The 133,704-nt window shown below is 49.9% G+C and overlaps 1 protein-coding gene and 3 non-coding genes across 7 annotated transcripts; 2 read left to right on the top strand and 2 right to left on the bottom strand.

Annotated features, from left to right (window-relative positions):
• Positions 1-22,815: 22,815 nt before the first annotated feature.
• On the top strand, positions 22,816-22,953 carry LOC114812330. The gene has a single exon (XR_003759986.1). It is a non-coding gene; the product is annotated as a small nucleolar RNA SNORA7 (small nucleolar RNA).
• Positions 22,954-32,378: 9,425 nt separating this feature from the next.
• Positions 32,379-32,516, top strand: LOC114812667. The gene has a single exon (XR_003760318.1). It is a non-coding gene; the product is annotated as a small nucleolar RNA SNORA7 (small nucleolar RNA).
• Positions 32,517-36,908: 4,392 nt separating this feature from the next.
• PHC2 (polyhomeotic homolog 2) lies at positions 36,909-91,615 on the bottom strand. 4 transcript variants are annotated; one of them, XM_029065596.2, is made up of 14 exons: positions 91,397-91,615; positions 88,839-89,000; positions 87,704-87,781; positions 86,057-86,230; positions 84,095-84,181; positions 82,629-82,944; positions 70,617-71,044; positions 70,118-70,283; positions 42,291-42,493; positions 41,148-41,277; positions 40,377-40,518; positions 39,676-39,817; positions 38,843-39,119; positions 36,909-38,266 (listed from the first exon to the last, which is right to left on the bottom strand). In XM_029065596.2, exons 1-14 carry the CDS (start codon positions 91,559-91,561, stop codon positions 38,112-38,114), a joined length of 2,625 nt encoding a protein of 874 aa, XP_028921429.1. In that variant the 5' UTR covers positions 91,562-91,615; the 3' UTR covers positions 36,909-38,111. The 4 variants fall into 4 exon arrangements, with proteins under 4 accessions (XP_028921429.1, XP_028921431.1, XP_028921430.1 ...); XM_029065598.2 differs by having other exon boundaries at positions 40,377-40,491; XM_029065597.2 differs by lacking the exon at positions 84,095-84,181.
• An 8,161-nt stretch (positions 91,616-99,776) lies between these two features.
• Positions 99,777-99,914, bottom strand: LOC114812360. The gene has a single exon (XR_003760016.1). It is a non-coding gene; the product is annotated as a small nucleolar RNA SNORA7 (small nucleolar RNA).
• Positions 99,915-133,704: the final 33,790 nt, after the last annotated feature.

Genomic DNA, 133,704 nt, shown 5'->3' with positions numbered 1-133,704 from the left:
GGCAGCAGGCAGCCCACCCGGGCCCGGGGTAGCCCGGGCGGCGGCCGGTCCGGGCCTGGGGTACCCCGGGCGGCGGGCGGCCCGGGCCTGGGGTACCCTGGGCGGCGGCCGGCCCGGGCCTGGGGTACCCCGGGTGGCATTTAGCTCGGGACTGGGGTACCCTAGGCGGCATTTAGCCCGGGCCTGGGGTACCCTGGGCGGCGGCCAGTCCGGGTCTGGGATAGCCTGGACGGCCGACAGTCCGGGTCTGGAGTACCCTAGGCGGCAGCCCGCCCACCCGGGTCTGGGATACCCTGGGTGGCAGCCCGCACACCCAAGCCTGGGGTACCCTGGGCGGCAGGCAGCCCGCCCAGGCCTAGGGTACCCTTGGCAGCAGGCAGCCCGGGCCTGGGGTACCCCAGGCACTCACCCTGCAGACCGGAGCCTGCCCCAAGCAACACCAGTTTCAGATACAACACCTATTGGCTCTTCATTAAAAGTCTGTCTCCTCTTTACCAGGACCCCCCCCCCCCCAAAAATAAAAAATTGTGGGATTTGTTAAACATTTTCTGTGTGCCAGGTGCTGGGGTGGATACGAGCAAATTGGGTTGGTCACAGACTCTGTCCCACGTGGGACTCACAGACTCAATCCCCATTTTACAGAGGAGGTAACTGAGGCACAGAGAAGTTAAAGCACTTACCCAAGGTCCCATAGCAGACAAGTGGGGGAGCTGGGATTAGAAGCCATGACCTTCTGACGCCCAGGCCCGTGCTCTATCCACTAGGCCACTGCCGACACCATCACCCCAAGACCCACAGGGGCTTACCGCCTGCCCTATTCATGCTGAATTGCCCCCAGGAATCTGGCCATCAAGTTAAAAGCGGGGTGAGAGGCCTGTGGACACTGCAGGCAGATGGGCGTTCATGTCAGTAGAATACTTTGAATCTGAACTCCAGATAACTCACATTTACTCTTCACATGATAGCAACGTGGAAGTCCGAGGACCTTGATCCCATCCCCTTCCACACTCCTGATTTGCTGGTTAACCTCAGAAAGGGGTAGGAAAGACACTGTCCACTGAGGGGAATGTGGATCGACTTGGGTGTTTCAAACACATGCTTATCATTTCAGAGCTCGCTTGGCTTAGCAAATCGAACAACAGTACATGCAAGAAAAGTAGCCATTTGGATGAGATCTTTCTGGTGGAGAAACAAAGATTAAGCCTCGAGCACAATCTATTTTGTCCTTTTCTACCCTCTCACAAGAACTATATGCAGCCATTAGGTTTCAGCTTGAGGCTGGTTCCACCAGGAAACAGTGTTTAGAAGTGAATTTTCATTCATTCATTCATTCAATAACATTTATTGAGCACTTACTAGGTGCAGACCACCGTACTAAGCACTTGGAATGTACAGTTTGGCAACAGAGACAATCCCTGCCCAATAACAGGGTCACAGTCATTCATCCAATCGTATTTATTAAGCACTTACTGTGTGCAGAGCACTGTACTAACCGCTTGGGAAAGTACAAACAACAATAAACCGTGACAATCCCTGCCCACAATGAGCTCGCAGTCTAGAGGTGGGGGAGGCGGACATCAATACAAAAAATGAAATTACAGATATATACATAAGTGGTATGGGGCTGGGAGCAGGGGAAGAGCAAAGGGAGCAAGTCAGGGGTACACAGAAGGGAGTAGGAGATGAGGAAAAATGGGGCTTAGTCTGGGAAGGCTTCTTGGAGGAGGTGTGCCTTCAATATGGCTTTGAAGATGGTGGGGAGAGTAATTGGCAGATTTGAGGAGGGAGGGCATTCCAGGCCAGAGGTAGGACGTGGGCCAGGGGTCGGCGGCAAGACAGGTGAGATCGAGGCACAGTGAGAAGGTTAGCACCAGAGGAGCAAAGTATATGGGCTGGATTGTAGAAGGAGAGAAGAATTTGGTCGTGGTGGAAATAATAATAATAACAGTAATGGCATTTATTAAGTACTTACTAAGTGCCAGTGTAGATACATGATAGAGGTCACAGTCCAAGTAGGAGGGGGAATAGTTATTGAATCCCCACTCTGCAGCTGAGGGATCTGAGACAAAGAAGTTAGGTGACTTGCCCAAGGTCAAACAGCAGGTACATGACAGAGCAGTATTAGAACCCAGGTCCTCTGAACCCCAGTGCTATGCTCTTTCCTCTAGGCCATGCTGCTCCTAGAGAGAGTGGGTTTCTCTCTCTCCAGCACCCCCTTCTCCCTCAGTTTTTCCAAATCATCCCCCTGAACGTATCATCTTTTCAGATGGCCCCCATCTCACCTCTCCCTTCTGCCCCCCACCCCGGTCCCTGCCCCTGTCTCAGTTCCCCCCTTCCACCCTAAGAAAGGGACACAGACAGCTGAGGCAGTTCATCCCCCTAACTTGACTTCCCTTCCAACTCCAGCCAGGCGGAGGAAAATCACTCCTGTTTTTTCAAGACCTCCTGAGAAGAGGATTCCACAGCCTCCCTTGGTAACACATTCCAGTGCCTGATACTCCCCTGCTGTCAGGACATTCTTTCTCATATCTAACCCAAGTCCCTCGTGGTGTAGTTTCAGCCCTCATCCTCTTGGCCTGTCCTTAGCAGAGAGGAGAAAGAAGAGCTTGTCACTCTCCTGGGCTCAGCCGCCAGCTCTTCTCGAGGATGGGTGATCGGGCTGCCTCGAGGCCTTCTTTTGTCCAGGCAGAAAAACCCGGGTCCTCTAGCCTTTCCTAGATCGATCTGATGGCTTGACCTCCCTGGGCTGGTTCTCCAGGCAGCCAGATGTGCTGGGCACAGTTGTGTTTTATGAATGGCCTGAGGGCTGCTGTATTGGAGAGGGCAGAGGTGACATAATTAAAGTGAAGACAATTTCCTTTCATGGTAATTACCCCTTTTTGTAATTAAATAATAATAACCTTGGATATATACAGAATGCCTTCCTAAGGAACGCGACACACTATGGAGATACGATCTTGTTCATCTTCCTCACAGTGATATTGTGACCCATACCTGGTAAAAGTTATGCTCCTTTTGTAAAAGATAGGGAAATTGAGGCACATAGACAGGAGGGATTTACTCCAAACTCCAATTAAATCTGTGGCAGAGCCAGGAATTGCACCCAAAAGTTCAGGCTCAGAGCAAAGACTTATTCACTCTTCACAGCACTGGGCAGGGAATTGTTATCCCTTTGCTTTCTTGGTCTCCAGCCATTAGCTATTTCTAATACACAATAGGCAGGTTTTGCCTCTTCTTTTTCCAGCTGGCCCTTCCTTCGCCCTTTCATTCATTATTCCCAGATATTTCTCCACTGCATTTGAGGTCTTCCTGACTCAACTGATAGACAGGAGAAGGGAGAGGGAACTGGCTTGTTGTCAGGACTCAATCCTCTACTCAGTACCCTGACAGTAACAGCCAGACCAGAGACTGCAATCAATTCCTCTACCTCCTACCCAGTCAATCAATCAGTTGAGTTTACTCAATGCTTACCGTGTGCAGAACATTGTACTAAGCACATGGGAGAGTACAAAATAACAGAGTTGGTAGACACGGTCCCGGCTCACAAGGAGGTTTCAATCTAGTGTCACATCATCAGGAAGGAAGGTGGGAAGGGAGGCCCTCCACCTGCCAGTCATCGCAATAGCCCAGGCCCCGTTCCCTCTGGACTCCGGAGGTCAGCAACGGGGGAGCCTTTTGAAAACATTACAAGGTAAGGGAGGCTGCTGCAGTTTGAAACCAAGACCGTGTGTAGAGCAAGGAGGACGATCAAGACCAACCCCTCCACAGATTGTTTATCTTATTGCAAACCATTGTCTGGCAACTGCCCTTTCCCTATGGAAAAGAGTTTCCCAGGGAAGATTGTAGGCACTCTGTACTGGAGATCTTTAGAAATAAGGCAGAGAGATGTAGTGGTACCCTTACCTGCTTCTAGTGACAAGGAGGCTAGACCGGAGGACTTCTTGAAGTCTTCCAGCTCTAGGATTCTAGAGCTGGAAAATTGTTAACGACCAATCACCCAGAAGAAGATTGGGGTTAACGTCTAATCCGCACCAGGGAAAACTATTCTCAACCAAAGCATCAGCAGCCAAGGAGTTAATGTTATGACCTAGTTTTTCTTTTTGCCTCATCATCATCAGTAGTATTTTCTGAGTGGTTACTGTGTGCACAGCATGATACTAAGCACTCAGGAGAGTGCAATACCGCAGACTTGGTAGGTATGTTCCCTGCCCACAACAGGCTTGCAGTCTAGAGGGATTATGCTAACCAATGATGCACAGATGGACAAGAAAATAATCCATGAAAGCCCATCCAGATTTTGGGAGACTGACAGAGTGCGGGAACAATGCAGCCGCTATCTAGCTGTGACCAGCTGTTGTTTGGCAACTAAATTGGGGTATACAGCAGCAAGGACCTAGTTAAGCATCCTCTCAGAGAGTTTGGAAAAGGAGCTGATCTGGGGGGAGACAAATTGCAACGTATATATCCACCTGGCCTGTAGCAGTTAGGAGAGGAATTTGTCTTGAGTATAAATTTCTCAAAAGATTAGAAAACACCAAGAGGCACTACTAATGGAAAATGCATCAGTGCAACATCGACTCTCTGTATAGAGTGGAAATGGGACCTGCGTTCTAATCCCGGCTCTCCCACTTGTCTGCTGTGCAACCTTGGGCAAGTCACTTCACTTCCCTGTGCCTCTGTTCCCTCATCTGTAAAATAGGAATTTAGACAGGGAGTCCAATGTAAGCCAGGGACTGTATCCATCCTGATTAGCTTGTATCTACCCCAGCACTTAGTACAATGCCTGGCACATAGCAAGTGCTTAACAAATGCCATTAAAAATTTTTTTAATTAAAAATCACTTTGCAAATACCATAAAGTTCCAGTCACCCTAAAATCTTTTCAGATACCTCAGGACCCATGTATTACATTTGGATGTCAGGGTGTCATCTTCAGATACCCCACACACCTATGACTGTATAGATGTCTGGCATTTTCTGGATTTTTGGTATTTTTAAGTGACAAAAAAGGGCATTTTTTGTGTGTCCACTGTTACTGGATGTCTCTATAGTGTCAATGATTGAGTCCTGTTTACTGGGAAAAAAATCAACCAATGGTATTTATTGAGGATTTAACTATGCACAGAGCACTGTGTTAAGTGCATGGGAGAGTACAATTCAACAGAATTAGCAAAGATGTACCCTTCCCATACCAAGCTTACACTCTAGGTGGGGAGACAAGGGTAACAAGTCTTCTCCAAGACTACAGTGCTCAAATTTTTCTCTGCCACACAACCCCAGGTCACAGATAGATGCATCCCCAACTCTCCCCCTCATTCTCTTCTCCTTTCCCTCTAATCCTTTCCCCTTTCTCCTTCTCTTCATCCTTTGGTCTTTTCTCTTCTTTCCCTTCCATTTCCCCATGTGCCTTCTCTCTACCCCTCCTCCACTCCATTCCCTTTCCTTTTTCTCTTCCCCTTCCCCTTTCCTTTTTTTTTCCCCAGTCTCCTCTGAAAGCCTCATTTCCTTCTCCTCTTTCCTGAGTTCCTTGTCTCTTCTACTTTCCAATCCCATTGATTTGGCAGCTAAGAACCAAAACCCCTTTCCCACTCCAGTTCAGGGACTCAATCATGAACAGAGACTAAGAAGGGAGGAAGGGAGGGGGACGCTGAGACTCTTTCTGGTAACCAGTGACCTTACTGATGTTGACTGGGGAGCAAAAGGGGAGAGCTCTCAGTCAATCAACCAATCAATTGTATTTATTGAGCGCTTATTGTGTACAGAGCACTGTACTAAGCATTTGGGAGAATACAACACAACAATGTAACAGACACATTCCCTGCCCACATTCACTCTGCCTCTCTTTCATCTTTTTCTTTCTCTATCAACTCCTTGGTCACGTCCTCCTTCCTGCTTGGAATTTCCTCTCCCTTCACATCTTGCAGACCCATTACTCTCCCCATCTTCAAAATGCTACTAAAATCACATCTCCTCCAGGAAGCCTTACCTGACTAATCAAACCCTCATCTCCCACCCTATTCACCCTCCAATCAATCATTGGTAGTTATTGATTGCTTACAATATGCAAAGCACTGTACTAAGCACTTGGGAGAGTACAGTACAAAAGAGTTAGCAGTCACATCCCCTGCTCACAACCACCTTACAGTCTAGATGGCTAAATGAACATACATATATGTACATATCTGTTTCTCCTCTGAATAGACACCTTATCGTGGCAAGAGAGTTCCATATGCTGATGAATCTTGGAGCTATGCTATATAGGGCTCCTTGTAATGGTCAAGCTGAAGCGTCAAGTCGATTCCCCTGTGCTGGGCAGCAGCGGCATGGGAAAGAGTCAATGGTGGATGATCACGTGAGCAAATGTTGAGCAAAGACAATGGCAGAGACTCAAGTTTTTACTGCCCAGAAGAAGCCAATGGTAAACCACTTCTGTAACTTTACCAAGAAAATTATTTGGATACACATATCAAAACGACTTTATGATAGGACATTGGACGTTCCGAAAAGAGTCCGTCCATGCAGTTGCTATGGGTTGGAAATGAGTCACTGGCATTTGAAGAAGAATATATGTAAACGTTATCAATTATGGATGAGTTAAGTGACTTGCCCAAGTTAAGTGGCTTTCCCAAAGTCACACAGTAAGCAAGTTGGTAGCACTGGGAATAGAATCCAGGTCCCCTGACTTCCAAGCCTGGCCTCTAACATGGTTGCTGATTTCCAAGAAACCACGCAATGTCCAGAAGGAATGTGTATCGATAAACTCTACCCCTCCCCCTTCCCTCCTTGCCCACCAGACTGTGCAGACATGCTCATTTCCTGGGCAATTCCCCTCATTCACCCTTCTGCGTCACCTCTGACCTTGAGTTTATACCCCCAAAGCTCTTAAGAAACAACCTGGTGTATTGGATAGAGCAAAGGACTGCGAGTCAGAAGGTCATGGGTTCTAATCCCGGCTCCGCCACTTTTCTGTGTGAACTTGGGCAAGCCACTTCACTTCTTTGTGCCTCAGTCACCTCATCTGTAAAATTGGGCTCAAGACTGTGAGTCCCATGTGACACAAGGAACTGTGTCCAACCCGATTTGCTTGTATCTCCCCCAGCACTTAGCACAGTGCCTGGCACGTAGTAAGCACTAAACAAATACATAATTATTATTATTATTAGGTACACATTGCCCCCCTCACCACACTTATGTATATATCCTTAACCTACCTGTAATTGATTTTACAGTCTTTGTCCCAGCTAGGTTATAAAGTCCTTGATGGTAGGGATCATGTTGTCATCCTCTACTGTATTCACTCAAGGGTTTAGCCCAGCGCTTTGCCACCCTGCCTCCTAATTCCCCACTCTCGAACAACACCCCAGGAGTTGATGTGGAAATGGGCCCAGCCAAGGACCAAAGTCCACACCCTCAGCTCCTTCCCCAGGGAGCAAGGAATGCCTGGGATTGAGTTATCAGGCTTATCAAGCCCCAAACTGGGCCACTGTCCCTATCCATTTGGAGTGTTCACCATCTCAGCCAGTCAGAGCCCTTTTTTTAATGGTGTTTGGTAAGCGCTTTCAATGTGCCAGGCACTGTACGTACTGCTGGAGTAGATATAAGATAATCAATTTGGGTACAGTCCATGTCCCACAGATTAACAGTCTTAATCCCCATTTTACAGATGAGGTAACTGAGGCACAGAGAAGTGAAGTGACTTGTCCAAGGTCTTACAGCAGACAAGTGGAGGAACCGGGATTAGAATCTAAGTCCTTCCAGTTTGCCGGCTCGTGCTCTATCCAGTAGTCCACGCTGCTTCCCCATTTTAGGCAGTGCTCTCCATCTCTTGAGGCTCTGGGGTTGAACTGCTTGGAGGGGGCCGGTGACCCTGGGGCCCTGTCAGGAGGGGTCACAACTCTATCCAGGGATCAGCCCCTCCAGGGATTGACCACAGCCCCAGATGGAGCCCTGAGAAGATGTCGAACTTGATTATCTAAAGGCAGTAAAAGTCCTAAAAAGGTATTAATCCCCCCATTTTCAAAGGACATTTCCTCCAAGAGGCCTTCTCTGCCTAAACCCTCCTTTCCTCTTCTCCCACTCCTTTCTGCATTGCCCTGCCTTGCTCCCTTTATTCATCCCCCCTCCCATTCCCACAGCACTTATGTACTTATCTATACTTTATTTATTACCATTAATGTCTGTCTCCCCTTCTAGACTGTAAGCTCGTTGTGGGCAGGGAATGTGTCTGTTTATTTTCATATTGTACTATCCCAAGACCCATGTTCTGCACATAGTAAGTGCTCAATAAATACCACTGAATAACTGACTGACCAGGACTCGAGATGGCTTCTCCTTCAAAAGCCAGGATGATTCAGCTGACGGATTCCAGTGGCCAGGGCCCAGGGAAAGGGTGGCTTTCCCTACAAGCTCATCAACGTCATTCCCACAAAATCATGCGCCTCTATCCCCACTACTGCTTTCATTGCTCCTGATATAGTTCAACCCTTTTCCTTTAATTCTCCTCACCCCGCCTTAGTCCTCACTTTCGATTCACCGAGCGTTTGTCCTTTTAGTTGCTGGACCTCCATTGTTCGTTCTTTTCCTGCCTCCCTCATCCATTCTTGTTTGTCCTCCAAGACCAATTTTAGACTCTCCTAGGCCCAGGGCAGTTGAGGTCAAGGTGGTGGGGGGGGTGGGGCAGGGTGGTCTCCAAGCCAGAGTTCAGCCCCTTCCTGCCCAGCCCAGAACTCCACCTCCTCCCCCAAGCCCCACCACCTCTTATCTCAGGGGTAGAAAAGAGGTTTGGTTCTGACAAAGCCTGTTACTTTCAGCGTGGAACCAGTCAAGCCCAGAGCTTCCAGAGGGGCACCGTGAGGTTGCATCTACGCCCTCGCGTCCGGTTCCGGTCCTAGTGAGAGCTGAGCAGGCCCACGGCTCACCCTCAGAAAGGAGTTAGGGTCTTGGGCTTGGGTAGAGGCAACTCGGGTCCACTTGCCTGCTGTATCTTTGACCAACTCTGTCTCCTCCGTTAGATGGAGAACTCCAAGAGGGCAGACGATGCGCCATTTATTCCTATGCGGTGTTCGTAAGGGCTGAGGACTGAAATCTGCCTCTGGTGAGCACTTGATAAATGCTGACGCTCATGTGCCTGGCCCTTCCTTGCCTTGCTACTGGAGCTATTTTTAGATGAACCAGACAATGCAGAGGAGGTAAAAGCACAGGAAAAGGGGAGGGGGGCCTCCAGGGGGCGCCGGACCCTTGGGCAAATGCCAGTTTGCTTGATGGGTCCCGTGCATTTTTCTGTATTCCTCTGATATTCTGCATTCCTACTTATCCATGGAATTAATAATAATTATTATGGTATTTGTTTAGCGGTTGACTATGTGCCAGGCACTGAACTAAGCGCTGGAATAATAATCATGGTACTCACTGTTTGCCAGGCACTGTTCTAAGCACCAGGGTACATACAGGATAATAGGGTGGGACACAAGTCCCTGTCTGACATAGGGCTCACAGTCTCAATCCCCATTTTACAGATAAGGGAACTGAGGCACAGGGAAGTGAAGTGACTTGCCCAAGGTCATACAGCAGACAGGTGGTGGAGTCGGCATTAGAACCCATGACCTTCTGGCTCACAGGCCTGGGCTTTATCCACTAGGCCATGCTGCTTCTTTTATCCTCCCCTCCTTTCCCCGCTCACCGTCCCGTACCCACCCCCCTAACACCCCCGTTATCCTTATAGTTTATTTTCTTAGGACAAGCTTTCCTTATAGTGTGGTGTCTCTACATCTTTCGCTCCTACCTCCTGCTAATCGTGACCCACGGTCCTGGGAGGCAGAATCCTGACTCCACCGCTAGTTCGCTATGTGACCTTGGGCAAGTCACTTCACTTCTCTATGTCTCAGCTTCCTCATCTGTAAAATGGGGATTAAGACTGTGAGCACCATGTGGGGCAGGGACTGTGCCCAACCTATCTTGTATCTACCCCAGCACTTACATCAGTGCTTGACACTTAGTAAGCATTTAACAAACACCACTATTATTATTAGGAATCAGACGTGCTCTGGGGTTCCATTTCTTTGTGTGCGGCTCTGAAAGCCTGGAGCCTGGGAGAGTACATTTTGGCAGGATGGGCAGAGGCTGATGACAACTGCTTGCTGGGAGACTTCCGCAAGGCAGAGAAGCAGCATGGCCTAGTGGATAGAGCGCTGGCCTGGGAGTCGGAAGGAGCTGGGTTCTAAACCTAGCTCCATTCCTTGACTGCTGTTTGACCTTGAGCGAGTCACTTTACTTCTCTGTGCCTCAGTTGCCTCATTTGTAAAGTGGAGATTACTACTGTGAGGCCGTGTGGGACATGGACTGTGTGCAACCTGATTAGCTTGTATCTACCCCGACGCTTAGTACAGAGCCTACCATTAAAACTACCATTAAAAAAATGGCAGGAATGCCTCCGTGCCAATGCCCTAGGATGAATGAGTCATGAGCATCGGTGTGTCTGAATCTATGCAGACCCCTGGACTCCGTCTTCAAACCTGCTCACCTTCGGCTACAGATTGTGCACAAGTAGTCCCCATTTAACCTCCTACTGGCCCCCTTTCTCCAGACCAGCTAGCAGCTGGGTGTCAGAGGTGACACCCAACAGCAGGGTGGGGCCAACTAGTGAATTCTCCTTTCCCTGACTTCCTGTTAGATATGATCAACTAAGAGGCCAATTCCCCTTGGTATTAGGTTAACTGCTCCCAACCAACCTCTCCTAACACTGTGGTTAACCTTCTCACAAACCTTCTAGGCAACCTCTCCAAAAAGATTATTGGGACCTCAAGAGCAGGGCCTATGTCGGCAACAGCTGTCCTGTTTGCTCCTCGAGTTCTCCTCAGCATTCAGTAGAGTACTACACACAGTATATGAATAAATAAATGAGTGGGTGAGTGAATCCATCAGTCAGTGCTATTTACTGGACATGTATTGTGTGCAGAGCGCCGTATTATGTGTGTGAAAGAGTATAACATATCTGAGTTAGTAGATACTTTCCCTGCCCACAAGGAGAAGCAGCATGATTCTAGTGGATAAAGCACAGGCCTGGGGGTCATTCATTCATTCATTCATTCATTCATATTTATTGAGCGCTTACTGTGTGCACAGCACTGTACTGAGCACTTGGAGAGTACAATTCAGCAACAGAGACAATCCCTGCCCACAACGGGCTCACAGTCTAAAAAAGCATAGTCAGAAAGATTTGGGTTCTAATCCTAACTCAGCCACTTTTGTCTGCTGTATGACCTTGGGGAAGTCATTTAACTTCTCTGTGCCTCAGTTACCTCATCTGTAAAATGGGGATTCAGACAGTGAGCCCCATGTGGGACATTAACTGTGTCCGAGCTGATTAGTTTGTATCTACTCCAGAGCTTAGTAGAGTGCCTGGCACACAGTAAGCTCTAGACTGTAAGCTTTTTATGGGCAGAGACGGTGTCTGCTAATTCATTCAGTAGTATTTACAACATGCACAACAATTCTGATGTACGCTCTCAAGTGCTTAGTACAGTGCTCTGCATGTAGTAAGCACACAAGAAATATGATTGACTGATTAACAAATACCTTAAAAAAAGGAGCTTACAATCTAGTGAACTGAAAGGGATCAGATTCCCCTTCTGGCCTGACCTGCCTCCCCAACCAAGCCCTTCCCCTGCCTTCCCCAAATATAGTTCTGAAATGAAATCCTCCTCCCCTCGTTACCCACTCATCCCCGGCCCCCCCAATCCCAGTTTAGACCAGGACTTTTCCCCATTCAGGTAACATTTTTCTGCAAAAGAAATAGCCTTTCTAGTCATTTCCTTTCTCCTTTCCATTACAATGTGGGCTTTTTAATGGATAGGGACTGGGTCTTTTACTCCTTTTGGGTGTTCCCCAACCCTAGAGCAGTGTTCTGAACAGAATGCCAGAATTAGGACTGTTAATCACAGTCATATGGGGAGGCAAAAGTGGGGCAGTGCTATATGGAGAAGCAGCGTGACTTCGTGGATAGAGCATTGGCCTGGGAGTCAGAAGGACCTGAGTTCTAATTCTGGCTCCATCCCATGTCTGCTGTGTGACCTTGGACAAGTCACTTCACTTCTCTTTGCCTCAGTTACCTCATCTGTAAAATGGGGATTAAGCGTGGGAGCCCCACGTGGGACAGCAACCGTGGGCAACCTGATTACTTTGTATCTACCTCAGCGCTTAGAACAGTGCTTGGCACATAGTAAGTGCTTAACAGATATAATAATTATTAATTATTATTACTCCCATTTTACAGATGGAAAAACTAAGGTCCTGAGGTTTTACCACCACCCGAGCAGTCAGAAAGAGAAACCAGGAGTCCTTAACCCTGGTTCAGTATACTCGCCACAGCATTTCCCAGCTGGCCCAGCTAGTGACAAGTTAGGGGAACTCTGGAGATATGAGGGAGGTGCAATGGAGGCTGAGGTTATGGCAGTCTGGTGGGTTTAGGCTGCTGTTCTGCTGCTCCTGTTGCTGCCCCAGTCCTTCACTCCTGACTCCAGGGTTGGAGTGCTCTTCTGCCCATCCGACCTAACCTGACCCCAGGCCTCATTCATTCATTCAAGCCAATAGAGGATTTGAAGCCAACAGTGAGGAGTTTTTGTTTGATACGGAGATTGATAGGCATCCACTGGAGATTTTTGACGTGGGGGGGGGGGGTGACATGCCCACAGCATTTCTGTAGAAAGATCATCCAGGCAACAGAGTGAAGTATAGACTGAAGTGGGGGGAGACAGGAGGTTGGAAGGTCAGAAAGGAGGCTGATGGGGCAATCCAGTCGGGATAGGGTGAGTGACTGTACTAACATGGTAGCGAGTTGGATGGAGAGGAAAGGGTGGATTTTGGCGATGTTGTGAAGGTGAGAATGGCAGGCATTTGTCATGGATTGGATATGTGAGGTGAATGAGAGAGCAGAGTCAAAGATGACACCAAGGTTGTGGGCTTGTGAGACGGAAAGGATGGCTGTGCCATCCACATTGATGGAAAAGTCAGGGAGAGACAGGGTTTGGGAGGGAAGATAGGGAGCTCTGTCTTGGACATGTTGAGTTTGGGGTGGCAAGAGGACATCCAAGTAGAGATGTCCTGAAGGCAAGAGGAGATGCGAGCCTGGAGGGAGGGAGAGAGAACAGGGGAGGGCCGCAGCAGTGTGTTGTCTAGCCGGTAGAAACTGCAGTTACCATCAGGGTTTTTTTATGGTAATTTTTAAGCACTTAGTGTGCCAGGCACTGTACTAAGTGCTAGAGGTTAATCGGGTTGGATCCAACAGGCTGTGAGCCCGTCGATTAGACTGTAAGCCTGTCATTGGGCAGGGATTGTCTCTGTTGCCAAATTGTACATTCCAAGCCCTTAATACAGTGCTCTGCACATAGTAAGCGCTCAATAAATACTAATGAATGAATGAATGTCCCACATGGGGCTCACAGCCTTAATCCCCACTTTTACAGATGAGGGTACTGCGGCACAGGGAAATGAAGTGACTTGCCCAAGGTCACACAGCAGACAAGTGAAGGAGCTGGCATTAGAATCCAGGTCCTTCTGACTTCCACGTCCAGGTTCTATCCAAGGCCTGGTCCCCACCCTTACTGGCAGCAAGGCCTAGTGGAAAGAGCACAGGCCTTGGAGTCAGAGCACCTGGGTTCTAATCCTGACTCTGCCACTTGCCTGTCGCGTGGACTTGGACAAGTCGTGTCACTTCTCTGGGCCTTAGTGTCTTCAACCATTAAATGGGATTCAATACCTGTTCTCCCTCTGATTTAGACTGTGAATTCCACGTGGTATAGGGACTGTGTCTGACCGGATGATCTTGGATCTATCCCAGGCAATTAGTACAGCTCACAGTTAGCACTGAACAAATATGGCTTAGTGGAAAGAGGACAGGCTTGGGAATCAGAGGACGTGGGTTCTAATCCCAGCTCCTTCACTTGTCCACTGTGTGACCTTGGGCAAGCTATTTAATTTCTCTGTGCCTCAGTTATCTCACCTTTAAAATGAAGATTAAGACTGTGAGCCCCATGTGGGACAATCTGATTACCTTGTATCTACCCCAATGCTTAGAACAGTGCTTGGCCCATAGTAAGCACTTAACAAATGCTACCATAATTACAGTAATTATTATGAGCATGTCTGCTGTGTGACCTTGGGCAAGTCACTTCACTTCTCTGGGCCTCAGTTACCTCTGTAAAATGGGGATGGAGACTGTGAGCCCCACGTGGAACACCGGTTTACTTGTATCCACCCCAGCACTTAGTATAGTGCCAGGCATATAGTAAGCACTTAACAAATACCACAGTTTTTTTTAGTTATTATCATTATTATTATTAGTAGTAGAGAAGCAGTGTGCTTAGTGGAAAAAGCATGAGCTTGGGAACCAGAAGTCATGGATTCTAATCCCGGCTCCGCCACTTACCAGCTGTGTGACTTTGGTCAAGTCACTTAACGTCTCTGTGCCTCAGTTATCTCATCTGTAAAATGGGGATTAAGACTGTGAGCCCCACGTGGGACAACATGATTGCCTTATATCTACCCCGGCATTTAAAACAGTGCTTGGCACATAGTAAGCACTTAACAAATGCCATCATCATCATTATTATTATTATGATTATTAAGACCCCAGAGGGTCATGGCACTCCAGTCTTGGAGCTATGGTGAACGTGATCACCTCCACCTAAAATGACCCCTGCAAGGAAAAGTCCTTTGCATGTTCTGTGCAGTGTTCTATTCTCCTGCCTACCTCTGGGCCTTGTCTGGATCAGAATTTCCCATCTTTTCCTGAATCCCAGGGAGAGGAGTGTCTTTTAGTCCATTCTCCTGCCTCTGAATAAGGCCACATTTAAACTAACCCCAGCCAAGAATTTAATCTACTTTTTAATCTTCCAGGGAAAGATAATTCACAGCCTCCCTCAGTATCCAGTGCCAGGGTCTAATAATAATAATAATAATAATGGTATTTGTTAAGCTCCTATTACGTGCCAGACACTGTAGTAAGTGCTAGGATGAATACAAGCAAATTAGTTTGGACACTGTCCCTGTCCCATCTGGGGCTCACAATCTCAATCCTCATTTTACAGAGAAGTAAAGTGACTTGCCCAAGGACATGTGGCAAGCAAGTGGGAGTGGCAAGAGGTGGGATCAGAGCCCGTGACCTTCTGACTGCCTTTCATTGAAAAAGGAATTCTTTCAGTCTAACCTAACATCCCTCATGCTGGCATTCTGCGTACTTCTGGTCTGGCTCCGCCTTTATTGTCAGAGCAGAAATAATAATTGTGGTATTTGTTAGGTCCTTACTATGTGCCAAGCACTGTGGTAGAATCAAGACAATCAGCTCAGACCTATTCTTATTCCACAGAGGGCTAAGCAGGGAGGGAGTAGAGGCATTGAATCCCCATTTTACAGATGGGGATAGTAGGCTCATAGAAGTTAAGGGACTTGCCAAGTGGCAGACTTCTGACTTTCCAATTGGGGCTCTTTCCACTAGGCCATTCTGTGATGCTCTAGGCTTCTTTATTGCTTCCACTGGTAGAGTTCCTGGGTAGGCAGAGTCTGTAAAGACCCCAAATTCTTGGCTTGGGAAGTGGGGGAATGACCTTCTTCCTTTCAGGCCGGCTGTCAGCGGCTGGGAGCCAGGGCTAAGCCGTCAATGAGGGTAGTCTCCATCTATTTGTGAAAGGGCCTCAGTGTAGGATGTACATGATCCTATCGGCCCAGGTGAATGTCAATGCGGGGTGGTAAGTGGATATTTCAGGTTTCTTTTGCATTGCATTGCTCCTGTAGGGCCCCCTGAATGGGGTACCTGAGGGAAGAGATTGCCAAGTCCCCAAATTCCTGGCTAATGAGCTGGAAAAGTGCTTTCCGCATGCACTAACATGCACAAGGACCTCCAGTTTTTCTTGTTTTGACTTCCCACATTTCCCCGCCCTTCAACTTTTCTTTCCCTCCCAACATCTACTCACTCTCAGTGGCTGGGCTGGTCCATGAAGACCCTAATGGTCTGTGCAGTGGCTACAAGTTCCTCACTCAACAGCGGTGTTTGAAGTGGTCAGAGCCCAACAGTCATTTACCACCAAGGAAGGCACATAGAGACATTCTGTTCTCTGGGCACCGACTGCTCCACTACCCCTGGCATCTGCCACCCGATGGGTGCGGTTGGTCAGAGAGGAACCCAGAGAGAGAATGAAATTCTCCTCAGGGAGGTTTGTGACAGTGCGGCTTAATGGGAACAGCACGAGCCTGGGAGGCAGAGGATCTGGGTCCTAACTCCAGCTCTGCCACTGTGGGACCTTGGGCACATCACTTTCCTTCTCTGGGTCTCAGTTCCCTCAACTGTAAAATGGGGATTCGAGCAATCAATCAATCAATAGCATTTATGGAGTACTTACTGTGTGCAGAACACCGTATTGAATGCTTGGGAGAGTTCCATCCAATGGAGTTGGTAGACACGTTTCCCTGACCACAGTGAGCTTAGTCTAGAGGGGGAGATAGACATTAATATAAAAATATGAATAATTTATAGATATGTGAACAAGTCTTTCTGTGCCTCAGTTTCCTCACCTGTAAAATAGGGTTTAAGTCTGTTAGCTCCATGTGGACCAAGGACTGAGTCCAACTTGATTAGCTTGAATCTCCCACAGTGCTTAGTACAATGCTTGGCACATAGAAAGCACTTTAAAAATACCATAAAAAGGTGCTATGGGGCTGCGGATGAGGTGAATACCAGATGCCCAAAGGTACAGATCCAAGTGTAGGGATGATGTAGAAAGAGATAGAGCTGGGGAAAGCAGAGCTTAAACACAGAAGGCCTCTTGGAGGAGATGGGATTCAATACTTGTTCTGCCTTCCCCTTAGACTATGATTCCCTTTTGGGGCAGCGACAGTGTCTGACCTGATTATATCTGGACTGTCAGCTCATTGTGGGCAGGGAATGTGTCTGTTTATTGTTGCACTGTACTCTCCCAAGTGCTTAGTACAGTGCGCTGCACACAGTAAGTGCTCAATAAACACAATTGAATGAATACCTATCCTAGTACTTAGTACAGTGCTTAACAAATACTACTATTATTACTATTTTCATCATTAATAATAAGAAGAATCATCATCAGTATCTTCAGAGCAGCCCTACTAAAGCAAGCTCCTTCGGCACTGACAACAGACAGCCACTTCTCCATGCTACTGTTTCCCTGACAGCCATCGAGACCGTGGGTACAGTTAGCATATGCCGTGAAGACTGATTCAGTGAAAGGGACTCAGCAATTAAAAAAACTATTTGCTGCAAAATAAAGCAAAGCCATATCAGCGCCGTCAAATCCCTCAAGATCCTGACAAAAGGGGAGACCTAAAGAAGTCTACACTGGGCCATGCAAAGCAAGTTAAGGAAAATATGCACGGCCCAGTGATTGAATGCCAAGGGCCGGGAGTTCCAAGGTTCTGCAGACTGCCAGGAAACCCAGGCTGGAGAAGCCATATGATCTCACATACACACACACACATACACACACACACACACACCACACACAGCATCCCTGGAGAGAACACATGACTCCTCCCTCATCCCTGTGTGGCAGAGACTGTTGGCTGTGTTTCTGCCTTTCCAGACACACCCACAGGGATGGAGAAAATTCAGCAACTGTGGTTTCATTTCCAAATATGAAAGACAACCACACACACACACAGACACACACACGCACAAAATGGAGATGAGTAGAGCTGGTCTTTCTCTTGGCGATGCCTCCCCTTCCTCCTCATCCCCCACCCACACACAACTCTTCTTCCCAATTCCCGCTCGGCGTTGCTTGTCTAAAGCGTTTTTATATCTTCAGGTCTGCTATGGTGCAATAAGCCAAGGTGGCCTACAAGCTTGGGAGGTCTCTTCTGAATGAAGCACAGGATTGGGAGCCAGGAGACTATGGTTCTAATCCCAATTCTGCCCTTGACTGCTGTATGACCTTGGGCAAGTCACAGAGCATTTCTGTGCTTCTGTTTCCTCATATGCAAAATGAGGATTAAGCACCTGTTCACCTTCCCCTTTAGATTGTGCCCTCCATGTGGGACAGGGACTGTGTTTGCTCTATTTGCATTGTGTCTATCCCAGCTCTTAGCACAGTGCTTGGCACAGAGTAATCAGTTTTTATGTTATTTATTAAGCACTCTTTGTCCAGCACTGTGCTAGGTGCTGGGGTAGATACAAGTGAATTAGGTTGGACACAGTCCCTGTCACACATGGGGTTCGCAACCCAAGTAGGAGGAAGAACAGGAGAAGTGAGGCACAGACAAGTTAAGTGATTTGCCCAAGGTCACACAGCAAGCAATTGGCAGAGCTGGGATTAGAACCGTAATCCCAGGTGCTCTGACGCACATGGCCCAAGCTCCTTCCACTAGGCCTTGCTGCTTCTTTAAACATATATCACATATAAGATGGGTATTATTAATGAAGCTGGTTCTTCTCTGAGAATTTTTACGTCATTCAGTCAGTTAATCATATTTATTGAGTGCTTACTTTGGGCAGTGCTCAAAGTGCTTGGGAGAGTACAGTATAATAATAAACAGACATATCCTCTTCCCACAAGTTTCTGTGCATCCCCAAGGCTCCTCGGAACCTGTAGCAGAGTTGTTCTTTGGTTGGGAGAGGACTCTGAGTATTATCCTGCCGTTCCCCGTGAGCTTCTGGCCCAGTGTAAACACAGCACTGCCTGTGGTCTCTGCCTTCCCTTGAGCTGCTCAGCCCATCCTCCTGCCCTTGGGGATGGTTTCAGGCCACAGATGAAGAGCAGTGTTGCCTAATGGGTAGAGCACGGAAATCTGAAGGACCTAGGTTCTAATCCCAGCTCTGCCACTTTTCATTCATTCGTTCAGCTGTAATTATTGAGTGCTTACTATGTGCAGAGTACTATACTAACTGTTTGGGAAAGTACAATACAGCAATAGAATTCAGGTAAATAGACATCAATATAAATTTACATAAGTGCTGTGGAGTGGAGAGAGACAGGAAGAGCAAAGGGAGCAAGTCAGGGTGATGCAGAAGGGAGTGGGAGATGAAGAAAAGTGGGAGTTAGTTTGGGAAGTCCCCTTGGAGGAGGCGCACCTTCCGTAAGGCTTTGAAGGGGAGGAGAGACATTTTCTGGTGGATTTGAGGAGGGAGGGCCTTCCAGGCCAGAGGTAGGATGTGGGGCAGGGGTGGGCGGCGAGACAGGTGAGATAGAGGCACAGTGAGAAGTGAAATATGTGGGCTCAGTTATAGAAGAAGAGAAGCGAGGTATGTAGGAGCGGGCAAGGCGATGGAGTGCTTTAAAGCCTGCTGTGTGACCTTGGGCAAATCACTTCACTTCTCTGTCCTCTGTAAAATGGGATTAAGACTGTGAGCCCTATGTGGGACAGGGACTGTGTCTAACCCAATTACCTTGTATCTACCCCAGGACTTACTACAGTGCCCAGGTCATAGTAAGCTCTTAACAAATACCACTATTATTATCATTATTATTATTAGTGCTGCAGGGGGGGCTTTGCCTTGGGGTGTGCCCTCAAGAGGCACTAGGGAGAAGCAGAGAGCCATTGTAAAGCTCTCCAGGTCCCATTTGGGAGGCTCTCCCTGTATGAACAGGGGCCTTAGAAGGGGACCAATGGCCCTGGAGCCAGGGAAAGGGGTTGGGGAAGGAGAGGATTCCCCTAGGGAAAACTCCAGATTCAGAAGTGTGGATGAACTTCCACATGGGATCATAGCTTGATGTCACATTCCCGCAGGGTGACCGAGGGAACAGGAATGGGTGATGACTTATTCCTCTACCTCTGGGAGCCGATCTATGCTGCCCTATGGTCACATCAGAATGTGACTCCATTTCCTCACCCGCTGTATTTACTTTCCCAAACACTGTTTTCCTGAGCCCAGTTTCCCTGGTTTGGTCTTTCCAAGTGGCTCTGCTTCTGCTCCTTGCTAATACCTTGTTCATTTTAGGAGGGGGCTGTCTTGGGCACCAGCCTCAGGTATGAAAGAACCAAGGCGGGGAACTGGGCTTCCAGAGGGCCCTGGAGGTTCTTGGGTGGAAGGACGGTCTCGTCCAGGGCCTCTGCCTTAGCCCCAGCCCTGAGGAGCAATCATGGGACCAGGCCCCCAGTAGGAGGGGGAACAAGAGCAAGAGGTTTACTCTGTCACTCTGGCCTGGGCCCTACCAGGCTGGGTTGGGAGGAGGGCAGAAATTACAGAAGAGCAAAGAGAAGTTAGGAGAGAAGAAGAGGAGAAAAGAGACACAAAAAAGGAGCAGCAGGAGAGGACTTCAGCAGGAGGGGAAGAGAAGGAACAATGGGGGAAAGGGGAAAACTATGAGCCTGCTACTGGGCCTTTCTGCACACAATAAGCGCTCAATAATACATTGACTGACTGAATTTTGAACCAGCCTCCCCAGGGTAGAGGTGACCAGCCACTACCTTGCCTGGCCACCCCATAGCCCTCTGCCAGGGCCGGGAAGTGCAGTGGACGGGATGGGAAGGGGGGCTCATAGATGTAGTGAGAGAGGGGTGACAAGTCTCAGTGGGGCCCTGTTGAGAGAGGTGCAGAGGACCAAGGAAGGGCTAAGGGCTGGTCCTTCCCCAAGCTCAGAAATCTACAGTCACCTGGATCTTGGCTCACTTTGTCCCCCTCCCCCCGATCCCTGTCCCCATGGGCTGCTGGATCTCTGGGGCGACCCCTCCACGTGGCTCAGTGGGCATCCACACACAGGAGCCTGGGGAAAGGAGAGCCTTTCCCTCCCTGAACTCCCTGCACTGGCCTTGGGGGAGACGGTGGAATGGAGTGAGGCTGGGGTTACTGGCCCCCACTGGCTGATTGGGGAAGCCGGGCCGCGGAGGGGAGAGAGGTTAGGGGTGAGCCTGTGAAGTGGATCCTGCAGAGGAGGAACCAGAGTGAGCCTGTAAGGGGTGGCCTCTGGGAGCCTGCTGGCGAAGGCAGCAGGGAGTCCATGAGCGTCTATGATAGGACCCTGAGAAGGGGGAGCCTCTGGTGGGGGAATCCCAAAGGGGAGAACCTGTCGGGGGAGTTGGAGGGGGAGCCTGTGGGAGCAGGAATAGCAGTAGGTGTTGTAGCAATAATGATCGTAGTAACAGTAAAAGCTAGAGGTGGTAGCAGTAGATAGTAGTAGTAAAAACCCTAGCAAGGGTATTTTGCTCACCAAGACCTGGTGGGCATGAGCACCTGGGGAGGGTTGTGGGTGCAAGTTGTGCGGCCCCTTCCTCCTTCTTCCTCCCCACCCAGACTGGGATCTTGGACCTCCGAGGCTGGGTTTCCTGTGGGCTCAAACGACGCAAGGTCACGCTGCTGGATGTGGCCCTGGGTTGACCTCTGGGACTCGGGTCTGGGCTGTGCTGTCTCCTGCAGGCTAGAGGGCATTCTGGGATTAATTAGAAGAAGGATGATGATGATGATGATGATGATGATGATGGCATTTACCACCTGCCAAGACATAAAATAATCAAATTGGACGCACACGGGGCTCGCCGTCTAAACTGGAAAAGCAGATATCAGATCTCCACTTTACAGATGAGAAAGCTGAGGCACGGCAAAGTTATGGAACTTGCCCGAGGTCACGTGGAAGATAAGGGGTGGAGCCAGGATTAGAATACAGGTCTCCTGACGTCCGGGCTCATGCTCTTTCCTCTAGGCTACACTGTCTCATGGCCCAGTAGATAGAGCAGAGGCCTGGGAGTCCGAAGGACCTGGATTCTAATCCTGCCTCTATCACTTCTCTGCTCTGGGACTCTGGGCAAGTTACTTAACTTTTCTGGGCTTCAGTTACCTCATCTGTAAAATGAGGATTAAAACTTGTGAGCCCCCTGTGGGACAATCTGATAACCTGTATCTATCCCAGCGCTTAGAACAGTGCTCAGCACATAGTAAGCACTTAACAAATACCATAATTATTATTATTATTCACTTTCCTGTGCCTCCACTGTCCCATCTGTAAGATGGGGATTAAGACTGTGAGCCCAAGGTGGGACAGGGACTGTGTCGAACCTGATTGCCTTGTATCTACCCTAGCGCTTAGAACAGTTCCTGGCTCTTAGTAATTGCTTAACAAATGCCATTAAAAAATGTCATTTTTTAAAGTTCAACCAGTGGTATTTATTGAGTCCTTACTGTGTTCAGGGCACTGTACTAAGCACTTGGAAGAGTACCATATAACAGAGTTGATAGACATGTTCCCTGCCCATGAGGAGCTTACAGTCTTTGCTTTATCTTCCCCCTTGAGTTTCACCCAGCTATGCCTCCCGACCCCAGCCCCTTCAAAGTTCTCTCCACTTCCCCATTGCCCCCAACGCCCTGTGCCCCATCCTTCCCTCCACTTGAGTTGTATCTGTCTCTGCAAATCTCATGAGCGCTTCTGTTCTTGAACTCTGAGTCCCCAGCACATGTTCCAAAGTAATAATAATAATAATGACGACGGTATTTGCTAAGTGCTCCTAATGTGCCAGGCACTATACTAAGAGCTGGGGTGGATACAAGCAAAACTAGTTGGACACAGTCCCTGTCCCATGTGGAGCTCACAGTTTCAATCCCTATTTTACAGATGAGGGAACTGAGGCCCAGAGAAGTGAAGTTACTTGACCAAGGTCACAAAGGAGACAAGTGGCGGAGCCAAGATTAGAACCCAAGACCTTCTGACTCCCAGACCCATGCTCTATCCACTATGCCATGCTGCTTCTTTAGGAAGTCTGGGAATCTGTGGGTCTGGTCTCCCCACCAGACAATACATTCCTAGATCAAACTGTAGTATTTAATGAGTGCCCACTCTATAAAGAACACTGTACTAAGTGCTTAGGACCCCTCTCAGGATCACACCTGGAGAGTTTCCAGTACTCTTCCAGTCTCGGCTCCGGGAGGAAGAGTTAAGCAGAGGCATATCCATTCCATTCCTAGCTTGGGCAGTGGCTAGCGAGTGGAAGGCAGTCTGCTTCATGTCAAAACTCCCCTGTGCTGGGCAGCAGCGGCATGGGAGAGAGTCGACGGTGGTGACTCAAGTTTACTGTGTGGAAGAAGGCAATGGGAAACCACATTCTTATTTTTACCAAGAAAACTCTGTGGATACACTACCAGAACAATTGCAGATGGAGAGTGGGCATGCTGGGAGAAATGTGTCCATGGAGTCGCTATGGCTCCGAGATGACTTGACAGCATAAGACGAGTGTTAGGGAGAGTACAATAGAGTTACTGGACATGATAATTAAAATATTAATAATTGTGGTATTTGTTAAGGACTTCTACGTGCCAAGCACTGTACTAAATGCTGGGGTAGTTACAAGACAATCAAGTCCCATATGGGGTTTACAGTCTAATTAGGAGGGAAAACAGGTATCGAATCCCCATTTTGCAGCTAATAGAACTGAGGCCCAGAGAAGTTAAGACACTTGCCCAGTGACACATGATCCCTGTCCTCAAGAAAATTATAATCTCAAATCCTTGGCTTGGTTTCTTCTTAATATCTTCAGGAGACCTAGAACAGCTTTCAGCACACAACACGTTTCAGCAGATCATCAGTTGGTACTGGTACCAGTCCATATGAATTCCAGGCTGGTGAAGGGAGAGTTCAGTACAGATTCCTAGCTGGCAGAGGGATTGCTCCGTTCAGAATCCCAGCTGGCAAAGGGATATCTCAATACAGATACCTGACTGGCAGAGGGAGAGCTCAGTATAAAGCTCACCTCCTCCAAGAGGCCTTCCCAGACTGAGCTCCCCTTTTCCCTCTGCTCCCTCTACCCCCCCTTCACCTCTCTGCAGCTAAACCCTCTTCTCCCTCCTTTCCCTCTGCTCTTCCCCCTCTCCCGTCCCATCCCCTCAACTCTGTACTCATCCGCTCAAATGTATATATCTTCATCACCCTATTTATTTTGTTAATGAGATGTACATCCCCTTGATTCTATTTATTTGCTATTGTTTTAATGAGATGTTCTTCCCCTCGATTCTACTTATTGCCATTGTTCTTGTCTGTCCGTCTCCCCCGATTAGACTGTAAGCCCATCAAAGGGCAGGGACTGTCTCTATCTGTTACCGATTTGTACATTCCAAGCACTTAGTACAGTGCTCTGCACATAGTAAGCGCTCAATAAATACTATTGAATGAATGAAAGTATAGAGTCTTGGCTGGCAGATGGGGCACTCAGTTACAGATTCCCTGATGGCAGAGGGGGTGTCCCGTTCAGACTTGTAACTGGCAGAGGGAAAGCTCAGTACAGATTTCCAGATGGCAGAGGGGGTGCTCAGTACAGATTCCTGGCTGGCGGAAGAAGAGCTCAGAACAGAGTCCCAGCTGGTGGCTGCGGCGGGGAGACAACCTGTGGAGAGGGAGGCTGGGTTCTCCGGCTCGTCCTCTCCCCTGGACCCTCCAGGTTTTTACTCTCTGGACCTGAGCCATCAGGGTGGGCCGAATGAACGTCGACCCCCGGCCCTCTCCACCCCACCCAAGCCCCTGCGGCTCTCGGAAGGGGAGGAAGCAGCTGTGCTGTGCTGTGCTGTGCTGTACCGTGCAGCGGGGCAGGTCTGGGCCGGCTCCTGCAGCAGCTTGCTGCTCCTCCCTGGACTGGTCTGCCACCCTCGCCCGCCGGGGGCCCTGCAGGGGTTTGTAGGGGCAGGAAACATTCCTGTGGGATTGATAAGGCCCTGGACCGGGCTGCTCCTCTCCCCCAGGCTTCCCCTCCTGCCCTCACCTGCCCGCCCGGGACCATCCCGAGGGCCACGGCCTCTCTTGGCTTCGGACTCCAGGGCAGCACCTGCTTGGCTCCTGCTTCTTCTCCTCTCGTCTCCTCTGCCCTGCCCCGGCCCCCTCCCCACACAGGGCACCTCCGAGCTCAGAGCCTCACACACTTCCCCACCCAACCAGCTAGCTGGCCCACACGCGGAGGTTTTGGAGCATACATGCATATACACAAGCACACGCATGTGCACACACATGCCAGCCCTAGGTCACCGCAGGGGAGATCATGTGACATACAGCTTTGACTGGGCCTCTCCCACTTTCAATTCCCAAAGGGCACGGCAGCATAAGCACTGGGCACAGGGGTGGCCTTGTCCTTTGGGCTCTGGAGGCAGTGTTGCCTAATGGCTAGAGCAGGGGCCTGGGAGTTAGAAGATGCGGGTTCTAATCCCAACTCTGCCACTTGTCTGCTGGGTGATCTTGGGCAATTCACTTGTCTTCTCTGTAGTTCAGTTACCTCATCTGTAAAATAGAGATTAAGCCTGTGAGCCTTATGTGGGACGGTGGCTGAGTCCAACCCAATTATCTGGTATCTACCCCAGTGCTTAGTAGGGCGAATGGCATATGGTAGGCACTTAACAAATGCCACGATTATTATTCTAACTTTTATTTTATCCCCCATTTATCCACCTGCATATCCCTGTCAATCAATCCATCAATCAATCGTATTTATTGAGTGCTTACTGTATGCAGGACACTACACTAGGTGCTTAGGAGAGTACAACACAACAATATGATAGACACATTCCCTACCCATAACGAGCTTATAGCCCTTCTTCTGGCCCTGATGTTCCCCCGATGGGCATCAGGGAGCACTCCAGGACAGAGGACACAAAGAGGGAATGGGTTTCCAAGGCAACTTGGCCACCGGGCATTCCCTTTGGCAGGCCAGGATGGCACTATCCCCCTTCACCTCCCACCCCGAACCCCCTTCCCACATCACACCCACCACACACACATGGCTTGGAGGAAAGAGTACGGGATTGGGAGTCAGAGGACGTGGGCTCTAATATCAGCTCTGCTATTTGTCTGCTATGTGACCTTGGGCAAGTCAATTAACTTCTCTGGGCCTCAGTTACCTCATCTGTAAAAATGGGGATTAAGACTGTGAGCCCCACATGGGACAACCTGAATACCTTGTATCTACCTCAGCGCTTAGAAGGACCTGGCTTCTAATCCTGGCTCTGCCACATGTCTGCTGTGTGACCTTGGGCAAGTCACTTAACTTCCGTATGCCTTAGTTACCTCATCTCTGAAATGGGGATTAAGACTGTGAGTCCCCCAAGGGACAAGAACTGCATCCAACATGATCAATTTGCATCTACCCCAGCGCTTAGAACAAGGCTGGGAACATAGTAAATGTTTAGCAAGTACCATAATAATGATAATGATGATAATAATAATCACACTCTCTCTCTGTCTCTCACAACCTTTTTCCCCCACACCTGCAAGATGGCTGGGTCCACCCTCCGCCGCCCCAGGGCCTTTCCTCCAGTCCCATCTCCTCCCCTCCGCTGACAACTTGACTTTCTGGTTCCCACTGCTCCCAGGCTGCAACTTCTTGAGATCCCAGACGGCCCGGCCAGGGGGCCGGAGGCTACACATGTACAGTGCCTCGCATGTAGTAAGCACTTAATAAACACCATCATTATTATTATTATTATTATTATTACTGCTTACCCTATGCCCAACCCCAAGGTGCCAAGGCTGACCTCACACATCCTCAGTCCGTCGTGGCTATGATAGCCTCTTGGCTGGTGGGACCCTCAGAGTTCGATTCTCAAATTCCAGTTTGGGGATGATCGATTCCCACCACTGCTGCTTCCCTTCCCCCACACCATCCCCAGCCTCCTGCACACCCACTCCTTGTGATGATGATGATGATGATGATGGAGGCATTTGTTAAGCGCTTACTATGTGCCAAGCACTGTTCTAAGCACTGGGGGGGATACAAGGTAATCAGCTTGTCCCACATGGGGCTCACAGTCTTAATCCCCATTTTACAGATGAGGTAACTGAGGCCCAGAAAATTGAAGTACCTTGCCCAAGGTCGCACAGCAGACAAGTGGCTGAGCTGGGATTAGAACCCACGTCCTCTGATTCCCAAGCCTGTACTCTTTCCACTGAGCCACACTGCTTGCATCCTACGAAGGTCCCACGGAGCCAGAGCCAAACTGCACCCTTGTCAGGGGTCTGGCCAAATGGCAGAATTTACATCAAAAAAGCAGCACGGCCTAGTGGATAGAGCCCAGGCCTGGGAATCAGAAGGTCATGGATTCTAATCCCAGCTCCATCACTTGTCTGTTGTGTGACCTTGGCCAAGTCACTTTACTTCTCTGGGCTTCAGTTCCCTCATCTATAAAATGGGGGTTGAAACTATAAGCCCCATGTGAGACAGGAACCGTGTCGACCCATTTTACTTGTATCCACCCCAGTGCTTAGTACAGTGCCTGGGACACAGTAAACACTTAACAAATACTCCAATTATTATTATTACATCAAGGTCAAACAGGGCCCCATCAGCGTGGCTCAGTGGAAAAGAGCCTGGGCTTGGGAGTCAGAGGTCACGGGTTCGAAGCCCGGCTCTGCCACTCGTCAGCTGTGTGACTGTGGGCGAGTCACTTAACTTCTCTGTGCCTCAGTTACCTCATCTGTAAAATGGGGATTAACTGTGAGCCTCACATGGGACAACCTGATTACCCTGTATCTACCCCAGCGCTTAGAACAGTGTTCTGCACATAGTAAGCGCTTAACAAATACCAACATTATTAACTGATTTTAGTGCCCGTCTCCCTCACTAGACTGTAAGCTCCTTGTGGACAGGGGTCATGTCTACCGATTCTGTAACATTGTACTCTGCCAAGCTCTTAACACAGTGTTCTGCACACAGTGAGTGCTCAATACGTGTTTTTGATTGATTGACTGATGCCCTCTCCTGGCACACAGAGGAATTGCTCTCCTACCTGACCCCAGGCCCCGTCATTGTGCCTCGCTGGGCCCCCCTGTGTGATATCTCTGGGTTTCTGGGTCCCCAGTGCTGGGCTGGGTGGGGGTGTCCAAGTAATAATAATTTTGCTACTTTTTAAGCGCTTATACTTGCCAAGCACTGTTCTAAGCACTGGGGCACTGTTCTAAGCACTGTTCTAAGCGACCTGGCCCTTTAGCAGGGTAAGTCTTAGAATCATCAAATCCCAAGGCTGGAAGGCCCTTGGAGGCATCCACTCCACACCAGCTTTCGAGTGCTCCCCCTCAACGCTCCCCAACTTCCTCCTGGTAATAATAATAATAATTTTTGCATTTGTTAAGTACTTACTATGTGCCAGGCACTATACTTAGCACTGAGGTGGATAGAAGCAAATTAGGTGGGACACAGCCCCTGTCCCACGTGGGGCTCACAATCTTGATCCCCATTTTACAGATGAGGTAGCTGGGGCACAGGGAAGTGAAGCGACTTGCCCAAGGTCACACAGCAGACAAGTGGTGCAGCTGGAATAAGAACCTGTGACTTTCTGCCTCCCAGGCCCACGCTCCTCCCACTACTATGCCATGCTGTTTCTCCTGGGTGTGTGTGTGTGTGTGTGTGTGTGTACACATGCATGCCGGGGTGGGGGAGGGCGGTGCAGGAGGGGGACATCCCACATCAACATCCATCCTCGAGGTCTGCTCACTGGAGGGTAAGCCCTGGGCAGCTTAATTGGGGAAGAAGGCCAGACCCCAGAGCAGGGGTTAAAGGCCATATTACCGCACTCCTCAAGAATCTCCTGGGGTTGCCCATCCACCTCTGCATCAAACAGGAACTCCTCACTATTGACTTGGAAGCACTCAATCACCTTGCCTGATTTAAAGATAACTACTTCACCTCACTACTCTCCTACTACAATCCAACCCACACAATTTGCTTCTCTAATGTCAACCTTCTCACTGTACCTCAGTCTCGTTTATCTCACGGCTGACCTCTCACCCATGTCCTGCCTCTGGCCTGGAATGCCTTCCCCCTTCATAGCTGGCAGACAATTACTCCTTCTCTTCAAAGTCTTACTGAAGGCACATCTCCTCCAACAGGCCTTCCCTAAACCTTCATTTCATTTTCTTCCGCTTCCTTCTGCGTCAACCTGACTCGTTCCTTTTATTCATCCCCCCTCCCCGCCCCACAGCATGTATGTACACATCTGTAATTTTATTTATTTATAATCACTCATTCCGTTCCGCCTGGATTACTGCATCAGCCACCTTGCTGACCTCCCAGCCTCTAGTCTCTCCCATCTCCAGGCCATACTTCACTCTGCTGCCTGGATCATTTTCCTACAAAAACATTCAGGACATGTCACCCTGCAACTCAAAAAACTCCAGTCGTTGCCCATCCACCTCCGCATCAAACAAAAACTCCTTACCATTGGCTTTAAAGCAGTTCACCACCTTGCCCCCTCCTACCGCACCTACTACTCGCCGTCTACAATGCAGCCCACACACTTCACTCCTCTAATGCTAATCTGTTCACTGTGCCTGGGCCTCACCTATCTAGCCCACATCCTGTCTCTGGCCTGGAATGCCCTCCCTCCTCAAGTCCAACAATTACTCTCTCCCCTTCAAAGCCTTATCGAAGGCACATCTCCTCCAAGAGGCCTTCCCAGACTAAGCCCCTCTTTTCTTCTTCTCCCACTCCCTTCTGCATCACCCAGACTTGCTCTCTTGCTCCTTTGGTTCTCTCCCAGCACTTATGTACGTATCTGTTATATATTTGCCTTTCTCCTGCAGTCTAGACTGTAAACTCACTGTGGGCAGGGAATATGTCAATCAGCCATGGCCCAAACAGCCAGGATCTCAAGGCAGACCAGAGACCCTGGCAGAGGCAAGCAGTGGGCCCTGAGAGGAGAAAGGGCAGGGGGCAAGAGCTAGTGCTTGAGGTGACTGCTGCAGCAGAGCAGTAAAGGACAGAAGGGGCAAAGATGGGGCAGAGACAGCTCAGGAGGAGAGCCTCAGAATGAGACTGAAGTCCAAGAAGCAGCGTGGCTTAGTGGAAAAGGCACGGGCTTGGGAGTCAGGGGTCATGGGTTCTAATTCCGACTCCGCCATTTGTCTGCTGGGTTACCTTGGGCAACTCACTTGCTTCTCTGTCCCTCAGTTACCTCATCTGGAAAATGGGGATTAAGAATGTGGCCCCACATGGACAATCAGATTACCTTGTATCTACCCAGTGCTTAGAACAGTGCTTGGCATTTAACAAATACCATTATCATTATTATTTCTTCTTGGCTCTTCAAGTTTTTTCGAGCTAGGCTGTGGGTGGGGTTGGTGGACGGTGACAGATTTCCAATACAGCCTGGGGTAGGGGCAGAAGGCAGTGGCCTTGGATTCTGGGGGTTCCACATTGCTTGGGAAAGAGCCCTGGGATATTAATCAATCGTATTTATTGAGCACTTACTAGATGCAGAGCACTGTACTGAGCGCTTGGGAGAGTACAATACAACAGAATTAGCAAATACGCTCCCTGCCCACAACAAACTTTCATTCTAGAGCAGGAGAGAGACCTTAATATGAATAAATAATTTATATCATTTAAAAATATGTACATAAGTGGTGTGGGGTTGGGGATAGGCGAATATCAACTGTCCAGAGGTCAAACCTCCAGGTACATGGACGATGCAGGGGGGACATCTCACCCCGTCCTTGGCTGCCACTGCCCGGGCTGACTTCTGAGGGAGCTGATTGGGAAGGAAGCTGCAGAGACCCTTAGGGGTTCCAGATCAAAGCCCCAGCTCCTCTACGGAGCCTGACCAAGCCTCCCTCTCAGAGCACCGTGCTCTCCTCACCTTCCTTCCCTAACTCCCTTCCCCAGGGTGGCTAGTTCCTTTGCTCTGCTCTGCACTTGGGGAAAACCCTGATGTCAAACTGGGCTGAAATTACCTGGGTCACCTCTCCATTTCTGAGAGGCATGGGGCGGTTCCCCTTCTGCCCATCATATAGTGGATAGATCACAGGCCTAGGAGTCAGAAGGTCATGGGTTTTAATCCCCACTCTGCCACTTGTCTGCTGGGTGACCCTAGGCAAGTCACTTCACTTCTCTGGGCCTCAGTTACCTCATCTGTAAAGTGGGGATTAAGGCTGTAAGTCCCATGTGGGACAGGAACTATGTCCAACCTGATTACCTTGTACTTACCCCAGTGCTTAGAACAGTGCTTGCCACATAGTAAGCACTTAAATACCATTATTATTAATTACTATTATTATTCTCTTTCTCTTTCCAGAGCTCTGCTCTCCTCAGTCACGTCTGAAAAGTCAGGAAACACAGAGATGCCCCTTCACATTTGATATCCAGTTCTCAACGGTCAAAGTTCCTTTTTACACCAGAAAGGAGGTTAGAAAATGGAATAGTTGAATGTCAGGCCAGAAGAATGGGAAGCATATTTTCCAAGCCAACCAGGGCCAGCTTTCCTGGCACCTCATGTAGCTGCCCTCACCCCATGGCAGGGGGCCATGTGGGGCCCCTGCTGCCCAACTGGGTGGGTGGTCCCCCACTGCCCATCCCTAATAATAATGTTGGTATTTGTTAAGCGCTTACTATTCATTCACTCATTCAATAGTATTTATTGAGCGCTTACTATGTGCAGAGCGCTGTTCTAAGCGCTGGGGGAGATACAGGGTAATCAGGTTGTCCCACGTGAGGCTCACGGTCTTCATCCCCATTTTACAGATGAGGTAACAGAGGCACAGAAGTTAAGTGACTTGCCCACAGTCACATAGCTGACAAGTGGCAGAGCCGGGATTCGAACGCATGACCTCTGACTCCCAAGCCCATGCTCTTTCCACTGAGCCACGCTGACCCAAGTACCACCCTAGAGCTTCACAGCATCCCCAGGACTGACAGCTTAGGTGCTCTGGGTTCAGGGATCAGAGGGCAGGGCGTCCGGCTGCTCCCCGGGCGACACCCCGTCGGCCTCCAGTGGCAGGAGCAGGGACCAGGAGCCCCGCCCGCTTTGCTGTGCTGGGATAAAGCTGGCCACGGACCTGTATTTCACTCTCTTTCCTCATAGTCAGGCTACTGTAATAATAATAATTAATAATTATAGTATTTGTTAAGCACTTACTATGTGCAAGGCACCGTACTAAGCACCGGAGTGAATACAAGCAAATTGGGTTGGACACAATCCCTGTCCAATGCGGGGCTCAGGGACTCAATCCCTATTTTATAGATGAGGTAACTGAGGCAGAGAAGTGTCTTGCCCAAGGTTACACAGCAGACAAGTGGCAGAGTTGGGATTAGAACCCACGACCTTCTGACTCCCAGGCCCATGCTCTATCCACTATGCCATGCTGCTTCGTGGCTTAGTGAATAAAGCATGGGCCTGGGAATCAGAAGGACCTGAGTTCTAATCCGGACCCTGCCACATGTCTGCTGTGTGACTTTGGGCAAGTCACTTAACTTCTCTGGGCCTCAGCTACCTCATCTCTAAAATGAGGATGAAGAGTGTGAGCCCCATGTGAGATGAGGCCTGTGTCCAATCTGATTAACTTGTATCTACCCCAGTGCTTAGAACAGTGCTTGGCACATACTAAGTGCTCAACTAGAACCATGATAATTATAATAATACAAAATAATAAGAATGAAAAAAAAATTGTATTGGTTAAGCGCTTATTTCTCCTCTCAGGGGCACATCTGGAGAGTTTCCAGTCCTCTACCAGTCTCGGCCAAGGGAGGGAGAGTCAAGCAGGGATATACCCATTCCATTCCTAGCTTGGGCAGTGGCTAGTGAGTGAAAGGCAATCTACTACAAGTCAAAACTCACCTATGCTGGGCAGCAGCGGCATGGGAGACAGTCGAGGGCGGAGACTCAGGTTTACTGTGCAGAAGAAGGCAATGGTAAACCACTTCTATATATTTACCAAGAAAACCCTACGGATACACTACCAGAAAGATTGCAGGTGGAGGTGTGGCGTTCTGGAAGAGATGTGTCCATGGAGTTGCTAAGGATCGGCGATGACTCGACAGCATAAAACAAGTGCTTCCTTAGCGCTAAGGTAGAAATACAATATAAGCAGATCAGACAGAGTTCCTGTCCCACACAGGGCTCACAGTCCAAGTATTAGGATGAGGGAATATGAGGGAGAATAGGTATTTAATCCCCTTTTTTCAGATGAGGAAACTGCGGCCCAGAGCAGTGAAGTGACTTGCCCAAAGCCACATAACAGACAAGTGGCAAGGTCTGGATTAGAACCCAAGGCCTCTGACTTCCAGGCCTGGGCTCCTTCCCCCTTCACCTTGCCTGCTCCTGGCAATACTATCCCAGTTTCAGTCATCGAAGTACCAGGGGGCTCACTTTCTGTTTCCATCTTTTGGGTGCCCCATCCCATTGTGATCCTCCTTGGGGGCTCCATGCCAGTCTGGACAGTGGAGTCCTCGTGCCCATCTGGGACTTGCCTGTCCCTCCTGGCCTTCTCCAAAGATTGCCCCCTCCCTCCCTCCTTGCTGCCTCTTCTCTTCCTGTCTGCCTTTCTCCCTCCCCCCGCCTCCAAGTTCACCCTCTCACAAGAAGTTTCCGCTCCTGCAGACCAAGCCCTGTCCTTCTTGCCAAACCAAGTCCCTCTTAGACGGGTCAGCCTCCCTTGACCCAGATCAAGTCTGGGCCCTGGGGATGGAAGGCTTTTCACTTGGCAGAATTGTGCTCTTCTGTCTCTACAAGGTTGGGGCCCCAGCCTTCCCCTTTAGAGCAGCCTGATCTCGGACCAGATTGCGGGAAGTGACTTCAATGGGATGATATTGAGGGGGGCACAGGGAAAGAGGACACAAAAAAGATAAATGGCGGAGCCTGGATTAGGCCTGCTATGTACCTTCAGGAGCTTGCTTCTTCCTACCCGTCATTTATTTTAGTATCTGTCAGATTGTAAAATCACTGAGGGCAGGGATGGTGTCTACAAACTATTATCCTCTCCCTTACTTTCTCTCCCTTGGTTCAGTGCTCCTCACACAGTCACTGCTCAATTAGCACTGACTTGAACAGCCTCCCTGCCTCACCCATGACCTTGCTGCCCTCTTCGCAGGGGGTGGGGGTTGGGGAAGAGGGGGCTGGGCTGCCTGGGCCTGGGGACAATGTGAGAGAGGGGGTGGACACACAGGATTGGACTTGCTCTGCTCTGCAGTTGGATGCCTGCTCCCTCTGCAAATAGAGGAGGTGATTGTTGACTGTAAGCTCCTTGTGGCTGGAAATGTGTCTGTTACATTGTTATAGTTTATTCTCAGAAGCGCTTACTACAGGGTTCTGCACACAGTAAGCACTCAGTAAATACAAACGATTGATTGATTGGGCAGGGAAAGGAGGGAGGGGGGGATGGTCTCAGAGAAAAATTGGACTGGGCAAGAGCCTTTTTCCCCTAGGTCTGGCTCTTCCTTTCCTGTTAGCCTGGGCTACAAACCAGGAAGGAGACCTCACAATCAATCAATCAATGCTATTTGAGCACTGACTCTGCTGAGCACTGTACGGGATCATGTATGGAACACTTGGGAGACTACAACAGTAGTTGTTAAGCACAATCCCTGATTTCGAGGAACACACAGCCCAGTAGGGGAGACATTTTAGTAAACTACAGGGAGGGGAATAATGTTGGTATTTGTTAAGTGCTTACTATGTGCCGAGCACTGTTCTAAGCGCTGGGGTAGACACAGGGGAAGCAGGTTGTCCCACGTGGGGCTCACAGTCTTAATCCCCATTTTACAGATGAGGGAACTGAGGCACAGAGAAGTTAAGTGACTTGCCCACAGTCACACAGCTGACAGGTGGCAGATCTGGGATTCGAACTCATGAGCCCTGACTCCAAAGCCCGTGCTCTTTCCACTGCGCCACGCTGCTTCTCTGAGGAGGAAGAGGGGAAGACATCTCCATCATCGCTGTTGCTTTTTAGTTTGCCCAAAACACGGCACGGATTCATGGTGAGAAGAGTCCAGCCGGGATCAGTCTGGACCCCAACTCCCAACCAATATCCAGGGCCAAGGCCGAGGTGACCCGTGAAGCGTGCCCTAGAGAGCAGGTGGGAGCTGTGGGAAATCTCCCTGATCAAAGGGAAAGCCACCAGCCCAGACAAGGCTGCTGCTATTGTCTTTTTTTAATCTGGTATTTGTTAAGAGCTCATTATGTGACAGGCACTGTACTAAGCACTGGGGTAGACACCAGCTAATCAGGTAGGAAACAGTCCATGTCACACATATGGCTCCCAGTCTTAGTCCCCATTTTACAGTTTACTGAGGCCCAGAAAAGTTAACTGAGTTACCCAAGAACACACAGCAGACAAGTGACAGACTGGGACTAGAACTCAGGTCCTTTGGCTCCCAAGGCCCGTGTTCTATCCACTAGGACACACTGCTTCCCAATCAATTAACTGATTCCTGTCCCGGGCCCACCAGCCTGTCCCAGGTGCTTGCTTCCATCTGTGAGGTAGCCTCTCTGTTGTTATTGATAGGGCTCTTCAAGTCAGTGGGGCCGCCAGGTCCAGAAGAGCAAGGATTTAGGGGCTCCTCCGTGAGGAGGGCATTAAAGTGGGGCAGGGGAGAGAAGGGGGGTCTTTAGGACCCCAGTGTTTTCAGGAGGCAGAGAACAGACTGAGGATACAGGGGAAGGTGGCCAGGGGATGGTGAGCGTTCTGGCCAAACACCTTCTGAACGCTTCCTCGGACACAATGGATACACCTTTCCAGACCGTCTAATGCAGAGCCAGGGAGACCAGGGTGATGCTTCCCTGAGCCCCAGTGTTAACTGCTTTGTGGGTAGGCCTGTTCTCGCTCCTACTTGGACCTTTGAACCCCATTTGGGTCAGGGACTATGGCCCACCTGATTGACTTGTATCCACCCTAGTGCTTAGAACAGTGCTTGACATCATAAGTGCTAATAAATACCATTTAAAAAAAAGCAACAGGGCACAGGGATATGAAAATAAATACTCGTGGAGGGGTTCCTTAGCCCCTTTATCTGAGTAACAGCATCACTTCAGAACAAGCCACAGCCTCCTGGCTTCCTTTCAGTCTCCATCTTAGACCCTGGTCTTGAAGGGGGAGGGGAGAAGGGCTGCCCCAGCCTCTTGGATGGCATCCATGGCTACTGCCTGAGTGCTCATGTTCCTCCAAGAGGCCCGGGATCCCTGCTGCAACTTGGGGCTCTTCCCACACGTCGATTCCTGGTTCCAGCTCTAGCTCGGGACCTGGCACCCTGGGGGCTGCTAGGAAACAGCCTGAGTTCACAGCTCTGCCTTCCCACCCCCCAGCCCACCCCGCTCTCTGAGGGGACCCTCCACTCTCCCCCTCCCTATCCCTATTCCCTTTCAGGGAGCAGTGACCCAATCTCTGCACTGAATCTGAAATCTAGTCTTCCTCCATCTGTCATCTTTGCCTAGAGCTATTTTTTTTTCCCCTTTTCATTTCTCTTGCAGGGTGCTTCCCTATTTTTTCTTTCAGCAGCTGCTCTCCACCCCTTCTTTCCCAGATGCACCCTCCCAGGCTCAGGGCCAGCACCACTCCTATTGGTCAGTGCTTGTTTCCTATTGTCATATTCTGTCGCTGAGAAGTCAGGCCAGGCTACTTGCAGGCAAAAGCCCTAGCCCTGTCCCAGCCAGCTCTACCCTTTGTAAGGGGCAGAAAGTGGGCCCTAACCAGGCTGTCTTGGATGCCACTTTCAGGGACAGGATTGGACCAAGAGTTTGGAGTACCCAGTTGTCACAGAGAAGCAGCATGGTATAGTGGGTAGAGTACAGGCCTGGGAGTCAGATGGTCATGGATTCTCAACCCAGCTCTGCCCCTTATCTGATTTGTGACTTTGGGCAAATTACTTCACTACTCTGTGCCTCAGTTACCTCATATGTAAAATGGGGATTGAGTCTGTGAGCCCCATGTGAGACAGGGACTGGGTCCAAACCAATTTTTTGTATCCACCCCAGAGCTTAGTATAAGGCCAGGAACATAGTAAAGCGTTTAACAAATGCCATTAAAAAAAAAAATGACACTTCAGGAACACTGGGTGAAGGAAGCCTATCGTGGCCTGCCTCCCACACAGAAGTCACGGGTCCAATATCCATGTCACCACCTCTTAGGCCACCTGCCCCACCCACCTTGATTCCCGGTAGAGGCAGGGGACTGAAGTCCTGCAGGTACAACCTCACCTACCCATCAGGAATAAGGGAAAGTCAAGGCAGCTTTTACAAATTTATTTTAAAAAAACCACAAAAGGTTTAAAAAGTCCTTCATTTCCTACCCTGCTTGAGGCCCAGCCCCCTTGAGGAAAGCCCCATCTTGGCCTGCTAGTCCAGAGGGCCATCCTCCCAGCAGCTTCCAACAGGGCAAGGCAAAGGCTAGCCCTCTTCCTGCCTCACTGAGCATCACTACCTGTCGCAAAAAGTCTGGGATAGGGCAGGGGAAGGAAGGGGAGGGCAGGTAAGAGCAGGGCAGGACGTTACCTGGGGCTGCCCTTTCTGGGCCAGTTGGGATAGGGGCTCTGGCCAGACTGTGCCGGAGGGAAGGAGAGACTGGGGACTTGGGCCTCGATTCTTCCCCTCCTCCAAGACTGCTTCTGTTGTGACTCCTTAATGCTGTTTGTGGGAATGCATGGCATACGAGGCAATTCACAGTGTGAGGTGCTGGTTTCCAAGGGCTCAGCGAGTTTGACAAGCCCAGGAAAAGAAATCCAAACATCCTCCTCCTTGGGCTGGGGCTGCAGCTCCTGCCCATTTCCCACCAACAGCTCAGCTTGGCCCACACGTAACCTGCACACTCCACAGTCCATGTGTGAATGTCTCTCTCTCTCTCACACACACATCCCCCCACACACAGCATTAAGGCGGCCCTGCTGGTGGGCACGGCAGGTTAGCCCAGCTCCTTTCTCTCGACCAACTTGGGGAGCAGAGGGGAGGACCCCAGTTGCTATGGTGACGATAGGCCCAAGGGAGAGGGAAGTAGTAGAAGAAGAGCTACCAAGCCTGGGGAGGAAGGGCGGAAGAGGGGGAGGGCAGGGGAGGCAGGGCATGTGAGAGACCACCTGACCTGGCTTCAGGGCCCTGCTCACTCAGGCTCGGGAACGTTGAGGTTATCATCGCCCCTGGAGCAGGGGGAAGAAGCTGAGGCTACAAATATTTACAACCACAGAGCACCCAGCTTCTGCACCCTCAGCCTTCTCTTCCATGGCAGAAGGGAAGGCCCTTGGGGGGGCGGGAGGGGTGTGTGAGAGTGTGTGTGTGTGTATGAGTGAGACAGAGAGAAAGGGAAAGAAAGGACGGGGAGCCTGCTGGCAATGCTCTGGCCCTAGCTCCCCTCAGGAGAGTATGGCTCTGGTCCTCCCGCTTCGGCTCTCTTCTCTCCTCACTCAGAGGTGGGGCGGGAGCACAGGGAGGGATGGGGCCTAGGAGTCCTTCAGCATGCTGATGCGGGCGTAGATCTTGAGGGCAGGGCCCAGTTTGATGTTCATGGCGCTCATCAAATGGTCCTCCTTGAGCAGCAACAGTGCCTGCCCATCAATCTCCTGGGCTCGGAACTCCTCCGCGATCTCCTGGCAGCCTGGGAAGGGTAGACCAAACCGTCAGAGGATGAAGGGGTAGGGTGGCAGCGTGGGCTAGAGGCTCCAGAACTGGGCCCAGGAAGGGGGAAAGGCAAGGGGTTAAGCTCTGGAAGTGGTGTTCTTCTGGAAAGGGAGTGAACACCCTGAGTGTCACCCTCCTTAGCACTCACGTCAGCTCAATTTATTCATCTTCACCATTGGAGATGAAAAATTTCCTTATGGAGAAAGCTGCTTGTGGGCAGGGACTATGAACTTCTTTATTCTGGTCTTCAAAGGACCCAGGACAGGACAGAACACCACCCTCGAGTGTTTACTCAATAAATGCAGGAAGGGGGGTGGGAGGAGGAAGAGGAGGAAGAAAAGGAGAAGGAGGAGAAGTAGGGGGTTCCATGTTAGAGAAAGCCCCAGGAGAGGCCAGAACTGCCTGGCTGGGGCAGAGGGAGCTGGAAACCCCAGCCTGAGAGGCCCCAGGAACAGAGAGCTCCATACTTGGGAAAGAGTCCCCTGCTCACTTGGCCCAAGCCCACCCCAGGTCCAGCAGAGGTCATGGGACGGAAGAATCCGGAGGCCCTTACCCGGCAGGGAGCGGATGAACTCGTACACGTCCTCCACGTTCCACTTGGTGGGCTCGCTGGGCAGGAAGTGGTGCCCGACACCCACCAGGTCCCGCATGTGCATGTCTGGGAGCTCCAGGTCCCTCTGGGCCTGGCGGCGGCGGGAGGTAGAGGAGCTGGCAGAGATGGGAGACAGTGGCTCCTCGTAGCTGGAGTTGTCTGAGCAGCGGCTCGAGTCCTCCTGGCTGTGGGTGAGCTGCAAGGCTGCCGTCACCGAAAGGGGCACGGCCCCAGGGGGCTGCAAGCCAACACGATAGCCCGGTCAGCCTCTGAGGAGCCCAAGGGCGGCAGAGTGGGGGTGATGTGGGGATGAAGGCCTAGGCTCCTAGAGGAATCTGGGCAGAGGGCAAAGGAAGGGGGTTCAGCTTCATCCTATGAGCCGGCACTGGGGGCGGTCCCAGGCCCTCCCTCCCAGAAAGGAAGCTTCTGAGTGGGGAGGCCTCACCTGCTTCCTTGCACACAAACCTGGGATAGGCCCATTTCCTCCAGGAAGCAACAAGAGAATGTGAGACATGGGAAGGTAAGGAGGCGGGCGGGGAAGGAGGGAAGCAAGAGAGAACTGAGGAAAGGGCCCAGGGAAGGAGACAGGTCCTTGGCATGGGAGAAAGGGAGATCCGCACAATGAGTCTGGATGGGGTACTCTGACACTGGTTCCCTAGTATAGTGTTCTGCACACAGTAAGTGCTTAATAAATACGACTGATTGATTCCCTAGACCAGAGGGAAACAGAGATGGGGAAGGGTCGGGCATCCTTCTTGGTGAAGGACCGGCTTTCAGGTCCCCAAGCCCCTCACCTGCTTCTTGGCCTCCTTGGTGAGGGTCTGCAGGCCCCCCTTGCTGGTCCGCCGGCGGTTGTGGGGCGGCCCCCCCGGCTTCTGTAGCTTGCTCCGGTCCGAGTGAAAGAGCCCCACCCGTTTGGTGCAGCCTACATTGTACCTGTAAGAGAAGCCAGGAGTGGGTGAGGGCCAGGAGACACAGAGAGGGGGGTTATTTCTGAGGGTGGGGGCCGAGTCCCCTTCCTCTCTTCCACACCTGAAGCCAGAGCTTCCAATTCTCCACTGCTCCCCTGGAAAGAGGTGAGAGGAAGGCACCGCTCTGGTGCCCATGCAATGGCAGCGAGGCTAGGAGGGAGGGCAGGAGAGTGCTTGACTTCTGCAGGGCCCAGCCCATCACAACCCCTTTTCCTCAGGAGTCTCTGGGAGTTAGGTGTGGTAGGGGCAGACTGGAGCCTGGAATCAAGCCAGGCAGGAGTGTAAATACCTAAAACAGGCTTCCTGGGAGTAGATACCTCTCCCTGGATTGGGGGAGGTAGGAAGACGGGAGGAGGAACGGGAGGAGAAAGAGAAGGATGACAGAAGGAGGCCCTCTTGGGATAGGAGAGATGTGAAGTGATCTGAGAACAAGGACGGCAAGGGTGCAAAGGGCTAAACGTAGAGCCCCGGGGGTGGGGCTGGAGAGGAGTCGGGGTGTGATTGAAGGAGCCAAGACCACTCACCTCTTGGCACAAGCCATGGAGCAGAAGCGCTTGGATCGCTTGAACTTATAGGCAAAGTCTACCCGGCCACATAGCTCACACTTGAGCTTCAGGGGAGCCCCTTCCTCTTTGGATTCTGAAACAAGCACACAGACCCCCTTGTCTGGGAGGAGGGACCCAACTCCAGCGTCAGGGCTCAGCGGTGACGGCAACAGCAGCAGCAGCTGCTCCCCTACCCGAGCCCCACTTCCCCACGTGCTCCCCGATGGCGGGGCCTGCTGCTGTCCCACCCTCTGCCCACTGCTGCTCCTTCTCCTCCTTGGGCCTGCCGGGTTTGGTCTCTCCCTCCATGAGCCGCTGTGCGGCAGGGATCTCCCGGCTCCTCTCGTTTGGAAAAGGCAGCATCCCTCCCCGAGGTCTTTGGGCTCTCCACCAGCCTCAGGGCCCCAGGCTTGGCCAGATGACCTTTTCCCTGGCCTGGCTGGATGGTGGCCTTGGAGAGGCAGATCCTCGATCTCCGTGCTGGGATGCCGCCTCCAGGAGATGACCGGTCCCTGTGGCAGCTTCTGCCCCGGTCCGGGAAGTGAGCATAAAGCCGCAGTGTGGGATTTCAAGGCAAAAGGCCTACGGGCCTATTAGCCTTAGATTAGCAGCGGGATACGGGAGAGCTCATCTCCCTCTGAATCTGTCCCGGTCCAGTCCAGCTAGACCCTCCCCTCAGTTTGGGCCACCACCCCTTGCAAATCCAGCCCCCGTGAGCTGCTGATTCTGGCCCGCCCAGGCACTCCCTACCTTGCAGATAGGGTTCTTCCATGTCGGAGTCAGTGGTGGTAGTGTTGTCCTGCTGGGGGAGTTTCTCCGCCGGGAGCCCCTGGGCATACTGCTTCCTGAGATTGCCCACCAGCAGGGAGGAGCGGCCCACCTGTATGACAGTCCGGGCAACAGGTCCCCAGAGGTGAGGGGGGCTGAGGAGGTAGGGGGCCTCTTCTCTAACCCTCCCACTTCCCAGTCACCGGCTCGTGAAGGAGGGCACATCTGAATATAAACCAACCCCCTCCACACTCACACCCACCCCCATCCCGCAAAGCCTAAGTCGAAGAGAAACCACTGTGGTCTGCTGACTAAAGTCTGGGAAGTCCTCAGGGAGAGGAGTGGGTTACCCTGGGCCCACCGTGGGAGGGATGCCAGAGATCGGGGCGAGTACTGGAAGTCGGGGCCTTGGGATACCGCTGATGGGGGCTTGAAAATCAGGGGGCCGGAGGGCGCTCTGGGACCCTAGGAACCTCGGGGAGGGGGCCCATTGGTATGCACTGCTTCCTTTTTGGGCAGGGCTGGCACGCACTGCTTGGCACATTCCACCTACTGAAGCAGAATGGAGGCCCGAGGTGTAGTTGGTGTGGTGGCTTTTCATCTTCAGGATGATTATTATGACTACTGCAGTTATTGAGTGCTTATTCTGTGCCCAGTTCTGTACTAAGACTGGGGTAGATAAGTGATTTGCTTTTCAAAAGCCCCAGTTCTGGTAAGGGTTCGCAAGGGTTCCCACTCCCCAGCGCATTAGGGTTGACTTTCCTAGGCCCAGCCAGCCCTCCCTGGCCCCTGTGGGCTCTAGCCCCAGGCCTGAGGTGGCTGAGCCACCGCTATAGAACCTCTCCACATCCGTGCGCTCTCTGACCGACACCACTGCAGGTGGCTGGCCCTGAGCCCAAACTGAGGGGGGTCCTTCCTGAGCAAGTGACTTGGTAGAGAGAGAAGTCAGTGATTGGGAGGGGGGCACCACCTCTCAGGGTACACTGGAAGCTCCTGGCTGAGGATCTGGCCAGTCAAGGGTCTGTCACCGTCCCCCCCTGGGGACCCCAGGGGTCAGTGATCAAGAGATTAGCTCCTTGGGCACACATTAGACAGTCTCTAAAGAGGGAAAGAAGACATGCATACCGGGAAAGGCTCCGCACCCTCCTGGATCACAAAGCCCTCGATAACGTGCGTCAGGATTTGGGGTCTGACAATGGCGTGGGGCGGCTTAGTCTCACCATTCTGGGGGGCGGTGCCAGCAACGCTAGAGGCAGAGCTCCCGTTCCCTGAGGTCATGCCGGGGCTGCGGAGGTCGTGCTGCTCACGAACAACGCCCTGCCCTGGCTCTGGAGTTGGGGAAGAGAGAGAAGGAGCAGGAAGAGGAGACAAAAGGACAAAGAGTCAGAGTCCGGGGTGGGAGTCGGTGGCCGGGCCCTGCTGGCTCCCTCCAGGCAGGTGGGTCCCACCACACTGGGGAGCCCCCACGGACCACCCTCGCCACCCTGCCCGACGCAAGACGGATCCCAGCCAATACCGCTCCTGTCCTCAGTCTCATGCTACCATCTGTCTGAGGGGGCCAGCCAAAGCCAGCTGAATGGTCCCGGACTCTGCCCTTTTAGAGTTTCACGCTCTGAGACCAACCCCAACCTTACTGATAAGCAAGTAGAAGGACCTGCAGACAAACCAATCCATGTAACAGAGAGAAGGCGACATCCAAAGCCGGCCCATGATTAAAGAAAGAATCCCCTCTGTACCCGGTTGTGGGAATGGGAGGAGGGGTCTGGGACGATCTTTGCCTCCCTCCACTCGGTTGGGGAAAAGGGGACGATAAGAGGCCTTGGAAACAAGGGTTGCCAAAGCCCTGGATCCCGGCTCTCTTCCTCCCCCTCAGCTAAGGCAAAGGGGGACCCTTGGAGTCGGGGGGGAAGGGAGGGAAGGGGAGGGTTACTCTCTGGATGCCGGACCTGGGGCCTGACACCTGCCGACCATAGGTTCGGCCTACAAGTACCTTCTCATGGTGGGCAGCGGCCCAAGCTGCCCGGGATTTTCCTCTGGCCTTTCTCCATTCAGAGATTTCCACGCCAGCCCTCGTGGACCCTCCCTCTCCTCCCCAGTTCCGTAGCCCACCTCCCTGATGGACTCTCCAGGCAGGGAAAGGGGTCCTGCCGGGCCGCAAACTGGCCGGAGCAAGAGCCTGGAAGAGGCTCCCGTCTCTCCCTTCACACCTATCACAAGAGATGGGAATGACCTGTGACCTCTGTCTCAGTCCCCTTCCTGCCCACATCTCTGTCGCTTTGAACCATGACTGGGTAACCACCTTCACACACCTCCATCTCAAAGATTTCTCTCGAGGAACTCTCTTCTATGATCCTCACCTATTCAAACCCTTTGGTCCTGACCACTGCAAAGAAACCCACCTCAATCCATGACCCGCTTGCTCTCCACGAGAGATGTCCACTGCTCACCTGTTGGCTCTTGACCTCGCCCCTACCGAGCAGTAGCCTAGTGAAAAGAGCCTGGGTGTCAGACGACCCTGGGTTCTAATCCTGGCTCTGCCATTTGTCTGCTCTGTGACCTTGGCAAATCATTCCATTCTTTGTGCCTCAGTTTCCTCATCTGCAAAATGGGGGAGTCGATACCCATCTTCCCTCCTACTTAGACAGCAGGCCCCATTGGGCAGGGACTCTGTCCGACCTGATTAACTTGTATCTGCCCCACACTTAGAACAGTGCTTGTTCACAAGACGAAACCGCTGAACAAATACTACGAATCTATGGTATATACACATATATTTAGACCGTGAGCCCTGAGTGGAATTAGATGATCTTAGAAGGAGTGTGGCCTAGTGCAAGGAGCACAGGCCTGGGAGTGAGAGGACCTGGATTCTATTCCTAGTCTGCGTCTTGGCTGCTGGTGATCTTGGGACACTCAGTTCTCTTCTCTGTGCCTCGATTGCCTCAACTGCAAAATGATGATCAATACCTGATTCCCTTTCCCTACTTATGAAGGGGGCTCCATGTGGTACTTGATTATTTCGTATCTATCTCAGCGCTTAGTACAGTGCTAGGCATGTAGTAAGCTCACAATTATTATTAATACTATTGCCCATTCCAGATCCTTTCTCCCTACTGATCTCCCACTGGCCCACGACAGAATCCTCAATCTCACACACCTCACGAGAGAGAGCGAAGGAACCCTCTACTCTTCCTGCTTCTCGGTCACCTCACAGACCCCCATGCTCCCTCTCCATCTTTGGTTCCACTATTCCCCTGCCACCACTAGTATTGTTTTCACCAACCGAGGCCCATTCCACTGCAAACTATCGTGAACCCATTTTGAGGGGAGGAGGGCTAAAGCTCAGTTGCAGCAAAGATAGCCAACTCACCCCTCAGAGGCCTGGACAATATACACTGCTCCGCTCAGGGATCGGAGGGGGAGGGTGGAAAGAGAGAAAGGGGGCCGAGATGGGGGAGGACACCCCCAACCCCTGCCCATGGTTGAGCAGGAATGCCACATTCCACATTTTCCCAGCAGAAGAGCCGGGAGGAAAGATTATCAATCTGACTGACCAGGAAGGGATGGACCCCAGTGACAGAGTCGCTGGTCAGTGGTACGGGCGCCGACCGAGGGCTTCCAGTACCCAAGATAGGCTCTCTGTCAACCAATCGTCTGTTTTGATGGGGTCCATACTGGATGAGAAGTTCCTATTCTAGGGATACCTATTCTGGGGAGCTCGTCTTTGCTCAGCTCGTTGCTCTGTCCAAGCGGCACCTCCGCTCCTGGAATAGAAGTCTGGGCTATTTCTGGATTGACCCAGCCAACTCTCCCTCCTCCTCACCCCCCGCCGCCAGCCCCAGCCAATTCTGCACTGGGCTGAGATTAATGTAATCTGCTTCTAGGCTCTCCTGTCTGGGCCCTGACTTCAGGGCAGAAAGGAGCAACCAGCACCACCTTGGGCTTCTAGGGAGATGGAGCCAAAGGCCGACAGAGCCACCAGTGCAACATGGAGAAGCAGCGTGGCTCAGTGGAAAGAGCCCGGGCTTGGGTGTCAGAGGTCATGGGTTACTCTCGGCTCCGCCACTTGTCAGCTGTGTGACTTTGGGCTTAACTTCTCTGTGCCTCAGTTACCACATCTGTAAAATGGGGATGAAGACTGTGAGCTCCACGTGGGACAACCTGATTACCTTGTATCTACTCCAGGGCTTAGAACAGTCTTGGCACATAGTAAGCGCTTAACAAATACCAACATTATTATCATCATCTTGGGAACTTCCATGCCAGTTCCCAGTCACTTATGGGGACCCAGGCCCAGATCCTTTCTGCACTAAAAGTGGCTGTGCAGGACTTGCTGGGGGAAAGGAGAGAAGAGTCCAAATGGGAGTGGCTGAGTGGGGCAGCAGCGGCAAGCTTCCTGCTTCAGTGATCGAGGGGAGAAACTACTTTCCCAGCACTGTTGGTCAGTCCTGCCGAGTCCCAACTCTTTCAAACTGGGATCCCCCTGGGTTCACCTCAGCCTCCAACAAAATGAACATAAACCACCCCCAAAACCCTGCGCTGTCTCCACACTGGGTAGAAGGGATGTGTGCAGTTTGAGGCGGCAGAGGTAAAAGACATTGAGGGGACGGACGGGGACCCAATCAATGACACTATCATTCTGGAGGGGTGGGAAGGGGCAGTGAATGGGCAGAGGGCCGGCATGACAGCCAGTGCCACGTGGCGCCTGCCACTGCCAGCTGCGGGAGTTGGGCCCCCTGGATTTCATCCCAGCCTGGTGGTCATTCCTCAGCAGGGTGACCTTCAAAAGACTCACTCCTTTCCCAAGTCCCGGTTTCCCTGACTAGAAACGTGGTAAAGTGGCCCTCCTCACTGATGGATATCTGCCAAAGGCTTCCTGAACACAGAGGTGAGCCAGACACAGTTGCCGGCAGTTGCTTCCAGGCTTCTGCCCCCTGAAACTCTCTAGGTAGCACATAGGGGCAGACAGACACAGGGTGAGGACAATAATAATAACAATTGTGGTATTTGTTAAGTGCTTACTATGTGCCAGGCACTGTACTACTAAGAGCTGGGGTAGATACATTCAAATTGGGTTGGACACAGTCCCTGTCCCACATGGGGCTCATAGTCTCCATCTCATTTTACAAATGAGATAACTAAGGCACAGAGAAGTAAAGTGACTTGCCCAAGCCCACTCAAGTGGCAGACTCAGGATTAGAACCCCTGACCTTCTGATTTCCAGGCCCTTGCTTTATCTACTAAATATTGCCGCTTCCTCATCTGGGCAGCTGAGAGAAAGAGAGAGGGACGGGGACACACACACACGCGCGTGCCTTTTCTCCACCTCTTTCAGAACCCTCTTTCAGAACAGGGTCAGCGGAGAAGCAGAGGGTCACAGCAGTGAGCACAGTCTGGGGCTTACCCAACTGTAACAACAGCAGCAGCCTGGGCCATTCTGGCACCCAGTGCCCTGAGGGTAGGTTGCCCTACCCCCACCCCATGCTTTGGAATGACATTGGAAAAGGGTATGAAATGAGGGGAGGGAGAAGTCTTGCCACAGTCTCCCATCACCTCTGGACCGACTTCTTGGGGCATGGGGTGGAAGAAATGTGACGCTGCTCACGCCAGACCTAGGAGGATGAAGTTGTGGTCAGAGGAAGGACACCAAGACCACATCTCTGGGTACAAAATGACTTAGTTTTGGTATTTCCCTCTGGTATGAAAACTCTGGATGGGAAGACTGGACCACCTGGACATTATTCCTCCTGCTGTGCCATTTTTCTCCAGCACGGGGTAGCATGCCCATCCCCACTCACCAAAAGACTAGATGCTCACTCCCAAAATCACACCTCCCTCCTATCAGCAAATTCCCTGGATGTTTGGGGGCATTTGTGGAGTTGGTCAGCGTGCACAAGGCCGGAAGCCAGCATATCCTAGAGGAGGCGGACAGTTGACCTGGCAGAAATGGCAACAGGCTCTGGCCCGATCTCAAGCTCTATCCCACGCCTGGGTTGGAGCACAGATGACCAGCTGAGGCCTCCAAGGCCGTGCTGGGCTTCGGGCCCAGGTCAGGCAGCAAGGCCAAATACCCAACCAACGGCCGGATGAGGCCGCCCATAATGAAACGCCGTGATCACTGTTCCGTCACTCAAGTCCTGCTCCCCGCAACTTAGCATAGTGAGGCAGGTCGCATGAGGGGAGACCACATAGCCCCACCAAGTTCTAGAAGGCTCCAATGGCCCAGGGGGGCAGGATGAGCCCCTGGAAGCACAGATCCTGGCTGTTGGAGAAACTTGCTATGAGGCAACATTGTCGAAAACCTAACTTGATTGGACCCAAGCACCGAACCGCCCATAAAGCAGCAACCCAGGCTGAGAGACCAAGGTCGCTCACCAGTGAAGGCTCCACAAGCAGCACGGCCTAGTGGACAGATGACGGGCCTGGGAGCCAGATGATATGGGTTCTAATCCGCATTGCACCACTTGCCCGCTGTGTGACCTTAGGCAAGTCACTTCTCTGTGCCTCAATTTCCTCAACTGTAAAATGGAGGTTCAATACTCTTTTTTTAAAAAAAACGGGACTTCTTAAGTTCTTACTAGGTGCCAAGTACTGGGGTGGATACAAGCAAATTGGGATGGACACAGTCCCTGTCCCATATGGGGCTCACAGTCTCAATCCCCATTTTACAGATGAGGGAACTGAAGCACAAAGAAGTGAAGTGACTTAATAACAATTTAATAATTTTGGTATTTGTTAAGTGCTTACTATGTGCCAAGCACTGTTCTAAGCACTGGGTAGATACAAGGTAAGCAGGCTGTCCCACATGGGGCTCAGAGTCTTAATCCCCCTTTTCCAGATGAGGCAACTGCGGCACAGAGAAGTTAAGTGACTTGCTCAAAGTCACACAGCTGATAAGTGGCGGAGCGGGGATTAGAACCCACGACCTCTGACTCCCAGGCCCATGCTCTGTCAACTAGACCTCACTGCTGTTCTCCCTCCTATTTGACTCTGATCCCCATGTAGGACAGGCACTGTGTGTCCCACAATGAACTTGTTTCTTGCCCAGCTCTTAGAATAGTGCTTAACAAAGAGTTGGTGCTTAACAAATACCATTTTAAAAAACAAAAATGCCCCGGCTGATAGTCACTTTCTCATGACACTCCTTGCCCCTTGGCTCTCACTGTCAACTTGTCCCCAGGTCACTACCCTTGGACCACTCTGGACCACCCCCAACAGCTGAAGCAGTGAGTCTGGCTAACGGTCAACTTGCCTAAGATGAAGGGGGCACAGAGCCGAACTTGCACTTCTGACCGTCAACCATCACCAAGACCAGTGTTCTCTGGCTGTTCAACCCGACGTCTCTAACTCACAAACTGTCTCCGTTCTTCTCCCAGGGAGAAGGCTGCTCCAGCATGCTCAGCTGCTTTCAAAATTACACGCGCGCTGGCAGAAAGCAACCTGACCGGACCCATTCCTCGCCACGGTTGCTTGGCTGCTTTTTCGCCCTCAGTGGGAGGGGCCGATCTGAGATGTTTCCAGCACCATCAAAAGGTTCCTTCCAGGCTGGGTGGATAACCTGGAGTCCCACTCCTCCTGATTCAATGGAATCAATCAATCACCCGTATGCACTGAGCGCTTACTGTGTGCAGAGCACTGTACTAAGTGCTTAAGAGAGTACAATATAACAGAGTTGGTAGACACGTCCCCTGACATAGGAAACAAGAGTCTGTGGGCCCTGCCCTCAGGGTGGGCAAAATACCACACAGGTCCCTCCCTCCAGTCACCTGAGCTCCCTTCACCTCAGAAACAGGAGCGAGATCTGACCCACATAAAAATAATAATGTTGGCATTTGTTAAGCGCTATGTGCCGAGCACTGTTCTAAGCACTGGGGGAGATACACAGTAATCAGGCTGTCCCACGTGAGGCTCACAGTCTTAATCAGCATTTTATTCATTCATTCAATAGTATTTATTGAGCACTTGCTATGTGCAGAGCACTGTAAGCGCTTGGAATGTACAATTTGGCAACAGATAGAGATAATCCCTACCCAATGACCGGCTCACAGTCTAAATGGGGGAGACAGACAGCACAGCAAAACAGAACAAAACAAAAACAAGACATTATTAAGATAAATAGAATCAAGGGGATGTACACCTCATTAACAAAATAAATAGGGTAATAAATGATAAATACAAATGAGCACAGTGCTGAGGGGAGGGGAAGAGGGAGGAGCAGAAGGGGGGGCAGAGGGAAAGAGGGGGCTCAGTCTGGGAAGGCCTCTTGGAGGAGGTGAGCTCTCAGTAGGACTTTGAAGAGGGGAAGAGAGTTAGTCTGGCAGATATGAGAAGGGAGGGCATTCTAGGACAGCGAGAGGAAGTGGGCCAGGGCAGACGGCGCTATAGGCGTAAACGGGGGACTGTGAGGAGGTGAGCGGCAGAGGAGCAGAGTTTATGGGGTGGACAGTAGAGAGAGAGAAAGGAGGTGAGGTAGGAGAGGGCAAGGTGATGGACAGCCTGAAGCCAAGAGGAGTTTTTGTTTCATGCAAAGGTTGATAGGCAACCACTGTAGGTTTTTGAGGAGGGGAGTGACATCCCCAGAGCGTTTCTGTAGGAAGATGATCGGGGCAGCGGAATGAAGAATAGACTGGCGTGGGGAGAGACAGGAGGAAGGGAGATCAGAGAGGAGGCTGACACAATAATCCAGTCGGGATATCATGAGAGCCTATATCAGCACGACAGCCATTTGGATGGAGAGGCAAGGGCGGATCTTGGGGATATTGTGAAGGTGAGACCGGCAGGTGTTGGTGACGGATTGGATGTGTGGGGTGAATGACAGAGCTGAGTCAAGGACGACACAAAGGCCATGGGCCTGTGAGATGGGAAGGATGGTCGTGCCGTTCACAGTGACGGGGAAGTCAGGGAGAGGACAGGGTTTGGGAGGGAAGATAAGGAGCTCAGTTTTAGACATGTTGAGTTTTAGGTGGTGGGCAGACATCCAGGTGGAGACTTCCTGGAGGTAGGAGGAGATACGAGCCTGGAGGGAGGGGGAGAGAACAGGGGAGGAGATGTAGATTTGGGTGTCATCTGCGTAGAGATGATAGTTGAAGCCGTGGGAGCGAATGAGTTCACCAAGGGAGTGAGTATAGATGGAGAACAGAAGAGGGCCAAGAACTGACCTTTGAGGAACCCCTACAGTTAGTGGATGGGAGGAGCCCACAAAGGAGATGGAGAATGAACGGCCAGAAAGATAAGAGGACAGAGTCCATGATGCCAAGTTGAGCTAAAGTGTGGTGGAGAAGGGGATGGTCGACGGTGTCAAAGGCAGCTGAGAGGTCGAAGGGGATTAGGATAGAGTAGGAGCCATTGGATTTGGCAAGAAGGAGGTCATGGGTGAACTTTGAGAGAGCAGTCTTGGTGGAGTGGAGAGGACGGAAGCCAGATTGGAGGGGGTCCAGGAGAGAGGTGGAGTTGAGGTACAGATGAGGTAACCGAGGCACCGAGAAGTTAAGTGACTTGCCCAAAGTCACACAGCTGACAGGTGGCAGAGCGGGGATTAGAACCCTTGACCTCTGACTCCTAAGCCCGTGCTCTTTCCACTGAGCCACGCTGCTTCTCGCCGGGGACGGATCTCGGGACCACGGAGGCAACAATCTGCTTAGAGGCCACCTCAAGAGAAGCGACAGGTCCCTTGGGAATATTCTCCAATGGGCGCTCAGGGGCGGGGGAACCAGATAAATAGATGCTGAGGCTGCTGCCCTCGGATGGCCAGCTGACGGCCTGGAATGCCTCCCAGAAAGCCTGTTGGCAAGTAACCTGTGTCTTGCCTTCGGAGGTGGTGATGCTTAAGCCTTGGATCACAAAGTAGGGCCTGGGGGAGTTGGGGGTGGTGGTGTACTGGAGAGGCAGTCTAAGAAGAGACAGGTGAAAGGCTGTGGGGGATGGGATTGGGGTAAGGAGGCCCCCCCTCAGCTTCAGTGAAGGGCATTATCATACAGCTGACTTTCATGCCGTCCCTCAGGGCCCAGAGCAGCCAGGCCGCCCTCCCTCCCACTCCCCCACAATCCCCAGCTGAAGCGCACACAAGCCCAATTGTAAACAGTTGAATGTTTTCCAAGCTGCCGCCCCCGGCTATCTTAGAAGGAATCAATGGAGCGAACAGACTCCCTCCCTCTCCTATGTGGGCTCATCAAGCCAGAACAGGGGGAACAGAGGGGGATTTCCCAACAGCTGCAGAGGCTGACCCATCCCCCTCGGTCTGAAACAGGGGTCACCGCCCCCCACCCAACCCCCTCACGGCCCGGCCCCACCAAGGGCAGTTTCAATGGGGTGTCTGCCCCAGGCCCAGCCAAAGTTCCGGGAAGGCTCTCGCACTGCCTGAGTGGGGCTGGGCTACATCCCACCAGGCACCCCCGTCTCCCAGCCACGCCTGTGCTCAGGAACAATGGTTCTGGGAGTACTGGAGGCGGCCAAGAGGACCTCCGGAGGCCGACCGGAAAGGCCGCATAGCAGAGTCACGGCCCTCATCTCCACCCCATCCGGCTCAGCCCAGCCACACAGGTTTCCACCCTTCCCCAGGGTCCCACCCCCTCCTGTGGGAAGTCTCCGCTGAACAAACTGGGGCTCTCCGGGGGGAGAATCTTGTAGGTGGGATGTGGGGGCCAAGGCGGGGATGAAGACAGAGTCAGGGAGTCTGCGCACATTCTCCAAACCTAATCAGGATGATTCCAGGAGGCAATAAATTCCTGGTCTCCAACCAACCTACAACAGGAAAGCTGTTGGCCCACCTGAGCTGAACCTCTTCTTCAGAAATCTCCCTGCCCCTTCCACCCACTGCCGCCAACTTCAGGAAGGTCAGCCTCGAGGCACAGTTTTTCCCTCTTGTCTGGCCCTGGAGTCCTATTGAGTTAACAACATCCTGGCCACTGAGTCACACCGAAGGCTTGATCCAATCGAAACCACCGTCCCAAAGAGCCAGGCCGGCTTCCCAGTGAACCCCAGCTCCTCCCTGGCCAAAGACCGGTAAGGTCTGGAGGCCCCGAGGCACAAGCTGTACCAGTAGGTATTAAGTGGGTTTAGCCCTCTTGGAAACTTAGCAACTCCTGAGCCATAGGCTGGAAAACAGGGTAACAGGAGCCAACCCGTCTCTGAGAAGCCCTCCCGCCCCACCCAAACTCAACCTCATGTCTCGCTAAAGACAAATCACTAAGCTCCACCACTGGTCTCCTGTGTGACCCTGGACAAATCATTTCACTTCTCTGTGCCTCAGTTACCTCATTTGCAAGATGGGGATTAAGACTGTGAGCCCCATGTGGGACAGGGCCGGCGTCCAACCTGATTAGCTTGTATCTACCCTAGCATTTAGTACAGTGCCTGGCACATAGGAAGTTTTTAACAAATACCATAAAAAATTAAGAAGAGGAAGGTTCCAGCCACACTTCAGGAACTTCTATCTTTGCTGGCCTAGGCCAGAGTGGGGAGAAGACAGCAGAGGAGGGAAGGAGTGAGGTAAGCTTTAGACTGGAAGCTCGCTGTGGGCAGGGAACGTGTCTACCAACTCTGTTATACTGTATTCTCCCAAGCATTCGGTAAAGGGCTCCGCACATAAAAACTGCTCAATAAATACGATTGAATGCTTGGGGGTGGAGAGGGGAAGGCCCAAACTCTGGAACAGACCTTGAGATGCCTGCTATGGCTTGGCCTTTCCATGGACATCATGAAAGACTTTTCAATCATGTAGGAGATGCCTCAACACCGGCAGTGTGTCTGTCTTCCAACTGACTGCGGAGGCCCCTGAGGCTCCCGACAGGCCCAATTTTCAAACCAGAATTGGCAACACCAGCCACTGTTTTGGTCTTTCCCGGCGCTTTCTCCCACTGCCCGGGACTCCTGCCTTTGGCTTTTTCAGAACAGAACCTCTCTGAGGGCAAAGACCACATTTACCTTTGAATTACACACAAAGCCTGTTACCCTAATAGTAGATTAATACCTAAGCCAGCGTCTCCTGCAACAGCCAATTTTTTGCCTAGAAATTGGGCTACTGAGCATTCATCACCTCTTCTCGGTCTGTTCTTTCGTCCATGGAACCATACTGCCTTCTCCTTGGAAGGGGTGAAGGGTACGGTCAGAGGACAAGGCAGGGGGAAGGTCAATCAGCCAAGGAGCAGGAAAATGAGTAAGGGTCTAAGGCAGTGTTGCTCTCAAAGGGGAGTAGGATCCTCCAAGAGTGGCAGTGGCATTCAGGAGATGTCAAAAACAGCAGGACGGTTGGGGGTGTTGCTGAGGGGGGGTGAAGAACAGGCCAACTGTCACCCCCCCACACAACTTGGTTCCTCCCCAGCCTCCAGCCCCCAGTTGTTATAATAGCAGCTCTCCGAGAGGGAAAGGGGAGCTGCAGATCCGGGAGCTGCTAGCGAATGAACCAGAGGGTGTTTTGGAACAAAGGCAATGGCGTTGGGGGGGGGGGGGAAGGCCTGGGAGGAATCAAAGGAGGGCTGGGAGCATGGCAAGGAATCCTTCTCTGAACACCCTCCTCTGAATGCCTCTGGCAGGTCAGATAGGAGGGGAGAGCTCACAGGGGGAGAGGCCCAAAGCCTTCAGGGAATTACATCTGTCTTTGGTTTGGACAAAATCTAGGGAGGTGGCAGCCTGCGGGTCTCCAAGGCAGAGGACCAAGGCAGAGGACGGACTGTAGTTCTGCACTGGGAGTGAGGGGGTGGCAGGGAGGGCTTTTCCTCCCCATTTTCCTAAGCTCCTCCTGGAAGAACAGCATCATGGGACCCACTGTACTTGAGACAGGAAATGAGTAAGGCAGGAAAAAGGATGTGGTCAGGGAAAGAGTGGATTCTGGGACTGAGCCAGAGCAGGGAATACAAGTCCCACACAAGGAGCTGGCTGGTGAGAAGAACCACTTCTCACCAGGATTTCAATTCATTTCTAGATGGAAGAGTTAATTTTGGTAAAGCAAGTCAGTTGGGAATAGGGGTACTGAGGGTGGGGAGTGGAACTGATATGGGTCATATGGAGCCAAGGCACCTGAGACAGGGACCAGAGAAACAGCGTGGCCTAATGGAAAGAGCAAGAGGACTTGGGTTCTAATCCCGGCTCTGCCACTCGTCTGCTGTTTGACCTGAGGCAAGTCATTTAACTTCTCTGTGCTTGGATTACCTCAACTATATAATGGGGATTAAGACTGTGAGCCCTACCTGGGACAGGGGCTGTGTCCAACCGGATTATCTCGTATCTACTCCAATGCTTAGTATAGTGCCTGGCACAGAGAAAATGCTTAGAAAATACCATTAAAAAAGGGACAAATGATGGAGGGCTGCTACTGCCTAACAGCTCTACTTCAGACAAGTGCCAGGTAGGAAACAGAAAACCCTGGGCTATCCTTCAGAAAAAAAGCAGGGGGGTCATTGCAGGACCGAGAAGAAGAAAGGAGTCAGTGCAGTAGCAGAATCAGGAGGGGTCAGGTAGAGAAAGTGTCCTAAGCCCAGAAAACTAGGTCCTCCAAAGAAAGGAAGCACTCAGTAAATACGACTGACTAAATGAATGAAAAGGGAGTCTCTATTAGAGGTCTTTCTCTCTCTCCCAAGCAGGCCAGTGTGGGGAAGGGTAAGGGGCACCCTGTGGGGGAGGGGGGTTTTGCCCCAGGCGGATAGAACTCTCCTTGGCCACAAGCGTAGCTTAGTTACTCAATGAAACCGAATAGAAAGTAGAAGAGAACTGGGGAATCCCCTCTTCTCAGACCGGAGGCAGAAAACTGTCCTAAGACTGACAAACTGTAAATGAGAATTGGAGAAGAAAAGTCACAAAACTACCCGAGTCCCCATAGGCTGGCCAAAAGAGATTTGGGGAAAGGTCAGTGGGCCTGGTTTCCTGCATGCTGTGCCTTCAGAAGCCCATCTTCAGGCTGCATGGGTAAACACCTGGAACGACCTGGTGGAAAACATGCAGTTGGATTTTTGGGTGCTCCCACTGACAAATAGAGCATCTAGTTCCAAATGGAGCACAGCCCAGGTACAGAAGGGAGGGCATCTGAAAGGAGGGACAGATGGGGGGGGGGGGCTGTCTGCTTTCCTGTAACCAACAAATTAATATAAAGCTCCAACATAGCCCTGGGGACAAAACAGGGTCCAAGATCTGTATTTTACTTGCAACCTAACCCTACTTCCTTTTCACCATGCTTCCCGGGAGACGAGGAAGATGACGATGTAGACCGTATCTACTGACTCTGTTGCACTGTACTTTCCCAGGAGTTTAGTATAGTGCTCTGCACACGGCAGGCACTTAATAAATACCACTGATTGAGGGTGGAGATTCTCACCCCTCAGCAGACATTAGCTTAATGTTTCCCATATTAGAAAACTCAGGCAGCTTTGCACTCGGGCTGACCCGAGTAGGAAGAAAATTCCAAAAGCATAGCTGGATCCCAAAGGCTCATCAACCGGTGGTATTTATTGGAGTTTTTACTGTATCCTCACTTTTAGGTGGACCAAGACAGGCAGACAGAGTGAGAGGACTCTAAAGATACCTCAGTGTCATGGGGCAAAAAAGAAGTAAACCTAGGAATCCAAACTGAAAGATTATCCCTGTAGTTTGAACATATTAAATACGGTCTTGGTCAGAAAACAGACCCAATGCTTTAGGGAACTAAAGTCCTTAGTAACGTCAGCCTTATACTGACTTTCTTAAGGGTCCATAGGCAAGTCATCTTCCCTTCTATGACCCCTAGTTTCCCTCCCTGAAATGGGGCGGGGGGACACACACTTCAACATCAACTCTCTAACCGGCATGACCACAGAGCCAGGAAATGTGTCATCTCTTGGATGATCTGGGGAACCGAACTGCAAAAATCGAGCCCTCAATACGGGCCAGCCAGCGCTCCCGGGCACATGACATAAGGAGGAGGGCTCTGAAGGGAAACAAAACAAACCAACTTTCCGGGAAAGTGGTCGGGTCCCTCGGGGAGGAGACCGGCAGATACCCTTCGGGGAGTCGCCCTGACATTTTTCCACCCACCGGTCGGGCTGGAAAAGCGTCCCCGGAGGTGTGTGTGTGTGGGGGGGGGGGAGTTTCCAATCCCCCAGGGAGGAGCAGGAGGAGGGGTGGGAACCAAATGGGCAACAACCGTTGGTGGGGGGGGGGGGGGCGGGCCGCTCCGGTATAAAGGGGTATCGAGGATCGGGCGAAGCTGGGGCGGGTAGGGGCACCGAAGGGGCCGGGGACTTGAAAGCGGGATGGCGGCCAGGGGCAGGCTACCGAAATGGCAACCGGGGCCGGGCCGCGTTGGACGAAGAGAGGGAAAGGGGCACGGGGCTGGCACCGAGAGCTCTGGGGGGAGGCGAGGAAAGTGGGCCTGGCCGGGGTGCAGCGAGGGAGGGCCCCCCGAGGGCGGTGCCCGGCCGGCCGATCGTCCCCCCACCCCCACACCACACGCACGCACAGACACTCACAGACACTCACAGACACAGGCACGCACGCACTGCCCTCCCGCCGGCGGGCACTGACCTGTCCTGGGCCGGGCCTGGCGAGGCTCCCGCCGCCGCCGGTCCCTTCTCACGCGGGGCCCCGGGCCCGGGCCGGCCTCCGCCTCCGCCTCCGCTTCCTAGTGGGCCGGGCGCCTCCGAGCCGGGGCCCGGGGCCGCCTCGGCGCATCCGAGCCCGCCGCCAACAAAGGCCCGGGCCGGGCCGGCGGGCCCACGACGAGACCCACGGGACCCGGGCGGCGGGAGGCGGGGGGCACCACCAACCACCACCGCGACGACGACGACGACGAGGCGGCGGGCACGGCCGGAGGGACGGAGGGAGGGGAGGAGGGGGAAGAGGAGAAGGAGGGAGGGAAGGGGAGGGAGGTCAGGGAGGGAGTGCGGGGCGCTGGGGGGCTGCGGCCGCCGCGGCGGCGGAGACAATGCGGCGCGTCCGGGCCCGGCTCCCGCGGCCGCCTCCGCCGGAGGGAGGAGCCACCGGGACGGCGGGAGGGAGGGAGGGAGGGAGGGAAGGAAGGAGGGAGGGAGGGCAGGGCAGGGCAGGGGGCGGGGCCTCCAACGGACAGGGGGCGGGGGCATTCATTCGTTCATTCAATCGGACGCATTGAGCGCTTACTACTACTACTAATAAGGTTGGCATTTGTTAAGCGCTTACTCTGTGCAGAGCACTGTTCTAAGCGCTGGGGGAGATCCAGGGTCATCAGGTGGTCCCACGTGAGGCTCACAGTTAACCCCCATTTGACAGATGAGGGAACTGAGGCCCAGAGAAGTGAAGTGACTCGCCCAGAGTCACGCAGCTGACAAGGGGCAGAGTAATAATGTTGGTATTTGGTAAGCCCTTACTATAATAACGTTGGTATTTGTTAAGCGCTTACTATGTGCAGAGCACTGTTCTAAGCGCTGGGGGAGATACGGGGTCATCAGGCTGTGCCATGTGAGGCTCACAGTCTTCATGCCCATTTTACAGATGAGGGAGCTGAGGCCCAGAGAAGTGAAGTGACTCGCCTGCAGTCACACAGCTGACAAGTGGCAGAGCCGGGAGGCGAACCCATCACCTCTGACTCCGAGGCCCAGGCTCCTTCCACTGAGCCATGCTGCTTCCCCTAATAATAATGTTGGTATTTGTTAAGCCCTTACTATGTGCAGAGCACTGTTCTAAGCGCTGGGGGAGATAGGGGGTCATCAGGCTGTCCCACGTGAGGCTCACAGTCTTCATCCCCATTTTATTCATCGTATTTATTGGGCGCTTACTATGTGCAGAGCACTGTACTAAGCGCTTGGAATGGACAATTCGGCAGCAGAGACCATCCCTGCCCACTGACGGGCTTACAGTCTAATCGGGGGAGACAGACAAAAACAGTAGCAATAAATAGAATCAAGGGGATATAAATAGAATCAGGGGGATTCATGCATTCATTCAATGGTATTTTTTGAGGGCTTACTGTGTGCAGAGCAGTACTAAACGCTGGGAATGGACAATTCCACAACAGATAGAGACCATCCCTGCCTAACGATGGTCTCACAGTGTAAATGGGGCAGACAGAGAACACAACAAGTAGTCTGGCGTCAATATCCTCAAGATAAATAGAATCATAGATATACACACCTCATTAACAAAATAAATAGAGTAATAAATAATATATACAAATGAGCACAGTGCTGAGAGGAGGGTGGGGGGGGAAGGGGAGGAGGAGCAGAAGGAAAGGGGGGGCTTATTGTGGGAAGGCTTCCTGGAGGAGGTGAGCTCTCAGTAGGGCTTGGAAGAGGGCGGAGGTTTAGTTTGGCGGAGGTGAGCTGCTCCCTCGTGGGGCTGTATTCATTCATTCATTCAATCGTATTTAATGTTGGTATTTGTTAAGTGCTTACTGTGTGCAGAGCACTGTTCTAAGCGCTGGGGTAGATACAGGGTAATCGGGTTGTCCCACGTGAGGCTCACAGTTAATCCCCATTTTATAGATGAGGTAACTGAGGCACAGAGAAGTTAAGTGACTTGCCCACAGTCACACAGCTGACAAGTGGCAGAGCAGGGAATCGAACCCATGACCTCTGACTCCGAAGCCCAGGCTGAGCGCTTACTATGTGCAGAGCCCTGCACTAAGCGCTTGGAATGGACAATTCGGCAACAGATGCCTGAGCAAGACTGAGCAAGACTGAGCTCCTCATCTTCCCTCCCAAACCCGGTCCTCTCCCAGACTTCTCTATCACCGTGGATGGCACGACCATCCTTCCCGTCTCTCGGGCCCGCAATCTCGGTGTCATCCTTGACTCGTCCCTCTCGTTCACCCCACACATCCTATCCGTTACCGAGACCTGCCGGTTTCACCTCTACAACATCGCCAAGATCCGCCCTTTCCTCTCCACCCAAACGGCTACCTTACTATTACGGGCTCTCGTTATATCCCGGCTAGACTACCGTGTCAGCCTTCTCTCTGACCTCCCTTCCTCCTCTCTCGCCCCGCTCGGGTCTATTCTTCACTCTGCTTCCCGGCTCATCTTCCTGCAGAAACGATCTGGGCATGTCACTCCCCTTCTTAAACAACTCCAGTGGTTGCCTATCGACCTCCGCTCCAAACAGAAACTCCTCACTCTAGGCTTCGAGGCTCTCCATCACCTTGCCCCTTCCTACCTCTCCTCCCTTCTCTCTTTCTACCGCCCACCCCGCACGCTCCGCTCCTCTGCCGCCCACCTCCTCGCCGTCCCTCGGTCTCGCCTATCCCACCGTCGACCCCCGGGTCACGTCCTCCCGCGGTCCCGGAACGCCCTCCCTCCTCACCTCCGCCAAACTGATTCTCTTTCCCTCTTCAAAACCCTACTTAAAAATCACCTCCTCCAAGAGGCGTTCCCAGACTGAGCTCCTCTTCCCCCTCTACTCCCTCTGCCATCCCCCCTTTACCTCTCTGCAGCTAAAGCCTCATTTTCCCCTTTTCCCTCTGCTCCTCCACCTCTCCCTTCCCATCCCCACAGCACTGTACTCGTCCGCTCGACTGTATATATTTTCGTTACCCTATTTATTTTGTTAATGAATTGTACATCGCCTCGATTCTATTTAGTCGCCATCGTTTTTACGAGATGTTCTTCCCCTTGACGCTGTTTATTGCCATCGTTCTCGTCTGTCCGTCTCCCCCGATTAGACCGTAAGCCCGTCAAACGGCAGGGACCGTCTCTATCTGTTGCCGACTTGTTCATCCCAAGCGCTTAGTACAGTGCTCTGCACATAGTAAGCGCTCAATAAATACTATTGAATGAATGAATGAATGAATGCCTGTACTTCCCAGGCATTTAATACAGTGCTCTGCAAACAGTAAGTGCTCAATAAATACAATTGAATGAATGAATAAGGCAGGATGCTGATTCTTGCAGCAGCTGCAACCTATCTCCTTTTCCCTGACCTCCCCGGCCATGGGCTAAGCAAAATAGTCGATACCTTTTAAAACCAGGGGAGGGGGTCGCCCTGTTTGTTTGTTTTTTTAATGGTATTTGTAAAGTGCTTACCATGTCAGTCACTCTACTGAGCTTGGGGTAGATACCAGTTAACCAGGTAGGGCACAGTCCCCCGCCCCACATTTTAGACACTGAGCCCATTGTTGGGCAGGGATTGTCTCTATCTGTTGCCGAATTGTACCAAATTGTGCCGAAATGCGCTTAGCACATTCTCCATCCCCGTTTTACAGAGGAGGGTACTGAGGCCCTGAGAAGTGCAGTGACTTGCCCAAGGTCCCACAGTGGACGAGTGGCAGAGTCGGGATTAAATAATAATGATGGTATTTGTTAAGCGCTTACTATGTGCCGAGCACTCTTCTAAACACTGAGGTAGACATAAGATAATTAGGTTGTCCCATGTTGGGCTCACAGTCTTCATCCCCATTTTCCAGGTGAGGTAACTGAGGCACAGAGAAGTGACGTTTAGACTGTGAGCTCGACTGTGAGCTGGCTGTGACTGTGCACACAGTAAGCACTCAGTAAATAGGATTAAATGAATGAAGAATCTCACACTCTTAATCCCCTTTTCAGAGATGAGGTAGCTGAGGGCCAGAGAAGTGAATTGGCTTCAATTAATCGCGTTTATTGAGCACTTACTGTTTGCAAAGCACTGAACTAAGCACTTGGGACAGTACGATAAAATAACAGATGCATTCCCTGCCCTCAGCGAGTTTACAATCTAGAAAGGGAGACAGGTTAATATAAATACATAAATTTATATTGGAGAAGTAGCATGGCTCAGTGGAAAGAGCCTGGGCTTGGGAGTCAGAAGTCGTGGGTTCTAATCCCCACTCCGCTGCTTGTCAGCTGTGTCACCTTGGGCAAGTCACTTCACTTCTCTGGGCCTCAATTACCTCATCTGTCAAATGGGGATGAAGACTGCGAGCCCCATGTGGGACAACTTCATTACCTTCTATCTCCTCCAGTGCTTTAGAACAGTGCTTGGCAGTAGAAAGCACTTAGCAAACGCCATCAGTAATATTATTATAAATTACTGATATTTATAAATCAGGGTAAAGCAGAAGGGAGTGGAAGAACAGGAAAAGAGGGCTTAGTCAGGGAAGGCTTCTTGGAGGTGATGTGCCTTCAATAAGGCTTTGAAGGTGGGGAGAGTAATTGTCTGCCAGATGGGAGAGAAGGGAGGTCGTTTCAAGTCAGAGGGAGATCTCTAGTGGTTGCCTATCCACCTCCACATCAAACAGAAACTTCTCACTATTTGCTTTAAAGCCCTCCACCAGCTTGCCCCTTTCTACCTCACCTCCCTTCTCTCCTTCTACAACCCAGCCCACCTACGTGGCTTAGTGGCAAGAGCCTGGGCTTGAAAGTCAGATATCGTGGGTTCTAATCCCAACTCCGACATTTGTCGGCTGTGTGACTTGGGGCCAGTCGTTTCACTTCTCTGTGCCTCAGTTCCCTCATCTGCAAAATCAGATGAGGGAACTGAGGCTCAGAGAAGTGAAGTGACTTGCCCACAGTCACGCAGCTGACAAGTGGCAGAGCAAAGATTCGAACCCATGACCTTTGACTCCCAAGCCTGTGCTCTTTCCACTGAGCCCCGAGCACTGTTCTAAGCACTGGGGAGATACAGGGTCATTAGGTTGTCCCACGTTCATTCATTCATTCATTCAGTCAGTCAGTCAGTCAATAGTATTTATTGACTTTATTAGTATTTAACACTACTATTGACTTTATTAGTATTTAATAGTATTTATTGAGAAGCAGCGTGGCGCAGTGGAAAGAGCACAGGCTTTGGAGTCAGGGCTCATGAGTTCGAATCCCAGCTCTGCCAATTGTCAGCTGTGTGACTGTGGGCAAGTCACTTAACTTCTCTGTGCCTCAGTTCCCTCATCTGTAAAATGGGGATTAAGACTGTGAGCCCTACGTGGGACAACCTGATTCCCCTGTGTCTACCCCAGCGCTTAGAACAGTGCTCGGCACATAGTAAGCGCTTAACAAATACCAACATTATTATTGAGCGCTTACTATGTGCAGAGCACTGTACTAAGCGCTTGGAATGGACAATTCGGCAACAGATAGAGACAGTCCCTGCCCATTGAGGGGCATACAGTCTAATCAGGGGAGACAGCCGGACAAAAACAATAGCAGTAAATAGAATCAAAGGGATGTACATCTCATTAACAAAATAATAGGGTAATAAAAATACATACAAATGAGCGGATAAGCACAGTGCTGAGGGAAGGGGAAGGGAGAGGGGGAGGAGCAGAGGGAAAGGGGAGGAAAGGGTGCTTAGCTGAGGGGAGGTGAAAGGGGTGGGTAGAGAGGCAGCAGAGGGAGCAGAGGGAAAAAGGGAAGCTCAGTGTGGGAAGGCCTCTTGGAGGAGGTAAGCTCTCAGTAGGGCTTTGAAGACGGGAAGAGAATTAGTTTAGCGGAGGTGAGGAGGGAGGGCATTCCGGGACCGCGGGAGGACGTGTCTCAGGGGTCGACTGCGGAATAGGCGAGAACGGGGGATGGTGAGGAGGTGGGTGGCAGGAGAGCGGAGCCTACGGGGTGGGCAGTAGAAAGAGAGAAGGGAGGAGAGGTAGGAGGGGGCAAGGTGATGGAGAGCCTTGAAGCATAGAGTGAGAAGTTTTTATTTCGTGCGGAGGTCGATGGGCAACCACTGGAGGTTTTTAAGAAGGGGAGTGACAGGCCCAGAGCGTTTCTGCAGGAAGATGAGCGGGGCAGAAGATTGAAGAATAGACTGGAGCGGGGAGAGACAGGAGGAAGGGAGATCAGAGAGAAGGCTGACACAATAATCCAGCCGGGATATTATGAGAGCCTGTACCAGTAAGATAGCCGTTTGGGTGGAGAAGAAAGGGCAGATCTTTGCAATATAACTGTGAGGCTCACAGTTAATCCCCATTTTACAGATGAGGTCACTGAGGCCCAGAGAAGTTAAGTGACTGGCCCACAGTCACAGCTGACAGGGGCAGAGCTGGAATTCGAACCCATGACCTCGGACTCCCGAGCCCAGGCTCTTGCCACTGAGCCACGCTGCTTCTCAAAATAATAATGCTGGTATTTGTTAAATGCTTACTATGTGCCAAGCACTGTTCTAAGCGCTGGGGGAGATACAAGGTAACCAGTTTGTCCCACGTGGGGCTCACAGCCTTCATCCCCATTTTACAGATGGTGTAACTAAGGCACCGAGATGTTAAGTGACTTGCCAAGGTCACACAGCTGGCAAGTGGCTGAGGCAGAATGTGAGCCCATGACCTCTGGCTCCCAAGCCCGGGCTCTTTCCACTGAGCCATGCTGCTTCTCTATCTGCAGAGCACTGGACTAAGCGCTTGGAATGGACAATTAGGCAACAGATAGAGACAATCCCGGCCCACTGACGGGCTCACAGTCTAGGCAGCGGGCGGAGCCTGGGGTATTCATTCATTTAATTGTATTTATTGAGTGCTTATTATGTGCAGGGCACTGTACTAAACACTTGGAATGGACAATTTGGCAACGGATAGAGACAATCCGGGCCTACTGACGGGCTCACAGTCTCGGCAGGGGGCGGAGCCTGAGGTATTCATTCATTTAATCGTATTTATTGAGCGCTTATTATGTGCAGGGCACTGGACTAAGCTCTTGGAAGGGACAACTGGGCAACCGATAGAGACAATCCCAACCCAACAACGAGCTCACAGTCTAAACGTCACTTCTCTGTGCCTCAGTTACCTCACCTGGAAAATGGGGATGAAGACTGTGAGCCCCACATGGGACAACCTAATTATCTTATGTCTACCTCAGCGCTTAGAAGAGTGCTCGGCACATAGTAAGCGCTTAACAAATACCATCATTATTATTTAATCCCGACTCTGCCCCTCGTCCACTGTGGGACCTTGGGCAAGTCAATGCACTTCTCAGGGCCTCAGTACCCTCCTCTATAAAACGGGGATGGAGACTGTGAGCCGACTATCAGCCGAGGCATTTTTGGTTTTTTTTAAATGGTATTGGTTAAGCACTTACTCTGTGTAAAGCACTGTTCTCTGTGCCTCAATTACCTCATGTGTAAAATGGGGATTAAGGCTGTGAGCCCCACCTGATTACCTTGTACCACCCCCCCCAGCGCTTAGAGCAGTGCTCTGCACATAGTAAGTGCTTAACAAATACCATCATTATTATTAGTATTCTAAGAGCTGGGGTAAAAACAAGTTTGTTGTGGGACACACAGTCCCTCTCCTATATGGGGCTCAGAGTCAAATGGAAAAGCAGTGAGGTCTAATGGATAGAGCATGGCCCTGGGAATCCTCCTAGTTCTACCACTTCTCTGCTGTGTGATCTTGGGGAAGTCACTTCACTTCTTTGTGCTTCAGTTCCCTCATCTGTAAAATGGGGATTAAGACTGTGAGCCCCATGTGGGACAGGGACTGTGTCTATCCCAATTTGCTTGTATCCACCCCAGTGCTTAGAACAGTGCATGGCACACAGTAAGCAGTGTTAGTAAGCACGATAGTAAATACTATCGAATGAATGACAATAATTATTATGGTTCATAATAATAATAATAATGGCAGTGTACTAAGCTTTGGGGTGGAAACAAGCAAATCCGGTTGGACACAGCCCCACAGGGGGCTCACAATCTCAATCCCCATTTTACAGATGAGGTCATCAAGGCACAGGATGTGAAGTGACTTGCCCAGTTTCACCCAGCAGGCAAGAGGTGGTTAAGCGCTTACTATGTGATGAGCACTGTTCTAAGTGCTGGGGTAGATACAAGTTAATCAGATTGAACACAGTTCCTGTCGGACTCACAGTCTCAATCCCCACTTTACAGATGAAGGAAATGAGGCACAGAGAAGTGAAGTGCCTTTCCCAAGGTCACACAACGGACATGTGGTGGAACCCAGGACCTTCTGACTCCTAGGCCTGTGCTCTATCCCTATGCTCAATCCTGTGCTCTCTATCACTATGCACAAGGCCACACTGCTTCTGTGTTTCTCCCAAAAATTAAGGATCTGGAGGAGGGAGTCTAGTGGAAGATGTGGGTGCCCAAAAAGGCAGGGAGGGAGGGACAGGGGGAACAGTTGGTAGGGGGTGCTGCAATTGGTAAAATGCTGCTGGGGAAAGGAAAGGTCTTCTGGGAGATGTTAATAATAATGTTGGTATTTGTTAAGCGCTTACTATGTGCTGAGCACTGTCCTAAACTGGGATTAGCCAGCAAGGGGAAGGGGAGGAATGGCTGCTGCCCCTTCCCAGTCAACCTCCCCTAAAGTTGCCTATCCTTCTATTGGCCCCCCCAACCTTGCTCCCTGCCCCTCTCTATCTGTGCATTTCACCACGTGCCTTTGCCAGGGCCTCAATGTACAGCTGCACACACCCTCCTCTGGAAATTCCCCTCGACCTTACCACACTGCATGAATAGGGCAAAAAATAGGAGAGGCAAAGGATTGAGTCATTTCAGCCGTGGGGGATGGAAGGGGGACCGACACCGACAACCGTCCTGGATCCACTCCTATAGACATAGGCCAGGCCCTTCTAGCCAGGGTCACCCAGAGCAGGAGGGTGGACACAGACCCCAGAAGAGGCTGGATTCTTTGCAGCGGTGTGGGTTCTCTTCTAGGAGAGGTCAGGTGTGGGACAGATAGGGTCCCTAGAGCTCATCCTCTAGACTTTAAGCTCGTTATGAGCAGGGAGCATGTCTGCTAATCCTGTTATATTGTACTCTCCCAAGTGCTTAGTACAGGGCTCTGCCCATTGTAAGCGCTCATTCAGTAAGCTCAATCAATGAGCTCAATCAAGCGCTCATCCATTGATTGATGGACTGATCGAGAGGCAGGTTATGTTTTCTCCTCTTTTCACTTGCTCGAGAGAAAAGCTGGATCGGGCCTCCCACAGTGTGTCCCTCCTCAGGACCATTTCTCTGTTCAGGAATGAATCTAGCAGGGTAGAGACAAGAACTTGTGGTCCCTGTGAGTTTTCTTCCTTAACAGCGCTGGGGGAGGAGCACAGTGGGCTCCATTTCTTGCCCATAACTTTCCATTCCAGTCCAGGCTCACCAAAGCTCCCCTCCACACTCCCTTTCATCCTCTCACTCTGGATCCCCCACTGTGTCTCCAAGTCCACTGGGTGGGGGGAGGGAATGGATGGGGAGGGGGAGGAAGAAGAGGAGGAGGAGAGAAGCAGTTGGGTAGCACACTCAACCCACCTCATTTACCCCTCAGAGTTCATGAGGTTCCTATGGTTTGAGAAGCAGCGTGGCTTAATGGAAAGAGCATGGGCTGGGGAGGTGGAGGTTGTGGGTTCTAATCCTGGCTCCGCCACTTGTCAGCTGTGTGATTTGGAACAAGTCACTTCACTTCTCTGGGCCTCAGTTACCTCATCTATAAAATGGGAAGGAAGACTGTAGCCCCCCGTGGGACAACTTGATAACCTTACATCTATCCCAATGCTTAGAAGAGTGCTCGGCACATAGTAAGCGCTTAACAAATGCCATCATCATTATTATTATTACGGTTTCTCCCCAAGAGATGGGGTGAAGCCAGTTCCTCTAGATCTGCCCATTCACCTTGGCCTCAGAAGTGGGAGTCACCACCACTGCTGATCTCTAAATTTGTCAGCCAGCCAAAAACAATAGCTATAAACCTATCCCGACCAACCCAAAGTAGCAAAGCACTGGGAAAACTGCCCTAAATGTACCCTCAACCTGGACCCAGCAGACACAAAGAGAACCAATCTCTCCTCAACCTTCCTCCCCTCGCTCCTCAGCCTCCTGAGGGCTCAGACCGAGCAGCTGTGGCCTTGTCTCTCTGCAGCCTCAATCCCTCTCCCGTCTGTCCTCCTTTTCCTTTGTCCCCATTCTCTTTGCCCTCTTTTTTTCCAGCTTCCTCCTTTATCCCTTTGCTTCTTTCCATCTTATCCCAAATTTCTCATTTCTCTCCCCTTTCACCATCCCCAACCCCTCCCCTTTCCCATCTCGGTCCTTAACCCCTCAATCCCATCTCTGATTTCTCCTCTGTTCTCTTTTCCCCAGCTCATATCTCTTCTCTCCCTTTTCTTCTTGGCCCCAGTCATTCAGTCCTCCATCTGACCTGAGTCCAATACCGGCAGGACACCATACTGGGCACTGTGGGCAAGGACAGGGAAGGAGGAAACGTCAGCCTTGTCCTCAAGAAGCTCGACCTCAACTGAGGGAGACAGGGCAGAAACAAAGAGAACAAAAAACACCCATGACAAATGAAAAAGCATAAAAGAAGCTTAAGAACAAAAACATCAGAACTTACACGAGGAGCCGCCCGGCCCAGTGGAAAGAACATGGGTCCTGGGTTCTAATTCTGGCTCTGGTACGTTATTCCTACGTGACCGTAGGCAAGTCACTTAACTTCTCTGTGCTTTGGTTCTCCCGTTCTCCCTCCTACTTAGACTGTGAGCCAGCCCCATGTCGGAGAGGGACTGTGTCCAACCTGATTAACCTCTATCTACTCCAGTGCTTAGATCAGTGTTTGATGCTTCATAAGAGCTTAACAAATACCATAAAAAAGATGTCTACCCGGACCGACATACACATATGTAAAAAGGGGTTCCTGAAGGGGTCACAGGGATTGGAGCCAGATGGTCAGAGAAGGAAGGAGGACATGGTATGTACAATGGCTTGGCTGGAGAGGAGAGCAAGAGAAGGAATGTTGCAGGAGATAAAAGCATTTAGGTAAGGGAGGACAATAACATATGGTTAAGTATTTTAACCTGACACGAGCAGCAACTGATAGCCACTATAGGCTCCAGAGCCCGAGCAGGGAAATCATAGAGTCAAATGGATGCTCTCTGATTCTTATTGCCAGCTGCAGGAGAGATTGGCCAGAAAGAGATGGAGTCCAGGTGAGGAAGGTAGTAGCAACCCAGATGTGAAGTGGCTAGGATTTGCAATAGGGTTAGGCGTATGAGATGAAGTGGTGATCGGTGGGATCTCATTGAGGATGAATTGCCCAAAGTTGGAAACAGATTAGAAGTGGGGAGGGAGGGAGTGAGAAGTCCAAGCTTTCTCCATGAGGGATATGGGAGCAGGGAGGGGAAGAGACACTAGCAGTGAGAGAGAACCAACCGCTTGTCAGCTGTGTGACTGTGGGCAAGTCACTTAACTTCTCTGGGCCTCAGTTACCTCATCTGTAAAATGGGGATTAAGACTGTGAGCCCCACGTGGGACAACCTGATTCCCCTGTGTCTACCCCAGCGCTTAGAACAGTGCTCTGCACATAGTAAGCGCTTAACAAATACCAACATTATTATTATTATTATTAGATAAGTCTGAAAGAGGTGAGGGGTTTGGGAAAGGAGAGGACCTCGGTTCAGTTTGAGGTGGCATTGGGATATCCAGGTCCTGATGCCTGAGAATGTCCTTGGGACTGGACAGAAGGCAGGGAATCAAGGCTGGAGATGTACTTTCCCATGACTATGCTCCTTGATGCCTCTCTTTTTTCTTCCCTCTCTCTTCTCTCCCTTCCTCTTGTCCCCAATCATCCAGGCCACTGCCTTCAATACTCCCACATTTTTCTCCCTCTTTCCTCCTTCTCTTTCCCTTCCCAGAATTGTTGGTGGGAGCAGGCAACTGCAGGAGGTGACCCAGAGGTTAACCATGGAAAGTAGAAAGCAAAGGGAGAAAGGATAGTACAAGGAGGGTAACCATGGATGGGAGGAGAGAGGAGACTTAAGGTTGAGACTGAGGCAGCATGGTTGTTTACTCCTCCAGGCAAAGGAATTGGCCATGATGCCTGGAGCCCAGACAATGGCAAAACCCGTTGGCATCTCTACCAGGCAGTCAGCTTATGCATTCATACACTGGGCATCAACACCTTTGGATTGTGAGCTCACTGTGGGCAGGAAATGTTACTGTTTATGGTTGTACTGTACTTTCCCAAGCGCTTACACACAGTAAGCACTTAATCAATATGATTGAATGAATGAATCCAGATGGCATGTCCCACTGCACCCGTCCTCTCTCACCCTCCCCGCATCACCCAAACAGGAGTTCCTTGGGTACTCCCACCACGTAGTGCATGGCATATGCCATCCATCACCCAGCCAGATCTGATCTGACTCCTAAGGTGGGCAGAACATGAGGGTGGTGTCACGCAAGGGCCAGGATTCTTGGGCGCTCCTTGGACTTGTCACCGTACCAAGTGCACATGTGTGACACATCATCAGCAGGAAGCTTAACGAGGCTCAAACAGGAGGGTGAGGGCAGTCAGATTCACACAGTCTTAGCCTGAGCCTGGCCCCCCTTTCTGTGGCCTGATGAACTGACCCAGGCCCCTGCAGAGTTCAACGGTCTCTCCCCTCCGCTGCCTCAAATCCCACCTGCTTTGTTCACAGTCATCGGTTTCCCACGGAGGCGGGAGCAGGGTGGGTAGAGCCTGGCTTGCTCACCCAGGTCCCAACTGCACATTTTTTAATATTCAGACCAAATTCTCCTCCTTCAGACCTCTCAACCAATGGCACTTATTGAGTGCTTACTATGGGCAGAGCACCGTTCTAAGTGCTTGAGGGAATTAGCAGACACATTCCCTGCCCAGGTACATGGGCCAGTCCTTGCCTCGCCGTTCCAGAGCAGTGTCAGACGCCCTTGATTGGCCGAGCACATGTAAAATGACAGGTCCAAAGTTTAAACACTTATACGAACCTAAAATGACCTGCTGTCACTCTTGCAGTCTGGTTTCTAGCTTCGAGCCCCATTTCCCTTTCTGTTCTCATTTCTGACTCCTCTCCCCCTCTCCTCTATCTCTTGTTCATGATTCCTTCTCTTTGAGTCCCCCCCCTTTATCAGTTTGCCTATAAAGTTTTCTCTCATTTGCCCTGCACCCCCCTTCTCTCTCTCTCTCTCTTTCTCTCTCTCCCTGCCCTCAGCCCCCAGCTTCCTTGGTCTCCAGCCAAGCCCCACCACTCCCACACTCCCAGATTTCCTGCAGACTCTCCATTGATCTTGACCCTCTCCTTTCTCTGGATCTAAGCCCAATGACCAGGGAGCTGGCAACCCGGTCACCTCCCCTCCCCGCTACGGCCCTGCCCACCCAAACCCCCTACCGTGAGCCTGGGGCCGCTTGCAGTCGGAGTTCCGGGCCTGAGATGGACTGGTGGGTGTGGGAGATGGGGTGGCTGGCTGCAGGGGTGAAGGAGTGGTCAGGGTTTCAGGCATGCTCTTCTCCCTTGGCACAGCCTCCTTCTGGGCATCTGGGGCACACAGCTGGGGCTGTCAGGAGACAGGACAGAGGGAAACCCTCAGGATCTTCCTTGGGATCTCCCCCATCTGGGCCGCCTTTTTCACTTTCTCAGTGAAACCTGGGCCCACTTCATTAGAGGTGGCCTGCTCTGAGAACTCAGCCTCCAGGCTCTGGGATCAAGCAGCCAGCTCTGCCCTGCTCCTCAAGGAGACACAGGGTCCAGTGACTCAGGGACAACCAAGAATTGACTCAACAACCCCTTCCCGCCCCCCAGGAACACAGTCCACAGGGCCAGGGAACTGGCTTCCCTACCCTCCCTAGCCACTGCTCTTGGAGCCCCGGGGCACGGCCGGTTAACTCACCCTAGGCGACGTGGGTTGCAACTGCAGGATGACAGCTGAGCTATGCTGAAACCTGCGCTGCGGGCCAGGGGACGGGCCTTCGGGGTGTCCATTTTGAGGCCCGGCCTCCGCCGTGAGGGGTTCACCCTGCGGCATGCTGCTAGATTTGTGCTGACCGGCAGCTGGGCACTGGAGCGGAAGGGCCGGTGGAGCGGCATTAGCCGGAGGACTGGATTGAAGGGCTAGGTTGGTTCGGGCCGGAGTTGGGGTAAGCTGAAGCTGGGCCTGGGCCTGGGGCTGAGGCTGGAACTGGGGCCGGGGAGGGGGCTGCTGTGGCTGTTGCTGCTGCTGTTGTGGTGGTGGTTGATGTTGCTGTTGCTGCTGCTGCTGGATCACAAACGGGGGCTGCAGGGGCTTCGGTGGAGGTTGCGGGAGGAGCTGAGCGTAGGCTGGAGGAAGAGATCCAAATCAGTCAGCTTGGCTCAGCCAGATCTTCCGTGCCCCGACCTCGACTTGATCCCGTATTTCCCACCCTGGCTCCCCTGTATCTCACCTCCCTTTCTCTCTCCACTTAGGGTGGAAGCTCGTTGTGAGTAGGGAATGTGTTGTTGAGAAACAGCGTGGCTTAGTGGAAAGAGCACGGCCTTGGGAGTCAGAGGACGTGGGCTCTCAACCCTGCTCTGCCACTTGTCTGCTGTGCGATCTTAGGGCAAGCCACTTCTCTGTACCTCAGTTACCTCATCAGTAAAATGGGGATTAAGACTGTGAGCCCCACGTGGGACAACCTGATGGGACAACCAGATTACCTTGTATCTACCCCTGTGCTTAGAATGGTGCTTGGCACATAGTAAGCACTTGAATACCATAATTATTATTATTATTACTTCATTATTATTTATTCCCTGACTACTTAGATTATCTTGTATTTACCCCTGCATTTGGCACATAGTAAGAGCTTAACAAATACCATCATTATTATTATTCATTCATTCAATAGTATTTATTGAGCGCTTACTATGTGCAGAGCACTGTACTAAGCGCTTGGAATGTACAATTCGGCAACAGATAGAGACAATCCCTGCCCAGTGATGGGCTCACAGTCTAAACGATAGTGCCCCTCAATCAGTAGGCCCTTAATAAATGCTACTGCTACTATTTCTTCTGCACTCTCTATCAATCAATCAATAAATAGTATTTATTGACCACTGTACTAAGCATACGAAAAAGTAAAATACAACAAGTTGGCAGACACATTCCCTCTCCACAGAGAGCTTAGAGTCTACAGGGGGAGACATTAATAAAAATGAAGAAAATTTAATTTATAGATAAGTAATTGGTTGCCTACCAACCTCCGCACGAAACAAAAACTTCTCACTCTAGGCTTCAAGGCTCTCCATCCCCTTGCCCCCTCCTACCTCTCCTCCCTTCTCTCTTTCTACTGCCCACCCCGCACGCTCCGCTCCTCTGCCGCCCACCTCCTCACCGCCCCCCATTCTCGCCTATCCCACCGTCGACCCCTGGCCCACGTCCTCCCGCTGTCCCGGAATGCCCTCCCTCCTCACCTCCGCCAAACTCATTCTCTTCCCCTCTTCAAAGCCCTACTGAGAGCTCACCTCTTCCAAGAGGCCTTCCCACACTGAGCTTCCCCTTTTCCCTCTGCTCCCTCTCTGACCGCCCCTTCACCTCCCCTCAGCTAAACCCCCTTTTCCCCTCTTTCCCTCTGCTCCTCCCCCTCTCCCTTCCCCTCCCCTCAGCACTGTGCTTGTCCACTCATTTGTATATATTTTTATTACCCTATTTATTTTGTTAATGAGATGTACATCCCCTTGATTCTATTTATTGCTATTGTTTTAATGAGATGTACATCCCCTTGATTCTATTTATTGCTATTGTTTTTGTCTATCTGTCTCCCCCGATTAGACTATAAGCCCGTCAACGGGCAGGGATTGTCTCTATCTGTTGCCGAATTGTACATTCCAAGCGCTTAGTACAGTGCTCTACACATAGTAAGCGCTCAATAAATACTATTGAATGAATGAAAATATACGAGTGCTACGTATGTACATCTAGACTCTGCTTGTCGTGGGTGGGGAATGTGTCTGTTTATGGTTGTATTGTGCGCTCCCAAGTGCTTAGTACTGTGCTCTGCAGACAGTAAGCGCTTGATAAATACCAGTGACTGACTGACTGACACTACTGTTCACTGAGCCAGTGAACCTGGATTGGCCGTTGTCACAGCTCCAGTCTCTTCTTGGCTGGCCAGCATCCTGCTTTGAACCCTCCCAGGATGCTGTCTGCTCAGGGCTGCCCCATGCCCCAGGAGTAGCGTGGCACATTCCACTAGCGTGGGTGCAGCGTGACTCAACCAGAGATGGGTATCCCCTTCCCCCTTCAAGACAAGTACAGGCAGGGGTTTGCAGCTGAGTGTTCACACCAGTGGGAGCCTGAGGAGATACAACTGCTGCTACAGGAGATACTGTACTGAGGAAATACAACTGATACAGGAGATAGAGTGGGTAGGGAAAGTGGATCACCCTGTCCTGGGTCTGACCCACCTGCCTTCCCATTGCCTGGATGGGTAGTAGAAATGGTAATTACTGAGCACTGAGTACAGTGTCCTGACATAAGCTTTTGGAAAATTACATCGGGGGCCCAGGACAGAAGCCCTGCCCACGGGGAGTTTACACCCTAGGCCAGGGCCCACCCAGAACTTCACTTGGGTGTCCCCCAGAATCGGTCACCTGAGGCAGGGGAGGGGAAGTCCGCAAAGAAGTTAAGGCAGAGGGGCGAACTTCTGACGGGGCAAAGTAGGAGCCCAGGGGAGGTGTGACCCTGGACCACAGTGCTGCTACCTTAAACCAAGAGTCCCAGTACAAAGCCCCCTCAATCTTAGAGTGCTCTGTGACTACTCACGCTAAGAAGTCTCTCAAAATCTACCGCAGGAATGGAAGAGGGCAAAGTGTACTGAACAAAACATGATTATCAATTCCTTCACGCAGTTCGTCAGTCCCGAAATCTCCATGACCGGACTGAGGATTTGTCTGACCGATGACACGATAGACAAGGAATTAGAAAATCAGATCAGTAATGTCAGGCACTCTTTGGGAGATGGTCAAACTAAGTACGGCAGCAAGCTTGGTATCGGGCTCCAGGCCAAATTGCAGGTTTATGGAGCAATAGCACTGTCTGACCATCTCTACGGCTAGAAGACCTGAAATCCCCAGCGATGCCGCATCTTGACCAATATCATCAGCATCACTTATGGGTTCTGCCTTTTTCTTAAGTGGTATTTGTTAAGCCCTAACTATGTGCCAGGCACTGTACTGAATGCTGGGGTAGATACAGGTTAATCAGGTTGGGCACAGTCCATGTACCACAAGAGGCTCGCAGTCTTAATCCTATTTTACAAATGTGGTAACTGAGTCCCAGAGAAATGAAGTAACTTGCCCAAGGTCACATAGCAGAGAAGTGGCAGAGATGGGATTAGAACCCGGGTCCTTCTGACACTCCAGAGCCACGTCTCCACCTTCGAGCAGGACACCAGAAGAGAGTCCGGAGAGCGGGACATCCAAGATCTGCCTGTGCAGAACAAAGGAGGTCCAGGGACAGTTAACCAAGCAGTGTTTGAGACAAATGACTGCTCCTGCCTTCAATCAATTAATTGTATTTATTGAGCGCTTACTGAGTGCAGAGCACTGTACTAAGCACTTGGGAGGGTATAATATAGCAGAGTTGGTACACAAGTTTCCTGCCCACAACAAGTTTACAGTCTGTCCTCCTTCTGCAGTCCATCAATGGTGTATGTATTTAGTGCTAGAAATAAAGTGGCTTGCCCAAGATCACACAGCAGACAAGCGGAGGAGCCGGGAGTAGAACCCACACCCTCTGACTCCCAAGCCCGTGCTCTTTCCACTAAGCCATGCTTCTTCTCTACAGTTGACAATACACAGTATTCCTGGCCTCAAGGAGCTTCCACTCTAGCAGTGAGAAAGATATTAAAAATCAATTCCAGGTAAGGATGCAGTGTGACTGCAGCTCTCCAGAGTCACTCATTTATTCAATCGTATTTATTGAGCGCTTACTATGTGCAGAGCACTGTACTAAGCGCTTGGAAAGTACAATTCGACAACAGGGTAGAGCTCCCTAGGAAAGAAAGTGGGAGACAATTGCCCTGATTGAAATGTCTCAATTCACTTCTGATTTGTTTCAGACTCACCTCTGGTCTGGTTCCCTGCTTGCAGAGAATCGGAACCAGGGCGAAGTTGAGAACCAACTGGGACAAGGGAAGCTGGCGGGCCTGAGCTTCAATTACCCAGCCCAAACAAAGCATGGCTTAATGCAAGGGCCTGGGGGGCAGAAGAACATGGGTTCTAATCCCAGCTCCGCCACTTGCCTGCTTTGTGACCTTGGACAAGTCACTTCACCTCTCTAGGCTTCAGTTACCTCAGCTGTAAAATGGGGATTAAGGCTGTGAGCCCCATGAGCAATATGGACTGCGCCCAACCTGATTAGCTTGTATCTCCCCTAGAGTTTAGTGCCTGGCACATAGTAAGAACTTAACAAATAATAAGAACTTAACAAATACCATTAAAAGTTATTAATAACTTATTATTATGGTATTTGTTAAGCCCTTACTATGTGCCAAGGCACTGAACTAAGCGCTAGGGTGGATATAAGCAAATTGGGTTGGAGACAGTCCATGTGGGGCTCACAATCTCATTTCTCCATTTTACAGATGAGGTAACTGAGGGCAGAGAAGTGAAGTGACTAGCCCAAGGTCACACAGCAGACAAGTAGCAGAGTGGGCAATGGGCAGTGCCTATGCCAGGCAGAACAGTCCCCAGGCAGGCTCTCTTTCTCTATGGCTAGGGAGGGTGATGCTCAGGGCTGATACTCTGCCAAAAGGTCAGCCTCCACAGACTCTCTCTGGCCAAAGTGTCACCCAGGCAATTCACCTCCAGCCCAGGCAGTGCCTGAAAGTCCCTGAAGTCATTTCAGCAGCGACTGAGCAGCAGTTGGTCTCTGACTGAAGCAGAACGTCCTGTCTGGAAACCTTAATTTTCAGGCTGCATAAATGGGAGGAGGGAAGAGGGATAAGGAGGAGATGATGAATATGGAGGCTCTGGTCCACATGCTATCAGGTCCCGGGTGTGTGTTTATAGAGTCCCACAGGCAGCTATTTTGTGTCGGGGGCCCTCATGGTGGTCCCATCAATCAGTGGTATTTACTGACCTCTTATTGTGTGCAGAGCACTGTGCTAAGAGTTTAGGAGAGTACAATATTCAGAGTTGGTGGCACATTTCTTGTCATCAATGTCATTGGGTACCGGCCCAGGTATTTGCCCCTGTCAAAAAGTCCAGGCAGCCATAATTACCTTGAATTCATAGCCGGATAATAATTCTGGTATTTGTTAAGCGCTTACCATGTGACAGGAACTGTACTAAGCGCTGGGGTGGGCACAAGATAATTGGGTTGGATCTAGGCTACTCCCCTCTACCTCCTCTCCCCAGCAGTAATGCGAGGTGCCCAGTGTAGGCTGAACTGTGTGTTGACCTGGGGCTAGGCCAGCCTTGCTGAGTTGAATCAGCTCTAGAAACTGGGCGAGGAACTGGGAGGGCTAGGGATATTCACTCATTCATTCATTCAATCATATTTATTGAGCGCTTACTATGTGCAGAGCACTGTTCTAAGCACTTGGAAGAGTACCACATGACAATAAACAGGCACATTCCCTGCCCACAGCAAACTTCCATATTACCAGGACTGAAACAAACTAGATTTGTGGGAGGGAGAATTGGGAAAGGCCCTTGATTGTCTGGTTTCTGCCACCCTGCCTCGAGGCAGTGCTTTATTAATAACAATAATAATGATAATAATAAAAGGAACTGTGGGACTTAAGTGCTTACTATGTGTCAAGCCCTGTTCTATGCCCTGGGGAAGATACAGAATAATCAGGACACAGTTCCTCTCTCACATAAAGCTCACAACTTAAGTAAGAAGGAAGAGCTAGCTTTCCCCTCCAGCTCATTATTGCTCTCTCCACTAGCTCTCCCCTGGTCTGTTGAGAGGAGAGGAGAGGAGAGCTAGCTGGAGAGAGCAATGATCAATGGTTTCCAAACGTCCATGAAAGCAAGTAGTTATAATGACAGAGGGCTGAGCCTTTTTAAATGGAGATTCAATTTCAGAAATTCCAAGGGCACTTGTATACATCTGTTTCCACTCCTTTGTTTCCCATCTGTAATTTATTTTTGTGTGATTCCCCGACTAGATTGTCAGCTCCTTGAGGGCAGGGATTATATCTCCCAACTCCATTGCATTACACTCTCCCAAATGCCTAGGAAAGTGCTCAGCACATAGAGTAAGCACTTAATAAATTCCAGTGATTGATTGCTTAAAGGACTTGGTTGGAAGCCAGACCAACTTCAGCTTTAGAACCCTAAAACCCTCCTCACGCTTCTCTTTAGGCCTCAGGCCTCAGCAGAGACCCACAGAAATTTCTATGGGTCTCTGCTTGCCAGAGGATTAAAAAACCTGGGCAGGAAGGAGCAAGACCAAACCAGACAGTAAAAAGAAAGAATCAATTCCCTTCTCAGAGTCCAAAGGCAACATTTGGACTACCTGAAAATTCCTGTTCCCAAGGACTGCAGGAGAAAGGACAGACTCTGTTCTTGGGCTCTAGGTGTGTTTGCTTTGTCTTGGAAAGCCCTGACTAAGCTCTGTGGGTAAAAACCAGACCAGGTACTTTTCTAACCTGTAAACTCACTGTGGGTGGGGAACCTGTCTACTAACTCTGTTATATTGTACTCTCCCTAGCGCTTAGTTTGGCGCTCTGCTCGCATGCAGTAAGCGCTCAATAAATACCACTGATTGATTTAGAAAATCTGAATTCTCGCAATCCCACACCAGTCACCCTATATTCTCTAAATTTTAAAACTCCCGCCACAGTACCTCATGAATCAATCAAGCCTCCATCATTAATCGGCTCCTAAGGACCTCTGTCCAAAGCCTGGGTCCAAGGCCTCAGGATCCAGGAATCTGAAGCAATTGCCAGACCCAATTAAGGTATTTTCTCCTCTCTCCTTTCCCCTTTCTCCTCCTTCTCCCCTTGCTCTTCCTCTCCCCCCAACCCCGACTCCTCCTTTCCCCTCTACCGTCCCTCCTTCTCCTCCCTCTCCCTTTTCCCCCTCCTCCTCCTCTTGTCCATCCTTCTCTTCCCCATCCTTGTCCTCCATTTTCCCTAAGGCATCAGTAGACATTTGAGTCCCCTCCTTCTCCACCCTTCTCCTCCTCTGCTTTCCTTAAGGCACCAAAAGATGGGTAAATCCCATCCAATCAATCAATGGTATTTATTGAGCACTTACTGTGTGCAGAGCACTCTAATAATAATAATAATAGCATTGTTAAGCGGTTACTATGTGCAAAGCACTGTTCTAAGGGCTGGGGAAGATATAAGGTGATCGGGTTGCCCCGTGTGGGGCTCACAGTCTTAATCCCCATTTTCAGATGAGGTAACTGAGGCACAGAGAAGTCAAGTGATTGCCCAAAGTCACACAGCTGACAAGCAGCAGAGCTGAGATTTGAACCCATGACCTCTAACTCCCCAGCCAGTGCTCTTTCCACTGAGCCATGCTGCTTCTCTTCTAAGCGCTTGGGAGAGTGCAATAGAAAATAGTTGGTAGACATATTCCCTGCCCACAACAAGCTTACAGTCTAGAGTTGGCGTCTAGGTTACTGCCTTGCAATGCCCAGACAGAGCACCTGGAGCCTCAGTGGAGGAGGGTCTGTCCTTCAGGGCCACAGCACAGCACCTCTTGGCCTAAAGGAGCCCAGTACAGGAGAAAAAACTCCTGCTTGGAGTTAGCTGAGCAAGAGAAGCAGTGTGGCTCAGTGGAAAGAGCACGGGCTTGGCAGTCAGAGGTCATGGGTTCGAATCCCGGTTCTACCACTTGTCAGCTGTGACTGTGGGCAAGTCACTTAACTTCTCTGTGCCTTAGTGACCTCGTCTGTAAAATGGGGATTAAGATTGTGAGCCTCACGTGGGGCAACCTGATTACCCTGTATCTCCCCCAGCGCTTAGAACAGTGCTCTGCACATAGTAAGCACTTAACAAATACCAACATTAAATTCTCATTCCTTCCCCAGGAAGCAGCATGGCCTAGTGGAAAGAGCATAGGCCTGGGTGTCAGAGGATCTGGGTTCTAATCCCAGCTCCACCACTTGTCTGCCGTGTGACCCAAGGCAAGTCACTTAACTTCTCTGTGCCTCGGTTACCTCATCTGTACAATGAGGATTAAGAGTGTGAGCAAGAGAAGCAGTGTGGCTTAGGGGAAAGAGCACGGGCTTGGAAGTCAGAGGTCATGGGTTCTAATCCCAGCTCTGCCACTTGCCAACGGTGTGACTTTGGACAAGTCACTTCACTTCTCTGTGCCTCAGTTATCTCATCTGTAAAATGGGGATTAAGACTGTGAGCCCCACGTGGGACAACCTGATAACCTTGTATCTACCCCAGCGTTTAGAACAGTGCTTGGCACATAGTAAGCGCTTAACAAATACCTCATTATTATTATATGTAGAATAAAGACTGTGTCCAACCTGATTATCTTATACCTACCCCAGTGCTTCTTTCAGTGCCTGGTACATAATAAGCACTTAATGTATGCCATTAAAGAAACAAAAAGGCAAGGGGTCAGGGATAGGTCTCCCTCCTCCTCTAGACCATAAACTCGATGTAGGCGGAGACTCTGTCTAACGACTCTGTTGTACTGTACTCTTCCAAGCGCTTAGTACAGTGATCTGCACATAGTAAGCACTCAATAAATACCGTTGATTGACTGACTGCTCTGGGCCAAGATCCTCCATTGGCTGAGGGGGAAGGTAGTGTCTCTTGAGGCTACTTCAGGCTGAGGGTGAGTCCACGGCACTTGCCATGAGGCCCTCCTCTAATGCTCTGCACACAGTAAGCGCTCAATAAATACGATTGAATGAATGAATGAATGAATCAGAACCCCCGAGCACTGTCGCTCCTGCCCCTTACTGCCTCTGCTGCCCTCAACCTGCTCCACTTCCAAGGCTTGGGCAGTCAAAATTTGTGTAAGCACTCTGACCAACAGAATGGGAGGGAGTAGGTGAAGTAGAAAAACCTTCCCTCTCTGAGACCATAGTGGGCATGGTGAAATAATAATAATAGTAATAATGATGGCATTTGTTAAGCACTTGCTATGTGCCAAGCATTGATCTAAATGCTGATGTAGATACAAGGTTATCAGGTTGTCCCACGTGGGGTTCACTGTCTTAATCCCTATTTTACAGATGAGGGAACTGAGGCACAGAGAAGTGAAGTGACTTGCCCAAGGTCACACAGCTGACAAGTGGCAGAGCCGGGATTAGAACCCATGACCTCTAACTCCCAAGTCCGGCCTCTTGCCACTAAGCCACGCTGGTGCAAGAGAAGTAACGTGACTTAGAGGAAAGAGCACAGGTCTGGGAGTCAGAAGGACCTGGGTTCTAATCCGGATCTGCCAATCGCTTGCTGTGTAATCTGGGGCAAGTCTCTTAACTTCTCTGTGCCTCAGTTTCCTCAACTGTAAAGTGGGAATTCAGCACCCGTTCTCCCTCCCACTTAGACTGTGAGTCCCACGCAGGACAGGGACTGTGTCCGATCTAATTAACTTGTACCTACCCAGAGCTTAGAACAGTGCTGGGCACATAGTAAACTCTTAAATACAATAAAAAAATAAAGAGGGAGGCAGGGATGCTAAGGGATACACTAACAGAAGCAGCCCAGTCCTAGATTCCCAATGACTCACCCCGACCCCCAACCCCTTCCATCCCTCCCTCCAAAGAAGCAAAGCCTCCAGGGCCTGGCCCCATTCTTGCCCATAAGACAAGGGTGGCCAGCATGCTTCCAAACTCCCAAGAGGCAGGAGTTGGGGCATCTCACTGAGGAGCGGGGGTTTGCCTGCTGCGTGACCTGGGGCAAGACACAACTTCTCTCTGCCTCAATTTCCTCAACCGTTAAATGGGGACTCGATCCCTGATCTCTCTTCTTCTTAGACTGTGAACCCCATGTGGGACAGGGACTGTGTCCAACCTGGTCATCTTGTAACTACCCCAGTGTTTAGTACAGTGCTTGGCACATAGTAAGCACTTTAGAAATACCATAGAAAGTTAAAAAAAAAGTCACCCGTGAGTACCGTCACCATATTTCCCTCATTGCTATAACCAGCAGACTCTACTCCACTCTAATCCCACTTGACCTCCTGGCAGCTTTCAACATCATGGACCACACTCTTCTTCTGGAAACACTATTTCACCTTGGTTCTCCTGACATAGTTCTCCGTTGGATGCCCTTCGAAATCTGAGAAGTCAATGGCAACCCCAGTACAGAACTCTCCTCCGGCCCCAAAGGCTGGCCTGGATCAGCAATCGCTGGCCACCTTTCCCCCGTAACCCCGCTGGCTGATGACCCCTACTCCCACCCCTATCCTCGCTGGCCCTCCGGACCACTGTCTCCTACTGGCCCTAGCCCTGCCACCACCTCTCTTCCAAACACGGCAGCCTCCAGGGAATGCTTCCGATCTGCGTTGGCTTGCTCCCCTACAACACCCGCTGAGACCCAGCTCCTCGGCCTCTACTCTCTCCCCTTGGCTTTTCAGAGCAGAAGGGGCCTTTCTGCCCAAGGCCTAGAAAAGTGTGTTGCCAAGGTGATGAGAGCAGGAGCAGCAGCAGCAGAAGCAGCAGAGGCGGCAAGAGTAGCCTTGGGGGAGGGGTCATGCCCCACACAGCTGTCGGGGGTGGGTCTCAGTGGGCCGAGAAGCCTGCTTGCTTTGCCACCCCACCCACCTCCCATCGCCCCTTGTTCTCCTCTCCTCCTTCCTCGCTTCTTCTCCCCACCTGGGCCTCCTCCCGGGCTTGGGTTCTCTCAGGGAGAAATGGGGAGGGCAGAGGATGGCGGGGGTGGAATGAGGCCTGGATCAAAAGTCAGGCTGGACTCTGCCTGGGGTCAGTAAAGGGGAGGGAGCATTTGTCTCCTCCCTCAGGCAACTTTGTTGTTTGTTCCCAGGTCCTTGAGGCTGGGATTTGGGGGCTGCGGGGGGCCTTTAGGGCCAAGCATGACTGTAAGTGGGTGTCATGCGATTGTGGGTCTATCAGAGCTTGTGGCTAAGGGGAGGTAAGGCCCTCTAGTTAAAGCCTTGCTTATTGGCCTGGCCCATGGACAGCTGGGCCAAGCTGGAGCTTCCTGGGGTCATAGGGTCTTCAGTTGCGGGGCCATCACGTCAACCTGTGTGCTCCATGAGTCACTTGTGTACACACACACACACTCACAACTGTCCTTAGGCATCAATGGGCCTACAAGTCCCATTTAGCCCCCTGGGAGAGCGTGGTGGGTACGGCTCATTCCCTCTAGAGCCGAGCTTATCCCTGGCTCGGTTAGGCAAATGTTGGCCTGGCTTTGGGTCCTGCTTCTCGGGCTTGGTTTGAGGCTGGGCCGGGCCCAGCCCCGGCTCCGGAATCGGTTGGGTTTAGGCCGGCCTAGAACCCAGATTCTCAGTGAGTGCCAGGCTGTACCACCCGTCCGCTACCCATCGGCCTGTATCGGCGTCCTCGGCACCTCGCTACTTAATCTCCTTGCTGCCTCGGCCCCAAACGGGATGGCTGTCCTTCCCCTCCCACCTGACTCAATGGCCACTCAATGGGGGCAGAGCCCTCTGTGCCCACAGCAGGGCCTTCTCTACATTGTCACCTTCTCCCCAGCTCCTTTTCCCACCCCGCCCCACCCTTCCCCTCTGCCTAACCTGAGGTGGCACAGAGTCAGGACCCAGTGAGCACTCCAGGGTCTGGGACTGGAGCGGCCTGGGCACCAGCCCCCTTTGAGAAAGCAGGAGGCTTCCTGCCCTCTCCTTCGGGGTCGGGGGCGGGGGAAGAGGGAAGGAGGGCCCTTGGGGTCTCCTGCGCCCCAAGAGTCCAGACCCAGAGCCCGGCACTACTACTTCAGTTCTGGCTCCTGGACCCGGGTGCTGCCCGGGATCTTACCCGGTGCGATGAGGGGGTGTGTGGCCGCAGCGGGACCCGTCCGGGCGAGGCCCCGGCCCTCTGTGGCCCCCGGCACACCCCCGCCGCCGCCGTCCCCCTTCTTGAGCTGCTCGGCTGCACTGTCAGCTATGCCTGGCTTGGCAGGGGGTCCCGGGGCCGCGCTCCTGCCCGGGGAGGGGGTGGGTAGAGGCTGGCTGCTGCCGGGAGGGGGTTTCAGGGTCAGGCTGGGCAATGTGGGCTGGGGGGGCGGAGGGCCCGAGGAGGCCGCCGCTGCCGCCGCTGCCGTCTGCTGCGTCCGGAGGGCCACGTTCTGGACCTGGAACAGAGGGGTCCAAGGGAGCTTGGGGGGCGCGGTGGCGGGGAAATGCCAGGCAGGCAGACAGGCAGGCAGGCACGGGGTGGGGTGAGGCCAGGAGAGGCAGGGAGGGGAAGGAGGAGGGAAGAGGATAGAGGCAGGGAGGGATCGGGTGAAGCCGGGGAGAGGGTGGGCAGTAGGAGGAGAGGTCAAGAACCTGGTGGGCCTCAGGTGCGGGTCCCAAACCAGGGCAGAAGCGGAGGCAGGGAAAGGCCAGCTCGGGATCAGTGGGGCAAGGGAAAGGGTTTCTGACTGTCTACTCTCCCCCCGACCCCCGCCCCACTCCCAGTAGGCCCCTGCCATGCTCCCTGCCGCCCACTCCCACCTTTTCCCTCCTTTTTGGCAGCTTAGTTCCTAGCGCCCTCTTCCGGTCCCAAGGGGCTGCGTCCACCTGGGCCGGCCCCTGGTCTCCCGAACTATCCAGCTGCTCCCTCTGCTGACCCTTTCCCAGGGAAGCTCCTTCCCCTCCCCAGCTTCCCGGGAATTCTCTTAAGTTCCTCCCATTCTCCAGCGCCCAGATGTCCACAGCTAGGGTAAGGCCGTCCTCCCCGCTTTCCCCCCGCCCCCAGCTGCTCATCTTTGCTCCCTGGCCTGTGACCTCGAGCCACGGTGACGGTGAGGAACGGAAAGAGGAACGGGCCGGGCCAGGCTCCCCCTGGGGAAAGGGCTGGGGGGCTCCTGGAGAGGGAGAGAGGGGAAGAAGAGCCTAGCTGAACAGCCTGAAGATCTGAGGATGGGGAAGGCGAGCGTGGCGGGGGTGGGAGGAGGTAGGGTACCTGGGCGAGTGTGGGAGAAACTGAGGAATGGTTGGGGGACGCTTGGTGGGAGAGTGATGGGAAGTGGGGGGAGTTAGAAAGTGGCACGGAGGGAGGCTGGGGAGGAATACTGAAGGGATAACGAGGGGAACCCTGGATTTCTCTTGGGGTTTACCCACCTAGTGACCCTCTTGGGTGAAAGTGTGTCCTGGATGGCCCACATTTTCCCTATGGGGAAACTGAGGCCGGAGGACCTGGGACCCCCCCAGCAGGGCGGCAGGAACAAAGAAACATCTGAACCCCTCCTGAAACGCCCGACCCCCGCCCTCTGTCCCTCGCGGCCGTGGGATCCTCACCTGGGTGGGGGTGGGGGGCTGGGCAGGGGAGCCAGTGCAGAGCTCAGGCGGCATGGTGGCGACGGTGGCCGTGGGCGTAAAGATGAGCTGAGGGGACAAAGGAACAGCACGGCCTAGGCTTCTAGAGACCTGCACCAGGGGACCCGGCTGGGCCTGGAATCACAGGAAACAGGTGCTTTGGCCCGGCCGGGGGCTGGGGGTGGGGGTTGTGGTGGTGGTGAAGGTGGTGATAGTGGTGGGAGGAGTAGGGAGGAGAAGGGAGGCCTGAAGGGAAACTGGGAGGAGGGGGAAGAGGTGGCAGAGACGCGGGAGAGGTGCCTTAACAGGGAAGCCGGAAGGGGATCCCTCGCCCAGGAGAAGGAGCGGCAGGAAGGTCTGAAGGGGGCTCAGAAAACAGCCCAGCTGCTCCCAAGAAGCAGCAGAGAGGGGTGTGGGTGGCAGCAGGGCCAGAGCCAGGAACCACATCTAACTTGGGCTCGGGAGAGCTCCAGAAGGCCGGGGGATAGGGGAGATGTAGGGAACGCCAAGGTCTGGACAGCCGCGACTCCCCCTGTCTTCCTCTGGGACCCTGGCCTGGGCCAGCTCCCTGGGACATGGGGCCAGGTTGAGTCCATCCAGCCTGACTCTCCCAACGCTGAGCCAGGCCTGGGGCCACCGCGTAGCAGAGATGTGGCTGCCACTCCCTGGTTTTTGTCTCCCTGGAATTAGCTCAATTATGGATTTAAACAGATGTCCTGGGGACGCTGAGGGGGTAGGGGGCCCACAGGAGGGACAACTTGGTGGCTGTTGCTATGTGTCTGTGTGTGTGTGTGTATCTGTAGGTATGATCTGTAATATGTACAGTCTCCATCTGGACGGTAAACTCTTTATGGGGAGGGAATTTACCAATTCTGTTGTTCTATATTCCTCCGAGCATTTAGTAAAGGGCTCTGCCCATGCTCTGCACACAGTAAGTGCTCAATAAATACCACTGATGATGATGATGACGGCCTGAGAGCCTGGGTCCTTGTGGGTGTACTTGTGCGTCTGACTGTCAATGTGTATCCGTGGTGGTGTGTGAGGGCCTCTATGTCTGTGTACGTTTCTGTCTGGGCTTCCCTGGGAGCCATAAAAACATAAGAAATGCTATACTTGGTCCTTCCAGCCCAGGATTCTGTCTCCAGTGATGGCACCAAAGGATGTTTGAAGGAACAGTGTGATGCTGGAAGTCTTCCTTACAGCCATTCTCATAGTTCCAGAGGTGCCTCTAATAGCAACGCTTGTCTCTAACAATGCATAAAAGACTCGTTCAAGCAACCAGATGCTCTTTGAACTAACTTCTCTAATTTCTCCTAGTAACATCCCTAACTTTCACTCGAATCTGAACTTGGCTTCCGTTGATTTATCCAAATTCTCCTTGAACCTAGTGATGTCCTCCTCAACTTCCTGTGTATGTGAGGTAGAGGGGAGGCGGGGGTAGGGGTAGGGTGGTCCCTGTGTGAGTGTAAACATGGGTGTGTGAGTGTAAATGAGGAGGAGAGAGCATGTGCCTGGGTGTGAACAGGTGTGAAGACAGGGGGTCTCTTCCCACACTGAGACTCTGGATGTGGGGGATTAGGATGGAAAAAGGCCCATTGGCCTGAGCCCTGATATAGCCTAGCTGGGCAGGGGCACTGGGGGTGGCCGACCTTATATATTGAGCAGCCAGGAGGCCCAGTTTCTTCTAAGAAAGGAAACAGATGGGATCGGGCAATCTGCTCTCATTCAGAAAAGGGTGGAAGGTTAAGTGGAGGCTCTCCTGGACCCTTTCAGATCTTCCCCACCTCACCCGGGTGCCACACTCCGACTCCTTAAACTGAGCCTCAATCTCTGGCCCCCCAAGTCTCTACCCCTCTCCCAGCCCTTTGGCGCCCTAAACCCTGCATCACCTGCCCTCCCTCTCCTGGCCTTCCCACCCTTCAGGCCCAGGCAGTGGGCACTCACCATCTGGGCCCGCAGATACATCTGGGCCTGGCTGGCTGTCAGGGCAGGGGAGGAAGAGGCATTACCCAGGAGGACAGCTGGCTGGCTGATGCCTGAAGCGGCGGCCGCAGCTGAACTGACACTCTGAGCCCGGTTGATGAGCTGGGCTGCAGCAGGTGAAGTTGCCAGGTTTATCTGGAGTGAAATGAGGGCAGAGGGAATCTGTGAGCTGGACCACCACCAGTCCTATAGTCTTCCGGTACCACCTTTGGCCCACTCCCAGCCCCTTACTTCCGCCTAGTTTCCTTCAGGATCTACCATGTGGAACAGGACCTGGATTGGCTCCACTGGGGGCAGGGGAGGGGGCGAGTCCTGGGCACTGCCCTGACTCAGGCCCTACCCCTAGCCCACGGGCCTGAGTCCTGGTTCAGCCAGGCCCACTCGGGGGAGGGCAATGGGGAAGTGAACTTATTTATTGAGCAGCAAGGGGGCCCAGAAGGTGGGAGGCTGTACTAGACATCAAACATAGACAGGCAGGAGAACCTATTCTGGGGAGATCTGGAGTCTGGGAAGTCATGGAGCCCAGAGGATTCAAAAGCTCTGAGCTGCTGTGGGGCATCTCTGAGAGCTGGGAAGGGAAGAGAAGTAGCGTGGCTTAATGGACAGAGCACAGACCTGAGAATCAGAAAGATCCAGGTTCTAATTCTGTCTCTGCCACTTAATAATAATTACAATAATAATAATGTTGGTATTTGTTAAGTACTTACTATGTGCAGAGCACTGTTCTAAGCACTGGGGTAGATACAGGGTAATCAGGTTGTTCCACATGAGGCTCACAGTTAATCCCCATTTTACAGATGAGGTAACTGAGGCATAGAGAAGTTAAGTAACTTACCCAGAGTCACACAGCTGACAAGTGCCAGAGCCGGGAGTCGAACCCATTACCTCTGACTCCGAAGCCCAGGCTCTTTCCACTGAGCCATGCTGCTTCCCGGTACCAAATTATGGTACTTGTTAAGCGCTTACTTATGTGCCAGGCACTCTACTAAGTGCTGGGGTAGATACAAGCAAATCAGGTTGAACACAGTCTCTGTCCCACATGGGGCTCACAGTCTCAATCCCCATTTTACAGTTGGGGTACCTGAAGCCCAGAGAAGTGAAGTGACTTGTCCAAGGTCACACAGCAGATAAGTGGCTGAGGCAGGGTTAGAACTCATGACCTTCTGACTCCCAGGCCTTTGCTCTATCCACTGTGCCATGCTGCTTCACTAGCCACATGCTCACTGTGCTACCTTAGCACTTCACTTTTCTGTGCCTCAGCTCATCTATAAAATGGGGATTAAATTGTGAGCCCCACGTGGTGGTTAACTTTATCTTCCGGTTAGCTTGCAGCTACCCCGTGCTTAATACAGTGCCTGGCACGTAGTAAGTGCTTAACAAATACCAGAAAAAAAAAAGAGAAGGAGGAAAATGAAAGGGACCAAATGGGAAAATAAGAGGAGGTGACAGGGGGAAAAGACTGTAGGTCTCCTCAGACCTGCTTCCTAGCGATTGGGCTGGGGGGTCAGGGGGTAGTTCCTGGCCCAGGGTCCACTCTAACTGGATGTTAGATAGGAGGGGGACTCAAGCCCGTAGATCCTGCTGGTTGCTTGCCCTTCCCCCACTCACTGAGGATTGCTGAGCTGGGGACTGCGTGGAGCCAGTGTTACCCGAGGGACCAGCCTGTCTGTTGGCCACCAGACTCGCCTGTAAGAAAGCAAACAGATGTTATTCGTTCCCCAATCCTCCCCAGGACACCCCCGGCCCCCACCCAGTCCCAGTTCCCTTGTTCCCAGTGTCCTCATCCCATAATTGCGCTATTTATTAAGCTCCTACTATGTGCCGAGCACTGGACTAAGCACTGACATCCTTTTCCTATAGAAATACTGCTGGGTTGGCCCCTTCTCCCCCTCTAGACTGTAAGCTAGTTGTGGGCAAGGAACATGGCTATCAATTCTGTTGTATTTTACTTTTCCAGGCACTCAGTACAGTCCTCTGCACAAAGTAAGTGCTCAATAAATATGAATGATTGATTGATTGAGTCCCCTCCCTCTGGCCCTGTTCTCCAACCACGGCCTGATCCCCATATTTTCGAAGCCCAGGTGCCTTCCTTCCATATTCCTGGGTCCCGTATCCCCACCTTCCACCTCCCCGCAGCTCAGCTTCCCTGCCCATTCAATCTGTAACGTGTATATTCCCTCTTTAGACTGAAAGCTCCTCGAGGGCAGGGTACATGTCTACCAACTCTGTTGTATTATCCTTGACCAAGCACTTAATACAGTGCTTTGCACACAGTAAGCACTCAATAAATATGAATGATTGATTGATTCCCCACTCCCCAGGCCCTGCTCAAGCAGCAGCGGGCCTGGGAGTCAGAAGGGCATGGGTTCTAATCCCTGCTCTGCCACCAGTCTGCTCTGTGGCCTTGGGGAAGTCACTTCACTTCTCTTGGGCCTCAGTTACCTCATCTGTCAAATGGGGATTGAGACCGTGAGCCCCATGTGGGACGGGAACTGCATCCAACTCAATTTGCTGGTCTCCACCCGAGTTTAGTAAAGTGCCTGGTACATAGTAAGCGCTTAACACATACCACAATTATTAATATTATCCCCACTTCCCACCTCCGGTTGTCTCGGCTTTCCTGCTCCACCAGAACCCGCTACACGGCCACTCCCGCCCGGGCTCAGGTACTACTGCCCTGTTTCTCCCTCCATCTTTGCTGCTTGGCTCCATCTCTTAGTCCTCCGACCCATCCCCACTGTACCTGCTGCACCGCCGCCAGGCTCTGGAGCTGGGCGCTGCTCAAGTGCTGCTGCTGCTGGAGTGCTGCTGTGTGCAGCATGAGATGCTGCTGCTGCGCCGCATACATCTGCTGCAGGTACTGAGCCGCTGTGCTGGGCTGGCGGTGCAGGGCCTGCTGGATCACCTGGGGAGCGGGAGGAGGTGGGGGCGAGGTCACCAGCCTCACAGATTAGCCTCGCTCCCTGATTTTTCTCCACCCTCCCCAGGAATCAAGAGTCTTCTTGAGTCAGAGGGTGAGTCGTTGTTCATACAGCCAGAGCCCCAACCACATCCACGGTTTCAACGCCCCCAATCTTCTCCCACCCCCTTCTGCACTGCCCTGACTCGCTCCTTTGATTCATTTCCCCATCCCAGCCTTAGAGCATTTACGTACATACATGTAATTTATTTATTTATCTTAATCTGTCCCCCACTCTAGACTGTAAATTCACTGTGGGCAGGGAATGTGTCTGTAATATGGTTATACTGTACTCTCCCAAGCATTTAGGACAGTGCTCTCTACCCACAGTGACCGCTCGATAAATATGACTGATTAACTGACTTCAATTAGTTAGCCCTTCAATTAGCACTGAATGGCTGGACCTCCCTTCCCCCCTTCTCACTTTCTGAATTTAACACTAAACCCAAAACCAATTCTGGGTTTAACTTGTAATTGAGAACACAGAAGTTTTTGAAGCTTGAGATGTAGCGTCCTTGCTCCTTCTGCCCTCAAGGAGCTCACAGTCCCAGCCAGCAGGGTTGAAGAGGAAGAGATGAAACGGAAGAGGATGGGAGGTGAAGGGGAAGAGTGGTTGTGGAGTTCAAGAGTCCAAGGGAACTCGGTAATCTCCTCTGTTTTACCCACTAAGGTTCTGTCTATGGTTTCCTTCAGTCTGTGCTGTCCTTAGGGAGGTCTTGTGGGACAAACTGGGCAACGCCAAGAACATCTTCCCTCTCTGTTCTTGGGCTGCCTCTGGCACTGCCTCAACCCTGACCCTGGATCCTTTCCGTTCATCCCCCTGTGAATGACTGAACAGCAGCTTTGAGAAAGTGACAAAAGGTTTTCCCTGGCTTCTCCTCATCCTCTGCTCCTTCTCGGTCCCCTCAGCGTGGCCTAGAAAAGCAGCATGGCTTAGTGGAAAGAGCATGGGCCTGGGAGTCAGAAAACCTGGGTTCTGATCCTGGCTCCGCCACATGTCTGCTGTGTGACCTTGGGAAAGTCACTTCACTTCTCCGTGCCTCAGTTACCCCATCTGTAAAATGGGGATTAAATCCTCTTCCCTCCTACTCAGACTATGAACCCCATGTCGGACAGAGACTGCATCCAACCTGACTGACTTGTATCTACCTTAGTGCTTAGAACAGTGCTTGGCACATAGTAATCACTTAACAGATCCCACAATAGGTATGTATACACATATATCTCAGAACCACAATAGATATGTACACAATAATAATTAATAATTATGGGATTTATTAAGTGCTTACTATGTGCCAGGCACTGTACTAAGCACTGGGGTAGATACAAGAAAATGAGGTTGGACAAAGTCACCAAGTACCATAATGGATATGTGCATATATATATACAAGTCTCATAATAGATGTGTACATATATCTAAGTACTACAATAGCTATATACCTATATATATACACACACAGAGGGGGCCTGTGTATATAGGTGAGTGTGCAACACTCACCTATATACCTTCCTATATATATATACACACACCTACATACATATACCTCTCTCTCTATATATACACTTATACACACACATACACACACCCCTACATATATACATACCTATATACCTATATACAAGTACCATAATGGATGTATATATATATACAGGACCCATGATAGATGTGTGTGTGTTGTATATATAGCAGGCATATATTTTTAGATATATTATAATTATATATATTATACACACATATAAGTACCACAATAGATATATATATATATAGATATATATATAGATATATATGATGATGATGATGGTGGTATTTGTTAAGCATTTACTGTGTGCCAAGCACTGTTCTAAGCACTGAGGTAGATAAAAGGTAATCAGGTTGTCCTACATGGGGCTCACAGTCTTAATCCCCATTTTACAGGTGAGGTAACTGAGGCATAGAGAGGTTAAGTGGCTTGCTCAAGGTCACACAGCAGACATAAGTACCACAATAGATATGTACATATATATCTGTTTCTCTGCCAACCCTGCCCAACCAAATAGTCTGGAGGTTCCCCCGCCTCGGCTTCCCACTTCAGACTCAAACCCTCTGTGGCCACAACTCCCTCTTAGGGCCCTAAGAGCAGGTGAATTAGACCCCAAGCCCCCCAGGCCAGGCTCACCACACACCTCTGAGGAGTTCAGACTGGGTCACCTACCCTCAGATCCCTCTTCCCCAGGCAGGATCTTTACCAAATAACCCCCACCCCCTCTAGATTTTTCTCCCCTCAGCTTCCATCTCCCTTTGGATTCCATTCCTTTTGATAGCCCTCCCCCCGACAGAACAGCTGCTCCACTGCACGGCTCACCTGGACTGTCTGCCTGTCAGGGATGCTGCTATAGACAGAGATCTGTGGGCCAGCTGGACGGCCACCCCCACTGCTGCTGGCACCACTGGCACCGCTGGCACCGCCGGCTCCACTGGCAACGTTGGAACTGCTAGATGTCGGTGGCGTTGGAAGCTCGTTCTCCATGGCCCACGGAGTGGCAAAGATGGGACGTTCGGAGGGCGGGTGGGGCAGTGGGTGAGTTCTACAAGAGAAGAGGGAGGAGTGAGGCATGGGGGAGGCTCTGGATATTCCCAAAATGGGGCTTGAAGGAAAGGGAAGGGGGAGGGTGCTGACTCAGGGGTGACCTGAAACTGAGTCCACCGGTATCTTCGACACGAGGGAGTATGGATCGATCGGTAGTATTTATCGAGCGCTTATTGTATGCGGCGCACTGTACGAAATGCTTCAGCGAATACAATAAACAAAAACAATAAATAGATAAAATAATAAAGTAAAAACGTACCCTGCCCACCAAGAGCTTCCAGTCTAGGGGGGATCAGCCAGAGATGGTGGCCTGAATCTTCTAGGCAGGGGGCTGGTGACAGTCAGGGCTTCGCCCTGCCCAAAGTGAATGTGAAGGAGACCTGAAAAAATAGACCGCTGATTCCCTCCACTCCAGGCCTCTCCAGGCACCCTAGGCCACCTGGCTTCAGCACAGCTGTCCTCTCCTTCTGGGCTCTGGGCTCAGAAGCCCATTAGTCTGGCAAGGGCTCATCTGCCATCTTTGTCATCCAGCTACTCCTTTATTTGCCTTTCCTCAAACCCCGAAGGATGGGGCAGGAAAAAGAATAGAGGCGAGTAGGGGGAGGAGACAAGAAAGGGGAAGCAAGACCAGAAAAGACTGGGAAGAAGAGAAAAGAGCCAGAAGAGCCCTCTCTTTCCAAGAACCATCTTCTATATTCTGAAATGAAGCTACCTCTATGGTGGGGCAGGAAGCAGAGAGCAGTGCAGCCAGGGAGAGGACACTGAATGGAAAATGAATGCTTCCCAGAGCTTTAAGAGAATATGCCGGGCCAGTGGGGTGTATGGGAAACCGCATGCCTTTTGCCTTGGGGTTTTCCTCTTATCACCGGGGAGTCCCTGAATAATATTGTGGCATTTGTTAAGCACTTACAATGTGTCGAGCACTGTACAAAATCAGGTCAGACAGACTCCCCTCTCCTGCGTGGGGTTCACAGTCTAGGAGAGAGGGAAAACAGGTATGGGATCCCCATTTTATAGATGAGGCCCAGAGCAGTTAAGTGACTTGCCCAAGATCACATAGCAGGCAAGTGGCCATGGGGATTAGAACCCAAGTCCTCTGACTCCCAGGCCTGTGTTCTTTCCCCTAGGCATTGCTGATTTTTGATTGACCAGACCATAGTCCAGGAAATGCTTTTTGATTGATTGACCATGGCCCTCCCCAACTCATTCATTCATTCATTCAATCATATTTACTGAGTGTTTACTATGTGCAGAGCACTGTAGTAAGAGGTTAGTACAAATTTCAAGCCTTTCTAAAATCCATCTCTTTCTGGAGGCCTTGGCCTAATTAATACCCAACTTCCCAAGGTGTATCAACCCAACAGTCACCCTTAGGACTCATTCCCATCCTCAGCATTTAGGGAAATGTGAATATCCAGTTGTACATTTACTTTTATTTAATACTAATAATAATGGTATTTGTTGAGCGCTTACTAGGTGCCAGGCACTGTACTAAGCATTGGGGTGGATACAAACAAATCAGGTTGGACACAGTCCCTGTCCCACATGGGGCTCAGATGAGGTAACTGATTTTACAGATGAGGTAACTGAGTCCCAGAGAATAATAATAATAATAGTATTTGTTAAGCACTTATAATGTGCCAAGCACTGTTCTAAACGCTGTAGTAGATACAAGGTAATTAGTCTCACGTGGAACTCACAGCCTTAATCCCCATTTTACAGATGAGGGAACTGAGGCACAGAGAAATTAAGTGACTTCCCCAAGGTCCCACAAGGACATGTTGAGGAGCCAGGATTAGAACCCAGGTCCTTTTGATTCCCAGGCCCTTGCTCTATCCACTAGACCACGCTGCTTCTCTCACCCCGGCATAATCACTCTCCTACCAATTTTGTCCTTGTTTTTCCTCCTGCTCCCCTGAAATCTAGCACAGTGCATCTTCCTTTCCCAATTAATCCATTTGTTTTTTTTCTATGTGGAGGAGGGAGCTATGTGAGCTGGAATTTTAGTGGGGGACATGAAACGGGGGACTCCTGATCAATGAAAATCCCTAACACTCAAATGAAGAAGGTAGAGTTTAATTGCAATCTAGTGACAACTTTCATGGAGTTTCAGGTCCTTCAGACTTCAGTCATTCAAAATTTCTCAGACTACAAAGTAACTCCCAGCTCTTCTGTCCCTCCTCACTCACCTGGGTTCAGGCCTCCAGTTTCTGCTGGATCTTATATAATAATAGCGTGGCTCAGTGGAAAGAGCGCGGGTTTGGGAGTCAGAAGTCATGGGTTCTAATCCCAGCTCCGCCGCTAGTCAGCTGTGTGACCTCGGGCAAGTCACTTAACTTCTCTTTGCCTCAGTTACCTCATCTGTCAATGGGGATTAAAACTGTGAGCCCCAGGTGGGACACCCTGATCACCTTGTATCCCCCAGCGCTTAGAACAGTGCTTTGCACATAGTAGGCGCTTAAATATCACAATTTTTTTTTTTTATTTTTAATAACATTTGTTAAGCACTTACTACATGTACTAGAGAAGTAATGCCAATGAGTACGGGCTTGGGAGTCAGAGGACGTGGGTTCTAATCCCACCTCTGCCACTTGTCTGCTGCATGACCTTGGGCAAGCCACTTAACTTCTCTGTGCCTCAGTTACCTCATCTGTAAAATGGGGATTAAGACTGTGAACCCCACATGAGACATCCTGCTTATCTTGTATCTACCCCAGTGTTTGGCACATAGTAAGTGCTTAACAAATACCACCATTATTATTATTACTCACTGTACTAAATTGCTGAGGTAGATATAGGAAAATAAGGTCAAACACAATCTCTGTTCCACACAGGATGCACAGTTTAATGGGGTGGGAGAACAGGTATTGAATTCCCATTTTCAGATGACAAAACTGAGGCACAGAGAAGCTAAGTGACTTGAGCCAAGGTCACCCAACAAACAAGGGGCAGAGCTGGGATTAGAACTCAGGTCCACTGATTCCAAGGTCGGGCTCTTTCTGCTAGGCCAAGCTGCTTCCCTCTTACTATAAGGGAAGCATTCCAGCAAGTTTTCCTATGTTGTATGGAAGGCTCTCAGCACACGCAGCCCTTCTACATTTAGAACTTTTCTGCCGTCATCCAGCAAAGTGGATTTTCTCCTCAGGGGTCCTCCCATTGGCGTGTCTAGTTCCTTGCACAACTCCCAGCTCAAGGCCTCTCTTCTCTCTGCAGGGTGGTCACCCTGGGATTGTAAAATGCTCCTCTGAGGCCCAGAGCACAGATATCCCTCCCAACTCCAAAGGATACTGCTCTCCATGGCCCCTCCTGTGGGGGTAGACTGGTCCTTTCTGGCCTGGATATATTTTCATTGATCAGGAGCCTCCCTGTTAAATGGCTCCCAGTATAATCCCAGTTCACAAACCTCCCTCCTACACCTCGCAAAAACAAAACAAAATCATTAATTGGTAAAGGAAGTAAGGGAACCAAGGAGGTAGCCGAGGATCCACTATAGGTCAGCGAGTGACTCTCCCTAGATGTACGAAAGCTCACTGCCTGCAGAATGAAGTCCCTTCAAACTCCACCTACAAGCAGCAGTGAAGACCTGGCAACTGATTATCAACTGTATTTATTGAGCACTGTATACAGAGCACTGTATTAAGCGCTTGGAAGAGTACAATATAAGAGTTGGTAGACATATTCCTTGCCCAGAACAAGGTTATAGTCTAGCAACCTTCTGATGGGACCATGGTATGGGAGCTTCAGGGAGCTCCCACATCCTAGTTATGGTCATCCAAGCCCACTTTGCTCCATGGGGAGAGAGGGAGAGACAGAGAGACAGAGAGAGAGACAGAGAACATGCTGAGAATCAAGCTCGCATTTTAGATCTGGGAAGAAGCCAGGGTCTTCCAAAAGTGCGGTGTTCCCCACACCTCCAAGAGGATCCCTAAGATTAATAATCTAAGTACAAAATTATCCAGCCAAAAAAATAAATTAATTGGGAAGGGGGGCACAGAGAGGGGCCATTGGGATGCGATTCCCCAAAACCCAGAGGAGTTGGATTCCCAAATCTTAAAGACAGGCCTGCCTGAATCACGTGAACAAAAAAGCTGGCACCCCAGGCTTCTGGCACTGTGAAGGAAGCCATTCTTCTGGGGCACTGATCACCCAGAGACAGGGGACTACCCCTACTTTCTTTCCTCTCTCCCTCTTTGCACTTTCTTCTGACTCAGAGCTAGCTGCTCTTCCCATTTCTCTGATCACATAATGAATGTCCTGTCCAGAATCCCTTTCTCAGCCTTCTCATGGGAAGCAGCATGGTCTAGTGGAAAGAATATGAACCTTGGAGTCAGAGGACTTGGGTTCTAATCCCAGCTCCGCCACTTGTCTGCTGTTTGACCTCGGGCAAGTCAATCAAATAAACAATTTCATTCATTCATTCATTCATTCATTCAATAGTATTTGTTGAGTGCTTACTTTGTGCAGAGCACTGTACTAAGCGCTTGGAATGTACAAATCGGTAACAGATACAGTCCCTGCCCTTTGATGGACTTACAGTCTAGTCGGGGGAGACAGACAGACCAAAACAATAGCAATAAATAGAATCAAGGGGATGAACATCTCATTAAAACAATAGTAAATAAACAGAATCAAGGTGATGTACATCTCACTAACAAAATAAATCGGGTAATGAAAATATATGCAGTTGAGCAGATGAGTACAGTGCTGAGGGGAGGGGAAGGGAGAGGGGGAGGAGCAGAGAGAAAGGGGGGAAAAGAGGGCTTAGCTGAGGGGAGGTGAAGGGGGGATAGAGGGGGAGCAGAGGGAGCAGAGGGAAAAGGGGAAGCTCAGTCTGGGAAGGCCTCTTGGAGGAGATGAGCTCTAAGTAGGGTTTTGAAGAGGGGAAGAGCATTTGTGATTGTTTATTATATGCCAGGCACTGTATTAAGGTTGGACATAGTCCCTGTTCCTTCTAGGGCTCACAGTCTTAATCCCCATTTCCCAGATGAGGAAACTGAGGCACAGAGAAGTCAAGCAAGTCACCCAAGGTCAAACAGAAGACAAGTGGCAGAGCCAGAATCAGAACCCAGGTCCTTCTGACTCCCAGGCCTGTGCCCTATCCACTAGGCCACACTGCTTCTCTTTCCAGGCCAGAGGCAGGTGAGTGCTTACTGTGTTCACAGTGCTGTACTAAGCGCTTGGGAGAGCATATACAACAGAGTTGGAAGACACAATACCTGCCCACAATGAGCTTACCGTCTAGAGGAGGAGACAGGCATTAATATAAGTAAATAAATTACAGATATGTACATAAGTACTGTGGGGCTGAGGGAGGGGTGAAAAAAGGGTGCAAATCCTAGTACAAGGGTGACACAGAAGGGAGTGGGAGAGGAGGAAATGAGGGCCTAGTTGGGGAAGGCCTCTTGGTTGAGATATATTTTTAATAAGGCTTTAAAGGTGGGGAGAGTGAACGTCTGACAGATATGAAGGGGGAGGGAGTTCTAGGCCAGAGGCAGGACGTGGGCTAGGGGTCGGCGGTGAGATAGAGATCAAAGTACAGTGAGTGGGCTGGCATTAGAGGAGCAAAGTGTGTGGGCTGGTTGTAGCAGGAAATCAGAAGCAGCCAGGCATAATGGAGAGAGTACAGGTCTGAGAGTCATAGGTTCTAATCCCAGCTCCGCCACATGCCTGCTCTGTGACCTTGTGCAAGTCACTTCACTTCCTCTGTGTCTCATCTATAAAATGGGGATTGGGACTGTGAGCCCCATGTGGGACAGGGACTGGGTCCAACCCGATTTGCTTGTATCCGCCCCAGCGCTTAGTACAGTGCTTGGCACATAGTAAGCGCTTAACAAATGGAAAGAGCATAGGCTTAGGAGTCAGAGGTCATGGGTTCTAATCCCAGCTCTGCCACCTGTCAGCTGTGTGACTTTGGGCAAGTCACTTAATTTCTCGGTGCCTCAGTTACCTCATCTGTAAAATGGGGATTAAGACTGTGAGCCTTATGTGGGACAAGTTGATTATCCTGTATCTTCCCCAGTGCTTAGAACAGTGCTTGGCACATAGTAAGCACTTAACAAATACCATTATTATTATAATGATTATTAACAAATATCATTATTATTATTACCAGGGAGGTGAGGTAGGAGTAGGCAAGGTGATTGAGTGCTTTAAAGCCAACAGTAAGGAGTTTCTGTTGATGTGGAGGTGGTCGGGCAACCAATTATTTTTCTCTGTTTTGAGTTGACCACTGGGTGAACATCTTTTTATTCTGCCCCTGCAGATTGTTTCTGGGGGGGAAGAGGAAAAAGAAGGAAGATGAAAGAATAAGAGGGAGAAACTGAAAAGGAGGGGCCAAAAAATAAAACAGGTGATCACAAAGGAGGGGGAGAGTAAGAACTAGTCCCGATTAGACTGTAAGCCCGTCATGGGCAAGGATTGTCTCTGTTGCCAAATTGTACATTCCAAGCACTTAGTACAGTGCTCTGCACATAGTAAGCGCTCAATAAATACTATTGAATGAATGAATGAATGATCTAGATGATTGGGGTAAAAAGAAATACCATTTACCTAAGAGAACAGAACAGATGATAGGATGCCTGAATAAAAATGAATGGAAGAAAAGGGAAACTATGTCCAGGTTCCTAACTTGGTGCAAACATCATCTAACCCTTTTTTTTATCATTGTCTTTGATTCTTTTTCTAATTTTCTAGTGACTTTTTTCTCAAGGTATATCTGCATTTTGTTACTGTTCACTCATCATGCTCCAAGCATGCTGTTTCCCCTCCATGCTCAAAGTGAAAAGTTGTCTACCACGATGGCATATGCCTGAAGTTGCCTCTGGGCTCGTGTGAAACAAGCACGGGAAGCCACATCTCTGAGCCGCAAAACAATGGATGTTGGGTTGTTTTGGGGATCTTCCAGAGGGGAATGAGGGCCACCTTCATTTCTCTCCCTCATAATCTAGCTGCTTTCTTATACACCTCATCATCCTCACCACCCATTCCTCTCTGTCTCCACAGCCGAATCCCTCATCCAGAGCTAGGCTCTCCCACATCTGGAATCTCTAGAGTTTTCTCTTACCCTCCACCTTTTCCACATTCCAACATAATTCTGCATCCAACAGCTAAAATAATCTTCTATGTCTGCAGCTTCAACAGTGTCATTCCACTCTGTTAACCTTCCCATTTACCTTCTGGAACAACTATACCATTCTGATTTTCAAAGTTCCCCACTGCTGGCCCTACCCTGGCTGACTGCTTGCCTGTGTACTCTCATCAACCTTTATATCCCAAGACCATCTTTTCCACTCCAACAACATCATCAACATTAACTGACCCACCATAGAGGGGCTCTCTCTCCCACCACTGAGTCTTTGTATAATAATAATAACAACAATGATGATGATATTTAGTAAGTACTTTTGTATGTGCTAAGCACTGGGGTCATTAAAAGATTATCTGATCAGGTATAGTCCTTATTCCAGGCAGAGTGGGGTTAAGTAATTCGTCCAAGGTCACTCAGCAGGCCAGGACAAAGTTGGGATTAGAGAAGCAATGTGGCCTAGTGGCAAGAGCACAGACTTGGGAGTCAAGGGACCTGGTTTCTAATCCTGGCTCTGCCAATTGCTCTGCAATTTCCTGTGTGATCTTGGGCAAGTCGCTTAACTTCTCTGCACCTCAGCCTCCTCAACTGTAAAATGGGGATTCAATACCTGTTCTCCCTCCTACTTAAGACTGTGAATCCCCATGCGGGACAGGGACCGTCTCCGACCTTATCAACTTGTACCTACCCCAGCGCTTAGAACGGTGTTTGACACATAGTAAGCGCATATCAAGTTCCATTCAATAAACAAACCTGGGTCTCTCGACTTCCAGTCCCACGTTTTTTTCTAGTAAACAACATTGCCTCTCCTTTATATGGCTGCTGCCCACTCTGATTTCTCTCTCCTCTCCTTTAAATTCCAACCATGGGTTCTCCTCCTCCCAGAGTGACACCAAAGACCCATCTCTCCCAGAACACCCTACCTCCATCTGCAATCATTCTGGTAGTGTATCCATAGAGTTTTCTTGGTAAAAATACAGAAGTGGTTTTCCATTGCCTCCTTCTGAGCAGTAAACTTGAGTCTCCACCCTCGACTCTCTCCCATGACGCTGCTGCCCTGCACAGGTTTTGACTTGTAGCAGATGTTCTGCCATTCGCTAGCCACTGCCCAAGCTAGGAATGGAATGGATATGTCTCTGCTTGACTCTCCCTCTCATAGTCGAGACTGGTAGAGTGCTGGAAACTCTCCAGGTGCGACCCTGGGAGGGATCAATAGCTCTACCTACCCTCCAAATCACCTGTGCATTCAGTAGCCCACTCCCCTACAACATTTTCTCTCCTCTGCTCTTTTAGTTACTCAACTCAGGCAAGCCTCTACTCTGGGCTTCAATTGATCTCTCGGCAAATCCTTTCTCTCTTCCCTGAGAGAAATGGCAATCTGCTCTGCCTGGAATGATTAAACCCACAGTTCATACTGCAGAGGGATTCCGTGACCACCATTTAATAGTAATGGGTCTCACCAGGCCTCTGTCCCTGGAGTCAGGAAATCCCACTACAGATGGGAGCTGTAATTGATGTTTCAGTGTTGGGAGGAGAGAGGCACAGAAGGCTAATGGCTGAGAACTCTGTCTACAGCCTCTGGGGATAGTTAGGAGAGAACCATAAGTTGAAAGGTGAGTCAGTAAGTCAATCATATTTATTGAACACTTACTGTGTGCACAGCACTGTCCTAAATGCTTGGCAGAGTACAATTAATCATGCCAAATAATCACACTTCCCCCCTTCAGAGATCTACTGAAGGCTCACCCCCTCCAGGAGGCCTTCCCAGACTAAGCCCTCCTTTTCCTCTGTTCCCCCTCCCCTCCCCTCGACTCGCTCCCTTTGCTCGACCCGCCCCCAACAGCACATGTGTACATATGTACATATCTATTATTCTATTTATTTATATTGATGTTATTGATGTCTGTTTACTTGTTTTGATGCCTGTCTCCCCCATGTAGACTGTGAGCCCGTTGTGGGAAGCAGTGTGGCTCAGTGGAAAGAGCCCAGGCTTGGGAGTCAGAAGTCCTGGATTCGAATCCCGGCTCTACAACTTGTCAGCTGTGTGACTGTGGGCAAGTCACTTAACTTCTCTGTGCCTCAGTGACCTCATCTGTAAAAATGGGGATTAAGACTGAGCCTCATGTGGGACAATCTGATTACCCTGTATCTACCCCAGCACTTACAACAGTGCTCTGCACATAGTAAGCGCTTAACAAATACCAACATTATCATTATTATTATTATCTGTTGCTGAATTGTCCTTTCCAAGCACTCACTACAGTGCTCTGCACTCAGTAGGCGCTCAATAAATACGATCGAATAAATGAATGAATACAACAGACACATTCCCTGCCCACAAGGAGCTTATAGTCTCCTGGCCCCTGTCCAATCATCAGGCATCCACCTCAGCCCCAACTGATGGCTCTCTGGCTCACCCCTGCTTACACCACGACCTCGCTCCTTCCCATCTTGGGGTCAGAGTCTCACTGGAAAAAGGGCAGTGATGAACCAGTAGCCTCGCACCCCTTTCCCATGCATAGAGGAAAAGGTGAAAGGGTTCAATGAAGAAAAGAGGGGGAAAACTGGTCGAGAAAAGAGGACTGTTCATTTTGGGCAGCGAACATGTCTACCGACTCTGTTGTAATCTCCCAAGCATTTAGTACAGTGCTCTGCACTCAGTAAGCGCTCAGTAAATGCCACTGGTGATGACTGTTCCTCGTCCCTTTGACCTCCTTAGTGTGCAGAGTCCCTGGCGAGGAAGCAATGAGCTCAAGACCATTAAAATAAAAAGAGAAAAGAGGACCTGGAGATGATAACTAGCAGGCTTACACATAAGAAGCCAGATCTTACGCGGAGCAGAAGCTGTTGTGATCCTGTGCCATATATTACTCTTCTCTTTACGATCTGCCAAGCATTTTCTATCTCATTCAATCAATCGACTAGTGGTATTTATTGAGCTCTGTACTCAGCCCTTCAAAGAGTACAATAAAACAGAGTTGGTAGACATGTTTCTTGCCCACAGGGGCCTTACAGTTTAGAAAGGGAATCACAGGATCAAAATTCCCAGTTGAGGCTCATCAGAGGCCATCCAAGCCCCTTCTCCTTCCTTTAAACAGGACCCCATCTCACCCAGTCCAGATCCATTCTCAACTTGAACATCTACTGAAGAACCTCCCCCAGAAATCTAGTCTAGTGTCCAAGAGACAGGCATTGCCAAGTCCAAATCCCCCATGCAGCAGTTTTAGGCACTCCTCCAATATTCCGCTCCTCATTGAAGATGAAACCCAGCTTGAAATCCACCTCCCCCTTTCCCAACAACTCCTGAATCTTGGAATACTAACTCCACCTCCTCTTCTTCCTTTCTCCATCTTCCCACCCTGCACCGGACCCAACCTCTGAAGCAAAGCCAAAGCGGTCTTCATTTGAGTCGAATGAAACAGTCACCCAGAGCGATCCCAAATAGGGAGGTGAGCTAGGCAGAGTCTAGGAGGTGGCAGAGGAGGGCTGACCAGGATGGAGAGCTCCAGGAAGGAGTAGGCTGGGCCCAGACTCCAACCAAACCTCAGGAGTCATCAAAATGACAGGCAGCAAAGGGAAAAGGCAATGAGCAGCGGTGGCCAGCAGAGTACAGCAAAGAAGGCTTCCACCGTGGGGCTGGGGTCCCTATCAAGGAGCCCAAGGAGGCACAGGTAGGACCAAAGGAATCTGGGAAGAGGTACAGTGGCAGATGGCAAACTCTCTGGAGCAGGAGAAAGAAGGGGGTGCACAAAGTTAGGCAGGCTCACTTCTCCGTGGGACGATTCAAGCGTAGCTGCACAGGTAATGTAAGTACTCGTGTTATCGGGACACGGGAGTTCAATGCTGAAAATGAAAGTAGATTTAGACGCTTCATTTCCAAAGGGCAATCACATCCACAGATCATCTTCCCAGACAGCTGCCTCTTTGCCCATTCGCCCCAGGGCCGGCAGAACACACTGCTCACTGAGGCAAATGCCCGGGAACAGAGTGCGTTCCAGGGGCCAGAGGCCTGTCCAACCCAATAAATAGAGTCATAGTTCCAACTTCAGGTGAGGGACGTTCTCTCTGATTGGCACCAAGCGCGCACACAGAGCTAGACACCCCCGCCCGTTCTCACGCAGCCTCTCGGACCCGCACTCTTAGACGCACATCACACACATCTTTCACAGACTGGATTCTACATATTAAACAGCAACCCCTCGTCTGAAAAATCACTTCGAAGTTGCTTCTGCCGCTCCAGATCCTGCTCCTGGCAAGGCCTGGGTGTCCACTCACCAGGGCTGATTCCCCAAAAGAAGAAAGACGCCAACACTGTCCTGGCTGTGGAAAGAGCTGGCCCCGAAACGGATCGTCCTACCGTGGGATGCGGGTTGGTGGCTGCAGCAGTGTCCCCGCCTGCGAGACCATCCCATCTATCTCTCTTTGTTCCACTCCCTCTCTCGTCTCCCGCACATCACTGCAATCACACACATACTCCGGGTGGAAAAAAAAAAAAGGCCAGCCTAATTTCCTGATGATTATGATGTTACCTAGCAACACCCAATCAGGAGCTGGGCTTTTTGCCTGCAGTATTTCATGCAAATAGTTTGGAGAAATTGCAGGGTAGCCCAGGCTGCTTAGTCTGTCTTCTCAGGGGACACATTACTGAATAAAACAAACCTGAAAGGGGGCTTGACTGCCTGAGCCAGGCACATGCTTACCAGAGTGGGCCATCCATGCTCATGTGCTCTCGTGCGCTTGCGCTCTCCCTCTCTCCGTCCCTCCATAGCCCCTCCCCCATCTTTCTAGAGCCATCATTCTCCTCTCCCCCCACACTGCCCTTGCCCTTCCTTACACATACGAATGAACACACAGTCTCTGATCACCACTCAGAGAAGCCAGAAAGTTCAAAATAGGGAGTGGCTCAGTAGTCAATCGATCGATCATATGCACTGAGCACCTTCGGTGTGCAGAGCGCTGTACTGAGTGCTTGGGAGGGTACAACAGAGTTGATAGACACGTTCTCTACCCACAATGAATGAACCCTCTAGAGAGCTTTCATCCTCTCTTCCCGAGGCCTGTTGAGTTTCTATACCCGGGAAAACCCTACTTTCCAGGAAACTGCAGAAGGGCAGGCCAGACGTAGAAAGTTGCCAGGGGAGACCTCTCTCTCTCTCTCTCCCTTAGCATCTGACGGATTCCTTTTCTTACAGCCCCTTCCCGCAGCTCCTGCTTCCCCAGTGGTAGGATAGTTTGTCACCTCCTGTCTGTTTACTAACCTGCTTAAAAGACTCCATCTGTGTCCATGCTGGCCCTCCACAGATGGCATGACCCGGGCTGGGCTTGCCGGTGGTTCTGGACTGCACCAACAAACCCACATCCATATATTTCCAATGGCTGGAAGACACCGTGTCACTCAATTGGTAATAATAACAATAATTACGGTATTTGTTAAGTGCTTACTATGTGCCAAGCACTGTTCTAAGCACTGGGGTAGATACAAGGTAATCAGGTTGTCCCACGTGGCGCTCATAGTCTTAATCCCCATTTTACAGATGAGATAACTGAGGCACAGAGAAGTTAAGTGACTTGCCCAGAGTCACACAGCTGACAAGCGGCAGAGCAGGAATTAGAACCCACAACCTCTGCCTCCCAAGCCCGTGCTCTTTCCACTCAGCCATGCCTCAACTACGGGAAGGAGAGTCAAGCAGAGGCATACTCATTCCATTCCTAGCTTGAGCAGTGGCTAGAGAGTGGAAGGCAATCTGCCACAAGTCAAAACTCCCCTGTGCTGGGCAACAGTGGTATGAGAGAGAGTCGAGGGCAGAGACTCAGGTTTACCGTGTGGAAGGAGGCAATGGTAAACCGCTTCCAGATTACCAAGAAAACTCTATGGTTACACTACCAGAACACAGAGGTGGGACGTTCTGGGAGAGAGGTGTCCAAGGAGTCAGTATGGGGTCGGACACGACTCGACAGCCTAAGACAACAACAAAAAGGCTGAAAGCTGTGGCTTCCCTAGGTCTCTTCTGATCTGGACTGAACTTCTCAGTCCAGCCAGGATCCAAACTAGCCTCTGGAGATCCAGGGTGGGAGGGTGCCTTTCCCCTGCCAGGGTCTGGCGCAAAGACAGCTCTAATAATCATAATGAAAAGAACTGGGCCACTGGGGTAGATACAAGATCATCAGGTCAGACCCAATCCCTGTCCCACATGAGGCTTACAGTCTCAGTAGGAGGGAGAATTGGTACCGAATCCCCTTTGGGCAGATGAGGAAACTGAGGCCCAGGGAATAAAAGTGACTTACCCAAGACCACATAGCAGACAAATGGCAGAGTCAGGAAAGAATCTAGGTCCTCTGACTCCTAGGCCCTGGGCTCTACCCACTGGGCAGTCAGTCAATTGTATTTATTGAGCAGTTACTCTGTGCAGAACATGGTAGTGCTTGGGAGAGTACAAAAACTTGGGAAGCAGCATGGCCTAGTGGATAGAAATCAGGCCTGGGAGTCAGAAGGACATGGGTTCCTAATCCTGGTTCTGTCACTTGTCTGCTGGGTGACCTTGGGCAATTCACTTCACTTCTCTGTGCCTCAGTTATCTCATCTGTCAAGTGGGGATTAAAACTGTGAGCACCAGGGACTGTGTCCAACCTAATTAGTCCGTATCTACCCGTGTTTAGAACAGTGGTTGACACATAGTAAGCACTTAACAAATACATTACTATTATTACAATATAACAGGCTCATTCCCTGGCCAAAAGGCCACACTACTTCCAGTTCTAGGGCCTGGTGAGAATTCCTGGCATCTCCTATGACCTAATTGTCCCAGATTCATTCCCAGTGGCATAGGCCTCAGACTTCTAGAGTAATAATAAACCAGGGGCTCTGAAAAAGAGGGAGCCGGTGCGTATGAGTGTGCCGGGGAAACAATGCAGTCAATGGCAATATGGAGAAAGCCCCCATTTCCCGAGCTGCCCCATTTATTCTGCATAATTGCTTCATTTCCACCAGCAGTGTGGCTCAAAATGAATTTCATTACCGGAGCCTGGGATATCATATTGATTACCAGGTTTCATCGATTCCTATCTTGCTAATTAGCATATAAATTAGCCATTTGGGGAAGGCATTAGGCAAAATTGAATTTTCTTTTTAATCTTCTTTCAGAAGGTAAATGAAAATAGATGTGGCCTGTCAGGACCAGTGGCCTGGGCATCGTCCCCCATCTTCTCCACTACGACTGTCCCCGGGGAACCCCAAGCCTTGCCTGGTACAGAGGAAGGAGAGGAGGTAGAGATCCAGAGGCTGGAGGTGGTGTGAAAATCTTCCCAGCCGGCTGCACTCAGACAACCCAGAGGGTTAGCTGGAAGAAGTGGAGGGGGCTTTGAGGCTCCAGATGAAGGGGCAAGATGGCAGAGAAGTGGTTACGAGGCTGGGGATCCTTCATGCTTGGGCTTAGGGAGGGAGAATAAGTAGAGGTCCCTCGAGCCTCACATCTACCTGTGGGCCAAGCCACCTAATCAGTCAATCAGTGGTATTTATTGAACGCTTATTCTGGGCAGAACACTATACTAAGTGCTTGTAAGACTACAATAGAATAAGTAGGTATGATCCCTATACTCAAGGAACAGTAGTAGCCCCCCAGGGGGAAGCCCCTAAGGCTGCTTTTTTCAGAGACTATTTGCTGGCCAGTCAGTCAATTACATTTATTGAACGCTTACTGTGTGCAGAGCACTGTACTATTAAGGCTTGGGTGAGTAGAATATAATAATTCAACAGAAACATTCCCTGCCCACAGTGAGCTTACAGTCTAGACGGGGAGACGGACATTAATATAAATAAATAAATTACAGAAATGTACTTAAGTGCTGAGGGGCTGAAGGGAGGATGAATAAAGGGAAGAAGTCAGGGTGACGAGAAAAGGATTTGAAGAAAAGGAAAAGAGGGCTTACTCGGTGAAGGCAGCTGCCTCTTTGCCCATTCGCCCCAGGGCCGGCAGAACACACTGCTCACTGAGGCAAATGCCCGGGAACAGAGTGCGTTCCAGGGGCCAGAGGCCTGTCCAACCCAATAAATAGAGTCATAGTTCCAACTTCAGGTGAGGGACGTTCTCTCTGATTGGCACCAAGCGCGCGCGCGCGCACACACACACAGAGCTAGACACCCCCGCCCGTACTCACGCAGCTTCTCGGACCCGCACTCTTAGACGCACATCACACACATCATTCACAGACTGGATTCTACATATTAAACAGCAACCCCTCGCCTGAAAAATCACTTCGAAGTTGCTTCTGCCGCTCCAGATCCTGCTCCTGGTAAAGCCTGGGTGTCCACTCACCAGGGCTGATTCCCCAAAAGAAGAAAGACGCCAACACTGTTTGGGAGTCAGATGCCATGGGTTCTAATCCTGGCTCCGCCACTTGCCAGCTGTGTGACTTTGGGCAAGTCACTTAACTTCTCTGTGCCTCAGTTACCTCATCTGTAAAATGGGGATTAAAACTGTGAGCTCCACGTGGGACAACCTGATTACCTTGTATCCCCCCAGTGCTTAGAACTGTGCTTTGCACATAGTAAGCGCTTAACAAATACCACCATTATTATTATTATTATATGACAGTTGATCACTCTCCCCTCCATCCAAGTCTTACTAAAATCACATCATCTCCAAGAGACCTTTCCCAACTAATCTCCTATTACCCCTACTCCCTCTCTCTTCAAGTCAGTCAACCATATCTGTTGAGAGCTGACTGTGTGCAGAACACTGTACTAAGCACTGGGAAGAGTACAGTATAACAGAAACATTCCCTGCCTACAACGAGCTTACATCTACACATTTGGATCTGCACCCTTTAAGCACTTGATATTCACCCCACAGCACTTACCTAAATATCTGTAATTTATTTTAATGCCTGTCTCCCACCCCGCAAACCCCAGACTAGAAGCTTTCTGTTGGCAGGGAGTATGTTTAGCAACTCTGTGGTACTGTATTCTCCCAAGTGCTTAGTGCTTTCTGTCCCTCAGTATCCTCAGCTGTAAAATGGAGATTCAAAACCTGTTCTCCTCCTACTTAGACTTTGAACCCCAAGTGGGACAGGGATTGGGTCAGGCTGAAAGGATCTGGTACAGAGCCATACTTTGCCTGAGAGGCTGCTGAAGCCCTTGGCTTGCTTGGCGACTTTGAGCAAGTCACTTAACTCTTCTGGACCTCAGTTTTCCCATCTGTAAAAGGGAGAGAATCTCCTACTATCTTAATAATAATAATAGTGTTGGTATTTGTTAAGTGCTTACTATGTGCAGAACACTGTTCTAAGCGCTGGGGTAGACACAAGGGAATCAGGTTGTCCCACATGGAGCTCACAGTCTTAATCCCCATTTTACAGATGAGGTAACTGAGGCACAGAGAAGTTAAGTGACTTGCCCACAGTCACAGCTGAGAAGTGGCAGAGCCTGGATTCGAACCCATGACCTCTGACTCCCAAGCCCGTGCTCTTTTCACTGAGCCTCGCTGCTTCTCGGAATACAGGAGAATACAGGAAGGAGAAGCCAGAGGTTACGAGAAGAGAGAGCAGAGTAACGTTTCAGAAAAATATCTGTGCAACAGAATGTAGTAGAGCTTGGAAGGGATAGAGGCTGGGAGACCGACAAAGAGGTTAATGCAATCATCCAACCATGGCAAGAGCAGATTTTATTCCAGGGGGCAGCAGCAGTCTGGGTGGAAAGAAAGGCATAGATCGAGGAGATTATTGTGTAGGAAGGACCGGCAGGAAAAATTCTTTTCAATAGATCAGGAATTCTTCTGGGGTGAGAAACCTGAATGTCCATACAGAATGTCTGTCCCAGGGGTCTGACAACCACAAAGCAAATCTGTCCCACAGAGTCAGGATTACTACACTGTAAGTTTGTTGTGGGCAGGGAATGTGTCTGTTTATTGTTACGCTGTACTCTCCCGAGCATTTAGTACAGTGCTTTGCACACAGTAAGCTCTCAATAAATACGATAGAAATTGAAAATTGAATTGAAATTATTGTTCTCCATTCATCATCCACCCATCACAAACTACTTCCACTAGACATAATTGCGGTTTGGGTCTCTGTTTTGTCGACCCCGCTTTCTCCTTCCCTAGCCCAGCTCTCCTCTCCCCAGTTTCTATGGCTTTCCTGGCCCTCCCACGCATCTCTATTCTTTGACTTCTGTTTATTTTTTGCATCATAAACGGGGACCTGGCTGCAGCTGGTAATGCCTGCCTTCTGGGGCTGCGAAAATATCAAAGAGTGGGAACCAAACCAGGGCAGGAGGTGGGGAGGAAGTCGGGGTGGGGAATGAGAGGGACCATGGTGAAGAAGCTGCTGGGGCAGGAGAATCAGCAGCAACAGCAGCAGCAGCAGCAATGCAGCTCTTAAGGGTACCCCAGCAACTTTGGGTCTGGGGAAAAAATAAATAATAATAATAATAATAATTGTATTTGTAAAGTGCCGACTATGTTCCAGACCGCTGCACTAAGCTCTGGGATGGATACAAACAAATCGGATTGGACATAGTCCTTGTCCCACATGGGGCTCACAGTCTTACTCCCCATTTTACAGATAAGGTAACTGAGGCCCAGGGAAGTTAGGTGACTTGCCCAAGGTCACACAGCCAGACAAGTGGTGAAGCCGGGATCAGAACCCAGGCCCATGCTTTATCCATTAGTCCATACTGCTTCCTGATAAAAGAGACAAGAACAGATATTGGGGGTGGGGGTGGGGGGGGCATCTGCAGGCCAGAAAAGTTGTGTAATGCTGGGGAGGGGGCCAGAGCTTGATTTAAATAAGTTGGAAGGGACAGAACTAGCTTTACCAAGCTCAGAAGAAGAGTGGTTATGGATGTGTAACTTCTGAGGTGGCCAGAAAAGTGGCATTTGCTGCTCTGACAAGCAACTCTGTTTCTGCTCACTACTGCTCCTTCCCAGATATGAGCATTTGACTGGGCCACCAGTGGTAATTTCTCTGGGCTTGCTAGGGATACAGTGCAGAACTAAAGCATTTCTAAATTCCCTACCTACACTTTGTCCTTCAAATATGAGACTTCTACATTGCAAAACCAGCCCATGATTGCTTGTTTGCCGGCTACCATCCCTAGGTAGGGGGCTGCTTTGTACCCGCAGTCGGATCCAGCGTGATGTGACTGAAGAATCTCAATGAGAGGAGCCATTTTTCTGGTTTTCAGGAGGCCTGTCCCCTGTCCAATTCCCATGTGGAACCACACTCTTTCACAGCCATTTTAATGTCATATCTGAGCCTTGCTCCATCATGGCTCTCTCTGCTGTGTTCTGTGGCTCAAACATGGGGCTCAGAGTCATGCTGACCTGGGAAGGGAATGTAACAAACTCCAGAACAATTTGGGGGTTCAGAGGTACCTCCGGAGGAATGCTCTAGTATCGTGGAAAATTGGTTTACTTTGGCCAAATGGCCTGTTTGACAACCTCATGCTATGCTAGGTCCTTGGAGTAATACAGTGAGAAGCAGCATGGCTTAGTGGATAGACCATGGGCCTGCGAGTCAGAAGGACCTGGGTTCTAATCCCAGTTCTACCATCTGTCTGCTGTGTGATCTTAGGCAACTCACTTGACTTCTCTGGGACTCAGGTAGCTCATCTGTAAAATAGAGATTAAGACTGTGAGCCCCTTATGCGACATGGACTGTGTCCACCCAGCACTCAGTACCGTATCTAGCACACAGTAAGCGCTTAACAAATACTATTTTTTAAAAAAATGGAAGTGATGTCACATGTATCTTTTTCCCATATTCACATGGGCACCATTGGCTACCCTACTTACTCTCAGCTGAATGGGTATAGGGCAGCACCAACTACTCAATCACACCAGGTACATTTGGCAATATCCTCAGCTAGATGCTCAGTGTCACGCTGGTGCTCAATTGAATTGGCTCTTGCCGGTTTAAAATTGGGTGAAATGGGTGGAGCGGTGGGGGGCAGGAATGCATCTAAACGGGTTCCTCTCTCCTGCCCTGTTGCCGTCAGGCTTGGTCTTCAGACAGAGACCTTCCCTGCTGGTGCCAAGGGAGAGGTGAGGAGAGGGAGAGGGTGAGGGTGGTCTCAGCTCCTCATTACCAACTGTTGAGACAAGGTTTGTAACCATCACCACTTCTTTCACGTCTGCTAATTCTGCTCTATTTTACTCTCCTAAAGTACAGTGCTCCAAACATAATAAGCGCTCACTAAATACCACTGATTGATTAACTATGAGGTGAACACAGCTAGGATTCTTTGTTCCACTTGTAAATTGCAGCTCAGCCTGGAAACACACCTGTTCGTTCAGGCCCGCGATCTATTGGTTCCGACTAGCCACTCAGGGCATCTACTAACTCTTTCTTACAGCTCAGCAATCCCTTCTGGGAGAGTGTGGAGCCCAAACTTAACAGGGGCTCCTGGAATATTGTGAGCCACAGATGGGCACAGCATGTGCTGCCAAATAATGTGCCAGGCACTGAACTAAGCACTGGGGTGGATACAAGCAAACTGGGTTGGACATAGACCTGTCCCACATCTGGCTCACAGTCTCAATCGCCGTTTTACAGATGAGATAACTGAGGCACAAGAAAGAGAAGGTCACACAGCAGACAAATGGCAGAGCTGGGATTAGAACCCATGACCTTCTGACTCCCTGGCCCGTGCCCTATCCACTATGCCACACCAAACAGTGGAAAATCACCTAAGCCAAGTTCGGTTGGCTCACTGGGATCATCCCAGATCATCTCCAAGGAAGATTCTTCCTTCCCCGGTACTCATTTCTTCAACCCAAGTCTTCACTGCCAAAAGGAAGCAGAGAATAAAAGCAATTATCCGATGATACGAGCAAAACTCCCCCAAATGATTGCTGCAAGTCTCTGAAGACCTGCCTTCAACAGTAAAACAAATTAAATGAATGTGGGCATGATAGCTAAGGGGTATAAGGATGGAGGGGAGGGGACACTGATTATGATGTTGCATGATCAAAACTGTCATTATTTGAAGATTAAAAAACTCAGGAAACCACGTTATTACAGGCCTGGGACTGTCAGGACAGACCCATTCTTCTAGGAGGGCAGGGAGGAGGATGAGTTTGATAGCAAAAGAAAAATTCAGCTCCCGTCTCTTCAGATTGATACCTCAATAATACACAAGTGTTTTACTCCCTGCTACGAATGCCAGCTCAACAGCCCTCAGAGAAACACAGGAAGATCAATTCAGCTGGTAACAGTGCTGAACTTCGCTACTGAATTGCTTTCCCTGTTTTCCAAGTCCTCACCAGATGCAGTTGGGTCACTGATATTTGGCTACAACATGACCAGGCTACTGTTTTGCACTTCTATAAGACTATCCCTTCTATCCCAGCTTGAAGCATCAAGTCTTCATGTACGCAAAGAGAGACGAAAGGGATAAAGTCATACAGAACTGACGGTAGAGCAGAAAGTATTAAATTTCTGCTTTCCCCACTGAACAACCCGTCCTGGGTGGGGATATGTGGAGATGGAATAGTAGATTTGTGAATAATACAAATAATTGGAAAAATCTGAAACTTGCATTTCCACAGCCTCCAGAGCAAAAATCTACCCACCTAGTCACTTCTGGCCTGGAAATTGTACTGGATGTCCTGGTCCAGCTCACAGAAGATGGTACTAAATGACATGAATCAATCAGATCAATCAGTGGTATTTATTGACCGCTTGCCTTGTACAGGGTACTATATTATTATTATTAATAATTGTGGTAATTGTTAAGCACTTACTGTGTGCCAGGCACTGTACTAAGTGCTGGACTGTGGATACAAGAAAATCAGGTTGGACACAGTCCCTGTCCCATATGGGGTTCACAATCCTAATCCCCATTTTGAGATGAGGTAACTGAGACACAAAGAAGTGAAGTGACTTCCCAAGGTCATACAGCAGACAAATAGTGGAGTCAGGATTAGAATCCAGGTCCTTCTGACTCCCAGGCCTCATTTTATCTACAAATCACACTTGAGATGTCAAGATGAGACGAAGCGGCATGGCTCAGTGGAAAGAGCGTGGGCTTCGGAGTCAGAGGTCATGGGTTCGACTCCAGGCTCTGCCACTTCTCAGCTGTGTGACTGTGGGCAAGTCACTTAACTTTTCTGTGCCTCAGTTGCCTCATCTGTAAAATGGGGATTAAGACTGTGAGCCTCACGTGGGACAACCTGATGACCCTGTATCTCCCCCAGCGCTTAGAACAGGGCTCTGCACATAGTAAGCACTTAACAAATACCAACACTATTCTTATTATTAAGATAGTAGGAGATTCTCTCCCTTTTACAGATGGGAAAACTGAGGTCCAGAAGAGTTAAGTGACTTGCTCAAAGTCGCCAAGCAAGCCCAGGGCTTCAGCAGCCTCTCAGGCAAAGTATGGCTCTGTACCAGATCCTTTCAGCCTGACCCAATCCCTGTCCCACTTGGGGTTCAAAGTCTAAGTAGGAGGAGAACAGGTTTTGAATCTCCATTTTACAGCTGAGGATACTGAGGGACAGAAAGCACTAAGCACTTGGGAGAATACAATACCACAGAGTTGCTAAACATACTCCCTGCCAACAGAAAGCTTCCAGTCTGGGGTTTGCGGGGTGGGAGACAGACATTAAAATAAATTACAGATATTTAGGTAAGTGCTGTGGGGTGAATATCAAGTGCTTAAAGGGTGCAGATCCAAATGTGTAGATGTAAGCTCGTTGTAGGCAGGGAATGTATCTGTTATACTGTACTCTTCCCAGTGCTTAGTACAGTGTTCTGCACACAGTCAGCTCTCAACAGATATGGTTGACTGACTTGAAGAGAGAGGGAGTAGGGGAAATAGGAGATTAGTTGGGAAAGGTCTCTTGGAGATGATGTGATTTTAGTAAGACTTGGATGGAGGGGAGAGTGATCAACTGTCATATAATAATAATAATAATGGTGGTATTTGTTAAGCGCTTACTATGTGCAAAGCACAGTTCTAAGCACTGGGGGGATACAAGGTAATCAGGTTGCCCCACGTGGAGCTCACAGTTTTAATCCTCATTTTACAGATGAGGTAACTGAGGCACAGAGAAGTTAAGTGACTTGCCCAAAGTCCCATAGCTGGCAAGTGGCGGAGCCAGGATTAGAACCCATGGCGTCTGACTCCCAAACCCAGGCTCTTTCCACTGAGCCATGCTGCTTCTCTGGGAAGGGAGTGCCAGGCCAGAGAGAAGACCTGGGCAAAAGGTTGGTACATTGAAACAAAAAGGGGTGGGCTGCTGAAACAAAAGAGCAGATAGAAGAAGGAATTTATTCTGAGCAACTCATCAAGGCATAGAAGCAGCATGGCTAAGTGGATAGAGCATGGGCCTGGGAGTCAGAAGGTCACGGGTTCTAATCTCAACTCTGCCACTTATCTGCTGTGTGACCTTGGGCAAGTCACTTCACTTCTCTGGGCTCAGTTTCCTCATCTGTAAAATGGGGATTGAGACTGTAAGCCCCATATGGAAAGGGACTGTGTCCAACCTGATTTGCTTGTATCCACCCCAACAGTGCCTGGCACATAACGAGCACTTAACAAATACCAAAATTATTAATTATTATTATCAAGGGACTACATTCCCAGGTTGCACTGCAGCTGCATGACACCATATTAAAACTCCTTGTTAAATGCCCTTGCTCCCAATAAAGAAGAGACCAGATTTGACTTGGGAGAACTACATCTCTAGTGGGGAAGGAAGGATTTCACAGTGTGACCTAGTAAACACGGGCCTGTGAATCAGAAGGATCTGGCTTCTAATTGCCACTCCATGGCTTGTCTGCAGTGTGACCTTAGGCAAGTCACTTAACTTCTCTGTGTCTCAGTAACCTCATCTGTAAAATGGGGATTAAGACCATGAGCTCCATGTGGGACAGGGGCTGTGTCCAACCTGATTGCTTTTATCTACCCTAGCATTTAGTACAGTGCCTGGTACATAGGAAGCACTTAACAAAAACTACACAATGATTATTAGAGTAGTAGTGTTACCTAATGAAAATACCACAGGTCTGGAAATCAGAGGGCTTGGGTTCTAATCCTGGTTCCGCCACTTGCCCACTATGTGACCTAGGGCAAGTCACTTAACTTCCCTATCCCTCAGTTTCCTTATCTGTAAAGTGGGGATTCAATGCCTCTTCTCCCTCCTACTTAGATTATGAGCCCCACGAGATACCTGATTATCTTGTATTTACCCCAGCACTTAGAACAGTGCTTGACATATAGTAAGCGCTTAACAAACACTATAATTATTATTCAGGGTGCTGCTGAATCTGGCCATGGCTTTTTAAAGTGCCCACACAGGGATCTTCAAGGTGCTCTGTGCTATCTCCCAGCAGGGCCAACTCAAGGCAACCTGGCACTCTAGTCAAAAGAGTCCGTTATTGGGCAAGGATTATCTCTATCTGTTGCCAAATTGTACATTCCAAGCACTTAATAAAGTGCTCAGCATGTAGTAAGTGCTCAATAAATACTATTGAATGAATGAAGGGCAGCAGAACTATGAGGAGAGAAGCAAGCAGAGGTCAGAAAGAGAAAAAGGGCATCTCGCTTCCCTCGGCAATTGCCTAGTTTGCCTATGTGTTCGAGCCAGCCCTGTCACCCGGTAGTCCAAAACTCTACATATTGTTCAGCGTTGTATCTTATCACACCATCAAAGCCCACCCTGCTTGTAGCCATCCCATTTCAGCTCGCTGTAAAGCAGCTGCCTGGATATTCTGCTGTCATTCATCCTCCGTGTAAGTCCTGCCTTTATGGAATTGTGTGACAACACACGTCGTTTCAATCTTAATTAGATCAGCTACGTTTCAGGATTTCATCGTAAGTGATTATGTAAGGGAAACATATGAAACTGCTCAAGAAGCCAGGGTGACATCTGGGTTAGGTCAAGGTCTCACAGCCTTATAGAGATTTGGGCCCTATCGCCTCTCTGAAGACCTGGAGACAGATCTGGAACTCTCAGTGTGTAGCCAATCCACCTGTCAGTTTCCCGAAGGCCATATTGATCTTCTTGGTTGAGGTTTCCCAATCTGTTTATCATTTTTTTATGGCATTTGTTAAGCACTGACTATGTGCCAGGCACTGGTGTAGATGCCATCGGGTTGGACGTAGTCCGTGTCCCATATGGGGCTCACAGTTTTAATCTCCATTCTTACATCTGAGGTAACCGAGGCACAGAGAAGTGAAGTAACTTGCCCAAGGTCACACAGCAGACAAGTGGCAGAGCCGGGTTTAGAACCCAGGTCCTTCTGATCCCTAGGCCGGTGCTCTTTTCCACTAGGCAACGCTGCTCCTCTGCACTGTTTGATGGGGTGCTACTTAGCAGCAGAATTCAGTGAAAACCTGCAGCTCTGTTGATGCTGAAAATCTTTGACTGCAAATTTCCTTAGGTGTAGATAGGTTCATGAGTTCCATCGTCTTCAAGGTTTATCGCCAGTCCATAGCACTAAGCTGACTTCAAAAAGGATTCACATCTTTCATATGAATTCCTCCAAGTGTGCTTTCAGAGTGCAGTCGCTAGCAAACACCAGCTTTCAGGTGGTTGTCTCAAGGCCTTTTTATGTTTGTAGTGGAAGCCCCAAGCGCTTAGTACAGTGCTCTGCACACAGTAAGCACTCAATAAATACAATTGAATGAATGAATGCTAAGAGCTTACTATGGGCTAGGCACCGTACTAAGCCCTGGGTTAAATCCAAATGAATTAGGTTGGACACAGTCCCTGTTCCGTATGGGGCTCACAGTCTTAAGCCCTATTTTACGGATGAGGCAACTGAGGTACAGAGAAGTGAAGTGACTTGCCCAGGTCACAGAGCAGACAAGTGGCAAAGCCAGGATTCGAACCCAGGTTCTAATTTTGATGATGTCGGTAGCCTTTTGACCCAAAAGGATTTACTGGAGAACCAGAAGCACAATCCTAGGTCCTGTTGTACTCTCAAGCTTAGTTACATAAAATAAGCTGAATGAGACTGGTTTGCCTGTTGTGGGCAGGGAATGTGTCTGTTTATTGTTATATTGTACTCTCCCAAGGGCTTAGTACAGTGCTCTGCACACAGTAAGCATTCAATAAATATGATTGACTGAATAATTCTCTTTTCTTTTCCGTTTTGGTTTTTTATGGCATTTGTTAAGCGCTTACTCTGTGCCAGGCACTGTACTAAGCACTGGGGTAGATACAAGATAATCGAGTTGGACACAGTAAGGGTGACAGGCAAGGACTCAGACAAGGTCCTTTCTGTTGTAACATGATCAGCCACATCAAAAATAGAGTAGGCTTAGGATTTGGTGAGTTTTTCAGGACAGTCAGAATTGTGTATTAGCTAACCGAGCCCAGTATCGATGAGGAGGTCAAATGCTTTTGTAGGACTGGCAAATACAGTCTAAGGGTCTGATGGCATTCCTGTTTCTGATTCGCAACAAAGTCCATGGAAAATGTTCTACCTCTCCCCATACTCTCTCACCTCCCTCCGTTCGGCTGTAGTCCTGACAAGTGCTGAAATTTCTAGGAATAAAAATGATACGGAAAAACGGAGCCTTAGGGATCAATCACTCTGCTCTCTTTTGTAATTGTGCTTTATTTTTATTTCTCTCTTGCCTGACACAGTTCTTTAACTCCTTGGCTTAGATGATCTGCTGCTTCTCCTGGAGAAGGCTGGGTATGTGAATGGCTCTTTGGGGAAGTAAGAACTGCACTGTAGGAAAACACCACAGCATGGACTGAGGGCAGAATGGGGCTAGGCCAGGCATAAAAATGGTCAGGAAATGCAACTCCTAGAAGCAGAAAAGGTCCATACCGAGCGATACTAATTAGAGTTCCTTGGTATGCACTCTTTGCTGGGAATGCATCTTTGCATATGGGAATGTGTGCAAGATTCCGGGGCTGCTCTCCAGACCCATTTTATCCCCTCTTCTATTTGATCTGATTGTGTTTATATAAAAGGTCTGCAGAGGCCAGGGACTATCTAATCCTTTGGGGGATGAAAACTATGTAAATGAGAATCTAATGCAAGATTAAGCCAGCTGATGTTCCCATTTGTTGAGTAGAAAGCCACAATGAAGTGAATGAATCATTTGGCAAATTCTAAATATAATTAAAAATAAAATGCATTCTTAACCAACAAACAAAAAAAATATAAGATGCTACCATGGGACATCCAGCAGCAGCAAATCACAAAAATAACTCTATCTCCAGAATGAACTGACTCAGTGTTTACCATGCAAGCAGTGTGGCTCAGTGGAAAGAGCCTGGGCTTCGGAGTCAGAGGTCATGGGTTCGACTCCCGGCTCTGCCACTTGTCAGCTGTGTGACTGTGGGCAAGTGACTTAACTTCTCTGTGCCTCAGTGACCTCATCTGTAAAATGGGGATTAACTGTGAGCCTAACGTGGGACAACCTGATTACCCTGTATCTACCCCAGCGCTTAGAACAGTGCTCTGCACATAGTAAGTGCTTAACAAATACCAACATTATTATTATTACTCTGGATTAGACTGGGGAGACTAGAAACATTTTAAAGTGGACAAACTCTATTCTCACGTCAGATGATACAATAAAAACATTTCTCATCCAGGAATGTCTGATTATTAAAACTTTTCTGCTTACTCAAATATATTAATGATCACTTATTTCTCAACCACCCCATTTCATTTTCATCTCTAGTTATCTTTCCCTTTTAATAGATGCACTGCTTATTCATTCATTCGATTGTATTTATTGAACACTAAATACTGTACTAAGTATTTGGATACAATACAGCAGTAAAGAGAGACAATCCCTAACCACAGTGGGCTCACAGTCTAGAGGGAGATCTCCCCGGATCCAGAACTTTCCAGCCTGACTTCAGCTTTAAAACACTCAATCATCTTGCCTGCTCCTAACTCACCTGGCGACTCTCCTACTACAACCCAGCCTGCTCACTTAACTCCTCTAATGTTAACCTTCTCACTGTACCTCGACCTCTTCTATCTCACTCCCGACCTCTCACCGGTGTCCTAGCTCTGGCCTGGAACACCCTCCCTCTCCCTATCTGAAAGGCAATGACCCTCCCCACCTTCAAGGCCTTATTGAAGGCACGTTTCCTCCAAGTGGCATTCCCTGACTAAGCCCTCTTTTCCTTTTCTTCAGCTCCCTTCTGTGTCACCTTGACTTACACTCTTTATTCGGCCTCCCTCCCAGCCCCACAGCACTTATGTACCTATCTGTAATTTTATTTATTTATATTAATGCCCATCTCCCCCCCAGACTGTAAGCTCACTGTGGGCAGGGAATGTGTCTGTTATATTGTAATCTCCCAAGCACTTAGTATAGTGCTCTGCACAGAGTAAGCACTCAATAACGACGATTGACTGACTGACTTTGTAGGTACAGGGAGATAAGAGGAAAATACTTCAAAACGAGTCCTCAGCTGGAGGAAAGGGAAATCAATTATAACAACGCTCTGAGAAGTGAAAGTCTCATTTACTTTTCTTACACTACGGGAAAGGTTCCAGTCCTTGACTATTTATTTTTCAAAAATAATACTTCAGTTTGCAAAATTAGAGAAACTTGAGTCTTCCCAGTGCCTCTGTCACTCTTTTGAAAAAATGAAATTCAAATTTCCTTAGGCCACCAGAACACACTCAGTATCAGGAAGCACAATGTGCCCTAGTTGTCGAAAAGTGTCCAGGAGCCTCCAAGAACATCATCAAGTGCCTAACGTACTCTCAGGGATCACCTTGGCCCTGAGGAGACTAGTCAGATAGTCAAAAATCATGAAAACTTTTAACTTGTTTTTTTCTAGAAATGTCAGGATCTTAGAATTGGCAGAAATTCCTTTGTGGAAGAGGTTACACAACAGATTTCAGAATTTGGGAGTAGCTTTTGAGTTTTTGTGATTATTGACTATTTGATTATTATTAATAATAATAATAATTATTATTGCAGTACTTGTTAAGTGCTTACTATGAGCCAAACAATGTACTAACCATTGGGCTAAGTAGAAGATAATCAGGTTGGATCCAGTTCCTGTCCCAGATGAGGTTCATGGTCTAAGAGGGAGAGAGAACAGATATCTTTTCCCTGTGTTACAGATGAGGAAACTGAGACTCAAAGAAGTTAAGTGACATGCACATGGTCCCACAGCAAACACGTGGCAGAACCAGGATTAGAACCCATGTCTCCTGACTTCCAAACCCAGACACTTCCCACCTGGTCATGCTGCTTCTCAACTACTCTCCCTCAGGACCCAAGATGCTCTCTGGGAATATGTTATTCACTCATTTATTCAATCATATTTATTGAGCGTTATGTGCAGAGCACTGTCCTAAGCGCTTGGGAAGGTACAACAATAAACATTCATTCATTAGTATTTATTGAGCACTCACTACGTGCAGAGCACTGTACTAAGCCCTTGCAATGTATAATTCGGCAACAGATAGAGACAATCTCTGCCCAATGACGGGCTCACAGTCTAAAGATACATTCCCTACCCGCAAGGTGCTCACAGTCTAGAGTAGGGGAGACAGACATCAATACAAATAAAATTACAGATAAGTACATAAGTGCTTTGGGGGTGGGAGGGATGAAGAGCAAAGGGATAAATAAAATCACAGATATGTACATTAAGTGCTTTGGGCCTGGCAAGGGGAAAGAGCAAAGGGAGCAAATCAAGGCACCAGGTGGGCTCCTGGACACTTTTAGACAACCAAGGAACATATTGCTGCCTGGCACTAAGTGGGTTCAGGAGACTGTCGGAGAAGAACAGGCATTTGGGGTGTCAGGATGGAGAGAAAAGAAAGAGGGTCAGGAGGCTGCAAAGGTCATGGAGTCAGAATTCTGAGGACATTAATGCTATGACTGCTTCCACTGCCCGAGGGTTTGGACAGTCTGGAAACTGATTTCCCAGGACCCAGAGCCCCTTTTAGATGGCTTTGTAGGATTCTGGGTCAGAGTGGGGCAAACTGGGAGAGAATAGATTGGGTCACTGTAATAGTAGCCACGGCAGCTACTAATGCTGCTCTAGGCAAAGAATAAGCTGGATTTCACAGCAGCTGTTTTTCACTCCGTTCCAGCACCTTCCAATCCCTTAGTCTGGTTAAATCCTTCCAATATAATATACTCTCCTCTCTTTGGCTTAGATTTTGAGGTGATTTCTTTTAATATAACTTCCTACCTGGAAGAGAGGAACAAAACTGAGAAATAAGTAGCAATGTGGAAACAGGAAGATCCAGACTGTTACTTTGGTCAGGAATTGGGATAAATACACATTTCTGGGGGAAACATAAGAAAATCAAAACAGGAGAAAGGAAATTAGAAAATATCGGTAGCATATATTAGATAGGAGATGGCAGCTGTTCTTCTCAACCCCTAGGAGCAAATGGGGCCCATGTGTATTTCAAATACAACTGAAAGGGCAAATACTGAAGAGCCACAGTGCCATATGAAGGGTGGTTTTAGGGTGAGGACTGTGGTCAGGGAATTCGGGTCCCAGGTCCCAATGGACAAGGGTCTTCATTGCTGTGGGCCTCAGTTTCTCTCTTGATTGAGGAGAGGGAACTTTGTTTCGAAAAGCCCTCTAAATTGAAGTTTAGCTCCACTTCTCACCCTGCCCCTGTCCTGGGTTGCCTCAGGGCAATCTCCAAAGTTCAGACAGGCAGGAAGTGGTAGAGATTAATTGGGGTGGGGAGGGAAAAAGAAAGGGCAGAGGTTGAGGAGGAGAGGGGGAAGCAGAGTTGTTAGTACTTCCAGACAAAGCTGTTGAACTCCTTTATATCTTAGTTTCCTTATATGCCGGTAAAAAGGCTTTACTCATCTAGTTAATGAAGATAACCACCTAATAAATAATTGGAATATATTCAGTGGGGGTTTTTTCCATGGTATCTGTTAAGCACTTACTATGTTCCAGGTACTGTATTAAGCACCGGGGTAGATAAAAAATAATCAGGTTACACACAGTCCATGTCCCGTACAGCACGGGCCTGGGTGTCAGAAGGTCGGGGGTTTTAATCCCGGCTCTGCCACTTGTCTGCTGTGTGACCTTATGCAAGTCACTTCTCTTTCCTGGGCCTCAGTTGCCTCATCTGTAAAATGGGGACTGAGACTGTGAGCCCCACATAAATCACGGACTGGGTCCAACTCGATTTACTTGTAACCACCCCAGCGCTTAGTAGAGTGCCTGGCACATAGTAAGCACTTAACAAATACCATTATTGTTATTATTAATAATAATCCCCATTTTTTACAGATGAGGTAACTGAGACACAGAGAAGTTAAGTAACTTGTCCAAGGTCCCACAGCAGGCTAGCGACAGAGCCAGGATTGGAACCCACATCCTCTGACTCCCAGGACAATGCTCTTCCCACTAGGCTATGCTATTTTGGAAGTGGTTACAGAAAATCATCTGAAAAATAACCACTATACCTCTGAGACCGTGAATAATAATTATGGCATTTGTTAAGTGCTTACTATGTGCCAAGTACTGTTCTAACTGCCGGGGAAGATACGAGGTTATCAGGTTGTCCCACATGGGGCCTCACAGTCTTAATCTCCATTTTACAGATGAGGGAACTGAAGCACAAAGAAGTGAAGTAACTTGCCCAAAGTCACACAGCTGACAAGTGGCGGAGCCTGGATTAGAACCCATGACCTCTGACTCCCAAGCCCGTGCTCTTTCCACTAAGCCACGCCACTTCACTAGTGACAGTATGAGGGTAAAGAGAATGGAAAAGGAGAGACAATGTGGCATTCAACTTTGCCTAGTAGCAAGACCACGGACTTGGGATTCAGAGGATGTGGTTTCTAATCCTGGCTCCACCAATTGACTGCTGTGTGATCTTGGGCAAGTCATAACTTCTCTGTGTTTCAGTTATTTCATCTGTAAATTGGGGATTAAGACTGTGAGTCTCACGTGGGACAGGAACTGTGACCAACCTGATTACCTTGTAGGTACCCCAATGCTTAAAACAGTGTTTGGCATATAATAAGCACTTAACAAATATCATAATTATAATTATTATTCAAAAGTCTGAGAGTGTTCTACATTTCCATCATGACGAATGGCAGCGGTTATTAATAATAATAATAATTGTGGCATTTGTTCAACACTTGATGATGATGATGGTATTTAAGTGCTTACTATGTGCCAAGCACTGTTCTAAGCGATGGGGTAGATACAAGGTAATCAAGTTGTCCCATGTGGAGCTGGGACTAGAACCCACGACCTAGCACTGGTCTAAGCACTGGGGAAGATACAAGAAATATGGTGAGACAAAGTCCCTGTCTCACACAGGGTTCACACTCTAGGATGGAGAACAGGTCCCCAGATGAAGCAACTGAGGCACAGAGGAGCTAAGTGACTTGTCCAAAGTCACACAGCAGACAAGTGGTGGAGCAGGGATTATATCCCAAATCCTCTGACTCCCAGGTTCGTGCTCTTTCCACTAGGATGCAATGTTCCTCAAACAGTTGGTGATTCATATCTGAAAAGAGTGGGGCTCCCTAGATTTAGGATCAGGGGTGACAAAGATGAAGAGACCGTAGATGAGAGATTTGGAACTGGGTCCATCTTTTTGTGATCTCAATAGAGACAACAGAAGAGAGCATACCAAGGTTCAGGCTACAACCGTGTAGCACAGAAAGTCCTGAATCTGTTTCTCATGTTGCACCCTTGTGACCTCCATAATAATAATTATGGTATTCGTTAAGTGCTTACTATGTGCCAAGCACTGCTCTGAGCACTGGGGTAGATGCAACTTAATCAGGTAGTCCCAGTCTTAATCCCCATTTTACAGATGAGGTAACTGAGGCACAGAGAAGGGAAGTGGCTTGCCCAAGGTCACACAACAGACAAGTGGCGGAGCTGGGATTAGAAACCACGACCTCTGACTCCCAAGCCCAGGCTCTTTCTACTAAACCATGCTGTTTCCCATAAGATCAGATAGTTAAGCTCTATCTCCATGCTGTGGAGAGCAGTACTCCCAAGCATGAAAAGCTTTACTCTTGACTGTAAGATAATTATTATATACTATATTGTATATACATCTATAATATATATTGTAAAATATTATTAGTACATTACTATGCCTTGCACATAGTGAGTGCTTAATAAATACTATAGTACTGCATTAATAATACTACAGTTTTTGTTAAGCTCTTACTATGTGCTAGACACTCTACTAAGTGCTGGAGGAGATACAAGATCATCGGGTTGGATACAGTCCTTGTTCCAAGTGGGGCTCACAGACTTAATCTCTATTTTACGGATGAGGAAACCGAGGCTCAGAGAAGTGAAGCGACTTGCCCTTGGTCACACAGCAGACAAGTGGAAGACCTGGGATTAGAACTCAGCTCCTTGTAGGCAGGGACCGTGTCTACCAACTCCGTTATACCATACTCTGCCAAGCACTTAGTACAGTGCTTTGCACACAGTAAGCGCTCAATAAATGCCATTGTTTGATTTATCAAAGACAAGAAAAGCACTACCTGAAAGGTTTAGTTATGTCCCGCCAAGTGGGTTCATTCATTCAACCGTATTTATGACTATTATTAGGATTATCATTAACTGTACAAGTACAACAAACCTCCTCTAGACAGTAAGCTCATTGTGGGCAGGGAATCTGTCTATTTTATAGTGTACTCTCCCAAGTGCTTAGTACAGTGCTCTTGCACACAGTAAGCACTCAATAAATACAACTGACTGACATGGGGAAGTGACAGGAGACCCCTACAGAGAGCACCTTGGAGAGCAACAAATCAGATTCACCTTTGGACCATGGAGAGCACTACTGCTTGGACACCCCCTAAAACGGGGAAGACTAACACTTTCACTGCCAGGCCCTTGTGGGTTGGGGCCACTGGGAGAAGGGGTGGGCCATGTGCTACCTCTAAAGATGGAGCTTTTGGTTGCCATTCAGGAGTTTCCCTTCTCCCGTGTCCTTTGAGTTCCCCAGAGTTTCCCCTCCATCGTTTCCCACTTCCAGGACCACTGCTTTTGGCTCTTAAGCTCCACACTGTGCCCCTGCCCCTTGAATGAAGGCATGGGCATATAGGGAAGGGTAGCAGAAAAAAACCAAATCACTGGCTTGAATTCGAGACCCAGATTCTGCCTTGCAGAATCCCACAGGAAAAATGGGAACCCCTGGCCTCATTATTAGAGACTGTCAGGTGAGACTGAATACTAATAATTATTATAGTACTTGTTAAGTGCTTACTATGTGCCAAGCACTGTTCCATGCATTGGTTTAGCTACAAGTTAATCGGGTCCCCACAAGGGACTCACTCTCTCAGTCCCCACTTTACAGATGAGGTAACAGAGAAGTGAAATGACTTGTCCAAGGTCACACGACAGACACGTGGCAGAGCTGGGATTAGAACCCAGGTCCTTCTGACTCCCAGGCTCGTGCTCTTTCCACTAAGCCATGCTGCTTTTCAATAATCTAGCTAGGTATTCTTGCCAGAGACTGGTGTGTTAGGTCAAGTGGTTTAGCATGCCAGCCTCTGGAGGCCTGTCTGGGGATTCCTGATGTCTCCCTAAATCATCACAAAAAGTATATCAGAGCACTATTTCTCCCCTGTATGAGTAAACACCACTGTTAGTAATAATAATAATGCTGGTATTTGTTAAGCGCTTACTATGTGCAAAGCACGGTTCTAAGCGCTGGGGTAGATACAGGGCGATCAGATTGTCCCACGTGAGGCTCACAGTTAATCCCCATTTTACAGATGAGGTAGCTGAGGCCCAGAGAAGTTAAGTGACTTGCCCACAGTCACACAGCTGACAAGTGGCAGAGCTGGGAGTTGAACCCATGTCCTCTGACTCCGAAGCCCAGGCTCTTTCCACTGAGCCACACTGCTTCTCTAATGTAACCTAGTCCCTGTCCCACATGGGGCTCACAGTCTTGATCCTCATTTTACAGATGCGGTAACTGAGGCACAGAGAACTGAAGTGACTTGTCCAAGGTCAAAGACAGGCAAGCAGCAGAGCCGAGATTAATAGTGCGATAAAGAAAGAAGTAGCTAATGTTTTAAAGTCAAACAAATGTGGTTGTAAAGTTGAAAAGGGGTGTAAATTTAGAAGTGTTCAGCCATTAGTTTCAACTCAAAATATCTTGAGTCAAGGTCTGCTTTTATAACCAATTTTCTTTTATCTATGCCAATGGGAAACAGAGATAGCACAGGTAAACAAATACTGAGATAAGCCAATAATCTTTATTTTAATCAAAAGTTAAACCTCTTCTTTGAACTAAGCTTTTCTACTATTACTATCAAGTCTGACCTCCTGCCCTTCTCTGATAGAGGTCCTACAATTGCTTTTACAGGAATCAGTCAATCAACCAATGGTATTTTTTTGAGTATTTACTCTGTGCAGAGCACGGCACTAAGTGCTCGGGAGAGGTACAGTACAACAGAGCTGGTAGACAGATTCCCTGCCCACAGCAAGCTTACAGTCTACAGGGGGAGACAGACATTAATATAAATAAGGTAGAGATATCACAGAATTATGAGATGGTAAGTGTCTTACGACTCTGGTGGAAACCTTGTAATTTCCCATTAAAGCCCTAGTTTGTGTTGGAGAGCTGGGTGGGGGGTGGGGGGGTGGGTGGTCTCACTCCCCCAAAACAGGGATTGGAGGGAGGATAATAGACTATGTTCAACTCTCCTGTAAATTCTGAATTATGGGGAGTAAGGTTTATCTGTGGTGGTCCCCAATTTTTTTCTTTTCCCCCCACCCAAAATTTCCCTAGGATAAGGAATTTCTGTTTAATGTGGAGGTGGATGGGCAACCACTGGAGGTTCTTGGGGAGAGGGGATACATGGACTGAATGATTTTGTAGAAAAATGACCAGGGCAGCAGAATGAAGTATGGACTAGAGTGGGGAGAGACCGGAGACAGGGAGGTCAGCAAGGAAGCTGATGCAGTAATCAAGGTAGGATAGGCTAAGTGCTTATATTTATGTGGTAGCTGTTAGGATGGAGGGGAAAGGGCAGATTCGAGCTATGTTGTGAAAGTTGAATCGACAGAATTTGGTGACAGATTGAATATGTGCGTTGAATGAGAGAGATGAGTTGAGGATGATGCTAATTAAGGCCTCAGGCATCTTTCAAACCTTCAAATCTAGAACTGAAGGAAAACCAAAAGCTTTCCTGAGAATGTGCTGGGGCACCAAAATTCAAAACAAACCTTCCCAACAACTGGTTGTGAGCCTAGGCTATTAGATCTAGCTTGCTGCCACCCATCCTAGCCTAGTTTGGCTGCCCTAGGGGTAAAAATGATTTGGTGGCCTGCTGGTTGGTGGAACTATTCCAATAGCTACCGAGGGATACATCTGAAGGTGGCACTGGGCCTCCCACCCCTGGGACTATCAAAAGCCAGACCCCTGCATTCAAAGGACAAGAGATCCAGCAAAGTCGAGTCACAGAGGGTGACGATGGGAGCTGGAATTACTATATGAGGATAGTGGAAAAGAGTCATAAGAGGAGATGTTCTGAGGGAAAGATGATGGGAGAGAAGCATGGAGAAATTACCACAGAATTTGGGGGTGGGGGAAGTGGAAGGGAGAAAAAGCACAATTGTATTATCTATTTTTTTATGATGTTGTTTCCAAGAAGGCAGGGGCAGGGTCTAATGCCTAGCATAGGGCAATGAGGACCTTATTAGAATCCACCTCCGCATCAGACAAAAACTCCTCACCCTTGGCTTTAAAGCAGTCCAACACCTTGCCCCCTCCTATCTCACCTCCCTTCTCTACTTCTACAACCCAGCCCACACACTTCACTCCTCTAGCGCTAACTTTCTCACTGTGCCTCGATCTCTCCTGTCTTGTCGCCAACCCCCTAGCCCACTTCCTGCCTCTGGCCTGGAACACTCCCCCTCCTCAAATCCGACAATTACTCTCCCCTCCTTCAAAGCCTTAATAGAAGCACATCTCCCCCAAGAGGCATTCCCAGACTAAGCCCCACCTTTCCTCAACTCCCACTCTCTTCTGCATCACCCTGACTTGTTCCCTTTGCTCTTCCCCCCTCCCAGCCCCACAGCACTTATGTACATATCTGTAATTTTATTTATTTATATTCATGTCTGTCTCCCCCTGGGCAGGGACTGTGTCTGTTTATTGTTGTATTGTACTCTCCCAAGCACTTAGTACAGTGGTCTGCACACAGTAAGCGTTCAATAAATCCAACTGAATGAATGAAAGAGGTGATTGAAAACTGGTCAAGCACATGCTTGAGGAATTGATTAGAGTGATAGTACCTTGCATGGCACCACTCACACACGCTGCCAGATGCGTTCCCACTGGGGCATGGAGAGCAAAAAAGGAGTTGGCAGCCAAAGTGACTGAGCAGGCAAGACTGTAGAGCTCTGGAATGTCTACAAAACTGCACTTGGTATCTTACTGTTTCCTGCTTTCTCTCACCCCAGGGGCCTCTGGCGAACTGTAAGAAATTATGACTGACACATGTGACTGCACAGCGCTCTGCACATAGTAAGTTAGAGAAGCAGCATGGCTCAGTGGAAAGAGCCTGGGCATGGGAGTCAGAGGTCATGGGTTCGATTCCCAGCTCTGCCACTTATTGGCTGTGTGACTGTGGGCAAGTCACTTAACTTCTCTGTGCCTCAGTTCCCTCATCTGTAAAATGGGGATTAAGACTGTGAGCCCCACGTGGGATAACCTGATTCCCCTATGTCTACCCCAGCGCTTAGAACAGTGCTCGGCACATAGTAAGCGCTTAACAAATACCAACATTATTATAGAGAAGCAGCGTGACTCAGTGGAAAGAGCACGGGCTTTGGAGTCAGGGCTCATGAGTTCGAATCCCAGCTCTGCCACTTGTCAGCTGTGTGACTGTGGGCAAGTCACTTAACTTCTCTGTGCCTCAGTTCCCTCATCTGTAAAATGGGGATTAAGACTGTGAGCCCCACGTGGGACAACCTGATTCCTCTATGTCTACCCCAGCGCTTAGAACAGTGCTTGGCACATAGTAAGCGCTTAACAAATACCAACAAATACCAACATTCATCTGTAAAATGGGGATTAAAACTGTGAGCCCCGTGTGGGACTTCCTGATCACCTTGTCTCCCCCAGCGCTTTGAACAGTGCTTTGCACATAGTAAGCGCTTAACAAATACCGCCATTTATTTTTATATTAAATGCGAATGAATGAATGAATGAATGAATACAGGGCGGGCTAAAAATTCCCACTGTGACCACTAGGTGGTGAATGGATGCAATTGGTGGGTTCAGTTCAAGATGGAAAGAAAAAAGAAAGAATAGAGAAAAAACCGGGACATTGGGTCACAATAATAATAATAATAATAATGGTATTTGTTAAGCGCTTACTATGTGCCAAGCACTGTTCTAGGCGTGGGGGTAGATATAAGGTAATCAGGTTGTCCCACGAGGGGACAACCACTTTTAATCCCCATTTTACAGATGAGGTAACTGAGGCCCAGAGAAGTTAAGTGACTTACCCAGAGTCACACAGCTGATAAGTGGCGGAGTCGGGATTAGAACCTACGACCTCTTACTCCCAAGATCATGCTCTTTCCACTAAGCCACACTGCTTCTCCTAAAGGCAGCAATCAGATCATTTTGATGTGGTCTTCCGAAAAATGATTGAAATATTCATTCACTCGTATTTATTGAGCGCTGTGTGCAAAGCACTGTACAGAGCGCTTGGGAAAGTACAAACAGCAATAGAAAGAACCTCTGCCCACAATGAAATAATAATAATAATAATAATGGCATTTGTTAAGCGCTTATTATGTGTGAAGCACCGTTCTAAGCACTGGGAGGGGATACAAGGTGATCAGGTTGAGCCCCGTGGGGCTCACAGTCTTCTTCCTCATTTTACAGATGAGGGAACTGAAACACAGAGGAAGTGAAGTGACTTGCCCGAATTCACAAACTGATAAGTGGTGGAGTCGGGATTAGAACTCATGACTTTTCATTCATTCAGTAGTATTTACTGAGTGCTTACTATGTGCAGAGCACTGTATTAAGCACTTGGAATGTACAATTCGGCCATGACCTCTGAGTCCCAAGCCCAGGCTCTTTCCACTGAGCCACGCTGCTTCTCAATATTAACTGTTCTTATCAAAAATGTAATTTTCCATCCCATTCTTGTGACCTACACACCTTTCATTTAAAATCATTTACCACCTTTTTTTTTTTTTAAAGTACAGTCATAAAAATATTATGGTGTCAAGCACAAAAAATATTCTTGGAGTACCAGTCTCCAACAACAGAATGATGCCCAGTTGCGCTGTTAAGGTTTCTGTACTGCTCTTTCTGCCCCAAACTCCCCCTTGCCCATCACCTCTCCAGTTTCTACCACCGGAAACCACTCCTCTAGTTCTCCCTCATCCTACTTGCACTGAGAAGTCACTACTAAATCTCTTAGCTCTGTTCCAGATCCCAAATTGATTTGGTAACTTTCTGGATCTAGTAACAATAACTTTTCTTTTTTGTTTTGTTTTTTGGTGGGGGGGAAAAGCGGAGGCTGGAATTGTCAACCGAGAATAACGGATGAGTCTCGGTCCTGAGACTTCCAGATCAAGCCCGCGTTTGAGCAACTGATTATAGTGACAGAGCCTTGCGTGGCATCGCTCACATACTCTGGTCTCCGCCAGAGGTGTTCTTGCTGGGGCAATGAGGGCAACGGACAAGTAGGTGGACAAAGTGACCAAAAATAGCTTCAGTGCTGGGCCATGGAGTCTTAAATAGTAATTATGGGGTATGCTAAGTGTTTAATGTGTGCCAGACACTGAGGGCAACTGTTTTGGTAGCTGCGTGGTAGCCAGGGAGGTTTTGGGATTCCTACTGGACCTGTTCACTCTTCTCAGGATGGCACCTGGAGAGTTTTCAGTCCTCTACCAGTCTCGACTACAGGAGGGAGAGTCAAGCAGCGGCCTACCCATTCCATTCCTACCTTGGGCAGTGGCTTAGCAAGTGGAAGGCAATCTCTACAAGTCAAAACTCACTTGGGCTGGGCGGCAGCGGCACGGGAGAGAGTTGAGGGCAGAAACTTAAGTTTACTGCATGAAAGAAGGCAGTGGTAAACCGCTTCCACATTTTTACCAAGAAAACTCTTCGGATACACTACCAAAATGATTACAGATGGAGGTATGGCGTTCTGGGAGAGATGCGTCCATGGAGTCGCTAAGGGTCGGAGATCACTTGATAGCATGACTACACCTGTTCACCTTGCATAAAGCCCTAGATGATTGTTCAATCAGAAATCTTCACAATAAAAGAATGTGAACGCTTTGAGGGCCAAAGCCCCTGACTAATGTTCCCCCATGCAATCTTTCCCAGTGCTTAAATACTATAATACTACAGCAAAAATAAACATTTCCTAAAAGTGAAATATTTTGATATTTTTCCTGTTCTGCACACCCATCAAGTTATTCCTTGTGTTTCTGTCAACTTCCAATTCTAAAACGCGATGAAAGATGAAATACCAATTATGAGCTATCCCATTCCAAATAAATGAAATGAAAAACACTCTTTTTAATATATTAACCAGCTTCCCGTATTTTTAGGAAAACCAGGAGATTGGTACACTGCCTCAAGCTTGGGCACCGTCTCCTTCCCCCTCAGCAGCCAACAGAAGTGGAAAGATGTAGAAATGGGGAGGGGTATATAAGGTTAAAGTCTCCCAGCATTGTGACATATCCAATCTACAAGTCCCACAATGTTGTGGAGTCTAAACGGAGCACGTACCGAGTAGGCTCAAAGCCAGACATGGAAATCGAAGCACCAAAAGTAAGCAAAAAGGAACTGAAGAACTGTGCAAAGTAGACTGAACAGCATAGACAGGACAATCGAAATCCTGAAGTATTTTAATATTTTCCCAGATTTGCCTAGGACAGCTAACAGAAGTGTGGAATGCTCCCAAATAACTGAGATGTAAACTTCAGCGTAAAAATAAGCACTTTCTCACCTCTAGGATGAATCAGCTACATCAGTCTGAAATCTGCTCTCACACATTTTTGAGTCCCTGGCGAAGTTCTACTTCAGTCTTACTCTTCAGTACTATTCATTCTGCTGTTTGTTTGCATTTAGGGAAATAGATTACTCTATGCTTTTATTTTACTTGGAGTTACTATGAATACAACAAGCGACCACAGAAAAGGCACTGGAGCAGAGCTGTCCTTAATTGTAAAATCAAATGTCTCTCTAGCATGTGTCTTCCTAGCACGTCTTGATTCACACTGTCTTGTTAACATTTTTCTTGATTTTTGAAGAACACTAGACTAAATAAAGGCAAGAACTTCTATGGACACATAAGCAGAGGGGGCGACCCCTACTTAATGCTATAGTCCATTACCACACACAAAAAGTTTCCGCAGGCCCACATTTTCAGGAAATCAATCAAAACTGCCCTTTATGGCTACACCTGGTGACAGTACAGCACCATCCAAATATTTAGTGAGAGCCTACTTTGGGTAGAAAACTGCACTAAGCACTTAGGGGAGTTAACAAAGAGATTAAAAAACCTGGTCCCTGCCCTCTTTCAGTCAAGTGGGAAACATAGGACCAATAAACATTTAATTAAATGAATGCAAGACACACCCCCTGCAGAATACCTGCATTTAACTAGATCTAAATTGCTTAATCACTCCATTAAGATAATTGTATCACCTAATTTTAGGGGCCAAGGAACAAACAGCATAATGGAGAACAATGAAGACAGAGAGGGAAATCACAATTATAGTTTAACCGTTAGAAAAAACAGGTTGGAAACTCACTACCACAAGAGCAGTTTTCCTTAAACCAGGGTCCAATTGTCCCGTGACGATCTATCTTCATGAGGGACAGGAGTTTGGCTCCCGGATATGGAGAAAAAGGGCAGCTTCTTATCGGAGCATTCCTTGCTCCCTGACAGGGAACTGACAGAATGGAGTCCCCCATCTGTTGGGGTCCCAGTTTGCCTCAGGACCTGGTCTAAAACCAGCTGTGGGGATGGCTTGCTCTTAAAACTGCACAAAAATCAAAGTAACATTGGAGGAGTCTCCAGGTTTACTCGGCCTCCTGCTGCCTCCCTCCTTCCTTCCTTCCTTCCTTCCCTGGGATAATCCCAAGGTGACCATATTTCACATAAGAGGACAGATCTGTCAGGGCATGGCTGATAGAGCAAAGACAAGAAAGGTAAATGTAGCTGGACATGTGGTCCTGATGTAGTCCATGGCCCCAGAGACACTGACTGTGCCCCAGGCCCCAGTGCCTCTTTATAGCGATGGCAGGGTTCATGGAGGCAGATGGCGAGCCCCGGGCTCTGAAGGGATGGAGGCGGGTCTGGTGCCTGGGCACCAGGATTGAGACACTGAAATCCTGTTCTTCTCTCACTGCCCTTCAAGGCAGAGATACTCCATCCCCTATCCCTATATTCCTGTGCTCTGTCTGCCCCTCCAGCCCCGCACATCTCCTCAGGCTCAGTCCCGGGCATCTCCTCAGCCCTTGGGCATTTCCTCGGGCTCAGTTCCTCAGTCCCGGGCATCTCCTCAGCCCTCGGTCCCTCAGGCCTGGGCATCTCCTCAAACTCGGTGCCTCAGCACCGGGCATCTCCTCAGCCCTCGGATTCTCCAGCCCCGGGTATCTCCTCAGTCTCAGTCCCTCAGCCCCAGGCACCCCCTCAGGCTCAGTCCCTCCAGCCTTGGGCATCTCCTCAGACTTGGTCCCTCAGTCCCTTGGAGTCCTTCGATCCCGATCCCTCAGTCCTGAGGAGCTCCTCAGGCTCAATCCCTCAAGCCAGGTCTCTCAGCTCCTAAAAGCCCCTTGATCCGGGTCCCTCAGCCCCGGGCATCTGTCCCTCAGGTTCTATCCCTCAGCTCCAGGCATCTCCTCAGGATTAGCCCATCAGCCCTAGGCATCTCCTCAGCTTTCGGGGCCTCCAGTCCCAGGCATCTCCTCAGGTTCTGACCCTCAGGTCCAGGCATCTCCTCAGGCTTGGTCCCTCAGCCCCAGCCCATCAGGACCGGGCATCTTCTCAGGCTCTGACACTCAGCCCCGGGCATCTCCTCAAGTTCTATCC

Source organism: Ornithorhynchus anatinus, chromosome 5 (genome assembly GCF_004115215.2).
Source record: "Ornithorhynchus anatinus isolate Pmale09 chromosome 5, mOrnAna1.pri.v4, whole genome shotgun sequence".
Taxonomy (NCBI): Eukaryota; Metazoa; Chordata; class Mammalia; order Monotremata; family Ornithorhynchidae; genus Ornithorhynchus; species Ornithorhynchus anatinus.
The sequence above is the reverse complement of the archived record's forward strand: the minus strand, read 5'-3'. Positions and strand labels throughout refer to the sequence as shown.

What these genes read in the sequence shown, in the direction of transcription:
- PHC2 (XM_029065596.2), bottom strand. Translation starts at nt 91,561, where the DNA reads ATGGAGAACGAGCTTCCAACGCCACCGACATCTAGCAGTTCCAACGTT. An exon ending in CCCCAGCTCAGCAATCCTCA is followed by an intron (nt 86,231 to 87,703) that starts GTGAGTGGGGGA and finishes ATTTCACTCCAG; the next exon opens with ATAAACCTGGCAACTTCACC. An exon ending in GTTCATCCGCTCCCTGCCGG is followed by an intron (nt 38,267 to 38,842) that starts GTAAGGGCCTCC and finishes TACCCTTCCCAG; the next exon opens with GCTGCCAGGAGATCGCGGAG.